This window comes from Phalacrocorax aristotelis, chromosome 4 (assembly GCF_949628215.1).
Source record: "Phalacrocorax aristotelis chromosome 4, bGulAri2.1, whole genome shotgun sequence".
Classification (NCBI taxonomy): domain Eukaryota; kingdom Metazoa; phylum Chordata; class Aves; order Suliformes; family Phalacrocoracidae; genus Phalacrocorax; species Phalacrocorax aristotelis.
In genome coordinates this window covers 80,798,858-80,932,999 of record NC_134279.1, presented here as the reverse complement: position 1 = coordinate 80,932,999, position 134,142 = coordinate 80,798,858, and the positions used below count along the sequence as shown (strand labels likewise).

The following is a 134,142-nucleotide window of genomic DNA, read 5'->3' as shown; positions in this document are numbered from 1 at the left end:
GCTCCACACGCTGCGGCGTTGTTATCCCTTGTGCAACCCAGCAGAACTTGCAGCGCCAACAACTGCTGGATGCAAGTACCTGGAGGTGCAAATAGACAGCTCCTGATGAACTGGGGTGCGCAGGCAGAGGTTCGGGAGCCCTCGAGGGGTGGGAGAGCTGGTCCTGCTGCAGGTCGAGGCAAGTTTCCCCTCTTTCCTGGGGTTTTGCTCTGCATGAGAACTGGAAACCTGTGCGTGGGCAGGTCGGTGAAGAAGGAGAGGTGAGCAGCAGTGCTGAAGGCTGGACTGAATCTTCACGCCTCATGGTGGTTTTCATGCTCCTCTCATATGGGGGCATCAAATAAATGTCCCCCTTCCCCCCCAGAAGAACCTTGCAGGGTGATCCCACTTCGCCTCTTTGCTGCTCTGCCTCCATCATCAGCAATCTCACCTTTAAAAGGAGGCTCATGTTTCACTCAGAGGCACTAAATTTAGCAATTGTTTACTAAGAGGAACTTAAAATTAGCAGTGAAGGCCACCGAGCATGTGATGAGGAGAGGTGGCATCACCATGGGGCTCTGTGTGACCCCCCCACCTCGCTGTCCCTTCTCTAAAACCTGCAGCATCCTTTCTCCACCTGTGCCCACCAAGAACTCGCTGGTAGGATGAAGGTTGGCAGAAAGCAGACATGGGTGCTGATGGTAAGAGGCACCTAACTACCCAAAAGTAATGAGAGAGAGCTCCTCCTGGCCAGCTGGGTGGGGAAGGCAACAGGTGGGAAAGGCAGGGTGCCAGCAGAGGTGAGTCTCTGAAGCCCCATGGGTGACGGTGCCACAGGGGAACGTGTACGTCTGTCCCTGGCTGCCCATTTCATGGCTGGTCCTTGAACTCGGTAGCAAGAAATGCTTTAAAAAATGGGGTGGTTTGAAAAGCTGAAATGAGTGCTCAAAGCTTCTCTTGCACTAAGAGGGTGGTGGTGTTATGGGCCATGTCCTGGCTTTTGGTTTAACATCCCTCCTCACACAAATCTTTACCAATCTGTGGTGAGCAGAGAATCCCTTTGGTATCTCCGTGTGGTTAAGCCTAAGTCGGTGGCACTAAGTGGACAGTGTAGTTGTCCATGCTGCCACGAACAGGGGACCACCCGGACCACATCTGCACCAGTAAGTTCAAAGCTCCCAAGCAGGGATTGCCACAGGGCTGTGGATGACAACCAGGGGATCAGGCCCAGCCAGCATGGGTTTGTGAAAGGCAGGTCCTGCTTCACTAACCTGATCTCCTTCTATGAGAAGGTGACCCGCCGAGTGGATGAGGGAAAGGCTGTGGATGGTGTCTACCTGGACTTTAGTAAAGCCTTTGACATTGTTACCCACAGCGTCCTCCTGGAGAAACCGCCTGCTCATGGCTTGGATGGGTGCACTCTTTGCTGGGAAAAAGCTGGCTGGGTGGCCAGTCCCAAATTGCTGTGGTGACCGGGGCTAAATCCAGTTGGCGGCTGGTCACAAGCGGGGCTCCCCAGGGCTCAGTGTTGGGGCCGGTCTTGTTTAGTATCTTTATCCGTGACCTGTACAAGGGGATCGAGTGCGCCCTCAGTATGTTTGCAGATGACACCAAGTTGGGCAGGAGCATTGATCTGCTGGAGGGCAGGAAGGCTCTGCAGAGGGACCTGGACAGGCTGGATCCATGGGCCGAGGCCAGTTGTGTGAGGTTTAACAAGGCCAAGTGCCGGGTCCTGCCCTTGGGTCACACCACCCCCAGGCAACGCTGCAGCCCTGGGGCAGAGGGGCTGGAAGTGCCCGGCGGAGAAGGCCCCGGGGGTGCTGGCTGACAGCCGGCTGGGCATGAGCCAGCAGTGCCCGGGTGGCCAAGGAGGCCACCAGCCCCCGGGCTTGTGTCAGCCCTGGTGTGGCCAGCAGGAGCCGGGCAGGGATGGGGCCCCTGTGCTCGGCCCTGGGGAGGCCCCACCTCGAATGCTGGGCTCAGGTTTGGGCCCCTCGGGACAAGAAGGGCCTTGAGGGGCCGGAGCGTGTCCAGAGAAGGGCAGCGGGGCTGGGGCAGGGTCTGGAGCACAAGTGTGCTGGGGGGCGGCTGAGGGGGCTGGGGGGGTTTAGCCTGGAGAAGAGGGGGCTGAGGGGAGCCCTTCTCGCTCTCTGCAGCTGCCTGAGAGGGGCTGGAGTGAGGGGGGGTCGGTCTCTGCTCCCAAGTCACCAGTGACAGGACGAGAGGGAACGGCCTCAGGCTGCGTCAGGGGAGGTTTAGGTTGGAGATGAGGGAAAATGCCTTCCCTGCCAGAGCAGTCAGGCCCTGGCACAGGCTGCCCAGAGAGGTGGGGGAGTCACCGTCCCTGGGGGGGTTCAAAATACATGTAGATGTCGTGCTTAGGGATGATCTTAAAGGTCTTTTCCAACCTAAACTATTCTATGATGCTGTGATTGCCATTTTTACCCCTTTCCCTCTTGCCTTGTGGGAATGATCCAAGACCCATGCTGGTCTCCAAACTGTGCAAGCGGCACAAGCCAGGCTGTACCAGCGATGCTAATTAGACAGTAGTGCAAATGATGGAGTTTGGTGCCCAGGAAATTTCCCTGGTGCTGCTTTATTTGCAGAAGCACACACAGACCAAAGCAGAAAAGGACACTGTAAGCCCTGGCGAGATAGTGAGGAGATGTAACAGGAACTGGGGGAGGAGTCGGGAAGGAACGGCATCAGCTTGGGATGTAGGGTTACATGTACCTCTGTGTCTATGACACTCCCTTGGCTTATGCTTTTCCTGCTGCTCAGGGCTCCCTGCAGCCTCCACCTCCTCTTTCACAGCCCATACATCCCCTCTTCCAGCAGCTTTTTCCTGCCTGGGGATGCAAAGCTGGAAAAAAAGAAGGGGAAAAAAAAAACCCAAACCCCAAAAAGTAAGAGTTGCAGCTTTCTGCTGGGTGCCCTCAGGACTAATTTGCCTGAAGTTCAGCACATTAATGCCCGTGGGGCTTTGTTTGCCTCATCTGCAGTGACCAACACCCCTGAGCCCATCAAACCAGCTTCTCCAGCACCTCAGTGCTGCGGGGTGAAGAAGAGAGGCTCTGGGTGCCCGAAGCAGATCAGCTGCCACCGTGGCGTGATTATGTGAGTGCCTGAAAGGGGGACAACCTCAGCAAAACAGGAGTGCTTGCAATGAGCGGATGCTGACATTGCAGAGGGTTAAGCGATGAAAAAAGTGGGTCCTGCCTCTGCACTTCTTGGGATTGGGTATGTTCTCCTCCTGTGGCCGTCCACGGGGTGAGACCACGGGGTCCTTCTGCAAAAGGACCGCAAACCTGGGAAAAGTGATTTTATGCTGCCATCTTGTGGCAATAAAACGTATAGACATATTAAAAATGACATGCTATAAGAAGCGCATGCATGCTTACACACACGTGTGAGTGAAGAGCTGGGAGCCCCGAGCGGTGGGCACAGACACGGGAGCAGGTCACTTATCAGTGAGTTTGGTTTCCAGTCAACGGGGTTGAACAGCTCCATAACCTGAGATGCCGTGGGATGCCTGAGACATCCCCGGAGGGCTGTTGGAGCTGTGGGAGGTAGATGGAAGGAGGTGGATGATCGCCCATCTCTCAGAGCCCGTATGTATGAGATTTTGGCCATGCTGCAGGCTGCCTGGGAGACCTAGTGCCATTACGTGGTGTCTTGGGCAACAGCAGTCCACCTGCTCCATATCTGCTTGGCCCACATGAGCTTCACGCTCAGCATTGTTGTGTGACTGTTGCAGCTGGCACATGGGTGGCACACAAGCCTCCACCCTCCCCAGGGGCTTTGGGCATCCCCCTATAGAAACAACAGTGATTAATCTGAGCAACCCGATCTAGTTGTGATGTCCTTGCTCATGGCAGGGGGTTGGCCTTTAAAGGTCCCTTCTGACCCAAACCGCTCTATGAGTCTAATCCTGCATGAGTGATGTGCTGAATGTGGAGGGTCTCCATGAGCTGTAGGGACATAGAAGCATAGATTCATAGAATCATTAAGGTTGGAAAAGACCTCTAGGATCAGCAAGTCCAACTGTCAACCCAACACCCCCAGGCCTCCTAAACCGTGTCCCCAAGCACTGTGTCTACACATTGTTTGAACCCCCCCAGGGACAGTGTCCCCCCCTCTCTGGGCAGCCTGTGCCAGGGCCTGACCGCTCTGGCAGGGAAGGCATTTTCCCTCATCTCCAACCTAAACCTCCCCTGACGCAGCTTGGGGCCGTTCCCTCTCGTCCTGTCACTGGTGACTTGGGAGCAGAGACCGACCCCCCCCCTCACTCCAGCCCCTCTCAGGCAGCTGCAGAGAGCGAGAAGGGCTCCCCTCAGCCCCCTCTTCTCCAGGCTAAACCCCCCCAGCCCCCTCAGCCGCCCCCCAGCACACTTGTGCTCCAGACCCTGCCCCAGCCCCGCTGCCCTTCTCTGGACACGCTCCAGCACCTTCTCGGATGTCCCTCTCTCCTCCCACCCTCCCCTAATATAGTCCCTTGCTGGCCAACAAGGAAAGTTGGTGACACGTGGTCATGGGCTGGTGACCATGTAGGCAGACCTCTGTTCTCATGGGCAGGTTCTGGTGACATCTCATTGGAGGGACAGGCCACAAGGGACAAGCAACAGGCATGGAACTGGACCAAGCAAAGGACTCTGATCCCAGCAACGCTAACTTTGTCCAATGCAAAAAAATCCTTTGTGAAGCACTGGGAGAAGTTTCCTAACCCTGCTTAGCCTGGCAGCTTCATGGGAGGTTGGTTTTCTTTGGGTATCTTTGTAAGATAAGTGATGCAAGTGTCAAAGGAGCAAGAAAATGAGCAGTAGTGTTCAGAGGAGAAGCGAGAGTGTCAGTTTTCTCACGGGCAGTGTAGCCCCAGCCAGGGTAGCTGCCAGAGGACAATCTGCAAGGCATTTGGCAAATGAGCGTTGCCTAATGGGAAAGCAATAGCACGGGGAATGATTCAGGGGCTGGAGAAGTTAATTTATAATGGAACAGATTAAAAAAAGAAATAAATGAGCAGAGCTAAATATGTCGCGTTTGGCTGGGCAGCAGCCGAGGGCTGAGCTGGTGGGAGGCCAGGAATGCGAGAGGAGTTGGCTCAGGGGAGGATTTGGGTACAGGAGATGACAGCTTAGCAAGAAGAGAGGGCACACAACTGCCCTGCCGATGGGAACGTGGCTGTGCCAATGCCTGCAGTAGTGCTGTGCTAAGATTCACCAGCTGAGGGCCTTAAATCTCCAGGAAACTTCGATGCAGGAACAGCAGTGCAAAAGCTCTCCTTCCCTGGACCAGCTTCTTTCATTTCAAATAATGGTGGAAACCCTATATTTACCTTCTTATGAGTAAGCAAGCTTCAAAGTCCAAACTGGTGCTTCCTCTGTGACCTGGGGATGTTCAGACCATCTTGATAACACCTGGACTTGCTTGTGCTCATAAGTATGCACAGCAATCTCTGCTTGTTCCTTGTCATGCTGCTGTTTCCCAGGTGAATGGGTTGGTTTTACCTGCTTTTGTGATGGCAACCATTGTGCTCCTGGGTGGTGGGCAGAGAATAGACTTGCACAAGCCAGGAGCTGTCCCACACTGCCACCCTCTCTGATCTGGTCCATACCTGCCTGCCCCTTGCTAACCTGATATAGTTTAACCCCAGCCAGGAACTCAGCCCCACACAGCTGCTCGCTCACTCCCTGGTGGGACGGGGGAGAGAAGCAGAAGGGTAAAAGTGAGAAAACTCATGGGCTGAGATAAAGACAGTCTAACAGGTAAAGCAAAAGCCGTGCACACAAGCAAAGCAAACCAAGGAATCCATTCCCTCCTTCCCACGGGCAGGCAGGAGCTCAGCCGTCCCCAGGACAGCCAGGCTCCATCACACCTAACAGTGACTGGGGAAAGGAAACACCATCGCTCCCAATGTCCCCCCCTTCCTTCTTCTTCCCCCAGCTCTATGTGCTGAGCATGACCCATGCGGTGTGGGACATCCCTGGGGTCAGCTGGGGTCACTGTCCTGGCCGTGTCCCCTCCCAAATTCTCCTGCACCCGGCAGAGCATGGGGAGCTGAAAAAGTCCTTGACAAGTGTAAGCACTGCTCAGCAGCAACTAAAACATCTCTACATTATCAACACTGGTTTCAGCACAAATCCAAGCCACAGCCCCATACCAGGTACTATGAAGAAAATTAACTCTATCCCAGCCAAAACCAGCACACCTGAGCATATATGAACCTCCAGCATTCATAGTGTCTTCTAGTTCAGAGTGTCTTCTAGTTGAGTCAGTGCCCTTGTGCTACCTTGCTTGTGTTTCTGGACGCTGCAGTGCTCATGGGGAAGACAGCAGTTGACCCTTACAGTTGTCATGTAGGATTTTGCCAGGGGTATTTTGGCCTTTCTGCAGAGATATGGCTGCAGTGGATCTTGGTGCAATTTTCAGGTAGAAGAAGGACCTTGAGCAAGGACGTTGTTTTGGAGTGTCCTCCTTTATCATCAGCTTGCATGCCTTTGTTAGGTGCTACCACACACAGCTGAGCAGGAGGAGCCATCTCATCATGGATCTCTGCTCCTGGTTCACTTTCTGCTCTCAGTGAAGTTTCTGCTGAGGGACCATAGTCCTTGGCTTGGATTCTGTCGATGTGCCCCTGAGATGGTCCATGGACCCTTGGATGTCTCTGCAAGCAGAGCCACAGTCTGAACTGGCCCTGTTGGCATAAGGGTAGACCCAGGCCACTGTTTTGAGGTTATCTCTTTTGAGGTGGCCACCCCAGAGGCTGCATTTGGCTGGATGTGCTCTGACAGAGCAATTACCCAGTGCACACCTCATTCCCTGGCACCATCTCTCCTGAGGACCCTCCAGTGTAGAGAGGGGAGGGGTTGTAGCCTACATGAGTTGTACTCAGGTCTTGTCTTTTAGAAATGTCCCATTACCTGCCTGAACGTGACACGTGGTTGCCATCGTCATGTGCCGGGCATACTCTCACGCATGTTGATCCCTGAGCATGGGGCTGGTTGCACCCCATCCTGCTCGCCCATCACACGTTGGGTCTCTGTCAGACCCCGATACCTTCTTTCTTTGCCCAGGCTTAAGGACCTGCTGGAAAGGCTCAGCTCTCTTTTGCCTGGAAAGGAAACCTACCACTGCACCCCTTTTTGTCCCACTTCATCTGAAAACCTCAACAGCTCCTTTTCGCTACGGGCGGGCTGTGGGACTCATCCATACACAAACAGAAACATTGGGTGACAATTTCCCCCCTCCCAAGCAGAGCATCCGTTTTGGATTTTAAAAATGCCACCCCCCACAAACAAATTAAAGTTCGATCCTCTAATTTCTGTTGCTCTTTCAATTAAAACACCAATTTAACTCCCATGTAGCAGCCTTCTGATGGGCTACTGGGAAGGGCTAGGTGACTCTCCACAGCCATTTCATGATGCTGAGCCCAAGGAAACCATTCTGCTATGACTTTTAGACAGCAAAAACCTTTTACATCCCCAAAGAATGGGAATATCAAGCTGCCTGCTAACACAATTGTCTCTAAATGGGCCAGGCTTTCAGCACAATCAGGACAGAGGAAAGACAGCTTTTTCCCATAATACCTTTTCAGACAAGGGTTAATTTTAGGCCGACCGTCTCTGCTGCCTGAATCGTGTCTGGAGATGATGCAGTCAGTGTATTTTCTGTGGCCCTCTTAGCAAAGGATGGCTCTTCTGGTGCAAACCCACTTTTGCCCTGCAGCTCATAGGACCATATTTTCAGGTGGAAAAGCTGTGTTCAAAATACTGCACAAAGCCCGACTTCATGAAAAGAAGTGCTAAGGTATCCCCGCTTTCAGGTAACTTGTTCTTTCCGATAATCCACACAGAAATGAGAAGGAGCGAGGTAGGCAGAGGGCCAGAACAGATGGTGACAGGGCAGAGGTGGGTGGAAAGGGTGGGTTTGGGTAAGATGCCCCTTTGTTGGCACTGCATCTGAGTCACAGGTTTATTTGCTTGAGCTGAAAGCTCTTGAAAAATATATATACATATTAAAACCATATATTCTCATATATATACGTATATATTTATATGTTTTTATACATATAAAATTGCAATGACCCTCACTCCCAGGGCTCTCCTAAGCAGTGCCTGCCCATGCAGTGGACTTTGTAAAGTGTCTTCATGACCTTGAACTCATCAGACTAGCTCTGAACTCATTTTCCAGCAGGATCTCTTCCCAAAGCTAGCTCTAGCCCTGCCCTCTCCACCCTCCTTCCTATTCCCTTCAGCCCGTGCAGTGTAATGACCTTGCTATGCGGTAGCGTCACTGCCGCCACGCCTGTTGCTCCAGGACAAATATTTCCACTGGGAAATGCAAGAGTGAGAGAGAAGGAGCTTTGCTGAGCCAAGCGAGGCTCATCGTCGCTCACCGCTGCTCTGAGGACAGCTGAGAAACACTCGGCTCGACCTAAAGCGACCCACCTCCATTCATCCTGGCTAGGGGTAGGCTCCGTTTTGCTGGAGGATTTGGGTCAGGATGGATGCGGCTAATCCACTGACCAGTCCTTCCGGGGATGCAGAAAGGAGTTCCTCTGTGGGTAAGGAGAAAGAGAGAGCTAATAGCAAGATAATGTGGAGACAAAGGGGAAAAGATGTTGTTTTGGAAGGGAGAGCTCCAAGAGACAGGTGCTCTGAAGCCAGTGCCAAGCATGCTAGTTGCTGGGTGTAAACAACACCAGGAAGAAATGCAGTTTTTCATCACCCTGAAAGTCTTTGATATAAGGGCAGATGTTTTTGCACCGCATTTCAGTGAGAAATTTTCAACCTTTTCCTTTGACCTGTAGGTAGATGGCCCACATCTTCTGAAGACTTCTTCCGTGGCACGTTCCTGACCCAGCACTGGATGCAGATTAGCCCTTGAGCTTAGGAAGATCAGCCCATGGAGGCAGTTGTTTATCAAAAAGTGGGATGCTGGGAGGTGCCCAAAGCTGCCTTGTGAGTTTGTTAAAAAAACCATGTGTGCATGTCCGTCTTTGTCCTGCTGCTGCATCCCAATGTACCTTACCAGGTACACAGCCTCCGGGCATCTGAAGGGGACACACTTACAGGGATGTTTTTCTAATGTAGCGCAGAGTGGGTGACAATCGGTAAAGCACTCGGGTTTTGATAGCTTAAAAAAAAAAGAAGCAGGAAAAACTCGGTATTTTGCACTGGGATGTAAGTCGAAGAATCCAGGGCCTCATCCAAAGCCCTATAGCGATAAGGAAAGACTCCAGATGACTTTGGGATATTGGGGGTAGCTGTTTGCCAATGGCTCTGCATCATATAGACACTTAGTAGCTAATCCAGTGCTTATCTGCCTTCTGTAATACGGCACTATTTCCACCTCTGTCCAGGCAATTCTGATTTTCTTACATACTTCCCATACTTCCCTTCTCTTACATGTTCTTTCTGGTTTACCCAGCCCTTTGTGTTTGCTGGGCAGAAACCTTCTTGACCCAAAGAAGTAGAACAGGGAATTATTTATAGGAGTTTTTAAAGCCAAACCCCAGATACAGGAATTGGTTCATTGCGGAAGCTCACAGTAAAGCACCTGATCCTGTTTCCACATGGAAGGCAGAACATGTGAACCATATATAATGCTGAGACTCCCTCTGTGGAAACTGAGAAGAGTAACTGGAGAGCATATATGTCTTAAATCCAAATAAATGTGTGAGTGGGGTGTGTGCTGGAGGTGAAGGGGCTGTAAAACTCTGACTCCCCTGACCCGCCTTGGGCTTCCCTGTAAAGGGAGGAGGCTGAGGAGGAAGGCAACTCTCAAAATGGTGCTTGCAGTCCCTCTTACATCTCCCCCTTGAGGCATTATTATCTGAAGCATTGCCCCATGCTAATATTTCAGCATGGTTTCCAGAGATAAGCTGGCTCATACTTGGGTCTATCTGCTTGATAAACCTTGCAGTTCTAGTTTTGGGGTTAAATGTGGATGGAGTGGGCATGTCAGGTGTCTGCCCTGTAGCCTCCCTGCAGGCCTTCACAGAACACCAGCCATGAACTGCAAATGTCAACAGCTTGACTCAGGAGGCCTTTCCCAGGGGTCTGGATTGTCTGGGCAGGCATTTTTAAGCAATTTAAATAGGACTTGATTGACTTACTAAGGAAAAGAAGGAAGGACAGGGATATAGGGAAAGTTACATTTATATTCAAAAAGCCTTAAGGTGAGATTGGGGAATTACAAGTCATCCCTCCCTACATGTGTCCTGGGGAATTTAGTTTGAAATTATATTTAAAAGCAGGATAATGAAGTTTCAGGGAGGCAGCTCACAGCAGGAGAGCATGGACCCAGCAGCTTGTGGAGAAGAAAGGCCTCATGGAGGGCCTGTGACTCAATGACATGTCAGCATAACGATGCATGAAGAAGATTTGGTAGACATGGTGCATTTGGATACCCAGAGAGTCTTTAACAAGGTCACACTAAAGATCCTCCTAAGGGAGCTAAGGGGTCACGGGATGAGTAGGAAACTGTTGTCATAGCTCTACAGCTGTCCTAGGAGAAAGAAGGGAAGGATTAAATGGTCAGTTATGGGAGAAGGTCACAGCTCTGTGCTTAGTCCCAGGCGTGCTGTGCTGGTAATGTGCTGATACACAGCCTGGAAATAGAGGCAGATGAATCCACTGATGACAGAAAACTAATTCAGGTAGCCAAAAGCAAGGAGGAACTTCAGAGACACCTAAACAAGCCAAGGGAATGAGCATCCCCGTAGCAGAGGAAATTAAGCATGGATAAAATGCAAACTAACACAGAAAAGAGGGGAAATTAAGCAAATCCTGAGCTGGAAAGGATTCTCAGATAACCTGAGCCTGGCTGAGAGTGGCACTTCTGTACCAGGACAGACAGGTCAATACAAACCTCTTTTCACTCTATAATTGCAGTCAAGAAAACAAACAAAACCATGTTTTATAAATACTGGGATGCTGACTAATACTGATAGCACCTTCACATAAAAATCAATGTGTATTCCTCAGAAAAATATTGGAAATTCACTGGGATGGTGGTAACTGGGATCCAGAACCTAGAGACAGCTGAGTTCGCTGGAAGAGACTAAAAAGCATTTGTATTATTTACAAGACAAATAAGGGGGGTATTTTGCAAAAGCATGTGAATTAATGCAGACTGTTTGATGTCACAGGATGCAGAAGACCACAGGTGTGCTGGGACTTGCTGTTCTGCAGATTCAAAGTGAAAACAGCTCTTGGGATTAGGTTACCTGGCCAGCTCTCCTTCCAGAGGAGGCTAACGAGCACGGCGGTGAGCTTGCATTGCCTTCCCACAGCACCAGCAATACAGCATCTCAGTGGGCCATGGCATGGCAGGACCTGCTCCCGCTGTCAAAAAGAGATGGTCTTTTTTTAATCACAGATTTTTATCGCATCTCCCTGGTACAGGCTGTTTGCTTCTGAGAGCTGCAAAGCTGTACAAGTGCTGCTGCTCTGACCAAATGCAATTTTCAGATGCTTGATTATAAGCACTGGCTCTTTTCCTGAAAGTCAAAACCTCTGGCAGCAGCAGCCACATGAAAAATTTGTCAGCTTCTCTGCATATTTTGAGTCATTCATGGACGGGCAAAGATACACTTTGCTGGCTTGGTTTTTTTCTGCTGTAGGCGCTTACTGGTGGATCTGCTCTCAGTTTTGTCCCTTCAAGTATGATTATTTAACTTTCTTGTCTGATGAGTTTGGGCAGGGAGTTGGACTTGATGATCCTTATGAGTCCCTTCTAGCTTGAGCGATTCGATGATTTTATGATTCTGAGTGGGTGCAATCAAAATGTTGAAATCCCTGACATGTACTTGGCAGGGAACTCAACCCACTGGGGTATCTCCGGCTTAATCTGATGGGTTTTTGCGATATCCCTGTCACATTAGGTCTACAGCAGGTCCTTGAGTGCTATGTCTGGCTGGCACAAGACAGCTTTCCGGATCCTGGCACTGCAGTATCCTCTGGCTTCATTCCATCTCTGTGCCAGGGCAAGACCAGAGGTGCTCTATCACCTGTGCTCTGGAGCTGGAGAAATATGTAGCATGGCAGACGTTGGGGAGCAAGGACTGAGGAGTGCAGCACCAAGGGTCATGCCCATGTTATGAAAGGCCCCGGTTAGGCAGGAGGGCTCACTGGCCCCCCTAGTCCCAGTATGATCACCCCTTCCAGGGGACCACAAACCTCTCTTGGGATTTGGTAGGGTGGTTGTCTCCATGCCTGCTCACCCTAGTTGCCCATGGGTTGCTTGGGCTATGGTACAAGGAGACTGTAAGTCTTGCAAAGGTTAATGAATTCCAGGTCATTAGCGTGGGTGTGGTGGGGGATGTTGGCCTGGAGCAGATGTCCTTGCCACGGTGGAGGTGAGGGTTAAATTGCATTCAGGGGAAGAGAGTTTGGGAGTGGGGAGGTTTTCCCAATCCCTGCATGAATTAAGGGTATTCTGACCATGATCAAGAGTTTTAAAGGGGGTAGAGAGAGGAGAAGACATGCTGATGTGGTTCATAACACTCCTGGTTAGAAAGACATCTGAGCCAGACACAACTGAGAGATGCAAAGCATTCGGAGAGATCAGCTGCAGGATCAGTGGACTTTAATGTGGGAATGCTTACAGGCAACCCTCCCAGCAGATCAGAACAGCTGTAGGATTTATATTTATTTCCTTTGGAGTTGATTTTACCACCCTAGATCAGGGCATTTTGCAGTTAAACTGCTGCATTTTGGGCCTTTATTGAACTACAACTATTTTAGATCAGAGCATCAGCCCTTCAGTAACTGCAACGATTTTCTTCTTCTTAGCTCAGAGTCACTAAGGAGGAGGATAAAGAGAAGGAGAAGGCCATGAGAAATGAAGTTGTGCACCTCAGCCGTGAGAGGCAATCAGTGTCACACCAGCCACTGGTGACGAGGGACAAAGATGGAGGTGCGGTACCCACGTGAGCCAGCCTCTGCTGTTACACAGCTGAGCAGATATCTCTGCTTGCTTCGCTTGAAAGCAACACCTTCCAAAGAAAAAAGAATGGGGAGAAGTTATGGAGAACAAAAAGGGAGAGAAAAATAAGTTTTTCTGGATAGCTGCGTACATACACAGAGAATATGAGAGCGCTTTTATCATAAACATCAATTACAATAAATAAGACCATTTTATGTGTGCACTGGGGAGGTCTGGTGAAGATGTATTAGCATAGAAGTGACTCAGTCTCTCTATGTCTAGATTCTCCTGAGTACACCCCATTTATTTTCCACTTTTAATGACAAAGTTAACTTTCAGTCATCAGCATTCTACTTGCCTTCTCTTTTGGAGTTGAGAAAAATCCAAACGAGACTGACTTTCTCCATTATCTGGGCAAATGCTCTTTGTGCCCCCAAATGACTCCCAGGCCTTGCTGAGCTTGGAAACACAAGCGCTGGGCGACGTTGGCTGTCACCCATGTGGGGTGTCCTGGAGAAACGGGTCACAACCAGCTCCTGCTGTGCAACACTGCCTCCTCTCCTCTCTCCTGGTACCCGCCTTGATGACACTCAGACTTTAAATACCAGCATGTCAGGGTGGGAAGGTCTTTCCTTTGGAAGTCCATCGCTTGACCTCGGTGCCCTTCTTGTAGCTGGCCCTTTCTGATGACAGGACAGATGTAATGAAGAGCTATAACCAGTCAGAACAAAGTCGGGTGATGAAAACTTAGGTCATTAATGATTTATGAGCAATGTTGGGATGCAGGGTGTGTCGACCTTAAAAGCACATCTGAAATGAAACAACAGGGACTGTGTTTTCCCCTTGACATAAACAAATCAAAACGAGCAGGGAAGAAGAGCATTTTTACTTTTTTATTATGTTTTCAATATTCTGGACAGTGGCCAATGTTTCTCAATGAAGTGTCTTTAAAAAATGTGCCCAGCGAATTCTGAGGCTGTTTGAAGGGTGTACATACGGCTGCTCTGCAGCCTGATAAGAGCTGTTTCTTCTAAGGCTATTCAGAGCCTCTAATCATGCCCTCCTGTTGCTTCTCTCCAGAACAAAATGACTGCTGTAAAGCTCTGTGCTCATGGAAAAAAGGGTGGCATTTCTCACTGGAGCCTCAGAGGAATTTAGCCCAACACAAACAGTAGCCTACAAAAAAAGCATCTCCTGCAGGGAAGAGGTGGAAGCCTTATGCATATATGATCTGTTTTCCACAGAACCATATGCTTGAGGAATAAATGAGGTTGGAGGCCTCTGTTTCAACCCTTTGCTCAACATTGGGCCAACCTCAAGGTTGTTCAGGGTCTTGTTCAGTGTAGTTTCAAGTATCTCCAAGGATGGAGGCTGTGCAGCCTTTCTGGACCCCTGGTCCAAGGCTGCACTGTACTCAGAGGAAATATTTTTTTCTTTGTATCTAATGTGAAATTCCCTTGTTGAACATTGAGACCATCATCTCTGAGGGGAGCCTGGCTTTGCGACCCCATTCGAGAAGTGCAACCAGATGCCCACCTAAGACCTTCTTTTCTCTAGGCTGGATGAAAGCAGCTCCCTCAGCATCTCCTTGTGTGCATGCTCCAAACTCCTGAGCACTACCATGGCCTCCTCTGGACTCGCATGTCCCGGTGCCTTTGCATGGCAGCCTGGCCTTCCAGAGAATCAACAACCCTCCCCAAACTGGGGGATCCCAGGAACATCTCCTAGAGATCTGCCGATGCATCAGGATCAATGCCCAGCTGTCTCCCCTGGATGGGGAACTTTTCTCTTCCTTGATTAATTATTTATGTTCTATGCAAATGCAAAGGCCAATTCTTTTTTCTTTTTACTTCTTTTTTCCTTTTCAACTAGTGATGATATTCTGGCTGCTCGGTTTGATCTAAGACTCTCAAAGCAAAACGTTCATCCAGCTCCTCCTTCAGCCTCCCTCACAGTGAGCTGCAGAGCAGGAAGCCTTTTTCTCCTTTGTTCTAGACTCAGCTGAGAGATTCCAATTTTATTTGAAAAGATTTCCAAAGCCTTTTTCAGTTATTTTGGTACCTGATCCCTCCCTTAGATATTACTTCTTGAAGAGACCAAGGGCTTGGAATATTTTTAAGCTGTATTTCCAACCTAGTGCAATTATGGATTTTGCTTTTTCATATTTACCTAAATCATTAATAGGAACAAGCTAATTCATGCAAAGCCCGAGTTGTATCTGTTCACTGCCCATGACTTCTTTTTTTCTGTGCTGCTAACAATATTTTTAGGAATACATTGCCACAAGCAATATTTTCTTGTTTAAAATAAGTACATGACCCTTTTGCTTTGCAGTTGCCTGCCACATCATTGACTTTTGCTATTAGGCTGTCCATTGCTCCCATGGAAAAAAAGTTTTTGATCTAGTGAAGTTGGCATGTGATGCATATTGTACACAGTATCCATACGCTAATGGCCTTTGCAAATTCCTCTCCTGTGATACCATCCATTACTCTTCCTTTTCTCTTTCCATATAGTCAATATTGCCTTTTATGAAGGTTTCGTAGCGTGTACGGCCTCGTGTCTAATATTGAGCATTCTATCCTGAAAACCTTCCTATCTCTTTAAGCTGTCTCGGGATAAGGTAAAAGGCCTTCTGGTTTAATTACTGGTGGAATAAAGAGAGAAGCAGAAAAAAAATGTATTAAACAGTCATTTCTCACAGTAGAGGAAGGCTATTAGAAATTTTCTTAAGCTAGTGCTGGGTCCCATAACAGCCACTGTGTTCCAAAAGGATCTGGGAAAAGGTGTAAATAGGTTGGTGACAGTTTGCTGACAATCCTTCATTACTCAGGGTAGTCAAAGCTAATGCTAAATGTGAATATTTGTGGAAGAGATGTCATGATATTGGATTAGCAGGTGGTGAATTTAATACCACTGAAAGCAAAATAATGTGGATGAAGAAAAAAGGTATGCAGAGGTGGTCATGTACTGAAAAGTAGTCATTAGCATTCAGGGAATAAATGCTGAATCTTTATGAATAGCTGAAATAGAAACCTCAACTCTGTGCTCAGTGGGTTCAAAAAGGCCAATAAAATGTTAGGAATTACTAGGAAAAGAATTGAGAATAAAGAAAAATATTATTATGCCATGTGCATGATGATGTTATAAACTTAATGATATCCCTGGTGGAACTACAACTGGAATAGTCAGGTTAATTTTGGCCACACACTCTGAAAAAGGATTAAATGGACCTAGGAAAGGTCAAGGGAAGGACAGCAGTAAGAGGTCTGGGAAAAATTCATATTCAGATATGTTAAGTAGGATAAGACTGCTTCCTTGGAAAGGAGGTGGTGAGGGTGGACATGGCGGTCTATAAACAGTGAATTAATTACACCCATCTACAGACAGCAGAGCGGGAACAGTTGTTCATCTCATGTCAGGAAGCACTGGGAAGCCCATCTACAATGGACAGAGGCTATTGCCTCAGGGGAACTCGGGCACTGAGCGTAGGGGAGGGATAAAAAGGGGATTAGAAAAATTCACCAATCTGAGGCCCATTGGTGACCAATTCTTTATATGCCCTGTATGTCAAAATCCAATTCCTTGGCTTAAAGAGAGGACAGATAGAGAGAGAGACCTCTCAGGCTGCCAGTCAGGGTCCTTTCTCTGCTAACAAATCCCTCCAAAATAAATACCTAAATGAAAAGATTAAAAAAATTATAACTTTTCTGGCCAATTTCCACTAGCTAAAAATAGCTGCAGGGACCCTTGATGAAATGAGAAAAATGTAATGCAGAGAAAATGGATGCTAAAAATAAAGTAAGAAATAAATAAATTTCTCAGCCAGAGAGGAGAGGAGAGGAGAGGAGAGGAGAGGAGAGGAGAGGAGAGGAGAGGAGAGGAGAGGAGAGGAGAGGAGAGGAGAGGAGACCTTTCCATCCAGGTTCCTTTGGGTCAGATGCCTCAGCACATTGTACTTTCTCCTTTGAGCAAAACAAGTGCAATGTTTGGGCAATATTTTGAGCTCAGCAGGATTTGCCAAGTCAGGCAGAAAAACATTTATTTTTAAGACCAGTGTATATTGGTAATTTAGCCTCACCTCCTGTATAAGCAGGGGAGGAGAGCAAATATTTACATCAAGCCCATTACTTCTCCCTGAGCCAGAGCATACATTATAAGATAATTCTTTTTTCTTCTCTCCTAAGTTTTGTATATCAAGAACCCCTCACATTTTTGAGAAAATATGCTCCAGTTGTTAATTACTCCCTGTGATCACTTTGGTTTTAATTTTAATTTGCCTAACCTCAGCTGCCTGCCAGTGGATTTACTAGTCCATTGCCTGTCGAATGAAAGCGTCCTGCTTTCCCAGATCCCAAGACGTGACTGCTGTAGATGTGCTCTGTGAGGAGAGGAGCTCAGCTGAAGTATTCACGACTCTCAGGAATAGCACTGTGCCAGAGGAAGGAGGATCATATAGAGGATAACACGAGAAAGTGGAGACTAGAAAGAAAAGCTAAACTATGTCTCCTAGTTACATTAATCAGTGCGGAAATGTTTATTCCATTTTACAGGCAGTTTGTTGGCACAGTCATTCATCCTTGCTCAGTTCTGAAAGCTGGAGGTGGGGGTAATACCCATAGTGCAATCAGCAATAAGTGGCCAATTCACAAAACCTGAAAAAACCTTTTTCTAATTCCTCAGAAGTAGGGTAGGGAGGAGAACATATGGAACAGGATAGAATATGGAATGGTATGGCTCATAGGAACCTCAGAATGCCTAAATCGCTCCACCACCTGCAGCAGATTCCGTCCTATCTAAAGTGCTACCTAAGACAAGTACTTGCCTGAACTCCAGTGATGGAGAACCCACAGCCTTTCTGGGCCACAGATTTCAGTAATGGAATATCAGAAAACTCATTAATTTCTGCATCACCCACATGGTGATTCAGCAGCTGTGCTCCACATGCTGACTTCTGGGGAGTAAGTTCTGGCTTAGGAGGACATGGGACACAGCCTGGGTGTGGAGGTAGCCACAGAGAGAAGAGTGCTTTTGCCAAGAAAGCACAAAAAAACATTAAAAGCATAAGATCTATGCATATTTATATGTGTATCTCTGTATACCTATGTAGACATATCTAATTATACAAATTTATGAATATTACCTATATAAGAACATATTTATACACTGTCAAAACCCTCATATCCTAAACCTTTAAGAAGTAACCTTTAAACTTGCAAGCCTAAAACAGGTTAGAAATGAAAACACCACAGCAATCAAAGTTAAATTGCATTTGTACTCTAAATGATTCTGTTGAAGACTGTAGTAGTAAACATGCATAAAACAATGGCAATTTACTCACAGATTACCATTAGTGCTGTCAAGACAGCAAGCCTCTTAAACCCATAAAGCTACCTTGCTGTAATAAAAGTAGGGTTACCCAAGGACATTCCCTTTTTCCAATAGTGTGTTGAGAAATTCTGGTCTGTGTCAAGGCAACTTGTAAATGCCAAAGAGCTTGTGGGATAACTGTTCTCATTGGTTCTTGCTGGGCTTTGGGCTTTTTGGGGTCTTTGGGTTTTTGGGGTCAGGTTTCTGTATTTAAAACACCTTCTGTGAAACTCTGGAAATGGAAACTCTCCATTTCACAAGGCTCTTGCAATGGTGTTCCTCTTCTGACTGTGCCACCTGAAGCCTCCTGGCCATGGAGAGAGCTAGCCTTTGGGACCTTCTCTTTCCTAAAACACCCTCCTGCTACAACAGAACGCAATTTTCTGATCCACGTGTTATTCTGTCAAGCTTTACAGCCACCACAGATCTGCAGGAGGCAGCAGTGGGGTTTGAACAGGCAATGCTGTATGTCTGAGCAGTGGTGTTGCTGCTTAATTATATGGTCAGATTTCAATGAGATTTCAGAATCAACTATAGGAATTTTTTTTTCCATCCAGAATGTAGCAGCTGTGGAAGAAGATACAGTAAATATAGAATCATAGAATCATTAAGGTTGGAAAAGGCCTCTAAGACCACCAAGTCCAACTGCCAGGCCTCCTAAACCATTCTCTGAAGTGCCACATCTACATGTCTTTTGAACCCCCCCAGGGACGGTGACGCCCCCACCTCTCTGGGCAGCCTGTGCCAGGGCCTGACCCCTCTGGCAGGGAAGGCATTTTCCCTCATCTCCAACCTAAACCTCCCCTGACGCAGCCTGAGGCCGTTCCCTCTCGTCCTGTCACTGGTGACTTGGGAGCAGAGACCGACCCCCCCCTCACTCCAGCCCCTCTCAGGCAGCTGCAGAGAGCGAGAAGGGCTCCCCTCAGCCCCCTCTTCTCCAGGCTAAACCCCCCCAGCTCCCTCAGCCGCCCCCCAGCACACTTGTGCTCCAGACCCTGCCCCAGCCCCGCTGCCCTTCTCTGGACACGCTCCAGCCCCTCAAGGCCCTTCTTGTCCCGAGGGGCCCAAACCTGAGCCCAGCACTCGAGGTGGGGCCTCCCCAGGGCCGAGCACAGGGGCCCCATCCCTGCCCGGCTCCTGCTGGCCACACCAGGGCTGACACAAGCCCGGGGGCTGGTGGCCTCCTTGGCCACCTGGGCACTGCTGGCTCATGCCCAGCTGGCTGTTGACCACCCTGGAGCTGGATTGGGCCTTGATTTTTTTTTTTTTTGTAAATGCTCGCATGCTTTCTTTAAGGTCTTAGTGAGATTTTTTAGCATTGGTCAGCTGGACCTATCATGAGCAGAGTCCCTGCCTTGCTTCAGTCTTCCTGAAGGCAAAGGAAAGAAGTGCAGAACTTCAGAACTATGCAAAATGTCCTGCTTGAGGCTGTGTTGTGAAAGCAAAATTGGAGAGCTGGGCATATAAATGGAAGATAATGTCTCCAGAAAATGCATAAAAATTATTTTTGATGCCTACACCCTACCCTCCAAACCCCAAGACATCTATTATCCGCTAACATTGCACACAGGAAATCTTTAAAGTTAGATAAGTCTGGTTTATTGAACTGAACAGAACAGAACATTTTGCTCTAAACCCTTTTTTTTTCTGGCCTCATGGGACTTCAAGACAGGTTACTATCTCTGACTTGTCCTTCCCACCCTCTTGGCAGGACTCTGTCTCCCAGGATGCCACAGGGACTGGGTGGTGTGGGCCATCCTGCAAGTCAAGCGCTGATCTGACTTTTGATGATATGTTAAACCACAGTAAATATTCTCTTCCCACAGGGGAAAGGTGGGGATCAGAACTTCATTTTATGCCTGTTCTTTGCCCAACAGTTACTTCTCCTCTCAGCTTTCAGATCAGGTTATTCTGCCATGTTCCTGAGTCAATTTTGCACAACAGGTTTTATGTCCTATTTCCTGGCCATGTACAGATATCTTTGGATAACCTAGGATGGCTTAAATGGCATGAAACACCTATATTCAGGCAACCTTTTTCTTTTTTTTTAATGCCTGTATCTCCATAATGGTGTTTAAACATCTGGCTCATACATGGGCACCTTACTGGAGTGGAGAGGTCTCAATCTGTCAGCTGAATCCCACTGAAAGCACCTAGGAAAAGCAAACCCACTTGTCAGTGTTCTTAATGTCACCACACAAGATCTGTGTCTCCATGGAGGGATATTCAGAGGTCTGAATGTGGAAAAGAAATTGAAACCTTTGCACAAAGCGGCTGAAGTTTCTTGGGAAGTCTGGGCAACTCCTGGCCCCAGCTACAAGCCTGTCCTCTGGGGAAAGAGCTTAAAGATCAGTCTATTCAGGAGATGGTTTTCAATTTCTGAGTGGTGTTCAGTCACAGAAATTTCCCTGTGGGATTTGGCACACAGCAATGGCAAAATGGTATGACCTTGTTCATCTAATGTGTATTGGATGAGTTTTCTCTTCTTTTCTATGTATATTCTCATTTTAGCCTACGAGCAGAGAAATGAACGACATAACTGGCACTGATGGGCTGCCCAACATCCAGATGAGGGGGACATACAAATGGATGTACTGGTTTGGAACTTGGGTCCTTCTAGCTGAGTCCCCGTCCTCCGACGATGGAAACTTTGGGAGGGATAGAGGGAAAGAAAAAGTCTAAAGTGAAATATCCCTTGAAATATTCTCTCAGCTGACAACAATCGCTGCCGCAGGGACTTCTCAGCTCAGGTATTACATATAAATTTCCAACAGCCCTTGATGGACTTTTCTGTCATGAAGGCACCTAACGGCTGTTCTAACCCCTATAGAATTTTGGCAGATGCAATATCTCAGGGTGATGAGTTCCACCATTTAAGTATGCATGATGTGAAGAATTACCTCGCTTTGTTCATTTTGATAATTGGATTTGATATAATTTAGTTCTTGTACTTTGAGAAACAGTGAACCATTATCCACTGTTTGTTTGCCTTCTCCCTGACACTCCTGATTTTATAGATGTCCATTGTGTTCCTTCTCACTCATCTCTGTTTTCAAAGAAAGTGCCCATTGATTTAATTTTCTTGGGATGGAAACTGTCCCATATCTTTGGTCACTTTTGTCAGCCTTTTCTGACCCCTTTCTAAGTCCATTCTCTCCTTTTTGAGCTGGGCTAATCAGAAAAGCAAACAGTAGTCAAATTACAGGTATGTCACAGATTTATTTGGAGGTGCAAAGATATTTTCAAGGTTATTTCCATCTCTTCCATTCTCCATCTCTTTCCCAAAATTCCCTAACATGCAGCTTTCCCCTGTGACTGCTATCAAATACTGATCCAATATTTCATATTACATCCCCTTTTGATTTTCCTTTTTACCCTTCCCTTCCCTGTCTCAGATAGGCAACATATATATATATATGTATGTATGTATATTTAAATATTTCTCTCATATATCCCAGCAGGTGATCCTCCACAAAACCTCAGCAGCATTTTCGGTAAGTTCTTGCAAGTGCTGTGCTGTGCCCAGAAGGTTTTCCTGTTGAGGCTCCCACCCGGTGATGTGCCAGGCTCAAGGTGTGCAGACAACCCCATAGGAGGGTATTGGGGCAGGATCACCTAGGTTTGCCTAGCAGTGTGGCAACGCTGGTCTGAAACCTTCCTGGATGGGCTCAGGGGAACAGATCTATGGGACTTAAATAGGCAAAACAGCTCGGCAGGATAGAAGAAAGAAAGCACAGATTTTGTGAGATGACATGTTGGCTGTTAGGCTGGCCAGGTCCAAAGACGACTACTGGAGGAAGCAAAGAGGGAATGAGATGAGGTGAGATGAGATGAGAAGAAGCTGCGTAGGGGTGTCCAGACATCCCTCAAAATGGGGATGCAGAAACAGAAGAGCCAAAAACCACCAGCTGCTACCAATGTCCTTTGCTTTCTAAAGGAGTGATTGGCTTTTTGCGGTATCTCTGGGCTATCTTTAGTTACCATGTGTCACTGCTAAGGCAATACCCAGGCTATTTGCTAGGCTTGAGTGGGACCTGGAAGAGACTATACTTAACTTTTTGGGGAACCTGGGTGGTCAGGCACAGATCACAGGGCCTCATGTGTTTGATGGCCTTCTCTGGCCTCAGAAAGGGTGCTAATCGAAGGACCCATCCCCAAAAGTACGCCAGTGCTCCCACCTCTGAGGCAGTGTCCAGGCTCTGCCCAGATTTAGCTCCAGTGTGCTGGGACCCAAATACAGCAGCTCAGCCAATGCTTAGTCTCAAATGCTGACAAGTCCGTTGTAGAGCCAAGAGCAACCGAAATACCGAGTGGTGGTTTCCCTTAAACCTGAATAAATATGAAAAAAAGAAAATGAAGATAGCTATGAACTTACCTGGACAGTTATCACCAGGCTTTTAGGGGTGCTCCTTATCTCACTGGCGATCAAAGAGCACATGCTCCTGATAACTGACTGCGCTTTGGATCATGGCCAGCATTAGGAAGGTGCTTTGCAAATCACCTGCCCACTGGTTGCCCACCAGAGCAGAAAGAAGGCCTCTTCTGCAGCTGGAGGTTGTCTATAAGAGCTATGCCATGGAGAAGGGACACCAAGGCCTCGGGTGAAACAAGGGAACCAAACTCCTCCCAGGATCAAGGTGTCCTAGCACTCTTCCCCCTCCAAGTGGACCCACTCCTCTGCCCAGGCAAAGTCCAGCTAGCACATGGAAAGCATGAGGAGTCATAGGTTGGATTTTGGTGGGCATGAGGAACAGATCTGGGGATGCATGGGTCAAGGAATAGAAGGATCCACTGGCAGTTGCACAGGTCACATACGATCCCTGAGAGGCTGCATTAATAGATGCATGGTCTCTTACATGCTGCTTTGAGATGAGCTATGAGAGCACCAGCCCAGGCTCTGATAGACACCAGGACTGCGCAGCCCTGGCACCTGACCCTGCCTGTGTAGCTCAGGCCGCACAGTGTTCTGAATGGATTAAACTTGGGGTGAGGAAGAATGCAGAAGTAACATGCCCAGCCCAGCCGTGTGACTCCGTAGGCTCGTTCACTCCTCGTGACCATGGCATGGATCTTTCTTATCGTACCCTTGGACAAGTCAACAGCAAAACACCTAATGCTTTCTTCCTGACATCCAAGCAGGGCAGCAGCCTGGCCTGACAATCATACAGAAGGGAAAAAAATGCCTTTAAAAAATGCGAGCAACATCAGTCAAGAGCACACTTTGCTGCGGGCTCGCCAGGGAACACAGCATCCATTCCCCTTCCCCACCATCAGTCTGACTCAGCCACACAGGAGCATTAGCAAAATGCACGGTGAAGCCGTGACAATCTTTCCCCAAAGGTGATGAGTTGCATTTGGTGGCTGCTTGCTTTGCCTCTGCCTGGAGCCATCCCTGAAGGACAGCCAGCCTTGGGCTGTGTTTGGCCATTTGTTTTGTGAAGAAATATTTCTAGGATCCTCGCTGGATGTTTTCAGAGCTCTTTTTCTCCTATCACTGCATTTCAGACTCTGCTCTATGATATTGCTCTAGCGTCCTAGAGGTGTGGCAGGTATTTTGTCTTCTTTTGCTATTCCCCCCCTTGGCCTTTCCATCTCAGAGTCCCTCCCAAGACACCCAGCCCTGAGACACCACTGCCCAGTTTCTAGAGGCTGCATTTTGTGAAATGGAATACCTGGAGTGAGACAGGAGTACAAGAAATGCTATTTCCGTTTCACCATGGGTAGTGATTTTGTGAGTGATGCTGGAATTTTAACTTTAGAAGAAAATGGAAAATTTCCAGAGAAATCTTGAATGAGCTCAAATTTCAGTTTTCATTAAAAAAACCCTACTCTGATGGAAATTCTTCCACCAGAGCTTGTTCCTGACCACCAACTATGCAACAGTCTTCCCTCCTCCTGCCCTCCTCCACTCCCATGAATCATGGCTGCATCCAGACTCCTCCTGCTCCTGGGAGCATCTCGGAGAAGGCACAGCTGGTGAGAGCCTTTCATCTCTGTGTGGCACAAAGCTGAGAGAGTCCTCTTCGAACTTGTTTTTGTCGTAAATTCTTGCATGTGGGAGCAATTATCCTCATAAAATTACCAAAAAATCTTTGAGAAAAAAACAACGGTGGATAATTTGCAGGTTTTCCTTCCTCCCTCCCTCATCCCCTACAACCCCTGTTTTTGAAAATCAGACACAGCAACAATTCACAGCAATGTTTTAGACAGGTTTGTGCATGTATTTGGTACAAACAAACAAAAATATGTGCATTCTGTTTCATAGAGCTTACATCAACCTGATGGAACTTGAATCACAGAACAGAAGTACTCTGGCTAATAAATACATCTGGGGATGAAAAATAAAAATCTATACATAAAAAATTCCAATGTCTGCTAAAGAAAATGTACACTTATATACACACTGTAAACAATAGTAATGCAACCCAACTGCAGTCCAGCTCAGGCTGACAGGGACCTTCCTTACCCCTTAAATAAGACTCATGAGAGTCTACTGACGTAAAAAGCTGCTGTTCACCATCCTGCACACTCGGTTTGTCGAAGCGGTGAGGTCTGATGATGCAATATTGACACAAAGCCAGCGCGATGAGGTGGGAGCTGCTGGATAACCAAGGTACGGGTGCTTTGGGAAAAGGCCTGCTTGGCAAATTTGGAGAAATGGGACCATACCCTCAGCTAGTGACACTCTTGTGGGTCCAGAGAAGTCAGCAGGATCAGACCAAATTTACCTCCTGAAGGTCTGAGCCCATTTTTCCAAACTTGGGAGAGCTTGGAGATCGAGGGAATCAAAGACAAATGCACATTTTTAGACACTCAGGTCATATTTCATACAACATTGTCCTTCCTCCCCTGCCAGCAAAGGCAGCCCTGTCTACTCTAAATGAAGCTTTACATGTAGAGCCTCATAGTCCAGCCCTGGCATTGCCTCTTGCTGCAAGATGTTAAATGACGGGGCGGGGGTGTGTGTGGTGTGCTTGGCTTAGGTAAGAAACAAGTATTTTGCCTGAATGCAGCACAGCAGAGCTCAGGACTTTCCTACAGCATCTTCTAGGGCATCTCTCAGGGCCTGATCAAAGGCAGACACAGCTGCAATGGAGGAAAGTAAATGAGCCAAAGTTCGGCATCATTTATATGTGTGTGTATGCATATGTGTGCTTAAACAGACGTTATCCACATTTTCTCCCTTGTAGGTCTGTAAAGAATTGGGATGGAGAGGCAGGAAACCCCCAGACTATTCTTTGTTTCCTTTCTGGATGCTTTCAAGGGGCTGGAGGTTGTAAATGCAAATATTTCAAAATTGGATTAAAAAAAAAAAAAGAAAGAAGCATATTTGAATGATCAGGGACAAGTGTGATCAATGATTTCCGCTCATTCTTGGGAATAAATGACTTGCCAGCAACTGCTAAGAGGCCCTTCAAAGTCCCCATTTATAGCAGGATGTCTGCTGTTTTGGAAATTATATATATATAAATGTAGTAACATGTGTACGTGTATCTGTATGGCCATGGATGCACACGTTACTGTATGCTGTGGGTGTCTGACTGTGGAAAGACACCAGAAAAAGCTTCTCCTGAGCATCAGAGAGCATTTAACGGTAAATGTCCATCTTCCCCCTTGACTAGACTTTCACTTCTGATTATATGTGTATCAGCTCATCCTAAACTGCCCCCAAATTGCTTACATTATGGACTTGTGTGTGCTAAACCTGCAAAGCAGTGTCACCAGGGGCCAAAAATGCAGGTCTGGGTGCATCTACTCCTTCCAACAGTGGCGTGTGTGCACATGCATCCCAAGAGGTGGGTGGACAGTGGGAGGAGTAACCTTCCAGGAGGACCTTCAAGGCATTTCTGCTCTTCAGCAATGGTCCTCTCCCTGATTCCTTCTCTGCTACTTCCCCAGCGCCAGCAGTGTGCTCTCCCATCAGGATTGCAAAAACACCCAGGAAGCCAGTGGCAGCCGCAGTCCTTCCACTGCAAAATGACTGTCTGCGTCAGCCCATCATCACTGTGGGGTCTTGCTTTCCTTGAAGGCCAAAGAAATGGGGAAAAAAGAGATGCACTCCCTCACAGAGGTTCCCACGGCATATTGGGCCCTTGCTTTGGTAGGGCTGAACCTCTCAAGCTGGCAACCTCTGACTGATTTTGCAGACACTGGCAAACATGCAGCAGTAATGAGACTGGGTTCAGTGTAAGTGCAATGCTGCCCATGTGCCTTGGTGGGATGTACTGCTGGCAGGAAAATATTCAGACAAAATCTGCAGGTCTTCGTGCAGAAATTAATCCAGTTTGGGGTCTGGCACTGAGTAAAGGGCAGAAGGGTGTTAAGGGTGTTGAGACAGGGCCAACTCCAGATATCATGTCTTAGTATGCACTGTATGAAGAAGTAAAAATTAAAAGAAGTCCAACTTTTCCTCTGTTTTGATTTCCTTTAAAGCAAATGAACAGCATAAAGAAAGGTGCCATTTTTTTTTATATCCCTAGTAGCCTTTCATCTCCTTTTACAGCCATGCTTAAGAGGATTAGCTTGATGTGCTGTAGGCACATTAATGAAAGACTCCTAATGGGTTTGGGGGACAGTGCTAATGTGGATGAGTTTCCACCCAGGACACACTCAGTGTCATGTCTCCACCTCTCAACTTTGTGTTGCTGTTCTTTACTCACCTGGCTTGAGACACTGCATCTCAGATCCAGACTTTGCCTCCATCTCCTATGTGTCTCATGCCTCTGCCCTCAGCTTAATCTAATGATGTCTCTTTGTGGCTCATTGCTTGTCTGAAATTAGATAAAACCAGTGCCTGAAATACATGGCCAAGCAGAGTTTGGGTGACTGTGGGCATGGGGTGTGTGAACTTGGTTGAGATGAGCCTGTTATGGCTCCAGCCTCCCTGCGGTCCCTGCAAGAGCCCATGGTGCCCTTCTGAGGGGACCTTACACTCTGGGGCTATGAGAAGAGCGAAACACCCCCTTACCAACATTGCTTTACCATGTTAGTGGACATAACCAAGGGCAACTGTTGTTAGCCACGGAAGGTTTTGATGCATCAGGCCTGTGGGAAACCTCTTGTGGGAAGAGTCATGAGCATGACCCTGACCAGGGAGAAGATGCATCTACGCAAGGGAGCTCCAAATGCATGTCAGCTCCGTTTTAGCTTTGACTCTATGGGTAGTAGAAAGGTGCCCCAAACTCAGCCACCTTGCCTTTCCTGAGCCACCGCGTGGGTTCAGTAAGGACCTGAGTGAAGCCCCTAGGATGCATCTTTGTTCCATGCTGAGAGAGACAGCAAATAAGAGCAAGAGGGGGATATAAGAAAGCTGGGGATGGCCAACACCAAAAGGAGTTCCTTTCTTCTGTATCACAGAGGTGTGTGCACTAGAGGAAGGTGGGTTGAAAGTATTTCACTGGAAAGTGAAATGAGAAATGCATCGCAGATTGGACTTTGAGAAGAGGCCTGCACACACATTGGCATCAGTGTACATATCTGGACTGCTCTTGCCTAAAACCAGTTTACATGGAAGGGGCAAAGCTGTGGTCACTGCAGACATGATGGCTGAGAGCCAGGATGTCCCGAACCCTGGTTGGGAGAACCACAATCTGCTCACCCACCAAAGCAAAGGCCTCGGCTGGAGGTCCTGCCCAGCCCTGTAGACCTACAAGCTCCCAACCTATTATCTAAAGGATCAGCTGCCAGCTACTGCTCGGCAGCATCCTTTCTGGGTGCTGCCTCTGGATGGAAACGTGACCACATGGACTAAGGCAGGGTTGGCATCTTTTGGGGTTTGATCTTTCTGTTAGATTCTGTGGTGGTGTTTTTAAGGCAAAGGAGACATCCTAGTTTCCCTTAATTGCACAGCTTCTTCCAAAGTCAAAGATAACCATCCTATGGAGGAAACAGCTCTTGTCCTAAGGCCATATCCACCCCACATCTTCCCCTCCTGCTGTGGCTTATTAAAATGGGATATGCCATTGGCTCTTATTTAAGGAACCCATAATTGCAGAGAAGGAGTTGACCTCCATGTGGGGGATGCTTGTATAACCTTTGGGCAACTGCATTTTATACCTGATTGCTGCTTCCAGTCTGCCTGACAGACCCACAGATGGTATCCCTTCATGTTTCTGCTAGATACCTCAAAAGAAACCATCAACAGCTGTCCCAGTGGCTTCAAATATCTGTTTCTCGCAGCCCACAGCAGTCTGTTAAGTCATAGGTTTGATAGTCAATGGTTTCCGCGAAGTCATGAGGGATCCCGATAGAGACAGACTCCACCTCTGTTTTGTATGTGGCTGTCACCCCCCCTTTGCTGGAGCCACCCCGGATTTTATTAGAAAGGCTGTTCATCTTCTCCTTCAGCTGGGTGGATGCTGGTTTCTGGAAAGGAGTGAGCATTTTCCAGCCCTTGAAGCTGAGTGTTCGCCTCTTACTGTCTCTCTCCTGCAAGGAGGAGTTAAATATGAATGAGCTGTTCAGGGTGTTAATCCTGGGCCTCAGGTCTGTCTCAGAGTCTTGCACTGAGCTGTTCATGGAGGCTCCTCGCCAGTGGTGGTCATAGACACGCCAGATGGGCCGTCTTCTCCGGTGGCATTGGCACTTGAGCAGCCTGATGAAAGCTCTCTTGAACTCTTTGCTGGAGCATGGGTAGATGATGGGGTTCACACAGCTGTTGAAGTATCCCAGCCAGAAGATGACCTTGAAGACCATTTCGGAGGGCTTCAGAGATGGGAAGAAAGAACCTTGGAAGAGATTAGAAGAGTCATGGTTAGAGGAAGGGGAAGGGTATGGCAGCGCGGGGTAGCAAGGGCGGTGGTCAGTCCAGTCTGGAAGAGGCGAGACCTGCAGAAAATGTTGAAAGTGTGACTCTGCTATTAGGTCCTTGGATAACAATGCCATTGCCACCAGAGCGAACATCTGACCATGCAGGACTGCAAGGCAACAACCTTTAAAGTGATAATGATGGATAATACTATATCTTTGCCAGGAGCCTCCGAGCCCCCACTGCAAAAGGGCTCCTAGCAATGGACCCAGCACCCTCAAATACAGCTGTGAGCCATCGTGGGAAGCCCATACAGCTTGAACAGAGGCTGTTATTTGTTGCAGGAGCTACACAAGTATGAGGAGTGGTGGGGATGGAGGATTTTTCTCACGTCTCTCTCCCAATAACTGTCCAGCTAATGCCACCCTCCCTGATGACTCCAGCATGCACTGTGTTTTGAAGAGGATCCTGGTGCAGGAACCCAACAGCCCCATGTCCAAACCTGTTTACCTCACTGGAGGTTCAGCTGTCCTGCCCTGAATTGATGCAGGAGACTTGCACCCAAGAGCTATCTTCCATAGCTGGGAGCTGGGCTGCTTTCTGTGACCCTATAGCAGGGGCTGAGGGCAGCATTTTGGGGAACAGGTTCAGTGGTCCCCATGCCTTCCTGGTTTATCTGCACAAGGCAGCCAGGCCCTGTCCCATTCCAGATCAGACAGAGAAAATTGTTGCTTGGCTGGTTTGCATGGACTGGTTCTTGGTCCTGCCTCTTCTTACATGTTGCACCGCACATTTCACCACTGCAACGTAAAAGGATGGATACAGCCATGTCACCTGCACTGATGGAAAAGCAACACCCCTTTGCCTCCTACACTCATATATTTTGGGTCATCATTGTCATACACCTGTTCAAATTTTGAAGTGATGCTAAGGTGGACACTTAAAGTGGGCTCAGATAATATCCAGCACCCAAACTTGTGCTTGCTACTTGTAAAAGCTCTTTTGTCCACCCCAAACCCTATTAACGCTTTTCTGCTGGAGATTCCAGTGGTTTTCTCGATGACAAAGCTGGACATTATTTTTGCATCCAGAAGATGTCAGTGTTGCTCCCACATGGCCCCATCACTTAGCATTCCCCACTCAGATCCGAAATAACTTTCTGACTCAGCCTTAATTTCTTTTAATTTTAGTTCTGGATGACAAATCGTGCCACCATGTGACTGAGTGTTAATTTGTATTTTAGTAAATAACATTAGCTTTGGATATCATTATTATTTTCCCTATGCTCAGAAGCCTGGTGTCAAAACAGTAAAACAGGTTCCAGGAGCCAGAAAGTCAGGACTTAGACTACATAAAAGCTCACCAAGTTGTTTGCTAGAGAAAACCCATCATGCAGAAAAGTCAGAGTGGTGGTTCCAGCAAAGCTTTCTTACACCCATCCCTAAAAAGTGCAGAAATTAAAGCCAGACTCAGCATTAGGTACGTGGGCTACTCCATCACAGGGATGTGTGAGAAGACAGACAGATCTCAGCATTTTCCGATGGTTAAGCGGGGAAAGCACAGACGCAGCCATGCAGCTTAAATATCTGCTGAAGGCGAACCCAAGTCGTAGGGTTGGAGTACGCGCTGTTTGTCAATATGTGTGTAAAGAGGCATTGAGTAAGGACAGTGAGCAGGACTAACATCTCTGTGCTGGAAAGACCTGGGGACTTCATGGAAATGAACGGCATTTGCAGTGTAATGAGCTGGTGTTGTAGCCTGTGGTTTTGAACAGAGCAATAGCACCGGGGTCAGGAGTTTTCAGAGGCAGTGCTCTCACCTTGGTCGTGTTTAATTAAAGGGTGTTATTACTTCTGGGACAGTGGTGAGCTTTATAGCTTGAATCACCACATCCAGTTCTAACCACAGCAGAAACACCACCCCTGAGTGTTTAGCCAGGAGATTTGAACACCCCAGTGGTACTATGGATAATCCCCCTTTGCATTCCAGGTAGCACCTCCTCTGTTCGCCATCTGGCCACGACTTTGAGCCTTGCCCCTTTCTCACACTGCCCTCAACCCACCACCCTGGACCTGCAGGCACCATCCGATGCCTTGGGCAATGTGGACCACCAGTGGGTTTCCAAGCCCAGCATCAATTCCTCTCCTCAGTCTCAAGTGCTGACAACAGCAGGTGGATCTCTTTTCCTGCCTGGAATCACCCACTCTCCACCCTGCCCAGGGATCAGCCTTTACCCAGAGCCCTGTCCTCTCTGAAAGGGGTTGCCTGCCTCTCAGCCCTAAGACATCGCATTGCCCTAGCTTGACCCTGCCTCTGCTCAGTGTGAACGTTTGGGGCTGAGACAGGTGAAGGACTTCACTAAGCATGCAATCCTGCTCGTACTCTTGTTGGGGAGGGGTTCCATGGCTCAGTTTCCCCACTGCAGCATGGGGCTAATGACCATTATCTTTTTCACGGTGGTGTTGCGAACCCTGTGTAATGTGCACTGGGTCCTCAGAGGAGCTGCAGCTTTAAGTAGCATTTTTTAACTTTAAGAGAGAGGAAAAGAAAACAAAAAGCTACGGTAACAAAGCAAATAAAAGAAGGGTCTCTTTAGAAATGAGACTAGTAATTCCTGCTTGAGCCAGGCTACTTAGGAGATTGGTGCTTGCTTAAACAGCCTGATGGCTGTTAAAATAATAACTTATATCCAGTGTTTAGTGGTTCATTGCACAATGCGGTTTCTGTACTCCATGCTTTGTCTTTTGCATCCAGATAAAAAATACAAATTGAAAAGGAAAAAAAAATCCTATGAATTCCCTGAATTTCAATTTTGGCTGTTTTTCACCCGTTAGAACCTTGTGTACATCTGAAGACAAGAGACTCATTGCCATCCTCATTACCATGCAAATAAGCGTGCCCCTTGGAAGAGACGTGTACTGAGTGCATCCATAGTTTCCTCATTTGATCACACTGGGATGAACAGAACTAGGCAGGGAGTCCCCACAACAGGTCCTTGGCTGGTAACTTTGTACTCGCTGAAACACCAGCCTCTCTTGATAGGCTGTACGTAAGGAAGAGTTGCAGGCTCTTGTTTAGGGAATGAGTAAAATATGGAAAAAATTAGCTCTTGCTTTCATGCACACAAGTACGCAACAACATTTTGAGAGAGGAAGGGTTTCTGAACTGGGCTTTGTAGTGGTTACTATACAGAAGCATGGATGTTAGGACATATGGAAGATGGTACTGAGTAATGGACACTTGAAGAACTCAGGAAACACAGTGAGATGCTTCCAAGGTCCAGAAATAGAAAATGGGAGTAAGGCATCAGGTACAGCAACACAGAGTATAGCACCAGCACTTTAGCCCAATATCTCAGAGCACTTTTGATGATTTGGCCCAAAAGCATCAAAGCCAGAATGGGGCAATGTCAAAGACCATTCCCAAATATTGTAGGACCTGTGTCATAGTACAAGTTTATGTAATCTGGTCTTGTTTCATAAAGGAGCTCTTCCTACTCACCCGAAATCCTCCCTCTGGACACCTCTCCTGGGCATCCAGCTCAACACTCCATGGCAAACCTTGGTGCTACTGTCCAAAGGAGGAGATGTTGACACCCACCTTGGGGATACCCACCCGTGGGGTGGTCTTGGTGAGCAGCGACACCATAGCATGTGTACTGGGATCCAGCAATGCCCTGTCATGCTGGAGAATCTGGGACCCCGGAGCCCTTGCAGGGAGAGGACAACGGAGACATGGCTTGCCCTTGCTCTGCCTGAATGGGACTGCTGCTTTCGGGGGTAGTGCTCTCAGCAGGGAAGTCTCCACCCAACCTAACAAAATCCCTGGGGAGTAGGGACAGACCTCTGAGCTGCTCCTTCTCCACCCTGACTGCAAACACAGTGATGCTCGCTCTCCTGGTGGATGGAGGATCCTGGTTGTATCGCAGTGTAGGACGCTCCCAGGTAGGGTAGGATGCAGAGCCTTGCCCTTCATATTTCCCACTGCCTTGTTGAGAATGCTCCACAGTGGCTTGTGGAGATCCTGCTGAGAACTTTGTCTTTGCCTAATAAATAAACATTTTATAATAATACTGCTGGGGGTCTTGAAAGTCATTTTGGGTCTTTATTCCTTTCATCATTTTATAAAAGGTTATTCCACATCTTACAGAGTCTGAATTCTAGTGACAGGGCTGGGTCTGAGCAAGGACTGCAGGTCCTGTTGTAACCCTAGATAATTATCTCCAGGATCATTAACAAATTAAGAAAGCTGCAGGTGAGCTCGGGGAAAGCTGCCCCCATCATGCAAAGTGGCTGGACTCAGTCTAAACATGATCACAGGATCACAGAATCAATGAGCTGAAGACTGAATTTCATTTTTTTTGGTGGTGCCAAAGTTGAGCCAATAAAGTATGTGCTCTGAAGTGAAAGCAAAAAAGTAATTTTTTTTATGTTCTTACAGTGTGTGTGTGTGTACAGGATGTGCATATGTGTTTGTAGGCTGTGTGTGCACCTACACACTTTTTTTTTCCCCTTAGGTAAAGTCACCCTGCTCCTATCTGGGAAAAAAAACCCAGCCAGCTACAAATCTCTGAAGCCATGGGCATGCTCCCCAAAGCTGTGACACCAGTGTTGGGTGGCTAGTGGTGCAATCTCCCCTCCACACATCTGAATGCATATCCCTTTATTTTTAGGTTGTTTGAGCGAGGACAATGTCATGATCTTTCCTTGTCTGCACTTCTCCACCCTGCCCTCCCCATGACTCACTTGAAGGTGATATCACTGGATTGTTTGGGGACTTGCTAGTCCCAGGGTTCAGTGCTCAAAAAAATAAAGCAAAACAAGAAAAAAGACAAATGCACAAATGAAAATGGACCCAGTCCAATCTAAATTCTGGCCCCAGCTCCTAGTATGCGGCCAGAATCTGTGAGCAGGCTTGCTTTCTGCCGCAGTTGGCAGGGGCACCTTTGTTTTAAAAGGTGCCTGCTTTACAGTATGTCCTGAATAGCCCATAGCATAAAAACGCTGCAGACATGATAGCAGGTGGGAAAAACAAAGTGTCAAAGCCATGCCCCAATGCCGTCCTACCATGAATGAGAAATGCAAGGACCAGCAGGATTGTTCACGCTGACAAGGGGCCTCGCTGTTGCTTGGTGTGGGCTTTGTACGAGGAACAGCCTTGGGCAAAAATAGCTTATGGAGAGCTAGACCTTGCAGGAGTTGGTGGAATGCCATGGAGAAGGTAAACAGGGAGCTATTATTCACTGTCCTTTCCACTACAAGGGTCATCACGGGTGATGGAGACTAGCGGGTGGCAGGTTAAAAGCAAAGTAGAGGAGATGGTTCATCTCACAGCATGTTGCTCAGCTATGGATATCCCTGCAGTGGGAGGCTGTAGATGCTAAAAAATAACTGGCCAAACTCGTGGAAAAGAGTGCCAAGTTCTACTGAGGGGCAAACCACTCTGTTCCTGAGTTAGGAAACTCCAGAAATCCATATATAGGGTTAGGCCCATGGCGGGAACATGCACCACATCATCTGAGCTTCTCCTGAATGTGGCCTCCCAGGTCAGGAGGAGTCTGAGGACTCCCTTGGGACATGTCAAAGCAGCAAGTCAAAAGGATTGCAGCTGGTATAGGAAAACCCTGATGTAGGAGGTACTATAGCTGCCAAAGCTCACTGTGGGGTCTCCTGGGCAAAGAAACAGTCAGTCTCTTCCTTCTTTTTTTCTGGCTCTCACAAAGTAAATTAACGACATCTGGTCCAAAGTAATAATGAGCTGCTACTGTCTGCTCATTACCCAGCTTGCATCCCTCCTTGCCAGCTCCTTTGTGGGTCCCATGATGGACAACCTCCCCGATGCAGCTGCCAAGCTATGGGAGAATGGGCTGGATATCAGCAAGGGCTTCTGCCTGTGTGTGGGACTGGGAGTCTCAGCTTCTGACCAGTCTTTCTCAGCCTTCTCCTCCATCCTCTATTGACTATTTCCACTGGGCAACTGTAGGCATTTCAAGGTCCCTAGAGGGTTAACACCTCCTTGCAGCTGGTGGTGTGTCTTGGAGTGATGGGGGACTTCACTGCCCTCCTCCTAGGACAGATCGAAGAGCTGCTTGGCATAGGGAGGAGGACAGCATGTCTGCAGCAACTCCAGCATTTTCCCTGGAGGCTGATGGTGTTGGGATATCGGATGGAATTCCTCAGGCCTGTGAGCCTTCCACGTGACCCCATAAGCAATGTCACAGATAAGCGACAGCTTCCGTCATGCCAGTGAAAGCCCTGACGAGCCTCTGCATGTAGGCATGACTGCTTGCTCCAACTTCCACACCCTGATCCGACTGGGAAGAAAAGCACGGAGAAACAAACCCCCCCCTGCCTACTGCTGTCCTTCTTGGCAGTGTTGCATTGTCCCAAGTTGATGGTTGGAGAGACCCTCCTGGAGAGCCCCAGGCAATGCCAAAGCCCACGGTGCGGTGTGCATATCTGGCATGTGGGGTCCCCACGGGGAGGGAGGGCACCCTGTGGTGTGGTGGGGCTCAGGGAAGCATGGTTTAGGCAGTGGGAAGGTTACAAAGGCAGAAGAGGCCAGCCTCAGGGGAGAGTTGAAGGCTCTGGAAAACACCAACAATCTCAAGCAGGATCTCAAATTTGAGGACTGAGTGCGGTTTGCCTGTCAGCAAGAGGAGGATAATGTGGCAGAGCCTTGTTCTGGTAATTTACTAGTCTAATTCACAGTGCCCAAACCTGTCCCCTAAACTCTGGGCAGTATGGGCCTAGTGATGCCTCCAAAGCTTCCCTTTAAGTTGTAGCATGTCAGTAGGACTGGCTGAAATTGCCCTTCATTCCCCTCAAAGCTCACATTGGAGCTTTTCTCAAAGCAAGCCCATCAATCTGGACCACTAATGGGTGTTGTTGCCATGAGGATGCTTCTGAGGCATCAGATTTACTGAAAATTGTGTGTATCTTCTGTGAGTCACCTAACAGGATTTAGGTACCTGAGCAGGTCCCTGAACTCCTCTTGCAGTCAATGGTTTTGTCAGTAGACTGTGGAAAGGAGGCAATGATACATCTCATCCTAAAGTGTGAGCTTGTACTGAGCAGGTGGTCACACAAGGTCTCAGGTGTGGACCCAGACTCCTGGCTCATGGGCATCCACACCATTGGCATCCAAGGTAACTTCTGATGGGTTTCACCCTTAAGTCACTGGCATCTAGTGGTCTTCTCTCTCAGGAGGAATCTCCAAAACCTTCCATGCATCAGTTTCTCTCCTGTGCAGGATAGGACTTTCATCACTGGAAGAATTTCACCAGAGTGCATCCCATAGTGGCAAAGTGAAAAGCCACGCAGGTACTTCTACACTGTTACCCAACAGAGAGCTGATGAGTAATTTCAAGTCTTGGTTCGTGCACAGTGCTGATTTGCTTCACATGGTCCAGCTTGACCTTTCTAGATTAATTTGGTCTGGGGAATGGTTCACTGCAGAGACCATTCCCAAAAGGCCATAAGGACTTGACCATGCAGTCTCCTAACATTGTCCCAGCAGGCTCAGCACCATTAATTACCTCCATATGCCCTCATACCACACCACAGGGCATGCATTCAAAGCATCTGTTTCAGACTGAAGCTACACTCTGGCGGGCTGCCACACAACACCTCCAGCTCTTCCAGAGATTCATGATTCCCACAAGAGAATAGTTATGTTGTAGGACCACTGGCACACTGCATGGGGTCCAAGAGAGGCTTTGGGCCAGGTGCTATAAAGTAGTTACTCTGCTCTAGTTTGCTCTACAGTCCTTGCCTGGGGCGGGGGGGTGGGGGTGGGGGTGGGGCTTGTGACCATAATCTGGCTCTTTTTTTTTTTGCCTTTTTTTTTTTTTTAGCAGCATAGATGACCCTTAATAGTTAGCTTTGTTCCTGAGAAAGTTGTAGCTAAACTTGTCATTTGCTAGGTACCATTGGCAATGTGCTTATGTGATACTATAGACAGTGAAGGGGCCCAAAGAAGGTTCAGTATCCCAAGTTTCTTGGGAGGGCACTGACCCTTCATCTGGGGAAATGCAGCAGAAGCAGAAAATCCCCAGAAAGTCATCACATTCACTGCATTCTTCTTCCAAGGACCTGGATGTGCCATGCTAGCACCATGCGCAAAGTTTCATTGCCCTGATCGGAATATCCTGCTTTCCATCTTTCACTAGGGATCTCTAAAGAAGAAAGTTGTACTCAAGGTAATAAAAGAATAATTAAGAGACTGTGATCTGCTGCTGCACAGGGGTTGACAGATAGATATATAGAGCCCAGGGTCTGTAGAAGGGACAAGAGGGGTTCTCTTGTTTTCCAACTCTGTGGCCCTGCGGCATGGTGACAAAACCATCCTTTTGAAGTGTATGTGTCAGCAGGATGAGGATAGAGAGTTTTTCCGTGTTTCTTGATTTTTAACAGGAGTTCTGTGGACCCTACTCAGGCAGGACCAGGCAGAGGAAAGGGAGAGAGATTTTGAAACCACTCTTGGGATTGGATACTGAAAACCAAGCTCACTCTATAACAAAACGTCTAAAATGGTTAAGGCAATGCTTTCACAAGGGAATGAAGAGCAGAAGCAAATATCTCCTTTGCATGTGTGGAAGGCAATGTTGGCCCATCAGCTTTCTCATGCCTGTCATGAAGCCAGGACAAGCTCTGAGGACTGCTGCTGATCATTAGTCCTGGGCCATCTGCAGAGCTTGTCATCATGAGTTCTTGGCTTGCTCTGTGGTGAAGAGCATGGATGGGTCAGCACTGAAAGGGGACTATATAGAGGGTCTGGTAGCCCCAGGCTTAGTATTAGACATTGTTCTCTCTATGCCCTCAAACCATGCTGTCCATTAACTCACCTCAACACTTCCTGGCCCAAGAGTAGCCTTTTTAGCTGCTTGGTTCATCCTCCAAGAAGAAGGGCTGGGCAGCAAACTCAGAGCCACAGACAATGCTGAACACAACAGGGTCATAGGAAGATGGGATTTGAAAATGAGTCACAAAATTAAAAAGAAGACAAAGATGTAGGCTTTTTTCATCTGGCTTCTAGTATAGACTCCCTTAAAGGTAATATTTTTGCAGTGTTTCTTGTGCTTTGGAAAGATATATATGTATCTAACTGCATATTCCTTAACGATTCACAGATAATAGCCTGACTCCAGCCCCAAAGGGGACTTTAAAACAAATCTTAAAATCATGGGATTCAGCAAAAGGACATAAACAAAACTACAGGGGAAAAAAAGAGTCTGGAAGATTGTCCAATCTGGCAAATCCAAAGGGAGATATCAGGAAGGTTCTTATTTGCCAGATGCAAATGAAGAAAAAAAATAATGTGTCTCCTGAGAGAAGGAAAAAGTCAGGGTGACTGAGTTGCATGTCAAGAGCTCTTGTCTTGCTGTCTGAGCAGGAAGAAGACTGGAATCCATGTGCTGATGTTAGAGCGAGCACAGCAGACACCACAGTGAGATTCTTGCCTGGCTGGTTAAACAGAGGAAACACTCTTGGGGCTGTCTTTGAAAAGAAAATTTCCATCTGGCTCAGGATCTGAATGAACACAATGGCTGTGCGGGGTTGCTAGGTTCCCTCCAGAGCTCTGCAAAAATCAAGTGTGCCATTCAAGAGAGGAGCACTCCCGTGGCTCTCCGTTAAGCAAACACGGAGCGTCCTGAACACGAAGGTCTTGCTGCATCTGTGCCTGGGAGTCTCTTCTCTGCATGATGGCATCTCAGGCACACTTCTGGGTATGACCAGCCTTCAGGGAAGGGAATGATTTATGGACAAGCTGACTGGCTGCCACCTGCAGCAGGAGTAAGCCGTAGGTAGAATGTGTCATGGGCAAATACCCAATCATAGGCATAGACTGTAAATAACAATAAGCAAAGATGCTGCGTATTCAAGCCCTGTGACTCAAACAGTTTGATGATGAGCTGTGTAAGTTCTCAGCCATGGATAACTTTGTCCTTAACTAATGGCTTGTATAATGCTCTCTTTTAGTGGGCCATGACTCCTTGCAGTAGGAGGCTATGTCCTTAGCTTCCTACTTGCATTGCTGTCTCACCGGTATGACTTGGTTCGTTAAACATAGGAGGCTAGTGCCATTTTAGGCACCCCTGTTTACCTTGGTCTACTGCTAATGTTCCAAAAGCGTGTGGGTCCTCTGTTATCTCATATCAGCCAAATCTGTGCAGGTGCCTCAGAGACCTATGGGTGTTTCAGGTGGCACTAGAGACTGGTGTTTAGGCTACTGAATTGAGCCCTGGATGTCTGGCTTGTAATCTGGACCAAGTCCAGCTCAGCAAGATGAATCTCATATGACTGGTGACAAACTACCTTGGACTTTGACCTATCTATCTCCCAGGCAAAATTGTGCTATGCCAAGTCAGTGTCGAGGCCACAAAGACCTTTAATCCAGTGCTTCTATACATGGAGAAGCAAGGGCGGTTGGCTACCATTACCTCCTTGCTTTGGAGTTGTGGCAAGGTGGTTTGGGAGCACGGTATGACACCCACACACAACACAAAAGTCTTCCTCTCCTCACTCTGTGACATGAAGAATTGCCTCAAGCGATCCCTTTTTAGGAGACACAAGCAGAAACTACCCAGCAACACAGGACACCACTATCATCAGTGCCTGCTGTGTGTTCCTGTTCCCCTCAGGATGAGCTGGAGGATTAGTCAGGAACATAAATTCTCACATGGGATTTCTCAGCAGTGGAGGCAAAGTCCAATGTGGGGTTGGTTTGGAATGTAGCCTTCACATTCCTGTCTGTCCAAAGCCCCCTGTAAAAGGAGGTGTGTGGGTTATGGGGGAATTTCTATTTCTTTTGGGGCCCCAACCAGCTTCCACCAACAATCCAGTGAATCTGCTTTTTCAGTCCTTTGCCCAGGCACCTCAATGGCTGACCAACCAGCTGAGATACTATTCCGATATACCCTGAAACCACCTTACAGGGTTTAGCTTTTAAAGCCTGAGGTAAGCAGAGGGAAGAAGTGATGCTCTCAGCTGGGTGGAGGTTGCAGGCTGGAAGGGACAGGTGTTGGGAGAGGTTCCCCATAGGCCTCCCACACATGTAACGACAAGTCAATATTAGGAAATATTGCATGACCTTCTTTGTTAAGAAAATGTTCCTTTCACAGACTAGAACTTCACAATCATCAGCTTTGTTAGTTAGAGAAATGAAAATACTGTATATAGAGGGCAGAGAACTTAATGAAATACATACTGAACTAAGAAGAATCACCAATAACCAAGGAAGAGAGCTTCCAAAAAAGATTCTGGGGAGTCAGCTGAACATTCACCACAATAATCTACCTGAGGAAACCCTAGGTATTAAGACAAGAGAATCAATGGCAAACTTCCCAGCAAGGTGGGCAAGTTAGTAGAGGCACTGCGGTGACTTAGCCCTGTGATAACTCCTTTGACACATATTTCATGGAATGTCATCAAAACTTTTTTGCAAGAAAACTGCAAAAATGTTTCTTCAGCCCTTGCCATAAAGAATACTCTGCTTCTATACCTGTAAATAGTGAGTGGACATAGTACAGGGGTTTTGCAGTTGTCTGGCTCCCTTATAAACTGTTTTTCCATGAACCATTTACCAAGCTTTCATGGACCATCAAGGTCTGGAGACCATGATTTGGGAACCACTGTTCTAGACTACTAGTTCTGGCATTTACTGGCAGATACAATGGCACTTTGTGCTGAGCTCTCCAACTGGCTGCTTGCGTGCCACTCCTTTTAATAGGATTAAACTTCCCTTTGCAAGTAACTGCTGTTCCTCTGTGGCAACTGCAAACAGAAGCCTGGCTTCAACTCACCTCCAAGATAAAATGTCCCTTTCTATCAAGCTGTCTCCTCCACTCTGGTCAGAAACATTGAGAATGTGTATTTTTTCCAACCAAAGAGCAAGCTTGGGAAATCCTGTAGAAAAGGAGTGGAGGGGAATGATTCTCAAGCAAGTCATCCAAGTCTTGGAAAAACCACTGTGTTTGCTGGGTCGGACCCAAGACTACTCTTTGTTTTTCCAACTCAGAAGTTCTTTTCTCTGCACTTGGTTTTCTAAGAATGTGAACTCACCCACCCTGTCCTGTTTACAAGCTCGTAAATATGTAGATCAGATTTGGCTGCGGGGTAGGCCTTGGAAGGGCTGAATCCTGCTGGGAACACATGGCATTTTATGTACACCAAGGCCAAATCCAAGCTTCACAAAGGAAAAAGGCAATTTTTCACTGGGCTCAACCCAACCCAGGAAAAAATTCTCCCCCCAGAGCAAAGTGTGCGAGCCCTGACTTTAATTTATGTCATGGGGTGAGCAGAACTCACCTTGGGTGGGTGACCATCACCAGGACCTAAACAGAGATAAGACCATTGATCTAGAAGGATGCTGCAGTGGAAGGTTTACTTAAACTGATTGCTGGCAAAGCTGGTGTCCCCGAGTCTGGAGAACTTGCTAGTGGCGGGACGCCAGTGTTTGGAAAACACGCTATCAAGGGAGGTGTGGGAGCTTCCTCAGCATGTTTCCACCGTGCCGGTCCCAAGGACATTCTGTTTATATCAGAATTGGGCAGACAGCACGTCACCGGCCCTGGAGCCTGGCACCACAGCACTCGCAGCCCGTGCCCCCCTCCTGGTGTTGCCGGCCATGAAGGATGCTGAATAGCATCCTCCAGAGAGCCGCACCGCTGGACCCGGGCGCTGTGACGTTGCGGAGGAAAGGGTGGGGAAAGAAATGCTGGGGGAGGTTGGTATTTTCAGCTCTGATGAAAAATCGTGACTGGCTTTGCAGGCTCAGGAGGGGTTATTCAAGATCAGCCAGCCAACTTCTTCTTTCTTTTCAGGCTTGGAGGGGAAAATCCTCCAACGCCTGCCCTGTTTCCGCACCCAGCTCCAAGGAACAGCCCTTCTTGTGTTAGATTGCACGGAAAAATATGCAGTTTCTCAATGCTTGTGTTCTCTGTCTTTTTTTTTTTTTTTTTAAACAAGAAGGGAAACTTAAAAAAAAAAAAATATTTCTTTCTTATTCCCCACCTGGAATTATTCATGGGAGATAGGAAAGATTTGCTCTGTCTCTCCCCAGCCCTGACAGCCAGCTGTCTGCTGATACCAAGCTCTAAAAACATTGCACTTCAAAATGAGACATTTTCCCCCTATCAGAAAACAATGGGTCAGTGTAACAGGCCTCCAAAAATATAACAGGAATAGTGAGATAACAACATCCGCATCACTCCCAACAGTTCCTGAAGCCTATAACTTGAAGGCATAAAGTCTCCCATTTAATACCATATTGGTTGCTTGTGAAGGATTCCTCTTACTCGGTCCTTTCCCCCATCTCCACAGGTAGGGTCATACCATCCATCTGATGTGACTAGCTGTATATCTCTTATCTGGTTACTCAGCAGTGATACACTTAAGCCATATCTCTGCAGGTACAGCAAACAGGGACAGGATAAGGGATCGGATTTTGCCCAAGGGGTACCCAGGCTGTTAGCATGGACCCTGGCACGACTTTGGCCTGGACATGGTACAGTGAGCAGCAGAGCCGAGGGTTGTACCTGCAGGCAGATCCCTGTTTGGGAGGGTTTAGCTCTAGCAATGCCAGATCCATGGCTAACAAATTGACCCTGATCCCTTTTGTTTGCTAGCATTGATGTGATGGGGGACCACACTTTGTGCTTGGTGCTGTACAAACAGAGTGGAAGGAAAACCAGTCCCCAAAGGGGGTGTTTGCTACCTAATGCTGAGCAGGGTTTTTCTGCACGCCTGCAGCACACACAAGGTTTGTACCCCAGGATTTGTGATCCACAGCAATATGTCTGGCAGCATGGACGGGAGAGACAGTATGGGTTGTACCACATTAGCAGAGGAGAGAAATTGCGATGCCCAGACCAGAGCACCCTCCAGCAGAGCTGTTGGCATGATATAACCAAGTACAATGGTGTCAGGACCTGTCAGTAGGAAGGGGTGACAAGCTCAGAATACCCAGAGTATTGATACTTTTTGTTACCTGAGCAATCCACCTGGATGTCGTGGCTGAATAGAAAGTAAAATGGCACAGGAGGTAAAAACTGGCTGCCTGGTTTTCTTAGTCATAGAGCTGAGCCTGGGACGAGCATGAAGACAATGCTGTGAAGGACCAAGAAACATAGCAACAGACCAACCACCTTATCATGGTGGTTTTAGATTAATCTTTAGAGCCACATGGAGTTTTGAGGAGACGTTTCAGGAGAGAATGAAAGACACTTGCTGTATTGCCAGTTTAAATGCCTTCACTGGGCAATGGGATCTCTGCTGAGAAGAGACAAGTGTCTCAAAGTGCCTCATTATGGTGATGAGGCTTATTCTCCACTGACATGCTTCCTGCTCCATCTCTGCCCTATCTCTATTTCTTTTTTAATCTCTGATCCTGAAGGGAAAGGATGCAAATTTGCATTCAATTTTCATGGCAATTTGAGTACCTCCCATGAGATATCTGTCTGCCTCTCTCCCTCCTTTTTTATTAGACAAACAAGCCTTTTTGCCTCCTGTGCTCTTCACTCACTGCTCAGATGTAATAGACAAAGGATCTGGGGTGCACTCATTGTCGTGATGTGGCTTTGACTCCTAATTAACTTTTGTATATGCTAATTTTTCATATTTGCTTTTCATTCCAGGGAATTGACCCTAAGTGGACTTTCCACCCCTCCTTAAGAAAGTGCTGCCTTTGTGGACAGCCCCTGTCAAGACAGGTATCATCCCAGGTGGTTATTATCTCCTCTTCTTCCACCATCACCAACTGGTTTCTGACTTGCCACCTCCCTCTTAGGAGACTTTGATGGGTCCTCATGTAAAGGGAACAAAAAACCCCATGCCATATATAACTTGCTTTGCTCATGTACTTCCTCCAACAGTGTGTCTAAAGGCAGGGAGTCTGGGGGTCCAACAGGGGCTCCCAGTGGATCTCCAGGATGTCTTGGTCAGCAGGTCTTCAAGCAGAGGTGTTCAGTCTAGTCTTGTGCAATGAATCTGTCCTTGGGTAAAGAGACTCTACATTTGCCGTGAGACAGGACCCAGGTCCCTACAATGCAGAACCCCTACAAATTGCCTCCAGATATTCAGACCACTGAAAAGGGCAATTTCCCTGGTGACTGAAACCATCTGTCTGAGACAATACCAGTGATACGCTTCTTCAAGACTATCAACTTGCTTGTGTCTAGAGAAAAATATCTTGTAACACTGGCTGAAGCTAGGCCATCTGATGATTCCTAACATGAATGTCATGGTACAGATTTCAAAGGTAGTTACACACTGAACTCTCATGAAACTCATGGGCATTAAGCATGGAAATATCTTCTGAACATGAGGGTTCCCAGTACCTATCCCAGCATTGCATACATTAGCAATACTGTCAGTTCTGGATCCGTATTCGTGCCTGCCCTGAATAGTAGCACATGGGAACATTTTGGTGAATTGGTTTGTTAGAGGAATATCTTTCCTTCCAGTGACAGTTGATGACTTACTCTTACAGCTACCTCGCTCACAGAAAGGCTGTCAAGGCTGTTGGCAAAAAGGCATGTGTGATCCACCTAGAAGCAGCATTTCACAGAGCATTAATAATAACGACACAAGCTCAGATCATAAAAAAGCCAAGAACAGGAACAGATGAACCAGACCAAGGAAGACTGAAAAATGGAAGTTGCTCATATGGAAAATCATGTCCCATTTCAGTGGCCACAGTGCAGAAAAGAAGCCAAGGAGACAGCAAATGCTTTGAGGAGCTCTATGAGACAACACAAAGATCTGGAAAATTTGACTTAGAGCATGAGATTAAAGGGTCTTGAACTATTGGCATTATCCAGAAGAAATTGAAGCGACTTGCTCATGCGTTGCGGTGAAATACAGGGGAAGCTGTTTCTGATAACAAACCCATCTTTAATGTAGACACGAATGATAGAAAATTTTAATGGCTTGAACTTATAGCTAGATAAATTTACCTTGGAAAGAAAGCAGTTATTTTTTATAGTGAGGTTATAAAGCGACAGAAAAAAGCATAACAAGAGACATGGGTTCCCTATTACTTGCAGTCCCGTGTTAATGCTGAATGTCTTTCTAAGGAGAAAATGTTTTTGAGTAATGGAGGAATTGAAGAAATTATTGAATGAGGGGCTTAGGGTTGCAGTCATCTGTAAAACACAGTAGATATTTGGAGCAGTCCCTTCTAGCCTTGCAAACTACGAGTATGATTAGCAAATTCCATTCAAAAATGCAGTAGGTCTGGAATATAGAAGAGTTATAAAAATCATCATGTCACAGAGGGCCTTCAGACATGATAAGTGCAAGAACTGTTTGGGAAATAGTTGATCTGTTCGAGAAACTGCTTTAGTTGGAAATAACAGTGGACTTTTTTCCCCACTGCAAGATCTTTCCCCGGGTTTGACACATGTATGCTGTGATGTCTACATTTCTATGCATTTGATCCTAATTAGAGGGACTGACAATGAGTCAAGCATCTGTGTCAAGGGGTTTAATAGAGCCTAATGAAGGCTTTGCTTGTTGGGGATCATGTCAACATTTTATTAATTACAATGAGCTACAACGTTGGTGTTTGAGACCAGTTAGTCTCTCCACACTCCCACATCCAGAGCTAATATCCTTTGGTGTGCTAGTAATTACCCAGAGCAAACAAAGCTGGGAAGAAATAAGCACCACAGAGCATTTTCTGGGTCCTTCCTCTCAAAGCAAGCTGTGGATGCCATAAGCAGAGACCTGAGCCAGTTTTGAACAGTTGTTCAGGTCCCAGCAGCATTAAAGCTGCATTTTTTGTGCTGTTGAAGAAATCGACATGTGATTCCTTCATGCTAATACTGCTTTGCAGCTCTGTGGGAGCAGCCTTGGGTGTTCTTGTGCTGTGCTGTTTGGTGCCTGACTGCCTGCCCTGCCTTGTATTTGTGGGGCCTGCAGCCCACCTGGGAGTGGTTCTAAGGACTCCCAAATGAGGTGGAAGAGCAGATGTATTGATGTAAAACTCTATGAAAAAGAGCTTTTCCGATAATATCCCTTTGCCCTGACCTGTGAGCTTTCACCTCTCAGTCCAGCAGAAAATGTATAACCAAGATCAAGAGAACAAAAAACCCTGAACCAACCAAAATGGCTTATTAAAAAGACATATGCCCCTTCTCCTTCCCATACCTAGTGCTTTCTCCTTGGAGACTGTCCTAAGGCCCCCATCAAAATATACCCTGTTCCCTGTCAGAGCAAGAAAATGACCTCTGGAGTGATTCTCTCCTGTGCCTTCCTTTCTGAGGTTGCATCTCAGTCTCACAGGGACAGGTGCCAAAGGACACACACTCATTCCTGGCTGTGCCCAAATGAGGAAAATCAAACCCAGGGCAGCCCTGCCTGCAAGCACTTGGCAAACTCTGCTGGTTACTTAGTGGTGCTGGAGTCCTGCACAGCATCAGCACTAGGACTTGGGAGGCTTTGCATCCTGGCGCTCCCATCACCCTGCATTGCTTCTCTTCTTGTTCTCCATTCCATCTACCTGATTCCTCTCCTTAAGTTGTTTCCCCTTTATTTCCTTGTCTATCCTGTTCAATGCCAGCTCATGCTCAGCCAGCTGTCATCCAGCACCCCTAGGTTTCCAGCCACAGGCTTGCCCATAAAAGATCTCAAATCCCATGGCTGTAGCACAGAAGCATCTCAGATGATATTTTCTTCTCCCTGCAGGCGTGAGCTCTGAGACTTCAGTAGTCACTACCTTGCTTCTGTCTTTGCCTTCTGCTGGCCCAGAGGAGATGGAGCTGCTCTCCTCAGTGACTCAGTTGGGGTGAATGTCACCTGGACCTCTCGCTGCAAGATGCTGAGGGAAATCCTTGAGAGATGGTACTTTCAAAACCTGGCTGCTCTCTGGGTCAGGCTGGGCAGCTAGAGCTGGTCCGTTTTGCAAAATGAAATGAGTATTAAGAAAAAAAATAAAAATATCTCTGATGGATTGGCCAGGGTGCTTTTTGGGGTATAGAGGAAACAAACTGAAAGCCTGAATGTGAACGTGGAAGAGCAGTGGCTGGGACCTGAGGCTCTTATGTCCCCAGGAAGCATGTCAGCATAAGGCTATGAGATAAGGGGATGGCTCTTTTTCAGCTAATATCTTGAAAAGCACTGCAGGCCAACAAACACATTTTCCTCGGTGCTAGATCTCCAGCTGGAGCTGCAGTGCTGGATTTGTCCCGGATGGCTGGAAAGGGGGGTGCATGAGGCTGTGAAAAATCACACCTATGTCTCGACACTCTTCCTTTCTAGGAGGAGTCAGATCTGTGGGTCCACCCGACACTTCGGTTCTCTCTCTCACTGCTGTGCCCCTTTTTGGGGAGGATCAGACTGTTATGCTGAGAAGCCAGCTGCAGCAATAAGAGGCTTTGCAGAGTTACTCCAGCGCCTCGCCTGGCCTTGTGTCCCTACTGCCTGCCAAGCAATCACTGCTGATGAGTGCCTTAATAAATATATTTTGTTCCAAGTGTACCTTGGATGCTGAGCTCTCTTTTGAGCTAAGCCTGATGACACACAGAGTGACCTCCTGGCATTTGTATCTAGAAAAAAATGAGATAAATTCCCTGATCCCAGTTCTTCCAACACTGTATATGCCGATGGATGCTCTCTCGCAATTATGCATCAGGCCACATAGCATCATTCGGATACCCTGGTCTTTTCAGCATATGCATCCGACTTCCAGAGTGCATGACCCAACATAGCAGGGAACAGGGCAGTAATTTCAGTTTGCAGCCAGACAACTACTTTGCTGTTTAAAAAAATATTGCTTTTCTAACTGAACCAAGCTTTTACTTAAAATCTTGATGTAGAAATGTGTGTGTGTATGTGTTGGGGTGTCTACATGAACAAAAAGGTGTTTGGGCTGCTGTTTCTGTATATGGGGCCCAAAACACAGACCGTATATAAGGCTTGGCACTTTTGCCTTCAGCCTTGGATATTTGGAAGTGAGGCCTTCCCTAGCATCCCTGAGTGTTTTTGGATCGTCCCATTCCAAATCACTCCACTCCACAGATGAATTTTCCATGAAAGTAGGGCTTTTGTTTCCAAATCTGCACGCAGTCATTTGGCTGCCCAATGTTCAATTTCTAGGGTTGAGTCTTTTCAGGAGTATTTTTTCCTTCTACTATCCTCCAAGCTTGACAGCTCAGATTAGTTCAGCTGTACTTGCCCAGGTCTGATAACCTCCTTGAATGAACTACAAAACATCAATACACTGCCATTACTAATACCATTAAGTCCATGTCTGAGCACAAGAGAAGAACCTTGCCAGACATGGAGTCGAGCCTGGACTGAGCCTGGAACCAAGCAAACCCATTTCAGATTTGCTGACAGGTCCCTGCACACAACATCTTGTGACAGATCAAAGAATCATTGAGTCATTAAGGTTGGAAAAGACCTCCAGGATCAGCAAGTCCAACTGCCATCCCAACACCCCCAGGCCTCCTAAACCATGGCCCCAAGTGCCACGTCTGCACATTGTTTGAACCCCCCCAGGGACGGTGACTCCCCCACCTCTCTGGGCAGCCTGTGCCAGGGCCTGACCCCTCTGGCAGGGAAGACATTTCCCCTCACATCCAACCTAAACCTCCCCTGACGCAGCTTGAGGCCGTTCCCTCTTGCCCTGTCACTGGTGACTTGGGAGCAGAGACCCACCCCCCCCTCACTCCAGCCCCTCTCAGGCAGCTGCAGAGAGCAAGAAGGGCTCCCCTCAGCCCCCTCTCCTCCAGGCTAAACCCCCCCAGCCCCCTCAGCCGCCCCCCAGCACACTTGTGCTCCAGACCCTGCCCCAGCCCCGCTGCCCTTCTCTGGACACGCTCCAGCCCCTCAAGGCCCTTCTTGTCCCGAGGGGCCCAAACCTGAGCCCAGCATTCGAGGTGGGGCCTCCCCAGGGCCGAGCACAGGGGCCCCATCCCTGCCCGGCTCCTGCTGGCCACACCAGGGCTGACACAAGCCCGGGGGCTGGTGGCCTCCTTGGCCACCTGGGCACACTGCTGGCCATATTGGTGCAGGAATAGATAACCAGGACTGGGCTGAGGTGCATCAGTAGTAGAAGAGAACAGGAGCAGCAAAGAGAATTAGATTTCAGAAAGCGGGTTAGAGGGTCCTGTTTAAGTCCATAACTCCCTTGAGGAGAAGAGATCAGCTTGTAATAGACATTTCAAGCTGTTATGTTGCTCAGGTTGTTTCTGAAAAAGTGCAGTTCTGAAAACTTTGCTATTTCTCTAAATTTCTTCTCCTATGAAGTCCTCTCACAGACCTGAATGGCAGCTCAGAGGAACCACAAGTTTCATTGCAGGCTCAGCAGGCAGTCGGAAGGTTGATCCTTTAGGGCAGTCAGGTCCTCTCCCCATATGTTTATTAACAGGGGAGGGGACTGGGGTGGATTCCTCTTGAGCTCAGCTGGATTTCATCCCCTTTGTGCCAGAAAAGCAAACATGAAGGAGCCACAGATCAGATTTTGCACCACTCCTCTGCAACCTATTTTTTACAGCCCCATGAATTCTATGTAAATTCCCAGTTGGAAATGCATGGACAGGTGCTGTATTCAACTCTATTCTGGAAAGGAAAGCAGTAAGCGGTTCAGCAGACATATTTTTATTTCATGCTTAGGGAAAAACATGGACAAATGAAGAGATTGACATGTCTGAGACTTGCTTCAGTAAAGAAATGTGAATTTCAGCTCAGAGTCCTTCCTTGATAATGACACATCCATTTAAAACAAGGATAGGCTCCATGAATCCCAGTTACCTCTGGAGGTGGTGGATTCTACAGTAAAGAGCAGGAGAAGCAAGAGACCTGCACAATGTTCACCTAGGTACACATGTGAAGTCAAGGCTCACTTGAAGGTGGAGTAGTTTGAATAAATACAGGCAATGATATGGAGGGAATGGACAAAATATTTGCACAATAATAGACTTCTTTAATCTTTACATTGGACTGAAGCAAACTGTTTAAAAAGGAGATCCACCGAGTGACAGAGAGGAAGAGTAAAAGAGATTATTTCAATGAGCCAGAACAGCTGGGCCCCAGATTATCAGCGGTCTTCAAGGGCAGGATTTGTCTCACAAATTAACACCTAAATTTAGTTATCTGTATGCAAGTCAAAGGCTCAATTCTGACGCATGTGCAGAGATACCTCATGCTGTTTCCATGGCATGCAACATCCAAAACTTTCCCTTCAGGACTGGCAATTGTAACACAGGCCTACAGGAGCCCTGCCACTTTCTGAAGTAGAAATTGGAGGCTAGCTGGGACATCCTAATACATCTTTAATGGAGACAGCATGATGCCCCATATCACCCTGCATGGTAAAGAGAGTTTGGGTACCTACCTCCCATGTAAATGCCTGGACGTGTGCACCTATCTTCTGGAGCATTACTATGCCAGCCAGTTTGTCCCAGCTGCATACTCGTTGTGAATTTGAAGCTTGCTCATGAACATCCCCACCACTGGAACAGACATTTCCATGAAAGCAAAAAGGAACATCTCTGGCCTGTACAACAAGCTCAAGGCATGGTGTGGGAGAGGTACCTCCCCAGGTCCATTTCCAACAGGCGGCTTGCACACAGCCACCCTGTTTTGAAGGCTAAGAGAGTTCACTAACCAAGATAAAGGCTGTCATCTGCCAGCTGGGCAGGCATCATCTTCAGTGTCCGGGAACTTCCCAGACACTTAGTTTACTTCTACAGATGCAACTTCTCTGATTTTGAGCCATAGGAGGGCATCAACTATCTAATGATATGGGCCTAACATACTGGAACAAACGGCCAAGAGTGGAATAATTGAAGTATAACAAACTAGGACAATTAAAATTTTACTGAGTTATATGGCTCTCCAGTTAGATCTGAGTTTAGAGACACAGATTGAGTTTAGAAGGGCTCTCTGGAGGTATCTGGTCCAACCACTACTGAAAACATGTGCAAACAGCAAAGAGCATGGCATTGGTGCCCATCTCTCCCATTAGGTTCCAAGTGACCCGTCAGAAATGTGGAGATTTTTCTAAGTCACTAAATCAAGCAAGGCATGGCAAAGCATGCCCTCATTGAGGGTGGTAAAATTCCAGCATTATATGAACAGCACAATATTTTTAACAAGTGACAATATTTGTTAACTCTACCAAAAAAAAAGAAAAGAATCAAATCAAGCTTTGTATTTAATCTTTTTAGAGATAAATTGAATAACAGATGCCATGTTTTCATGCATTTATCCTACACATGAGATATTCTGTAATCCTTTGAAAGTTATACTGCTTGGAAGAATCTGCTGGTAAACCATACCTTCAGCCAACTCACATAAGACCAACTTCAGGGAAAGGGTGCTGATGTGTATGCTGTGTGTAGGGGAGTCCTAGGATAAAGAAAGCCAGTTACAACGCTAGAGCAATGGAGCTATTGTGAAAGAGGAGGCAAGCTTTGCAAAGGCTGAAGCTATAGATCAAGAGCTGGATTTAGGGTCAATTTATGTCACACAGTTTATACTTGCACAGCTGTTGGATGGTAGAGCTTTTTCCTCAATGATAACCCATACAGAACAGACTTGTAGTGATGCAGATGCTGCCTGAACTACGTGAAGGAGCAGAAGCGGACTTGCACACTGGAACCAGTTTCATAACACCAGTGCAAACAGAAATTCCATTGTAATGGAAATACTCTGCTACATACTCATTACATAGGCCAAATCCATTTTCTCTGACCTGAGGTCAAGGGAGGGACTAGATAATCTCCTAAGACAATTTCCAGCCCCAACCGTCTATATTTCTACAAATCCAGTGGTGCAAATCCCTGTGATTTTAATGTGACAAGCTGGAATTGTTAAGACTCAGTTTTTGCAGAGCATGTCAAACCATGCTTGGGAACAGAGCTTCTGGAAATCCAGATGCCTGGTTTGTGGGAAATTTCAGTGTTTGATATTTGTTTTCTTTCAAAAAACAGAATGTAATAAAAAAATTAATGAAAATTTCCGAGGAACTATAAATTTAAAAACAAAAATGAATTCTGAGAACCTCCAGTGCACACTGTTGTCTAAAAGGGATGTATCCCTGGAAACCTGAATAACTACCAGCTGACATGGAAACACTTGTTAATCCATGGAGACAGCCATGCCAACAGTCAACCCCACTAGACAGCTCTGCACTGTGGGTAGTCTCTCCCTCTCCCCCTTCTCAAGCCTCCCCAGCCACAGGGTACAGAAGAAGCAAAGTCTTTGGCCAGCTACATTCCCTGGGCTTTCCTGGGCTGAGCAACACAGGAGATCAGGCAGTGGGAGTCCTGCAGTCCTTGCAATTTATGAATCTGGGAATCTGGAGTGCCTTAAAATTCCCCAAATTAACATAATTCTAGCGGGAAGCCTTGAATCATGATTCAAGAAAACCCTTTCTGGAGCCAGGGTTCTCAGGGCTTCCAGGTTACTTGTGTTGGATCCAGGAGTCAACCTTGGATTAGCACAGAGCTGCCAAGGTTTTCACTCTGCTGGTTGCATGGTAAGAAAGCCACGGAAATCTGGCTTGAATGGGCTGCCCTGCCTGGAGCTATGAGTAGTGATTGAAGTAGAGTTTGTTAAACCTGCGACATTTCTGCTTGGTTTTCCAACTGGCATTTCCCAATGAAATCCCCCTTTGCTGGCCAGCATGCAGACCCCCTGCTTGGGAATCTTATGAGTTCAGCATCTGCTTACATGCTCCACTTACTTTGGGCCACTGCAACCAGGAGAATGGCAAGTGTTTTGCAGATGTGCAGGAGGCTGGATCCATGCCCCAAATATTGCAATAAGAAGGTCAAATGTGACTGATTTGCATTTGCTGCTGACTCTGGATTGACATTGGAGAGCATAAGGCCTTCTGACATGTCTGCATAAATGAAAGAGAAGGGGAGAGGTTGCACAGATGGATCTTTTCTCCATCGCCATTTTAACCTCTGCCTAATGGTTTTCTTTTCTTGTTTCTCATTCCTCATTCTTCACTTACGTAGTAAAACATTTCCCAGCAATTTAATGCGAAAGATGCCAATCAATCACCTGCAGGCAGTTAAACTGTCAGTTTTGTATCTGGAATAGCCATTTGAGGTTTGCAAATGCAAATACATATGGGTCTGCATGACAATGCTTGTGCTTTGCCACAGCATGGATGCCATCAGACATTTCAGCCCTGCACCCCTGATTGCTTTAAAGGCCAGCACTTCCATCCCCAGCCATGCTGGACTGGACACAAAGTTAAGCTGCTGATTTGGAAGTACAGAAGTGATGCAAGAAATGGGAAACAGAGGTCTGTTGTTATTTTAATTGCTAATGAGAAGGGGGGATAGAATGCTTCTGCTTAGACAATTTCACTTCCTATTTGAAGAAAGTCCTTCCAGTTACTGTAGAAGATCAAAAGATGCCTTGACAAATGGATGCTGACTTTCAGCTTGTCCCAGGGGGGATTTCCCATTTGAGCTCTCTAAAAAGGTAAGTTTTGCTTCTTTGCAAAATCAAAGGACAGAGGCATTCTCCTGATTTGCAGCATACCTTACACTGTCCCTGTGGAGATGACAGCAAGGGGGCACCGCTGCCCCTCTAAGCCACAGTTTCCAGATGACTCCCAGTCTCTGGGGTGACATAGCATCACAGAATGATAGCATGGTTTGTGTTGGAAGGGACCCTCAAAGATCATCTATTTCCAAGCCCCCTGCCCTGGACAGAGACGCCTTCCACTAGATCATGTTGCTCAAAGCACCGTCCAACCTGGCCTTGAACACTTCCAGGGATGGGGCACCCACAGCTTCTCTGGGCAACCTGGAACAGTGTCTCACCACCGTCATAGTGAAGAATTTCTTCCTTATATCTAGTCTAAATCTACTCTTTTTCAGTTTAAAGCCATCATCCCTTGTCCTATCACTACATGCCCTTGTAAAAAGTCTCTCTCAATTTTTCTTAAAAGCCCCCTTTATATATTGAAAAGCTGCAATAAGGTCTCCCCGCAGCCTTCTCTTCTCTAGGCTGAACAACCCCAACTCTCTCACTCCCTCTCTACAGCAGAGGCGTTCCAGCCCTCTGACCAGTTTCATGTCCCTCCTCCAGACCTGCTCCAACAGCCCCATGTCCTTCCCGTGCTGAGGAGCCCCAAGCTGGAGGCGGCGCTGCAGGGGGGTCTTCCCAGAGTGGGGCAGAGGGGCAGGATCCCCTCCCTAGCCCTGTTGGCCATGATTCTCTTGATGCAGCCCAGGGTACGACTGGCTTTCTGGGCTGCAAGTGCACATTGCTGGGTCACGTCCAATTTTTCATGCACCAGTATGCCCAAGTTCTTCTCCACAGGGCTGCTTTCAATCCCTTCATCCCCCCCCATCTGTGCTAACATCCTGCCCTGCCCTTGCACTAGGCTATTTAATCAAGATGAGGAAGAAGTTGGGTGACATGAGATATTGCTCCGGATGCTGGGTGACAAATCAGTCCAGATTCCACTGATAGACTCTGTCCTTGGGGAAGTGGGGGGAGGGGGGGCGTTGGACCAGCTGGAAGATTGCTTCCCCAAGGAGACCCCGGGTGAAGGTGGTATCTGCCCTCCTCACACTCTGGGACATCTGTGCTCCTTTGTTCATTCTCTTTGACCTCCCTTGGCTTGGTTCACTCCCTGAGGAATAAAGAGTCCTGGTATCAATTAGCTGCATGAGACAGCTGGTTATAATCTCCTCTTTGATGTCCTGGCATGGAGAAATCCCTGGATGCTCCTTTTGAGAGGAAACTGTACAATTTATGGGCTGGCTCTGCAGGCTGTCGGGGTCCCTTGGTACTTAGCCTGGGAGCCTCCATGGCCACAAATCTGCTCTTGTTCCTCATCTCCCGTGACACAGGTGCCCCAGTTGTGACCAATATGAGGAGGTGTGGGAGATACCATCTATGCCCAGAGCCCCAGAGATTTGGAGGTAACACTGGGAAGAATTTGGTTCCATGGCTGAGGCTGACCTGGTGCCTGGCCCTTGATGTTGCTCCCACGGCCAAGTGAACCGACAACTTCCAAGTGAAGAATGTCAAACTGACCCCTCCTGCCTGGATTTTGGGACAGCTCAAGGGTGATTATTATTTTAAGGGCAGGGTGACATCCTTTCTCACTCTTTGCTGCTACTAACTGCCTGTGACTCCCCTTTGAAAGAGGCCAGTTGGTCCCCTAAAATGGCTTTTGGGTTATACAGAGCCACAAAGGTGCATTTGTCTGGGACTTGTTCTGTAAAGGGAAACTGAAAAATGGGTACAACCAAGAAATGTCATGGTTGTTCACAGCAATAACACATCTGCTTTATTACCCAACCTTCTTAATAATTTTATACACAGAGAGACCCAAGAGCTTTCCAGGCTGTACCAGGATATTTCTCCTGACACCACTCTCATGCAGCCTGCCTGAAAAAAGAACATCTGATGATATCAGGTCAAAAATATATTGGATGGTTATTTCATTCACTGCAAAGCATGCAGATTGGAGGGGACAAACACAAATTTTCATGCAGGGCAAACTCATCGAGTTGTTTTGGCCAAAACAGATGAGAGAGAAAGCGAGTATTTGAAAAGCAAATGCAAAGTTTCAATTTTGACATTTTCTAAACAAAACTTTTCTTTGGGGATAGGGAGGAACAGGCACGCCAAAGCACTTTGTATTGAAATTTGCTTACATTCAAGTTTACAAACCAAACCAAATCAAAGCACACAGGGAAATAGTACATTATGGGTCAATTTGAAAAACAGAGTTTAATTTCCTTTTGTTGACCCAACAATTCTCTCTCTTCATTCTCTGGATCCTAAACCTGCTGATAAAAGACCATTACCAGCCTTCTGGATCTCCCTTGGGTGATTCAACAAACTCATTATCTAATTCCTCACTGAAAACATACACATTTTAATGCTTCATATTCTTCTGTGCATCTGCTGTGGACCACTTGCGATAGTCCCACAACCTAATAGTGGCCAGAGGTCAAGAATTTGCACAGTTAAGCTCACAAAACCAAGGCAATGAAGTCTTTAGAGTGAGGAATTACCATTTTGCTATGGGACTTCCAGCTCCTACACGCATGCTCCTGGATGCAACTGCAGTACAAATAGATTCTATTAGCAGGAATAACAAATAATGAATTGTTCCCAAATGATCACATTCTCAAATTCCCTGTTGTTTTGTTGGTTTTTTTTGTTTTGTTTGGTTTTTTTTTGCTTTGTTTGTTGGTTTTTTTTTGCTAATGGCAATAAACTGTTCAGTTTGCTTTTCATTTGTAGGCCTTTTCTGCATGGTTTTGCAGGCATTCCCAAATATAATAGAAACATCTGTCTAGTGGGATGCTTTTTCCTCACCGGTATCAGGGGTAATAGAGACACAGCTACTGCTTAGCACTGATGTCAGCCTTCATGGTTTCTGCCAAAATCTGAGGAACCAAACTCCAGTTTTCCTGTCAAAACCTGCCATAGTGCTTCTGTTTTGTGCAGGGAATGAAACAGAGCAACATGCAATAATGATAACCTAAAAGAGGATGAAATCAAGTGAAAACTTGCTAGTGCTGAAACATTTCTGAGTGACCAGCCCAGCACCAGCAGAGTCAGCTGAAAGAGGCTTTCAGAGTGGGATGGAGACCAACAGCCACTAAATGAGGAAGGTTTCAACCTTGTGAAGGAAGGAAACAAGCTCTGGGTACAAGGATCTATGCAGGTATCACGGTAACAACTGCGGTGACTCCAGTGGTGACCCCAAGGCAGACACCCAAATTCAGTGTCTTACTTTGCAGGGCCATTAAAAATGCCCACACCATTGCCTGGATGCCTGCCAAATCCCCTGAACAGGATTTTTTCTGACACCAAGAGTTAGAGGTGTCCATTGCTATGAGGTGGGGAGGAGGGAGAAAAGCAAAGCCCCCTGCCTGAGGGGCTGGGAGGTGCTGCCAGGGAGAGGGGACATTTTGGGCAGCGTAGATGGGAGAGGATGGGACAGCATGGCTAAGCATAAAGAAAGGACTAGCTAAGGAAAGAAGTTCCTAAATTTTTCATCCAAGGGGGGCTTCTAACCTTGAGATCCTTTGCTCCTGTGACTGTTACAAAGGTTGTTTCCTTTTGCTTGGGTGCTGAGCAATGGTGGAGGTATAATGCATGGTCACCTGTACATAAGAAATCCTGTTTTATTGCATCCCAGGCTAGCTTCCAATGCCTGTCCCCCTGAGAACCTTACTGATGGAGTATTATATGGGAAAGAGTGGGGAAACCAGGTCCTGATACCACCTATGGCTGTCCCAGTCTCTCTGTCTCTCTCTTCACAAGCAAAGTGATTTCTCATGGATTGTGACACTTTTATCAAATGCGTGTGGTGGAATTGTCCCCTTGGTCATTGCAGTTTGGCATAAAGTAAAAGTAAACACTACTTGGTCCCCCTCAAGCTGCTTTATCTTCAAAATGCAGGTCATTCCTGGGCTAGAGAAGGAAAAGGGTAAGAGGCAGGCATTTGGAAGTGACAAGAAATAAATAGGGAGAAAGAAAAATGGACTTTCCCAGATCATTTTTCCGAGGTGCTTGACCCAGTCACCATGGTGACCATAAGCAAGTGTTCCAGAGGCAGGATGACTCATATCTGGCAGTGGAGCAGCATTTCTTAATCCACATTTTAGCACTGGCTGATGGGCACCTCACGGCTTCAAGGTGTGCTCCCTCCAGTGACCTGGGGAGACATTTCCAGCTAAGTTTGGAAAGAGGGTCCTTTGGAGAGTCCCTTATGGAGAGAAAGGGTATCAGACAAGACCAGCTCATGAAATAAACCCTCTGGTACAATCCTAAGCACATGCTCAGGCATGGCAGGTGGCATCCAGTTATGTTTTTAAACATTCTTCCTTGGAGATCTGTGGTGTGACTCGGAAGAGTCCAAACCCAGCGCTGACTTAAAAGTCAGAGCACCAAGCTGCATAGGTTGCATGGTGGCAATCACAGGCAACATCCACCAACACAGTGCAGGTGGTTGTATTCTCTGTCTCTTCTTTAGGTGGGAGGTGTTATCTGCCACTACCGCTGTGAAGAGGGACACCAGGATTACCACAAAGGACTGCTTGCTCAGACACTTATTTGTCTGGTGCACCTTCAAGAGTTTGAGCGTAAAGTGTAAGGTTGGTCTCCCAAAGGCATCCAAACCATCAGTGATCTTCTCCTAAAGGGGATTAAATCCAGATGGACCAGTGGAGGAATATGGGTGGTAAAGGCAAAGCTATTTCATTAGGTGGGATGAATTTTCGCTTGTTCAATGCAGCAAAAAGAGGCTACAGGGGAAGCAGACATCTGACTACCTGTCTGCCAGAAGGATGAAAGCCAAAGAAAGAATACAGCTACTTAAGGAAGAAGATGATACGGATACAAAACTAAACGATTGCAAATGAGGCATGGGTATGTTCCCACTGTAAGAAAGGTTTCTAAGAGTTGGCTGCAAGAATGGTCTCCCCAAAGGCACAGGCAGCAGAGGGATTGGGACACGCATGAAGCTCAAGTGATTTTGAACATTACCTTTTTGAATGGGATCATGCAACATGGTGATCTGCAGTGGCAGTCACTCCTTTCTCAAAATGGTGACAGCTGCCTGTGGGACTTGCACATCAGAGCCACAGAGGGGTACAGATAGGAAGAGAAACAAGGAGAGGAAGAAGATGATGAAGAGCTATGAAGGAAGAAGGCACTTGAGGGATTGCTGATGTGCTTGGTGGGATGGCAGACACTATCACATTTCTGGCTATGTTGCTTTCCATTGGCTTGTCTGAATTCTGCTGTGAGTCACCCAGTTCCGCTTTGAGAGGTAAATGCCTCTTTTCAGAGCAAATTATTTTTGTTCCATACATTAGGCTGCTAATTTAATCACCTGTGGTTTCTCTAAGTGCATGCTGATGGGTGTGCAGTGATAGTACACAGAGAGAAGGAACAGACCTTTTCCAGCTGAATGTGTGGAATAAATCCTGACAGCCTGATGGCTACATTCAATGTAAACAATCTCCACTCAGCCCCCCACCCTCACTGCCTTTGACTCAAACTGCCTCAGTCACAGGGAAAGTTCTGTTCTGAATGCAAATACTTTCCCTTACCCTGTAATTGCATTGGGAAAAGGAAACCACCCACATCCTGATTCCCCTGACCTTTGGGAGAAATTCAGGGATCCATCTTGTAGGACAGCAGTAACCATGCTGCCCACTGGGGTCATGAAGGGATGCTGATGAAGGCCAGGAAGAGCCTATGCATAATGTGTGTCCTGCTGTGTGTTTCTGAGCTGGTTCTTACATCTCAGCATTAGCAGGTGGGCAAAGACCTAAAGCTGTGATGGGACAAGATTTGTGCACACCACCATCCCATCCAACAGCCTTACCATCACTACACATCCTAACCAGAGAGGCCAAACCCCCCACTGGCAGGTAACTCCATGCTTTCCATCTGTTTGGCCAGCTGGGTCCTACTTGCCCAGACAAATGTGCCAGGAGATGGAGCCTACAGGAGAAACAGACAGGCCAGACCAATGAAGTCACTTAGATGGCTTTTGTTCTGTATCTCTGCCAGTTGGCAAAGATTAAGCCCTTCCTTCAAAGAGTTTTCTGTATATTTCCTACTATTCTTGCATTGAAGTGTTAGGAGTGGTTTTTAATGCTTGACAGCAATGTAAAAGAAACCACACTGAATCTTCATAAGCCATCTGAGAAAGTACCTCAGATGGCTTTTTTTCAGGATGCAGCTTCAGAATTAGCCTGTGGAAGGGTGTATTTGAGGGGAGGGTATTGACACACCAATATACCAAACTTCAGGGCACAACCTACCCCCCAGTTTATGGGAAAGAGAAAGAGATACTTCTGTGGGCAGGCTACCAGAAGTATTTTCCATGAGGGTGTCTAGTTTTGCTTTTAATTTCTTGGGAAAATAATCCAGGCTACAATCCAGGTCATCCTAAAGTAGACACAGAGGTTGCAAACGTGTCTCGTACCACTGGAGATAAACACCCTGGAATGTGCCTCCTGGTCTCTGGATGTCCCTCTAGAAGAATGCAGGGTTTTTCTAGGTCCTGTCTTGCAACCAAAAGCTCCCCAATTGTCTCATCTACCTTAGGGGATCTTGGACAGCACTGGGCATCTCTTAGGGAAGTAAATTGCACTCCAAATCTGGTTAGCCATCTAGCTGTCTAAACATGGACAATAATGGGAGCTGAGACAGCCATCTCACATGCAGACACCTACCCATAGGCAGCTATGTGTAGAAGTTTTCACCTGTGAGTCCCATCCTACCCCTAACCTCTTTGCCTACCTGCAAAATAGAAATAATGACATGCCTCATTTATCAGAGAGGCATGGATGAGAAGGGAAGCACTGGTAAGGAGGTATTCGGGGAGGGGAACTCAGGGAGGGAGGGAAATGGTCATGGAGGTGGTCAGATGCAATGGGAATGGGGACCTTCTTGGTTGCTTTTCTAGGCTAGCAGAAGCTACCTGCCAATACTCAGACCACTGTTTCTTACTCCTTTGCCTGGATACTGGGAAAACTGCAGTCTGCCTGCATGCAGATACCACTGGGTGCTCTCCTGCCTCCCACATCCATCTGGATCCACCACTCTGAGCTCCTCTGGGCTAGAAATAACATTACTGTTTGTACAGCACCTAACACAAGAGGGGCTGAAGACTATGACTAACTGGCTTGTGCATCATTAAGGATCTCAGACCAGCCTGCTGAGAGCCCTGAGGTGCTGTAACAATATGGTGTCACTGGAAGTGAAGCACAACATGATTAATCCCAAATAACTCTGTTTTTGAAAGGCAGAAGAAAGGGAGAGATGTGCTATTTGGAAAACTCTGTGCTTTGCTCCTTCTTCCTCTGTCTCTGCACGCTCATCTCTGAGTGAGGAATACAAGGAAAGCAAGCCCTCTGACGTGAAGTCATTCTGTTCTGTTTCCCCAAATCCCCAGACTAAGTGTAATATTGAGGGAGGCAGACAAGCCAGTGGCTGGCCGCCAGCTCAACTTCACAACGCATCCTTACAACTCTCCAGATAATTCCTATGGAAGGGACCCTGGGAACAGAAATAGCCCACGGCGGAAAAACTTTTCTGGTGCAGTTTGGCAAGTCCCTCCTAAAGAACTTGGCTTTAAAGGCTGAGGTTCAAAAGCTGGCAGCTGCTCTGAACCCAAGGTCTCTGCTGTCTGTGCTCAAACTAGGTCGGTGAGTAGCTGATGGTGTCTTCACTGCTGTGTTGTGCATGTATGTGTGCTCCATCCCCTTCCAGGCTGCATTTCTGAAATCACTTGTGGGGTGGAAATACACATCAGGTCCCCTGCCTGGGACACGAGTGAGAGCGCTCTCACCTAGGGCAAGAAATAGCACCATTGCCAGCTTCACCTGGTGACCAAGGGGCTTGAAAGCAGCTCTGAGTCCCTGGATTTTGGGGCCAGTGCCCTCCACAATCCCTATTGTTACCCACGGGCTGTTTCACATCTGTGAGGCTGGTCCAAGGAAATCTACAGCTGGGAAACAGCCAGGGATGAGATGTGGCATGAGCTGTGCTAGTTACCTCCCGCCCTTGGCCCATCCTGGGGTGGCAATGCCCAGCTCCGGACCATCCTCCTGCTGCAGAGAGGGTTCCCATCCCTTTCCTGGTCATGTTGCCCTAATCCAGTCTTGGCTTATTGCCACAAGAAAAGAGCACCATGCCATGAAGATATTCTCACTTTCTCTATACTGGAAATAATCTGTTCTAGGTTTGGATATGAATTTCCCTCTAAAGTTTTTTTCTCTGTTAGCTTTCCCCCATCTAAATCACAAAGGTCTTGCCTGTGGCAGAAGACCTAGACCCAGCTCCAGCGTAGACCCTCCAGCAAAGGCTGGGGCAGCCTCCTTTCATAGCGGGGGCTGTCTCCTGCTCAGCATTGCATAATTGATCCTTGCATGGAAGATCTCTTGCAGGGTTTCCATATGTATTTTGTTTTCTCTGTCAGGGACTCTTTTGGAGGATTTGCAGCCTGGCTCTTGTCTTGTGCTGTCTCAGCACTTGCAACCTTGGGTTGCAACAGTCTTGCAGGGGAATGCAGCCAGGAGTTCTTTAATTCAGCAGAAAGGTGAGAAAACCCCTGTGATTTGCTCTAGCCTTTATCTCACTGGGGGAAATGCAGATCCCATTAACTGTGATAAATAAGCAAACTGCTGAACAGAAGAGGGGCAGGTCCAATTCCAGATCCTGCACCCAAGTGGCACCAGCCACCTCATGTTCATACTGCTCCAGGCACGCTTCTTGGGCAGATTTATGTTGGACAGAGCTGGTTGGGGCCAGTCTTTCGTTACTGAGTGCCATCAATGCACCCACTGTGAGCAATGGGGAGCACAGCTTGGACTTGTCTGGGGCAGGGATTTCTCCCAGCAGGGATTCCTTGCAAACATTTGGAGTTTTTTCCAGCTACTGGAAGGGGCAAAAATAAAACTTGCATTTCAGAGGCCTTAATGACTGAGTTGTGAATTGCTTTGGGTTGCAAACTTCCTGGGAGGAGGAAATGCCCTCTCTTCAGTGAGTTGGCCATTGGTTTTCTGCCACCAGACCTGGTGGTTGTCTGGCTTGGCTCCAAATGCATTAGCTAAGGAGCCTCTTAGAGAAAGGCTATTCATTAGAAGTAGCTAAAAAGCCATATCCTGTTCCAACCACTCCAGTAAATTCATCCTTGGGCTAATCGCACCCATAAATTACAGTGCAGGGAGAAGTACGGTCTTCTGTTTCCATGTGACAGTTTTGTACTGCACCAAAATAGAGAAAGCAGGACAGGCAGAAGTAAGGTGTGTTAGCAATACTGGAGAGCTACAAGTGACTACAGGTATGTTAGTGGTTCCCCAGCTTCCCTAGCCAAAAATGATGATGAACACTTTTGAAACAGATGAGTTGTCTCCCTCCCTGATGATATTTGTGTGTATTCCCCTTCCTCCTATCTAGTCCTTTGAACTATGGAGCTGGTACCACTGCGATAAGGTTGTCCCCAGCACATGCTGCGTGGGAAGATGTGAGTGTTACCTCCGCCACTCAGGCAGGTTTCCTCATCAGCCAGGACAGCACATAGTTGATGCAGCAAATCCATACCCACCAGAGACTGAATTTTTTGCATTGCAGTGGCTGGAATTTGCTTTGGAGGAAGGAGGAAGATGAGGATATTGGGGATGTGTGTTCAGGTACACGTGCATAGGGCTGAGAGATCTATAGATGGAAAGTGCGCGTAAAGGCAAAGCTTTCAGAAGGAAGAGCTCATCACTCAGCTTTCCTAACAGCATTTTAAAGGAATCATTTACAGCAAATAAGAATGGCAATTAACTGCCAAATCAGAAAGCAGCCCTCCTGTGAAAGCAGCCAGCTGCTGAACTTTAGTGCTGAAGCTATTCCTCATGAACTACCATCACTCCCAAATCCCCAAACCCTTTCAGCCACAATCAAATTAAGACCAGGTGGGTAAACAAAAACAAGACCATAAAACACATCTGGCCCTTGGAAACACTCCTGTGAGTTTGAGCATTAGGAGAGAGAAGGGTGGGTTCTGTTTCGGGGCTCAGCAAACCCTCTGTTGTGGGGTCACCTCAGGGAACCTCAAAGCCCTGCCAACTCAGGGCTGCTGGAGACAAGAAGGGCTCCAGCCTTCCCAGCACCTTGCTAGTCTCACTGCACCCCAAGCCTCCTGCTCTTCCTCCACATCTCCCACTGTGCCTTCCTCATCTCCAGCTCCTTCCCTTGCCCCCTCATCACAAATCTTGCATAGAGACAAGTTACAATGAATGAGGGGCTCCACTGTAGTCACAGGGGGTTGGTTGTCTCCAGCCCCATGGCCTCATTCAAGAGGTCCCTTGTGAGGGAGAGATGAGTGCTCTCACGTACTCCACAGAGAAGACCTTGCCCCCAGGGAGTTACCACCAATTGGTGCTACACGATAAACTGGTGGGACAGAGGGTTGGATGGGCCCCATATGCAGGGTCCTCCTGAAGCACAGGGCACTTCAATTACCTAAATCCTTCTTTGACAGGTTGCCAACAACTGCTATGTTATTGTAGACCCTTTTGCATTAAAAATGGCTGAAATTAGTAATTAAGTCTTAAAGCCACTGGGACACCTGGTGATGTATGGAGAAGACCCTGTGTCAATGTGGAAATGCAAGTCTCTTCCAGAGAGGACTAGCCCTGAATTATGTGGATGTGAGTTGCTCTGCACTGCTTTGCTGGAGAAAGTGTAGGGTTTGCTTCCTGGAACGGGTGCATTTATCTAGTGGGTACAGCCATAGTGATAACCCTGAGGTAACACCTCCTGTGACAAATGAAAAAGCAACACCCTGAAATTTACAGCAGCCATCCTCCTCTAGGGCCTGGCCCATCAGCAAAAGTCACTGTTGCCTGCACCACCATTTAACAGCCAAGGCACAGAAGATTAAACACTGGCTATCCTCACAAGAGCTCTTTTGGGTTGATGCATGCAACAGGTCTGCCTTAATGACAACCCAAGAGAAAGTGAATGACAATCTTAGGGTTATGAGACCACACTTAGCCTTGCCTCATTATCACATGAGAAGGAAAGGAGGTAATTAGTTCACAGTGTAGAGCAGAAAACCACATTTACAAAGTGTAGTTAGTACCAGGCTTTCCTGGGAAAAGGTCTGCTCAGAGAACAAAGCTGATTCACAACGTCCAGAGAATCCACTCAGCACAAGAAAGGTCAGGTTATCCCGTAAGGAATGATGAATGAAAAAACCCTCTTTGCACCCTCAAAGCTAGATACCTTTTAAATTTTGTCTGTAAACAGAATAAGGAGCTGGAACAGCTTGGGTTAGTCAAAAAAGTCTAAACATCTATTAACTGGAAAACTGGATTTTTCACTAAGTACATTTCATGCCAGAAGCTCTTTACAGCTTTGCTTTGCCCAAACATCAAGCAAGAAAACCTTGAAATATTTTCAGTGACACTGTCATTCTTCTGAGAGTTGCCGTTCAGTTGCTTCCCTATTGCTACTTGTCTGGAGGATGGTATAACCCACAATGCAACCTAGGCTAGCACTTGTACCTTGGCTAAGTGGGAGACAGTGGGGTATACCGGGAAACAGACCAATTAGGAAGACCACCATGCAAAGGGCAATAAGGGTAAGAGACATACAAAATATGTGCCCAATGATGCCATACACCATACAGAGATATCCAGGGGCAGAACTGTATTTTCCTGAATTGAATTTAAGGGGATAGAGAAAGTTCAAAGAAACCCCCTGTTTTCTCAGGCAGCTTCTGTCCTCATCAGCCACTTGAATTTTGGAGTTTATATTAAAAGGTAGATGTTGCTGCAGGCACCACTCAAAATCTCACCAGTGTCCATAGAAAAATAATTGCTGAAAATGGGATGCGTAAACCACAGCCTTTGCAACTACTGATTCTTGGCTTCAGCTGTGTAAAGATGTATTTTCTCATACAGAGAACAAGTATTTTCATACAAAGAACAAATATTTTAATAGATTTCACATTCTTTGCTTTGTAATTGTGTTATGCTTTGAAAATTGTCTTGTTTAACTTTACCCCTATGGTGAACACGGGTTTCTACGAAGCACACAATAGCTCCCAGACAAGTTATTACCAAATCACAGAATCCCAGGTGGGAAGGGACCTCAGGGATCATCTAGTCCAACCTTCCTAGGAAGAGCACAGTCTAGACAAGACGTCCCAGCACCCTGTCCAGACGACTCTTGAAGGTGCCCAATGTGGCCGAGTCAACCCCTTCCCTGGGGAGATTATTCCAGTGGTGACCGTCCTCACTGTGAAAAATTTCCCTCTCGTGTCCAATCGGAATCTCCCCAAGAGCAACTTGTGTCCATCCCCCTTGTCCTCTCCATGGGACTCCATGTAAAAAGGGAGTCTCCATCTTCTCTGTAGCTGCCCCTTAAGTGCTGGTACATGGGGATGAGATCCCCTCTGAGCCTCCTTTTCTCAAGGCTGAACAAACCCAGCTCTCCCAGCCTGTCCTCGTATGGCAGCTTCCCAGTCCTCTGATCATCTTGGTGGCCCTTCTCTGCACCCCTTCCAGCCTGGCCACATCCTTTTTGTATAGAGAGGACCAGAGCTGTACACAGTGCTCCAGGTGTGGCCTGACAAGCGCTGACTAGAGTGGGAACTCTACTGTACCCTATATAATAAAATTGCTAAACGAACACTAAGGAAGTTGCCAAGTTAAGGACTCAAAAGACTGACAAGGACAAAGTGAAAATCACACTTGCAAGACTTTGGTTTCTTACATTTAAAGAGCTTAATTTCAGGATCATACTCTTTTGTCTTCACAGCGTCCTTGTCAGTTGCAAAGAACAGTGGGTGCTCAATTAAGTAATAGCTGGCTTGAGCTATTCAGAACCTCCTCACTGGTCAGTTTGTGGCTCCACACTTTACAAACTTCCCCTGCTCAGCTCCACTCTGATGACAGAACTATCTGTTTCCTCATGGATATCTGAAGGTACTTAGCTCAGTTATGGTTAAACATTTTGCAAACATATGTATTTTTCTTTCACAGCTCTCCAAGGAGAAAAAGGTGCTTTAGAGCCATTTTACCATCTCATCTATAAAGCAACGCCAAAATGTGTCTGTATTTTGAGCATGGATTCCTGAGCCCTTGGTGCTATGGAGCACTTGACATCCTTAAGTCCCACCAGCTCCAGCTCCAGCTGAAAGTGCGTCAGACTCTGACAAAACTGGTCCCATCTTTGGCTTCACAGTGAGATTCACCTCAGCTAGTTTAGGTGTGCACTGTGCACCTTGGATCTAGGGATCTTTGTCCTTCAGAGACACTGAGGAGACACTGGTGCTTTTGGGGAGTGACTCATCTGATTGGTTTAGACAGCAATTTTAGGATGAGATGAAGTGCATCCTCAGAAGACCTATTTTTCATTGTTGGTTATGTGGAAAGCTGAAAAGCGATTAGGTGAAGACTCTGTACTGTTGGCATCCAACACCAGGGACTGTCTTGATATCGGAGAAGATGGGAACAGTGTGGAGAGAACAGTAAGAACAGTACAGGGGACCGCAGAGGAGTAGAAATGCCCATCAGACACCATCAGGTCACAGAATCATAGAATCATAGGGTCATTAAGGTTAGAAAAGACCTCTAGGATCATCAAGTCCAACCGCCAACCCAACACCCCCAGGCCTCCTAAACCATGCCCTGAAGTGCCTTGTCTACATGTCTTTTAAATACCTCCGGGGGGGCGACTCCCCACCTCTCTGGGCAGCCTGTTCCAATATCATTGCTCTTAAAAGCCCTTCCTCAGCAAGCTCCAGTCTTGCCAAATGGCCTATCCTTGTCAACACCTCAGACACCTGCTTTCTTCTCAGAAGCTGGCCATATTGGGCCAGCTTTGTCTAGTTTCTGCCCTGTGCTGACATAAAGCACACCCCAGCCCCGATGGAGTAAAAGTCCCAGTCTGCTCTGACGTGTGGTACTGCCAGAGCTTTTTAGACTCAAGGATGTCCCCATAACACTTCTTATAGGAACCGAATGCTGTGTTTTTTTCCCGTCATCTTTCTCAGATATGGCTATTTCATTTTGTCTCACATTTGGCAGAACAAGTTCAGCCTGTTACAAAGACATGGAATGGAAAACTTTACCTAATAGATAATGTTTGGCACCAGAAACTGGGACTTTATTCCAAAAGGGTCCCGTAATGTTATAGGTACTATCAGCTCTACCTAGAATATAGCACAGTAATTATATCAAGTAAAAGTCCAATTGATTGATTGGAAGATAATTCAGGTTGCTTTCCCAAGGAGAAATACTTGTTTTTTGAAGAGTCTTGAGCAAAAGTGCTGTATATACTCACGAAAGTGAGCACACTTCTAATTCAAACCCTACCGGTAGCATGGAGCTTTTGCTAGTACCTAGTGCATGCTGCGTGTTGTGGCACAACCCATTGAAAACAAGTGGTAGCAAGAGATTAAACACCAGCTTTCATGATCGTACCAAAGAGCATCCCCACCCTTCCACTCAGTCTTTGTTACAGCTCATTAACCAGATTATCAGAATTAATGAACAAATATTTATCCACATATGAATTAATGAAGATAGATCCAGCTAATTAAAAGTCCTTCCCAGAATATTCAGGACAAAGTTTTCTGTGTGCAAATATAATAAAACCGTCAGACCCAGCTTAATATAGATGCATTTAATATTATATGGTGTATTTCGGTATTGGTTCCAAAACTCCCGTGGAGAGATTTTATATTTTGCCCACTGAATCACAGTAGCCTTAAATTTTTCAAGATTTATTTTTTTCCTGTTTGTGGTACATCCATTATAGCAACTGCCTCCAGATGCGTCAAGACACTGCGATATAAAAACAGACATTTGGCTTTAAATAGTTTTATTTGGTGGTGTGGTGGGTGGACTGGAAGCAGAGTAATCCCGTACATAGGTCATGGGAGACCTGGGTCCCGTTCCCAGTCACTTCAGTGAATCACTGCGCTACTTTGGCCAGGCAGAGGCAAAGCATACGTTCAAACTTGGGTGCCCATATCATCATTTGAGGTCCAGAATGCTGCATCTCTTGTAACTGCAAAAACTGTACTAAACCACTCCATCTGTCTCTGGCCTTCTACACAGGGTAATGGGTAGGAAGGGAACTACACACATGCATTTGGGCTCCAAATAATCATTTTTTGCTGGCTATTTCCAAACACAGGTAGACCATTTCCCTGTCCTGCCCTCTGGTGGATTCTGCGCTAGGGCACAAGGAGTGAATCAACACTGTCAAATGCTTTGGCTGCATAATTTACTCATAGGCTCGCTATCCATGTGCCTACTTGTAATTCTCTCCTGTGGCCTTCTGCAAGATGTCAACATGTTCTCCCTGGAGAGGAACCCAGCTCGCAGGCAGCTCTTCCATAGTATGGTCTCTAGACAGACACAACCAATGCAGCTGGCTCCCAGCCGGGTCCCCTGTGCCTGGACTATTCCTCCAGTGCTATTCCCAGGGGGCTCTACAGTCCCATGTGTCCCTGTGCCATGCCCACCACATGCATCCCCGCTATCACATCCTAGGAATGACATTCTGGTAGGCTGCAACACAGCCCTAATGTTATTGCAGACACTCTGAACTGGAAAAAGAGAAGTAGAAATCACATTTGAGGGCTGCTTAAGCAACAGTACAATTTGCCTGGGAAAGCAATGGATTCATCCTGACTGCAGTGCTTGAAGAATAGTCTTGAAAAACAGGTCAGGAATGGTTTGGGGCCAAGTAATCTTTCCCTGAGAAAGGGAGATGGGCTGGAAGACCCATCCAAGTCCCCTATGATTTAATGAATTTATGTTAATTTGGCATAAGCCCATTTGATGGAAACATCCTGAGGTGCAAAGCAGACAAGAAGAATCTTGATTTGTGCCTGGATGATGTCCAGTACATCAAACTGGAGCCTGGTATCTAGCAGCTTTTGAAACTCTGTGTCTGTGTCTTTGCTGGCATTTTTAATGAATGCACGGTTCCTGTGGACCAGGATCAATGGGGGACATGCGGCAGATGGAATACTTCTTTTCATTTGTTCTTGTTCCAGTTTGATTTGATGCTCTGGGCCGTAGCTAATTATTCCAAAGCAGTTGCCCATTTCTTTTTCCGTGCCAATTCTGCCACTTCCACCATGACTCAGAAAATTTCAGGAGATACAAGAGAGCGTGCTGACAATCAAAGTAACGGTCTACCTTTCATCCTCCTCCTTTTAAATCACACCTTTGATCAGGTCCTCCTGTGCACAACAAAACTAAAGAAGTTTGGTTTTCTGTGGAATTGTGTCAGGTGGTGGATATTTAGTGAGGATTTTCTGATGTCTACCCAGGGACTGAGCTCACTCTGCAACCTTCCTTCTGTGAGGGAGAGCATAAGGGTTCCCACTCCTTTACTCATCTGCCCATTTTTATAGGAACTTGATATATTGAGGACATTTAGCACTTTCTCAAATGTGATTGAGATTGATGAAAGTTCATCAGGTGGTGAGGAAAGGCTTACATGCACACAGGCACAGAGCGACGACATAAGCCCTTTTTTTCCTTGGAAACCATCCTAAATGCTCTTCTACCAGAATAGAATCAGATTCTCCACTTCTACCAGAACAGACTTGGTCTCATCTGAAATGTGCTTCTACCTACACTATCTCCCCTGTTGTTTATTTTACAAGTGACAGTTTCTGAAGGTTGAGCACTGCTACGCTTCTGTGAGCCCATCTTCTACAAAATGTTTTATGAAAGGAATTCTGCCCTGTGAAAAGCAGCATCTACAAAAATATTTTTGTTTTGGCCTGAAGGAGACCTTTCCAAGCCTGGCTTGTGTGGCAGCTGCCTTTCCTTCAGGATGCAGGTAAAAAATGCAGTACACCGTATTTCTGAATCCTGGCTGGAAATAAGTACCAGCTTCCACTGCAAACACAGTCAAGTCACCGCCCCAAGGCAAACTGCCCACAGGCAAATAAGACCATGAATATGGAAGGTTTTGCTCATACTGAGGGATCTCTTAAACCATTCCTTGTCTGGATAACATGCTGCTTGTGGAGGGAGAGGATGGCGGCCCTGGCTTTCACCCTTGTGTGGCACTACCTCTGGGTGCCTTTCTCACACTCGTCTTGATTTCTAACCAAATCCAAAGAACAACAACCACAGGAGGCCCCCACCCAGACTAGGCTATACTTCTTAAAAAACAAGGGCCATTGAAGTATGTAAATCGACATCCTGGGTACTGGCTAGTGCATCCTTGATCCCAAGGGATGGTTGTTTCCTTGTAGAGGCTTCTGGGGCGGTGATGGAGAAGGTCTTTGCCTTCAGTCCTGAGGTGGTCCCATTTGGGGTCCCACACTGTCTTTGCATGTTCTCCAGCCACTGAAGAGTGGATGGGGAGCAGGGCTCCATCCCTCCTCCTTGTCTTACTTCCTCCCGGATCAGGTTTGGGAAAGCAGGTGGCTATCTATCTAAAGTTGTGGAATAGGGGTTTCTGGTTCCTTGACCCATGGCATAGATCCCCTACTGCATGGACAAATCCAGCACCTAACTTTTAGCAGGGTTTTCCATTAGCAGAAGAGCCAGTGAAGCCTCTATGGTTGTGTGACTTAAGAGACAGTTTCTCTGTCTATTCTCTCTCTCTAATAATGGCTTGAGCTGACAGAGGATTGAGTTTTCTCTCACCTGGGCATTTTGCTTCCATTAGACTTAAAAAGACTAGGATATATCCCACCTCTTTGTAGTGTAGACACCATCAGCTGGTTAGTTGCCCCTGGCTGCTTTTGTAGTCAAGGAGAGGAAGAGGCAGATTGAAACCACAATTCATCTCATCCTAAGGAGGATGTCCAAAATAGGTCAGGTGAGTCACAGCTTCAGGCACTCCCCTCGGAAGGACAAAGGGAACCCTGGGTGAATATGACTGATCGACCTGGTGTTGGAGTTGCTCACAGAGGGAGCTGGACCTTCAGAGGTCCCTTTCAGCTAGCATCTCCATGATGCTATGACTAGCTGAGATGAAGGCACAGATGTCTGAGACAACCAAAGGGACAGGAATCCTATCCTACAAAACACCCTTAAACTCCTGGCCCATGTCTCTGAGAAGCCTCCAGTTACATTCTCTTGACAGGTCTTTGCTAAGGGAAGAGGCACCTTGGCATAAACCACACAACCACCATGCAGGATCCCCAGACAAAGCAGCCCTACTGCACACCCGGAAAAAGATAGAATCCACACAAGAGTTATGTGGGTAATTAGGATTTTGTCTCTTGTTGAACAAGCAGCTGCTTAAAGCGTCTCATTAGCCACAGAAACTTAATTGTATTAAAACTCCTGGTGATGGCATCCTGTGCTTGGGGACATGTACCACTTACCCAAGAAGGAGCTAAATTACTTAGCTGATAAATAGACTGTAGAAGTATTGCGGAGTTTGAGCTGATTTAAAGAAGAATCTTTGTAGATTATTCAAGCAAGGAGAAACAAGCTGACAACATCTGGCACATACATAGGTTCCTGTTACTTAAAATTACTGGTTATTTCAGCTCCTCAACACTGATGTGATAAATATTCCTGCTGTGTAACTAACGTGGAAACTATTCTGCCGAGAGTGGCAAAGATATGTGCAGACTCACACAGACACCGGTGACAGAGCCACGACAGAAGTTTCTGATTGTTAAGTCAATGCTAAGCAGAGGTGGGAGTCTTTGTTCAGTTGGCAAATTTGCTTATCCCTAAAAAGAGTAATCAGAGAAGAGTCAGCCAACTGTGTAAGTCAATGATAGCTCCTTGCAATTTCATGTCAAATAGAAAAAAAATAAGTCAAAACATATTGATATTTTCAGAAGAAAATAGATCACTTATTCATTTCATTTTAATGTGACAGTTCCTTTTGAAATGTATCTGAGTTATTCATTTTTTAATAAACTTCCATTCACTCTTCTCTTAAATTGAAACAATACGTTTCACTTCAGCTGAAAGTGATTTTTGTTTCTCACCAGTGTTTCATTATCATTTAAAATGTGTATCAATACCATTTCCAGTTGGTCCCAAAATTATTTCACGTAAGTTTGTCTAGCGAGCAAATAAAAAAACCCATTCTACTTAACCATTTACAATCTTCTTTTCAAGGAGGATCAGACTCAGCATGTTTCAGTTTGTGGATTTACAGTGAACTTTGCTCATTTCTCTGAGTTTCAGACCTGTCTCCTGAGCTGTAAAATCAGAGATTAGACCTTGCAGAAGTTTCTGTTCTCCTTCTAGATAGCATTGAATGATTCTCAGATTTGAAAAGGAAATTGCAATTAATAAAAGGGGGGTGAAATCAAAGGCAGCATATTTTGTAGTCATAAAACAAATGAACTTTTGCTGTGTTTATATTATGCATATAATAGAGCAGGAAGTAAAGATCAAAGCCATGTTTATAAAGAACTTGGCAAGTTGTGTGAATGGAGGAAGTAAATGGGTTCACGGGAGGTACTTAAAGAATGAAGTCTGGATTTTTAGCTGGTGCAAATCAGCGTATCCCCTTTGACTGCAGTACAGGGTAGTGATTTACATCAGAGGAGAAGCTGGTTCAAGGGTTTCAAGGGAGAACCGGTACGGTAAAACAAAACAAGATTTTTTTTTTCCACTGAAAAGTATTTGCCTGATGTTTGTTCTCCATTTCCAAGCACTGGGAAAACTCAGAGGAACAGGACCCTGATTCCCATCTTCATTAGCTGTAAGGTGTAAAGGTGTGAGTGAGGTTCGGAGCTGGTTCCTGCCCTGCCGCTCAGGGGAGTATCAGACTGGGGCTGCCCGGAGAGCTCATCCTTCGGGTGCTGGCATTTCCCTGGGCCCTACAATTCCCAAACTATTTGTTTGCAGGCTACAAAAATCCCCCAATGCACCTGATCAGCGAAAGGGGAACTGAGGCATGGTCAGACAGGTTAATTCATCCCTGGTCTTGTAGTGAGAGAAGTTCCCTGCAGACTTACTGCTCCCTGCCTGAGTTAAGCCATAAGCTCCTGTGCTCACATAGGGTGAAAACTCTTCACAGCAGCAATTTCACCCCTATGGAGAGCTGAGAGAACTCACCAAATACCACCCTTACCCAGAGAGAGAAACTGAAGCAAAGAGGTACGAGACAGCAGCATGGTGAGACCAGACACCCACAACCCTGACCCGCCACCCTAGGGACACCCCAGCTCCCATTGGTCTGAGTGAATTATCCCACTGGAGGGCAGGTAGGGATTGAGTGGCCTCAATAATTGTCTAACAGCCTTGGGCTCCAGCTGTCCCCAAGGGGACAGCCGCAGTGCTGGAGAGAGATCAAAACCTCAGCAGGTCAAAATGAGTCCAGTGGTCATGCTGCTCTGTTTCCATTGACTTGAGAGGCAGCCTCGAGCAAGAGGATTTGAAAAATCCTGAGAAAAAGTGCAGAACTAGCTGTAATGCTTCCCTGGCTGCAAGTCCCCAGTGGGCTGTGGGACACACGGGTCCCACCCAGCAGCTGGAGTGACAGACCTCCCTGCTTTGCTGAGCTCTGCACAAAGGCCACCGTCACTATTAAGATATTTTAATATTCTTCCCCCCACCCCCCCCCACCCCACTAGGTTTGGCTACAACCCTCCAGAGGGTTAATCCGGTCCCCTGAACTGGGTACCTGTTGTTAGGTGAGGTGGAGATGAAGAGCTCTGTCTTCCCTGCACTTTAAGGGCTGTGGGTAGCACTGGTGCCAGAGGGGCACGTTGCTTTGGACAAGGCATGACCCCCCCTGCCCGCTGGGCTCTGTGCCCACTCAGCCTCCTCTGCACGCAGGGGGCTGTACCCTTTTCATCCAGGCAAACAAATTGCCAAAACTTTAGAGCACAACCCGTCAGACAACGCCAAACGAGAACCCAGTGACGTGGTGTCACCATGGCAGGGCCAGGAGCTGAGGGTACGACTCCTGTGAGAGGTGGATCAGTCCTCAGAAATCGCCCGGGACGATCGCCCTCGCAGGTGAGACCTGGTCCTGCTCCAGGTCCCTGCGCAACACTGGCATCCCAGGAAGTTGGTGGGGCTTAAGTTTCAGGCGCTGACACACTCCTTGGAGGGATCAAACCTCACTCATTTCCAGCATCATCACCAGTTCACAGCAGGGGTGGGAGCCCTGAGCACATGGAGGCAGAACCAGGTGCTTCCCCCAAACTGGGAGGAGGGAAGGCTGGGGGCAGGGACAGCAAAGCTGTTTGGAGACCACTGTGCCATAATTACAGCCTGTTGAAACAGAGCTGCTTCCCTCTCAGCCTCAAATTCATTAATTAAAGTGCTGAATGCAGAATGGATTAATTAAACCAATTATTATGCTGCTATTTTATTAATTTCCTATTTACTTTGATTGATTATATGACTCTGATTAATAAATATTGAATAAGTATTAATCAATTGAATTAATTAATTGCCGGTTTAGTCCCCTATCAGTTACCCCTCCCTCACCTCCATGCATGAGTGTGTCCTGAAAGTTTGTCCCAAGGATCAGGTCCCCAGGGGTTCAGCCACGGGCAGCTGGGCTGGGATGGGGGATAGGGTCACTTACCAAAAGGCAGGACAAAGAAGAAGGGGAACCAGCAGAGGATGAAAACACCCACAACGATGGCAAGAGTCTTGGCTGCTTTTTTCTCACGGGAGAACTTGAGGAGCCGCACGGAGAGGGAGCTCCTGAAGTTGTGCCCCTTGCTCCGGGTACTGGAGAGAGGCTCCTCCAGCACACTGCGGCAGTGGATGCGCAGTACCACTTCCATAGATTTATTCCTCTCCTTCTTGACCCCTGCCTCCAAGCTCCGGGTGGTCCGCCTGGCCACCACGTAGATCCTGAAGTACATCACCAGGATGACCATGAGGGGCAGGTAGAAGGAGAAGAGGGAGGAAAACAGGGCATAGCCCGGCTCCTCTGTGATGCTACAGATGCTCTCATCTGGCGGTGGCGGCTCCTTCCATCCCAGCAGTGGCCCGATGGAGATGACCATGGATGAGAGCCAGACCACCACGAGGATGACTCCCGCCTTCCTCTCGGTCATGATTGTGGGGTACTTGAGAGAGTACTTGACACCGATGTACCTGTCCACGGAGATGATACACAGGCTCATGATGGAGGCGGAGCAGCACAGCACGTCCACTGCTGCCCAGATGTTGCAGAAGATGCGCCCAAACACCCAGAAGCCCAGCACCTCCAAGGTGGCCGAGAAGGGCAGCACGGTGGTGCTGAGCAGAAGGTCAGCGATGGCCAGGTTGACGATGAAGTAGTTGGTGACTGTCTGCAGGTGCCGGTTGCAAGCCACCGATAGGATGACGAGGATGTTCCCCACGATGGCTGAGAGGATGAAGACGGCCAGGAAGACCCCGACGCCCACTGCCTGCACGTCCAAGGCGAAAGTCAGCGTGGTGTCGTTGCCCTCGGGGGTCTCCTCTCCTTGCAGCCCCCAGGACCGGTTGGCACCGCTCTGGCTGCCCTGTCCCGTCCGGTTCCCACTCAAGCTGCCATTGCTCAGCTCAGGGAAAGTCATTGTAGAAAAGGTCCGGGCTCCATGGAGGGCGAGGAGAAAGAGATGCCGAGGCTCAGCCTCCCCGGCATGATCCCCGCAGCACCCTCCGAGGCTCGCTCAGCACCTCGCTGCCCCCCCTGACCCCCCGCCCCGGGGCAGGGCTCGCTGCCCCCAGCCGGGATGGAGGGATGGAGGGGTGGGGGGCGGGCAGGACGCGCTGCTCCTCGTCCCCCCCCACCGCGCCCCAGCCCGCTTCACGCCGCCCCCCCGCCCCGCCACCGGCTCTCGCCGCCGCTCGGCCCCGCCGCCGGCCCTCCCGGGGGGGCAGCGAGGTCGGTGCGCCCCCGCTGCCCTCGCATGCTCCGGGGGGCTGCGCTGGGCAGCGCTCGGCGGCTCCGCTCGCCTTCCCGCTCGTACGGGAGAGCTCCGGGAGGGGCAGGGGGAGGGAGGGAGGGGTGGGCCGGCCCCGGGGTGGAGGGGGGGGGGTCGGGAGCCCCGCGCGTCAGGTGCCGCCGGATGAGGAGGAGGAGGTGGAGGAGGAGGAGGAGGAGGAGGAGGAGGAGGAGGAGGCTTTGTGGGACGAGGCGAGCTCGGGGCAGGGTGAAGCCGGCAGCAGCGCCGGGCGCTTGCAGACCCGGCGGGGGAGGCGAGGCGATTGGAGGGGGTGGGGGTGGTTCAGGCACCCACTCGTGGAGGGGGAGGGACGCAGCACGGGGGTGCAGACACGCCGGGGCGGGGGGAGGTACCCCGGGGGTGCAGCCGTCCCGCCGCGCCGCCCGCCGCCGCCAGGGGGCAGCAGAGCGCAGGGTTTGCCTTGCGGGTCCCCCCCCCCACCACCCCCGGGGGGTCCTGGGGCTGCGCTGCGGGGCGGGGCGGGGTGGGGGGCTGCACCCTCGCACTGCAGCCGTGCTGTGCCGTGGGCCCCGGACCCTGCATCCCACCAGGAGCGGTGCTTTGCAAGGCTGGCAGGTCGTCCCAGCCCCAACATCCCACCATGAGGGATGTTCTGCAAGGCTGGCAGGACCCCCAGCTCCTGTATCCCACCAGGAGTGGTGAGCTTCAAGGCTGGCAGGTCACCCCTCAGCCCTTGCATCCCACCATGAAGGATGCTCTGCAAGGCTGGCAGGTCTCCTCCAGCTGCAACATCCCACCAGGAGTGGTGCTTTGCAAGACTGGCAGGTCCCCCCAGCCCCTATATCCCACTACGAGGGACGCTGTATAAAGCTGCCAGGTCCCCCCAGGTCCTGTATCCCACTATGAGGGACGGTCTGCAAGGCTGGCATGTCCTCCCAGCCCCAGTATCCCACCATGGAGGTTGCTCTGCAAGGCTGGCAGGTCTCCTCCAGCCCTGCATCCTACCAGGAGGTTGCCCTGCAAGACTGGCAGGTCTCCTTTTTGTCCTCCCATCCTGCCACTCCAGCCCAGACATCCTGCTAGGGCTGCAAGCATGGGCTGCCCCTCTCTAGTTCCTTCCAAAAGCAGAAGGGACAATCAGCATCTTCTGTTCAGGGACAGCATGTGATCGGCAGCTCCTTGTCCGTGACTTAACCCTGCTGCAAGACTCAGAAAGAGCAGCTTGTGATTAAAACATATAGGCACATATTTCTGGCTAATTTAAACAGGGCTGGGTTTTTTTCCTCACTGATAAAAGCAGATCCTGTTTACACTGGTTTCCTCCCAGTGACCCTACTCTCCTGCCTCCATACATTGCAATGGGGACTGACCCCAGTGTTGAACAGGGGCTCTCCCTTAGGTCCTTTCTACTGTACACAGGAAATGTTTCCTTGGAGTGTGTTTATCTATGATTTTTCAACTATTTTTCTTAAAAAAAATTACTTTAAAGGTCAGCTCAAGTGAACAGTGAGGTGATTTAACTGCTGCTCTGTCAGAACATGGAGATCTGTTGATTCACTGGATATGCGAGTAGACATTAAAAAAAAATAGTGTATTTCTCCCCTTATTTTCCTTGACAGTCATTGCAGGAAATTACACATTTTTGATCTTCCTTATTTCTTTCATGCATTTCTCTCTTCCTTAAGATTTCACTCTCCTTCCTAGGGTTTTTGACCCTGCTGGGAACAAGCAAAGTAGAACAACTGGAAAACACAAGCAAACAGGAACAAATACTGTACAAGGAAATAATTCAAAAGGATGGTTTTGCTTACCAAAAAAACACCCCCAAAAAACTTTGATTTTTTTAAATGTGAAATAAAAAAAAAAAAAAAAGAGCACAAACACCCAACCCTTGAGGTCAAATTACTCATTTTCCTTAAGTTTTGATGAAAACATGTCAATCACCAAAATGAAGTATCATTTCTTACTGGGATGCTAAACTCAGCATGGGATGATCTCAGCTCATGGAATTTTGTAGCTGTATCTTTGCAGCTACACAGATTGCTGTCTAGATAAATATATCTCATCTAATCTACCCAGCGACATACAGAGATAAAGAAAGCATGTGCCTTTCTCCAAAGTTAAGGCTGGACTGAGCTTCTCACATACAGGGGGATTTTAACCACCTTTTTTGTCAGAAAAGAAAGGTTTCCCCCAAATGACATGATAGCTGATGTCGTTAGGGTGAAGACTGGATCTGCCCTGCGTCTTGCCCTCGCTGGGTGAGCTCTCCTCCTCTTCTGACCTCTCCAAAGACAACTTGCTCAGGTTGCTGAGAAGCGGGAGCTGGCTTGGACCGCAGGGTTTGAGCGGGAGGCAGGGATGGGATAGCTGAGCTGAAGCTGCACCTTTTGGTGGCGGTAAGGCTGGGGCTGCCACCTCAGGTGATGCTCAGGACTCATGGACCTGCTCCAAAGATGTACAAAACCTTTGGGGCTGCACTGATGCCTTTCCCCTCCCGAGCAGGGCAGGGGGAGAGCACGTGCCATGCCATCACGGCAGCTCAGCTAACGAACATCAACTCATTAAGACCCAGTTACATCATTGCTTTCCATCTGTCTCTTTGTTTCAGTCTAAACCAGGGCTATTACGGTTAATTTGAACTAATGAGGAACAGATTTATACTAACACACTTAAACCCAAATAAAAGTGTTCGGGTAGGTCTGCATGGAGGGACTGAAGAGCTTGAAGTAAACACACACGGAGATCTGTGAGCACCTGGTACCTTGCCAATCTGTTGGGCTTGTGCTGGAAGGAGGTACAGCTCCTTCCCTTTTGACATTTACGTCTCTTTCCTCACTGTTTTTTACCCTTTTTTGCCCTTTTGGGGCAGATTTTATCCTAGGACTTGGGTAGTGATGTGAACGGGGCTTTTTAAATAAAAAAGACACATACACCTGATGAACAGTGTTTGTCACACTGTAATTACATGTTACGCCTGAGTCTTGAAAAGGAAAGGCAATTTTTTTCCATGCAAAAGACCACAAATTAAAGGATTTTGATCAACATTTGCATGTACTCCAGGTTTATGCAAGGCTCACCAAGGAGAGTCATGCCCTGGGTGTGCACCCTTGCTCTGCAAAGCTGCGGTGAAGCTGCCTGCAGCATCTCCTGGGTCCAGAGCCAAAAGAGATGGAACCTGCTCACATTCAACATGGCATAGTGTTGAAATGATAGTATTTACGTGTTTGTAAAGATGGGCTTGCCTTGCTGTGGGCAGGTGATTCAACAGTTCTCTGAGAAGACGGGATTGGTCCCTGCTGCAGGTCCCTCTGCGGCCGTACCCAGCTGGAGGTCAGTTAGCTCTGCCGTCTTCTACGTCCAGCTGACCCCTGGTCTTCAAGCATATTAAAAACAGGCTAGAAGGGATTGCGAGAGATGATTCAAACCTGTCCTTTGCAGCGCCCAACACGGGCTCTTGAGGAATTCCAGATAAGGACAGTAACTGGGAGAGGTGGTGGGAGAACATGGACTGGACATCACCAGAGAACATTACAATTGTGGGGAATTTTTCTTTTAATCGGGTTTAAGGGATGAAGGGTGGAGAGTGTGTGTAAATTATCCACCTTTGTCAGCATTGTGATGATATTATTTTGACTTTGGTGTGATGAATTCTTTTTTCGTTGATGTACGTGAAGTTTTTGAAACCTGTGTGATGAATGTATGTTTTAATGATACCCTTGTATTGTTGCAATTGTATTTGAAGTCTAGGAAAAATCAGGCTACACTTTAAATGTTTATGTCAGAATTAATGAATCGAGAAGGATAAGGAGAGGAAATAGCTTATATTAGCTGACTGATAAAGTTGGGGGAGAAGAAAATCAGACAATCCTCTTGTGACACCTACCTAAAATTGCCCAGACATGTTTTATACCTTCCCTTTGCCCTTGCCCTGCTGGTCCCCCGAACCATCCCAGCCACCATCACATCAACACCATTATTGCATTTACTACGTTTGCCAGTTTTTTCCTTTGTATGTGGATGTGTCTGCTTTGGGTTTGGTTTGGTTTTTAACTGTTTGCTACCTTACTGCGGTTCTGGTGGCCATCAGCGCTCCCCAGGCCACATGAGAAGGACAGTGGTTATCTGGCCCAAGCCCCTTCACTGAAGATGGAGTTGCCTCTTCCAAACCCCCCCTTCATGGTGACTTTCTCCTCCTGCAGTGGGCTGCAATGGCTCCCTATCCTCTTGGTTAGAAAGTCTTCTCTGGTCTAGCCTAAATTCTCTTTGCTGTTATTTCGTGGCTTGTTGCCAGCTGATGTGGAGAGTAATTTATTACCTTCCTTTTATGGGTTTTAATTGAATTTTGGGGCAACTGAATTGAAAAAAAAAAAAAAGGCAAAATAAAGGGAAAAAGAAAAGAATGAAAAAGGGTTATCAAGCACAGGAACTCCTTTCTGACTCTCTTACTGCAGTGAAGATGCTTTTACAGAGCCTGGCTGTGATTAACAACGAAGACTCTCAGAGACAGAAATTATTTTGGCTTTCTGGGTGCAAAAGCTGACACAGCAAGTGGGGGAGCGAGGCAGAAGCTAACAGGAGCCACTCTGAGCTCAAAACTAGAGGTGGAATGAAACGAGGTGGCAAAGCATCTTTCAGGCCATCGGCAGTCAGTGCCTATCGACATTCATGGGCTACAGGCATTTCAGGAGGAGCAAGCCTCGACCCCAGATCTGAGATGGAGCCTAATGCAGTGGGCGGGAGCCAAGGAAAGAGGCCAGATTTTTTGTGTGCAAGGACAACAGCTCTGAGAGCCGTGCTGATATCTGGGCAGCCAAGGCAGGTGGGATGGGTAGATAAAACAAGCAGATAAGTGTGGTTTATAGGGCTGGTTGGACATGTTTGTTATTTCAGTGGGAATGTTGATGTGTTCAAAATGAAGCATTCCTCAGGGATGTTCTTTTTTTGTCTTTTGATCTCTAAGAGTCATATAATAAAATGCTTTAATACAAAGCAGAACATTTTAGATTCGTATTTCAAAACACTTTTTTCTGAGGGGGGGATGAGCAAAACATAAAGCCAATTATTTCTGAAATTATAAACACAATCATCAATTAGCATAACAATTGCTAATGATGATGTAAAAAGAGCAGTCATCAATGTATAGAATAAAATAAATCATAGCATAAAAGAAAAATCACAGCAGAACTAAATACATAAATAAAAATGCTACAAAAGGTCAAAATTGCAATGAAGGGCTTCTCCATTATCAGAGAAAAATATTTTTGTTGGCAGTTTTGAGTTTGTTTCTTTGAGAAATTTCACTTCCCCAAACGTCAGCATTTATTTGCCATTACTGTTTTTTTTCCTACCAGTTAGAAATTCAGACCATCATCTGCCTAAAATGGCAGGTACGGTTACAGCCCTGAACCAAAGTCCTTCTGATTTATGAAAGTCTGCCTCTCATGGTTGGCTCTTTTGTTCATAAATACAACTCCTGAGAAGCAGCTTTTGGAAAAGGATACCAGACTAGGACCTGGCCCACAAAAAGAAGTTGTTATCACGTCGTTTCATCCCAGCAACCTTAAGATAACCATAAAACTTGAGAAGGTCTTTGTCCCAAAGGCTGCTGTTTAAATAAACAGGGGATATAGGAGTTGGGTGGAGAAATGGAGCTGGCAGGAGGACTAGGAGGAGGAGAGGGCTAGGAAAGAGGATCATGGATGTTTGGCTTGAGGAATTTGGTGATCAGGAGCAGGGGACACTTGCAGGGCATGAGGGTCTTTGGGCTTGGAGACCACATGGTGTTCTGCATGGTGAAGGCACCTCCGTGCTTGGTTGTGCAATAGACCTGTCCACGTGTCATCCTGGACAGGAGGGCATGGGTGTGGGCAAAGGGGACAGCAGGAAAGGAGGAGGGGGAAAGTGGTGTGACAACATGGGCAGAAGGACACAGGGCAGAAGGTGACCCTGGGTGGCCATGGGGTTGCTCTTTTGGCAGAGCTGGGGCAAAAGGGTGATTTGACCTATGCGTGTTAGTCCAGGCAAGCAGTGTGCTTTGGAATCAGATTAATGATCTTAAGTCCAATAAAGCCCAACAGCCTAAAACCTTCTGGTAATTCAGCTTGCATGATGCATATAAATAGAAATAGAAATAGAAATAGAAATAATAGAAATATAAACATACTTTTTGTATAAATTCACGTTACATTGCCATTTCTCCTGGTAGTTTTTTTGTTTTGTTAACTTAACACAGGGACCTCCCAGTCTTCCACCCTCTAATTTAGCACAAGTAAATACAAACAAATGTAAATACATGGCATGAAAATGAGTAGCGTAGGCTCAGACTAAAATTAAACTCTGTAAAATGGGTACTGTTCATCAACTTTGCCTTCACTCAGAAATAACTGGAATTACTTTAGCCACTACCTCACGACAGTTTAAAAAGATATGGGTTCAATGTGTGAGGTTTTGGTGTTTTTTTTTTTTATAAGCCACCTAAAATATTACAGGATGAGGATTAACTGTTGGGCTCATTCATTTCTGTGGCATTAAGCAAGTTCACCCCCTGAGTGGCTTCCTCCCCTCATGTCCACCTTGAGGTAGGAGTCAATAAAAATGTGTGCTTGAAGCCAGCTCCCTGTGGGCAAGGACACAAGGCATAGGCACACCTATGACCTGAGGGTCCCTCGCTGTGAAAACCTCACCTGGAAGAAAATTTATCCTGCATCAATATCTTTGGTCACCAGCTTTGTTTGTCTCTGATTGGCTGGTGGTTTTTCTGTTTGCTTTTCAGTTTAACGCCTTGCACATTACAGAGACCAAATTTTAAGTAGAGGAACTTGAGTTTAGATAAAAGCACACGAGTGTCTTGTCTCCACGAAATGTTTGTGAAGCAAAGAGGGTGTGGGGGAAAAAAAACGCAATGCATCGTTCTTTTTCTTGCTTTTAATGTCAACGGCGAGTGGCAAAGTCTAATGGAGGCTTGTTCCTTTAGTCTCTCTCAGTACAAATAAGGGCATTTACCAGCCCTCTGGGAACAAATTCTGACACCTTTTCCCCCACAGAAATAATGCACCATCCTGTTTTACATCTTCTGAGAAATTTGGCCCAATATATCAAGATGCCGTCCAGCTGGCTTCCTTCCTCATCCAGCTCAAGCAAAATCCTTCCTGGCAGAGGTTTGTCTTGCCAGTTCTGGTGACGTGCAGCACCAGCCAGGCCAGGCTTTGCTTGCTTACCCAGTGCTTGTGCTCCAAACGTGGCCGTTTTGGGAACTCATGTGCTACCTGGGAGTGTGCAAAGGCTGGACTGAGCTTGGACACCTCTGTGCTTCAAAATCTTAAAGACATTTTTGGGTCTATAGCATGGGTAATTGGGGTCTGAAAGAGTTACAGCTCTTCTGTATGCCTGACTCTTCTGCTAAAATGTAATCCATCACAAAGTGGAAGCCTATGGCAGCACTGAGAACAGGAGGAGGATATCTCCTTATCCCTTTTTCAACACCTTGTTGATCAGCTCAGCCTTCCCTGACCTCCCCATGAAAGGCCAGAAATGCACCCTTGGGTCTTTTTGCTTGAACCCTCGTGTGGTTCAGCTCAGCTCCTGCCAGTCCCCCCGTAAACCAACAAAGTGTCCCCGTGAGTGACGCTACCCCAACAGGTTCCTAGTCTGGGGTTATTATTTCCAATAAAGAGGTCACATATCTACAAATACCCAAAGTTACTAAAAGAAGAGTAGAATAATATCTCTAGTTACTGGTCCAAGTATTGCAACCTGAGGCAACCTACAGAGTTAAAAGCGGTAATGAATTTAGCAACAGGCGTAGCAATGGGTGTGTAAAAGCATTAGCCAGATGTTTGTGTTCAGCGTGACACCTGTAGGATAGGCTCGTTCTCTCCCCCCCGGCTTTAAAGTGACTGCATGACTCATTCTGATTTAGAGGCCAGAAGGGAACATCAGCTTCATCTTGGCTAGTAAAAGTGAGAAAACATTGCTGGTAGCTCTCTAGTTTGGAGGCAAACTAGGTCAGAGTAGCCCTATTAAGGTAGGTTTTGCTAAAGAAATGATCTTACCACAATGGCTAGGCTATTTGGATGACAGCACTGGTTTCTTATTAGTTCCCAACTGATTCTGTGCTTCTTTGTCATTGCAGTCAGTGAACTTGGCCTTCCAGGGCAGGGCTTCTTTTAGCAAGCAGAGCCAGGGAGGAGAATGGGCAGTGATGAATAAACATACACCTGTGACTCCAGACCTTGAAATAGCAACTGCTTCGGGAGCCAGTGACCATATGCAGGTGCATTTACCAGGTGAATGCCCATCTATGTATGCAACACACACGATGCCCTTGCAAGGCTTAAATGACCTAAATGAGATGCCTTGAATCAGACCCCTGGTGTTCGCTGTAAGGATGTCTCTTCAGATGGAAAATGGTACAGAGCTGCAGTTCCCAAATTTCTTCGCTGGCAGCTTTATGTCGGCATGAACCCTGTTTCTGCAAATTAACTTCCATAGGGTTGGAAATCTTCCATGTGGTTCCCAAATCCCAAAGTTCAGCAACCGTACCGGTGGCCACGACACCTGGCTGGTGTAGGGAAGGGGAGGTAGTCCTCTTATCTCCTCTTCCTCTGCGCTGCTCCAAGGTTCTTTGGGCAGCACTGTCAGGTGAACTATTTACCAGCGTGTTTCTGATGCTGAATCTTTTCAAGAAACCACCTGGCAAGTGTAGCATATACCCTATTTTCTGATCTCCCAGGGAGAGGGTGGGACATTCAAGCCCCAAATATGAGATCAGATCTCTGTTCCCACTGGTGAAGAGCTAGCCTCATTTACTGAGAGTGTCTTTCAAAATACACATCCCAGTTGGAAGGAAGGGGTTGGAGATAAATTTCAAAAATATTTTACATATTATCTCCCAGTTAAAGACAAAGAAACAAAGGTATTAACCAGGATTCTTCAGGGAAAGGAGCCAAATTTTCTGTCTCCACTGTTAGATTTCCTGGATCACCACGGTCCCTGCTGAGCTGGGCTCAGTTGCTCCACAAGGCGGTGGGTTGCAAATGTTGGGAGAGTTGACCGTCAGTCTGAGGATATCTTGGCAATGTTCAACGTGCAAACAGCCACCGTTTTACAGAGACTGGTTTTGCTTGGGGCTATCCCACACACCACCCCACTTATTCATTTTTGAACCCTTCCTGAGAAGTCAGAGAGTCCTTGTTATGGGGACACTGGCAGAGGGTGGCTGTCATGCAACATGCCAGCAACATGCCAGGTGTCAAAATAAATATCTCGGGGCACTTGGCAGGGTCATGCTTGCTTCTGGTGATAAATCCGTGGGGTCTGTATGCCTTGCTACCTCTCTAGAGAAATCCAGGTCTGACATGCAAGTCAGGAGAAAACTCCCAGAAGGTACTATCCAAGTCAGTCTTTCTGATCTTGGCTGTTAAGGATCTTGAAATCTAATGAGTCAATCAGACAGAAGACATGACTTCCAAAGACTCATGGAAATTACTTTGGAGAAGACAATGAATAATCTTCTTGCGTCAGCCAGCTAAAGAGCTAAATCAGGTCAGGGAAGATCAGTCATTATTGAAACTATCATCATTATTTTTAGTAGGGACTAGAATATAAATATAAAGAGGAGAAAAGAAGAAAAATACACCTCCAGAAAAGGGTGTGTTCTGAGCATCTTGACAGTCAGTGGGAGAAAACCGTACAGATTAGAGGCAGCAAACTGGAAAGTGAGGCAGAGAGAAACTAGTAAGGCCACATTAAATGAAGGTAGGAACCCAACACAGATATTTTTCCAGCTCTTTTTTTCCCACAGATTTGTTTCCAGGATGGAAACAGGATTTACTGTTTGCTATGCAGTGTTTGGATAAAGAAGCATCCATAAAATCCCAAAAGATGTCTTTGCTGTAAAAGATACTTTGCAACATTGTTAGATTGGGGAAGCCTGGAACTGTTTTGAAGTCTGCAGCTGCTTTCAGCTTCTGGTGTGTAGCAGTGGCTGATTGCAGGCCACGATGCAGGAGCAAAAAGGAAAGTGCAGTAATCTAATACAGATGTTTCAGCAGTGAGTGAATCCTTGGTTTTGACAGCAGTTCTCTGGCATTCAGGAAATTACTGTGGTTAGAGATTAATGTTTTCTACTGCTCCGCTTTCCTTCCAGGATGAGGGAAAATAAAACATGAAAAATGAACGTAGAAGTTATTGAAAGCTGCAAGGCGGTCTTAGAGTTGTTTTTTTTTTTTCCCCTCACGTTTAAAGCCATATTTGCTGGAGAAAGTGTGAGAAGCAAATGTTTTCCTTAGGTTATTTTTGTTTATGAAGAATATTACAGCTAATTGCTAGAGCCAATGAAGACCAGAACTCAGGTCGTCACCATCCAGGGGTGCCTCTTATAGCCAAATAATTCCATGTAATGGGAGTACCTTAGCACAGCAGTGAGGGGTCAGGAGAGAGGGTCAATGTGAGCAAAACTAGCATGAGTGTTAATAGCTTGTTGAGTGCTAGGAAAATAATTTGTTTAGGAGAGCTCTTAGCACCCATTTCTTATTTTCAGTACGACAATGTATGAAAAACCCTTTGTATAACAGTGATCCACCTCTCATAACTTCTTATTTTATGAAATAGCTGGGTGCAGTACCATACTAGTAAGAAATTCTGGATTTTTCCTGCACAATGGCTACAGCTTATAGAATCACAGGATCATTAAGGTTGGAAAAGACCTTTTGGATTATCAAGTCCAACCACCAACCCAACACCCCCAGGCCTCCTAAACCAAAACCATGGCCCCAAGTGCCACGTCTGCACGGTGTTTGAACCCCCCAGGGACGGTGACTCCCCCACCTCTCTGGGCAGCCTGTGCCAGGGCCTGACCGCTCTGGCAGGGAAGGCATTTTCCCTCATCTCCAACCTAAACCTCCCTGACGCAGCCTGAGGCCATTTCCTCTTGCTCTATAACTAGTTACTCAGGAGAAGAGACCAACATCCGAGTGTTGACAGAGATATCTGTGGCGCAACTGTCAGATTATGAGTATCTGAGGATGGATATATTCTTGGCTGCACATTAGCTGTTAAAGCAAGAGTAAATAGCTGTATAAATACCTACTTGCTCTGCTGTTATGCGCTTTCGTAGGCAGCTTGCTACCATCAGAGAAAAGACTCTAGACCTTTTTCTTGTACCAGCAAGGCCATTCTTCATGTTCGTACTGTGGAAAGAGAAGGAGTGAGGCTGCTGCATGAGAAGATATACTAACCTCTTCCCCCCAGGATTTCCCATGAAAATAGAATCAAGAAATAATTGGAGAGAAACCAGAGATACAACAGCTTGCCACAGGCTGGGCAGCAGGACTCTGGTAACACTTAGAATAGACTTCTGGTCTCCTGAGTTTCCAACAGGCTTAAACTTATTTTCATTGTATTGATGCAGTTAAACTTAAAACATATGAAACTGATGAAGAAAGGAGCTGATGGCACAATATAGTGTAAAGCCCTTTTGTGTTCATAGTCCATGTAATTGTTTTTTTAATACTTCCATGGGCATCGTCTAATTCTTTAAAAGTAGTTAGCTGGATTCATATTAAGAAAACCTCCTTGGGTTCATGGAGGCAAAACTAATTTGGGGGGTTTTTACAGGATCCTGGAAGAGCTGAATGTGGTGAGAACAGTGTGACACATCCAGCTGAAGCAGTGCCTTCAGGTGTCAGCTACAGGGACTGCAGGAATTATCTCCTTTCACACTAGATACCTAAGAATGCATTCAGCTCTTGGGGTTATGACAGATACTTCTATAAATACCCAGGGTTTCTATAAAACAGCCCAAAACTCAATAGAGTAAAACAAAAAGCACCACAAATGTTAGCAGTGGAAAAGAAAACACAGAAAATTATGGCACTGCATAAATCCTTAACGTTTGGATTTTCCCACATCTTGAATACCATGTGTATTCTCCTATATCTCCTTTGACATAAGGAGATATAGGAGAACTACAGAGGAGGGCAACAAATCCATGCAGCTGTTAGCAACAGTTTTTCTATGAAGTCTGATTAAGTAGGTTAGGATGACTGAGTCTAGGAAAGAGATGCTTAAAGATGAGGATAAAAAATCAAGGGGAATGGATGTGATGGTGAAGAACCAACTATTCCTGGTGTCCTCCAAATTAAGAACTACAGGCCATTGAATGAAACTAGTACATGTCAGATTAAAAAAACTACAACAGACTTCCTTCCCAGAGGGTGCCATGGTACTGGAAGTTTATATGGCTCCTGGAAGAGTTTGCACAAGTATTTGAAGAGATAGATTACTTAATGAGAAAATTGCATCAGATTCAGGAAATCTTCTGAGCTGAAAGTAATGGTGGACAGTGGGATGCACGAGGAAAGTGTCATGGTTTTGTGCCATGTTCTGACTCTCCCTGGCTCTGTACAAGGCTGACAATTTTAAAGCCAGCTCCAGGAACATCACCAACACAGAGTCCTTCTCAACCAAAGGCACACCGTGGATGCCTCTCTGTCACATTGGAGAGCCATGTTGTTACCTTCAGCGGTGCCCTGTTATGGCTGATGTGCCTCACTAACTTGTGCTGTCCCATCCATCCCCTGATCTACCCCAAAGCATAATCTAAGGCAAGGGTGATGGGCTCAGTACTCTGATGCTGTGAGTGCCAGTACCAGCAGGAAAGGAGGTGGACCTGCCATCATACTGGTACCACTCATAACCCTGTGACAGACTCAGTGGGTTCTCAGCTCTATATGCCAAGCTGAAGGAGGTGGGGAGGATCTGGGACACTCTGCTGAGAAGCAGCCTTCAAGATCCATCACAAGACTAAGACAAAGGGTCTAAAATTCCTATCTGAAATCTGCCTCGGTCATCTCCCCTTTTCTGGCTGTAAGTGTTGTATTTTCCCATAATGACTGGTTCAGGATCACCAGGCCGGTTAATGAACAGGAACAATTTCATAAGAGGTGAACCAGAACTGGAATTCAGCCAAGAAACATAAATGGTTCAACTACCTGATTAGGAGATGAGCTTAAGCCAATTTGCAAGCAAAAACAAGGTCTGTGGGATTTAAGTCAATTCTTATCGTGGTCATCATCTCAGGACATGAAACGTAAGAGAGATGAATCTCCATGTGGCTGGCAAAGATTAGAAAATGTGTTGTTTCCTTCTCATATGATATACTTAATTCCTAAGTATCTGCTGGACAGCTTCAGTGGATTCTTTGCAGTGCTGACTTTCCCAAAGCAATGTTATATCCTTCAAAACAATGTACTCAAAGCAACATGTTCCTATTAAGAAAAACTACACAGCTGAGATATTTGTTTAATTGGAGTTTTTCTCCAGAAACTAGGTCAGCTCCTGAGTGCCAATTCACAGTGATGGTCATTTAACTGAGATGCGTAGCCAAAGCAGGGCATGCCAGGCAAGGTCTGTGCAGGGCGTGATACATATTCAGGTTTCTGGGACGTTCATCCAAATGATGTTGAACAAGCTGACCAGCCCCATGCTTGCGGATTTCTTTTGTACGTTTGTGCTGTAGGCTTGGCTCTAACTCTTGGCAATCACAACCATGAATCATCATAGATACCCTGCTCAAACTACTTTTTTCAGCTAGATGCATTCCAATCAAGGAGAAGAAATGAGTGTGGCTCACTTAGCAAACTCATAAAGTTGCAAGATTTTGACAAAGTTCACGGGCAGCAACATTTTGCCTAACGGAAAGTAAACTGGAAGCTTCAAAAGGAGGTTTCATTTATGGTTAATTATATTATACAAAAGGGTTATTAGTAGATTCTTCTGAGATAAGGCAGGTTTGGGCTAAAATATGTAGAAGATGAACAATATCTATAAAATGAAAATTCTGGCTAATGCTTTCACTCTTCTGATGCAATGGACTCTCCTTGAACTGGATAAAGCTTCTCTCTTTCATAGCAAAAATCTGCCAGTGAGACTGTTGAGCTAAGGACCTTCGTCTTTCTTTTCCTTGATCCTCACTTTCTAAACATCTGTGCATGGCAATATGTCTAATGCAAATGGTATATTTAGTAAATAAGTTTAAAAAATGGGAAAAGACTGCATGCACACAGTGGAAGGGGAAAAACAAGAACAGTAATGGCCATGTAAATATTGTGTGTAAGTCACATAGCTTAATGCATTACCAAGAAGTGCTCAGAGGCAATGGCCATGGGCATGATATAGATGAGCATACAGAATAGAAAAAGAAAGCAAAGAGATAATCCATGCAATCAGTAATGTTCACCTTTTAAACCTATTAAAATAGCAGGATCCAACCAATTTTCCTTTTATTGTTCCTCTGTCAGCTGAACGCAGAGCCCTAAATTAAAAAAAACCTAAGTGTGAGAAAGCTTCTAATTGAAGCATTACAGGAAATTTCCTAGAGGATATTAGAATACCCTAGAATCAGCTTCTGGAGAAAATACAATGCAAAGAGATTCAAGTACTAATTAAGCAGACAAATAAACCATAAGGAATATAAGCAATCCAGCCAATAAACTGGGAAAAAGCTTTTCTCCATGGAGGTTGGCCACAGTCTATGTAAAAGTATGTATCCAAGAACTGCGATCAGAGTTGATGCCTGGAGTTGGAACAGTCTCTGGGGTTTCTGTACAGCTAGGATGAGAACGACCCCAACAAACACTCCCGCAATTGCCCAGTGCTGCGGGAAGCAGCCTTTCCTGCTGTGTGCACCAGCTGCCTTTATTTGATGTTAGATTTGGTTTTAGTGTTTAAGAGAGATGCCAGAACTGATATGCTTACAGAAAGGTCTCTTGTGTAGAAACAATCCACTCCTTTGCCAAACACGGGTTATATCTCGGTCATGTGCCACAACCACCTTCCAGCTCTCAGTGAGAAAGATTCACTTCACAACTTTGAATCCATTTCTGGAAAATTAACAGAATTTGTCACCCATTGGTAACAACTGGGGGATATGAGTGGGGTCCTTGGCCCAGACATGTCTGGAAAAAAGAGTGCAGCAGGGTATATAAAGAATCCAGAAAACTCTGGATATTACTAAGCATTAATTTTTGATAGGCAGCTAAAGAAATCCTGACCAAACAGAAAAGGAAATGCTATGACTTTTAATAGAATAGGTATGAACAGCCTGAGAACATGACAATAGAGGACAGATTGGATGAGACTGAAACAATACAGCTAGGTCTTAGGAAAAGAAGACAAGATATTGATAACAGCCTTCAGAAAAATGCATTTCCTAAAATGGAAGTAGTTGAGACTTAGGAGGGAACTATTTTAAGGGGAAAAATTGCGGAGAACAGTCAATTCTATTAAAGGAAGATGTACAGACTACGCCAACATGAAAAAATGGCTTAAGAAAGTTGTAAGAAACTTACTTGGCCAAACAGACCTTTAGGGCTCTCAGAGACAGGTAGAAAACATACAGGATCCAGAAACTTAATCAAAGCACTATGGACAAACTTATCAGACAAGCACGAATATATAGGGACAAAAATCAGATAGACAAAAAACTAACTCTATCTCAGAAGTGATTAGGTGTTTGGCACAATTGATATTACTGAAAAGAAATGGGAAGTTGGGCTATAATGGGAGAAAAAAAAGATATAGTAGGTAGGTGTTGCGAATGATCTGGACTTGACAACATTCACCTGCGTGCATTCTGGGAGACAGCTGGAAAAACCCAGAGCTACGGTAACGACCTTTGAGAAAACGAGGTGGGGGTGAGGTGGGAAAAGACAAACACAGCCGATCTTTGGAAAGAAGGATGGAGTGTTACAGTGACTTAGCATCATTTCAGTTTTCAGAATAATGTTGAAATAAATACTCGGTCTGTGAGTGTGAAGAAGACTACAGAGGGGTGAATAACAGACAAAACATTTTTTTAAAAACAACAACCCGTGTTGAGGAAATTTGATTTCTTTTATTTTTTTAAACAAAGCAATAGGCCTGGAGGATAGGAAAGAAACCATAGATGTCAAATACTGTGACTTAAGGTCTGGACATTATTTCACTAGGTAGTCTCCTAAGCAATTTTGGGAAACAAGGATTAGATAATGCTACCATTTATTGCACTGGCATTTGACTGGAAAATAGCAAAGCATTAATATCTATTCTCTGAGAAGTATCAGACCAGAAAGAAACAAAAGCATACGTCTGCCGTAGGACAGGTACCAGTCAACATTTTTTATTAATGACTGTGGGATTCTGCAGACTGACGGCATTTGCAATCCACGTGACCAAACAGGAGGACAAGACTGAAATCCAAAGTTGTCTTGACAGGTTGGAAAATTTGCCTGGAAAAAATAAAGCCCAATTCAATAAAGCTAAATGTAAAATTCTAGCCCTCAGAAGGAGTAATCAGCTGTGTGATACAGGAGAGCGGATGAGTGGCAGCAGCCAGCAGAGGAGAATTGGGGCCACGGCAGGCACACAAGGAACATTTGTCAGGAATTCATACTGCTGTGGAAAAGGAAACTGCCCTGCAGAGATGGGAATGTATCAGGCTGTAAGTAAAGATTTAGCAGGTTCATAGCAATTCTTTTTCTCATTTAAACTGTTCTAACACAATGTAACACCCTTGGAGCGTGTGGAATCATATTGCTGTACATCTATTGGAAATTACTATAATTTTCCCCCATTCCATGATTTTTCAGGATTCGGAATACTCTTATTACACTTTTAATTTGGATACTAACTGAAAAAGGACCCAAGAGAGACAATGGGAAAGTCATCTAATGATATGGTCATGGCTAAGTGATTTTGGCACAGAAATCCTGGTAACTTTGGTCTACGGAAGGTTTGTAGTTTGTGATGAGCTCTACTATTAATTCAGAAAGGAGATGACATAGGACAGTTGATGTTCATGGGTGACACAAGGGCTATCTTTAGCTCAGTAATGGTGGCTGGTCAGCTGGTCTCCAAAATTCTGGATAGTGCCACGCTTCTGTGAAGTGGGCCACAAAGAGCTCACGTTGATCAAGGATTTAAAAGTTAGGCACTGTGCCACACTCATACGACTACATTCCTTACATCCCAGTCACTCTAACTGGGAATGAAGATGTCTGGCCAGTTTATTGATAGTGGACATCATGGGAAATGTGGAATTTCATAGAACCATAACACCAAATTTTAGGTTGGAAACAGTCTCCAGAGATAATCTAGTCCAACACCCTGCTCAAAACAGGTTTCACTAAATCAGGTTGCTCAGGGCCATGGCCAGCTGACTCTGGCACACCTCCAAGGACAGACTATTGCTTTTATCACCTGTACCTCTGTTTTTCCAGTGTTTCTTAGAGGGACTGAAGGGGTGAAAGTGAAGGTAATTTCCATCCTATGGTAACCCTGAAAGCCAAAATTCAAATGATATGAGATAAAGATGGTGAAGAGAATGAATTGCAAGTGTAAAATAATTTAAGCAAAGAAAGAAAAAGGATGGGAGGGAAGGGGGAAAGAGTTAATTCCTCTTTTTTATGGACTGCAATATGTACAGACAAAGAGATAACGGGGTGCTAATGTCCCAAGTTCTTTAATATTTTGATTGGCATGTACAACGTAAATAAGTCAGCTATAGTTACAGCTTGTTCCTACATGTCCAGACAGCTCTGTAAAAATGTAGAAATTTAAGGAGGGGTGAATCCTGGCAGCTCTTATCCAGACATGTTAAACCGCTGAGTTCAACACCGCTACTTCGGTGAAGAAAAGTTTTCAAGACAGTGTGCCAGGCATGTCCCTTAAACAGATTAGTCTGTGATCCTTGGTCAACAGTCTTTCAAAAGCATATCCGATTCCCAGGCCCTTTGGAAACCTTACCTGGCATTAATGCCATTTACAGTTACAAATGCTGTAAATTATAGGTGTCACGTGGACTGATATCTGCAAAAAAGGCTGTTATTTTTCATACTCTATGGTTAGAAATAACAAGTCTGCTTATGGGCCAGAAGGCATGATTTCCCATTTGGAAGAATTTAAAGAATTAATTATTTGGCAGAACAAATGTACTTGTAAAATTAAGCGTCAGAACACACTTTGCCCTTTGATTCCCTCTAAAATTCTCAGATAAACTGACTTACCCCAGATACACAAATCATATACATCAGCTGTCTAGCAGGGAAAAAGGAATGTTATGTGTAAATGAATAAAAAAATCTCTGGATTTTTAAAGACAGGAAGTAACCTGGTTGTCTGAAACCTTTTTTGATCCACAAACAATTTAAAAATGTTTGAAATGCATTTTTTTCTTGTTTTTGTACGTGTTTTTCCAAGGTTATCAAAAACTTTGTCTGGAATATGTATTCAAAGAGATTTTGTCAAGAACAATGTACGTGCATCCACTTCTAATCCAGGAATCCAGAAAATATCATAACAACTCTGCAGAACCTGAATTCAGTAAGAATCCTTCCTGCTCTCCACCACCATACTGAAAATCCCAGAAAAGCATATAAGGAGGGTTTAGGTACATACCTCTATATATTTACATATGCATGCATTAATTTTTTTTTTTTTTTTGGCTTTGGATTGATTTACAATAGATTGCATCAAGCAAAATAATTTTTTTTTTTTTGTGAAACTGGGAAAAAAAGGGCAGAAGAGCAACTGGAATTCACTGAGGGCAAGAGCTCTGGCATTTTGGGAACACAAAAGATTCCTAAGAGAAAAAGCAGCTTGTTTCTGGGACATGTCACCCAGCTTACAGTTGCAGCACATATATCTCATAGTAGAGGAAATCTTCCAAACAATGGCAGTGAAAAAAAAACCAGGTATCTGAGACCATTTGTTTTGTGATATATCTCTAACCTGGCTGATGTGGCGGGAGACGACATGCTGTCTTTTTCTTATACTTACGAAATGATTATTTGAACTGGGTGGTTTCAATATTGGACCACCAAAATTATGACTGTATTTAGACGTAGATCAGTGCACCGGTACCCAGCGGGTTTTCTCACAGCTCACACTAATCGGAGTGGTTAATAAGATAGTGACTGATGAATCAGGTGCTAATAGTTTTTGCACTGTGATCACAGTTTGGTGATTCTGGATTTTATTTGCATAATCACCCAACCCCAGCCACACTGTGCTGACATTGACAGAACTTGCAGTAGCGCCAGGAACAACCAGCTGATTGAGTTACTGCAGCAAAACACTTCTGTTCGGTAAAATGCCTCCCAGACATGGGTCATGCTGAAATGCTTTACAGCATTAAAGTCAGAACAAACAAGAAAGTGAAGCACAACTTCCCTTGAGGGCTTTAAATTTTACCCCACAGGTGGCCATGGGAGGCATTTTTAGTGCTGGTCTTTGTAGCTTGCTGGAAACAAAGTGGGGTGGTGGTGGTGGAGAAGGTCAAGCCAAGGAAAACATGAAAGGTGACAGTTTAGGTTTCTATGCTGGCAGTACAGCTTTTAAGAACACGAGGAGTTAAAAAAAGCACTCTGAAAACATCAAGAAATCTTAGCACCTCTTAGCCCATAGTCTGGATAGAGTGTGTCAGGGAAAGGCAGAGGCCATGAAAAACAAACTGAGGAGAACTTAATTCTGTGGTTGCATTGGTATAGCTAAAAATATGGGAGGAGGGAGGAGTTGAGACCAACTTCTTGCTTTGCTGGTGAAGAAAAAGGTGAGGGCAGACACAGAGTGTCTCTCTTATACCTGGCCTCCCATTTTTGAACAGTTTAGGATGTTATCTGTGAGGGAAAAAAAAAAGTCTTTGGACATGTAAAAGCAGTTATAGTGGAGTTTTTTACAAAACAGTTACAAGACACACTTGGAAAATACAATTGTGGGCAGTTAACAGTGCGGAAAATGCAAAAGAGCTGCAAAAACATGTTTGATCCTGCACCAAACAAAAGGATGGAGAATAAAACATGAGAGTGAGCTGCTTCTGTTAGTATAGTCTGCCTTACGTTGTTGGATCCCTTATAAGTGATAAATAAAATTATCAGCTTTGAGGAAGACATATCATTTGAATCATGACTTACAGCTGCAGGAATGGGACCTGTGATGATTAGGATGCGGATGGTCTGGGGTACCGCAGCTGTGGTTTATGAAGGTGACCATGAGAAACTACAAGACTGCACACAGGAGAAGTTTTGATGAACCGCCAACACACTAGATTATGTTCACAAGTTCCTTTCAGTTCATAAATTGGGGTCAGTAACATCACAGTGTAAATGGAGGCACTGGTTACTGTGAAGGCTTTTGCTCAGAATCAAATCTCTGGCTATTTCTTATATGGCCACTAAACTTTGTTGCCCCTGCCCCTGACAGAATTGAATAGACTATAACTAGAATAGCATAGAAGAGAAGAGAATAATTATTACTAGATAATTAAATGTTAAAAATTAAATGCTAAATTTATTTAGCTCAGGTTTTTTCAGAAGAACAGCACTGCAGAGGACATCTGGATCTACCAGAGGCGGTGAAGTTTCACCCAGCGTCTGGCACCAGAGAGCATTGCTGGCATGCTGCTGCTTGCCAGAGAGGGATTAATTCCTGTGACGATGAAAAGCTGGCTTTGGCATGGATCAACATGAGGGATGTCAACAGCACTTTTCTGTTAAACCTCACCAAAATTATATATTTTTAACACATGTATGTATGTACATACAATAACATGAAAAAACCTCCACCAAAATTATACCGACTTCCGGAGCAGACAGGCTGTAGCAGGTAGAAGCAAGTCACGGAGATTTTATACAGCCGTCTTGCTTGCAGAGAAGTTATTCTGTGGTTCTGTTTTTACTCCATGGGCACATAGTTTAATTTGCCAAACTGTAATCATGCCAATATTAATTATCCATAATGAGTCAGTCATGCAAAGTAAAACCTGACCACTGGGGAGATATTAGAGGTGATGTACTTATTTTTATGTGCATATTAATCCACCAACTTTAAATGTAAAGGACATTGTTAGACTGAAAAGGCACTCATTATTAAAATTATTCTGAAAGTTATAAGGCAGAAAAAACGCTGAATGATCTCATGCGGCAACAGTGATTTACAAATATTCATTATTAAAAACAGAAAGGTTGTGTTTCAAGACTAATTATTCTGTAAACAGTATCTTATTAACTTGCATTAACCTTATGTTTGCTTGTTTTCTTGACCTGTATGAATGTCACAGGAATTTATTAACATTTGTCATTTATATCCATTTCGTGAAGATGTCAAGGTGATAGAGTAACTGAGGTTACGGCGTTGGGAGGGGAAGAAATGATAGCCAATGTCTACTTGGCTTTTCTCAGACTTCAGTATGACATCAGGCAGATGGCTCTACTAGCACTGAAAACAGGTTCGTTATATTAGTGAATATTTAAGCTAAGTAAACTACATATTTGCTGACTTCGAGATATGTAAAGTTGCCCCAGAGGCAAATAAGGGTATAATCGGAAGTATTTTAGGAATCTTGTGACAATCATGCTCAGATTAGTCCAAAGGGATAATCATGTTTCTTTTTAGAGCATCCTTTCCTGAGCAGATCTGAGATAACCCTCGTGACTCTGGTCTCCAAGGAGAGCGCTATGTCTAATCCATTGCAAAGCTGTCTGTGCCTCTTACTAATAATTAAATAGACTGAGCCAGCTCTGAAATCTGGTGTGTCGTTAATACTGAGCCATGCACTTATGGCTATTAACATAATACGAAATAGTGCCATTTCACAGTGGCTGATGAGTTGGAGGGCAGAGAGTGTCGCAGATCAGCAGAGAACAATAGAGGACCTATAAAAGCACTTCAGTGTACAACCAATAACCAAATACACGGGAGCAATTTGCAGAAAAATCCCCACCTTTTATATAATAATGAGAGTCTCAGCACGTAGGAGGTAAAGCTGAAGATAGCTGTGGAACGTGTTAGGTCACAGGCCACTTAGAGGTCCCAATGTCAAGGCTGAAATGTCTTTGAAAGAGAGTTATCTATTAGTCAGATTGAGATAGAAAAACTGTAAGAAAAAGGGCACATGAGCAATGCAGAGCCGCAACAAGCTGCCAGCCAGCACGATAGTGGCAGCGCTGTAATAGGGCTTTTGCTCAAAGGCTTTGAGAGACTATGAGGTTTAAAAAGACCTAAAGGGCTTGTGGCAAAAGCCGCACGCCTAGGAGATGGGTTGTTAACTTGTAACTCCATTGTCCCAGCCAATTCTTCAAGCAGCTCTTTCAAGGGCACACAACAGAAGGAGTTCAGTAGAAGGTGTAGCAACCTGTTTGCAGAAATCTTGTCTACATGCGTGTGGCTAAAACACAGGTAGGAGTTGCAGTATCTCTCATGAGCTCTTGTAGTGAGGAGAGAGCTAATCTGAAAGTTAGATTCCTCCTAATCTCTGCAGAGTAGTCAGGGAGAGGCAAGGTTCTTGCTGGGCTTCCAGCTGGGAGGACATGCAGAAGAAAAACTTTCATAATCTCCATATGATGGAACCCATGGAAGAGAGTATCATGACTAACACTTGCTTTTCTCTGTTTGCAAGTTGTCATGTTGTTGCTAATAAGCCTAGTAACAATTTTAATTAGCAGTTGCGAATACGAGCTTTGAATAAATCAGGTTCTGGTCCCTGAGGAGCTCAAGAGTCAATATTGGAGCCTCCTGACTTTAGACAGGAAGGAAATTTCTTCAAAGGATGGATGCATGGATGCATGGATGGATGGATGGATGGATGGATGGATGGATGGATGGATGGATGAAAAACTCAGTTCATAAATCCAGTTTTAATTTATAAATGTTCACATCTTTCTGAGTACACTTTTTTAACCCCTCAAAGCCTGTTTCAGCAGTTGACATAGGGCAATAAGCACCTAAATGATGGTGATCAGTCTCAGCTGCCTAATTACCTGGCTGCAGGTGACCTGAGTGTTTCTGGGAGCAAGGTGGAACCTGGAAAGTCCATGAGACTTCACATGTGCTTTAGAAGTCCTTGGCACTTCAGAGACATGGGTAAAACTCAACTTGGTCTAGCAGAGGCAGAGACACACTGCCATCCTGTGAACTGTGTAAAGACTTTGGGTCCCTGGGATGTGGACCAACAACCTCCTTGAGGTGTTTGAGACCATGAGGTTGAATTATGGCTGCATTAGGTCAAGTCCTAAGTTCAAGCATCCATGGAAGAGCAACACCTTCGTGCTCTACACATTTGGAGGACACATGAAACATCTCAGGCTCCAGCCCTGTCAACCAAAATGCTCTTGTCCCAGCAAAAGTACACTTTAAAATACAGCACGACACACAACATTCATTTAGCTATTTTAAACTGCTTACACGTTCGACATCATGGAGCAGCTGAGCACCAGGACATGCTATTCACACTGGAATCCGTGTCAGAGAGGTTCACCCATGTAGCACTTCCAGAGGAGTCCAGAGCAGTGAGATTTGATCCAATAGCCTGGGCTGCAGAACAGCTCTGAGCAGACCCCTGAAGGGTCAGAGACTGGTTACATTAAAAGGCTAGAAAAATGGTTATGTGCCAAAAAGCACTGAGCTGTAGTTAGTAGCTGTTATACTCTGGAAAATGAGACTAATTATTCTGATATGCTGATAATGATAATGATTACTCTTTAAATAGTTTCGATAAGCCAGCCCTGTGAAAGCTTTGACATGTATCCAAAGCTCTTTGTCCCTTCCATCAACCATCCAACTTAGCAATCATGACTGTCCCTTTGGCAGCTTAACCTTTCACAACAAAATCGGGAAGTGGCCAGGCAACTTAAATATCCCCAAAAGAGTCCCTGAACTAAGCTCAGAATGTTTCTACATTAAATGTAATATTACAGTTGTAAAATACAGTTATAAGAGTCTTTTATTATTCATTTGGGTAAACTCCAAAACAGAAAAAAATAAAAAAAGGGTAAAACCTGCAGGAAAGCAATTTGAAATCTGTGCTGCATCATTCTAAAGAGAGCCAGTAACGAGCTCATGCAAGGCTGTGCTGGGACACATACGCATGATGGGATCTACAATTCCAGGTTTCAGTGTTTGCATGCAAGTTCAAGTTCAGCATTTGCTGGTGGGTGAGAGCTTCCTTATTGCTATTGATTAATGTAGAGCCTTCTGGGTGGATTTCTAAAGGAGAAGAATAAGGAGAAAAAAACCTAAAACAAGTCAAGGAGCTTAATTGCTTTAGCTCTTACATACCTACTGTTTTGCAGGACAGGGACTGTACCACAGCACAGTACTTCTGACGTCTGCGCTATCACAGCCCCCTAGGCCAAGGTAGCTGAGGGTGATGCGGAGCTTGCTGGGTTGACTACGGGTTCTAGAGGATGTGGTGGGATGTGAGAACCAGGACAAGACTCCACAACCCCTGAGGTCCCTTCCTGCCTGGAATTCTTATGAGAACATCCTGACCTCCCTCTCCCTCTTCTCCACCATCCCCTCCCCCCTCCATCACAGTCTGCACGGGCAGAATTGCCCAAAATTCAGCCCAGTCCCAGTCTACTGTCACCTGAACATGCAGAAACGGGTTCCACCATGGCTCTTGCTAGGCTGTGCTTCACCTTCTGCCTCCAGCCCATCTCTCCTTCATTAGAAAAGTGAGAGAAATCACTTTTCACATATTTTTTCGTTTGATCCTCTGCAAAAGTCTTGTGTTTTCTTTTCCAAAAGTCAGAATAATTCTTGCCCCTGGTTTCAAATAAATACGTCTTCTTGTGGGCAAAGTCACACCTTGAGAGTTTTCTGTGGGAAAAGCAGAAATTTAGGGGAGGTCTGAGTAAGGAAAGCAGGAGAAGAGCTAGAGATGGCATTTATTTGTTGTTTAAAGCTCTTTTGCTCTTTCTTTCTGCCTCTGAGGGACACTCAGAGGCAAAATGCTTTAAAGCAGCTTGGTTTAGTAATACTGGGTTTTTATGTTGATCTAAATTTTTTTTTAATCAGTGGATCTCAAAATATTTTTTTTAAGTAAGTAAAGCAAGATTCCTTACCTCGTTTAACAGTAGGTGAAGTGAATTGCCCCCAGTCACGTATTTTATGTGTTGTCAGAGCTGGTAATAGAACTGAGCCTCTTGTGCAATGTACTGCCCACTCTGCTCCACTATTTGAGAATGAAAAAAATATCTTTTAATCCCCCAGAATACTTTATAAATAAATGCTCCATAACACATTGGCATAAAAATGTCATTTGCTATGCTGGGAAGGCCCTTCTGGAACTTGGTGATTAGAGTCCCATAGCCACATCCAAGAAACCTTTGTGCCGACGGTGCTACCATCTCTGTGTCCTGCCAGGTTCTGCCCATGAGCAGGGACTCATCAAGGGGAGCTGCAGGCCTGGAAATGGCAGCAGAAATTGGGCAAGGTAGCTTGGAAATTAGCTTGCTTTTGCACATATGCACAGACCCTGGGGGAGACAACCGCTCTCCCGAAGTAGTCACAGCAACTGTTTCGTGGACCATAAAGGTTGTGAGGGGCTATTGCACATTTCTCCCATGAGCTCTTCTGCACCACAGGGCAAAGAATAATTTTGGTGTTTGGATGCTAACTACTTTTCGGCTGCATGGTACAGTAGTACAAATGCCTACTTTATTTTATTTTTAGCCTACTGTGACAGATATCTGAAGGGGGCTTTTTTACTTATTCCACACTGCAGCAACGCTTGCCCAACTTAGCTTGCCATGGAGGATGCAGTGAAGGAAATCAAACTGAAATTTGGCACACAAGGTCACTTTGCTTCAATCCAGAGAAGCGTTCAGGCACAGTTAGAGCAGAGCATGGGGGACAACCCATCCCCGTCTTAAATAAACTTTCGTTTGCTTTAAAACTCTGTTTGTCACTTGTTTGCCTCCCATTTAATCTGCCTCCAGCTCCCCGGCATTGTCAATGATTATAAATAGAGAGGGGCAGCTCAAATAAAACAACGCTTTCAACACTTCCAGTTATCTGTCAACAGCCTCTTACAAATGCAATAGAATTTTCTCCCAGAAGAGACGTTGGGTTTTATGGTGATTTGTGTTATTCCCCCTCTCTTGTACACAATGAGAAAATAAAGACAATATGTGGTTTTGATTTGCTTTTTTCCCCCCTCACTTCAGTAGTCTCTAGAGGTAGAAATGAGATGCAGAAAATTCCGAGGGCAAGTTCTAATCTCTGCCAGCGTGTCGTCAATCTTAAATGACAAATCCTGCCTTTGCGATTTCAGGCTGGCCACCTTTTTATGGCAGAGGTCTTGGGGCCAAAGCTGGAGTTAATGAAAAGCTCCTCGTTGAAATGCCCATCACCAGCACAGGCTGAAGAGTGCCGTGCATCGCTGCAGACAGCCAGGACTTATTCCAGCCCCCAGGAGTGGGTTTGTGCATGTCCGCGCATCCCTGCACTGTTCAAAGAGCTGGTTTTGGAGTGCTATCATGCCCCAGTGGATTATATATACCTGAGTCCCTAAACAGTCCCAGAGCACAGCCTCCAGCCCCGGCTCACCATCCTGTTCACCATGGTGTGATTTTACTCTGTGCTGGTGCTTTCCTAGACAGCACAATTTCAGGGGATGCCATCTGCCAAGGACCATGCCCAAAAGGCAGGAGAGACAAGGTAATCCTGATTGGGGAGAAAAAAGTGTGAACACACTGTGTGCCCTGCATCCAAGGAACAGACTCTAACTCCTTTTACCCTCCACCTTCTATGCTGAAAATACAGAAATAATTTGTGGAATTTGTGTTTGTTCCTTCTTTACTACGGATGCAGCAATCGGCACCTGTGGGTAACAGGGTACTCTGCACTGGTTGATCAGCTTTGGACTGGGATTTTTTTTGGCTGCATGGCTCACTGGCAGATGCCTCCCAGTTCAGCCCCATGGCATCTCCAAGCAGAGGCGTGCAGGACAGAGCACAGCAAGGGAAGGAAACCTTATGGTTCAGCTCTAGAAAAAGGTAGACCATCCATTAGGGCAGTTACAGCTACATTTCTCATTAAAATAACAGTATTGGCTTATTTGGCAATAAATTCACAGACTGCTTCTGCACCTCAGTTTACCCAGAAGCAAAACAGAGACAAACCCAGGGTGTGAGGACTGTTCATGCTGACCTGGCCATTAGCAGGATTGTTCTGCTTTGGGGATTCTCCAAAATGGTATTATTGATTTTCTGTATCATGTGACAAATATTTAGCACAGCTCTTGAATGTTTGAAGTCCTTTCATGCTTGGAAGAAAGCGTGACTGTAGGAGTACCATCCACAGCAGAACAGAAAGGGCTTGAAAACCATTTACAATAAAAAAAGAACTTTTGGAAATGAAACCTTTTATTTTATCTCCTTATGTTTTTAATTTGCTGGACAAGTGGGAGAGAAATGCTGAGAAAGACAGTGGCATGAATAACAAGGCAAAGATAAAAGCCTCACTCTCCTCCTGCTTATGCTTTAATTTTTCTTAGCCTTTAGCTCACATGATAGTGTCTGTAGCGTTTTGCCATTCTGGGATAAAAAGGATCAGCAGAAAATAAAAGCTCTTTTTCCTTAAAGAGCAACGCTGGTCATGTGGTTAGAAAGCATCTTGCTCAGATGGAAGAGAGATACAAAGAGGGCGCCCAGATATTGTCCATCTCTTCTCAGTGTAGGATATCTGATATGAAACAAGCTACAAACTTCCTCGGTCACATCACAGAGGCACTGGGGATCATTTCCACCTAATATTTTAATGAAAATATGTCAATATGACATCATGTCTTTCAGACTTTACCCTGCTTGTCAAATTTGGTTAACACTGTAAAAAGGGATAAAAGTGTTTTAGGATTGACACCGGAAAACAGATAACACGCACAGTGTGACTATACAGCACTATTTTCTTAGGAAAGTAGGCTAAAAAGCAAGAGACCCGTCTCATAGTACTTTATTCCTCTGTTTCCCTATCTTACAGAGATGCTATAAAATTTCCATTCTTTTCCAGAGCCGTGAACAGAAACTCCCTGGTTACTGAAAATCAATACCACGAAAATGGACTTCATTTTATTTGTTCCTTTGGCGAATGAGTGATACCCTCACTGGAGATCTTCTGATTTATATGTCCGCGAGACATGGTTATAATTAACGAACATCTGGCCTTCCACAGGTCTGGGGACTTCACACAGCCCTGCAAAAGTTTTGTCACAATGTCTGAAGCTCCAAGAAATCACTTCGAGCATGCCATTCTTTTAACCTTCAGCATTGTTCGTCAGCCTTTCTTTTAAGGCTTTTGTTCTTACTATTTCTGGAGTCATCACAGTAAGTGAATGCATCACTGGTGTGATGAGCACAAGTCTTATACGCTCAGCTTTCTCAGTAGCAGGGAACTGCTTGTGTCTTTCTTTCCATTTCCTCTACAGAAGGCCCTCTGCCCCTTGCATGCTCTCAGTCATGTGGGAAGCTTCAATTGCCTCCATATATGAACATTTAATCACTACCTAGATCATTAATGATGCTCTGTAAGTGGTGTGGAACAGCTACAGCCTGATGCTAATAACTTCACAGCTGCACCGGTGCTATTAGCATGCACTGAGCACGTTTTTGTGCTGGGTCTGAGGAGTGACAATTTGGAGATGAACTAAGAGGACATTCAAAAACTGTATTTCAAAGAAGTGAAATGCAAAGAGGCAAAGCTATTCAAACCCTCAAAGAGGTTTCCAAAACCAGAGCCCCATAGGAGGGCAAATAACAGGAGATTACAGCAGAAGTAGCCTGGAAAGTATAACACTTAGAAGAGCAAATTGCCTTTCTGCTGCTAGAACTATTCTTGACATGGGTTGGGAGGGTAATCCTCCAACATGTTCAGAGCTGGGTGATGGACCAGAAAGCAGTGACTGGGAGAGAAAAAAACCTGGTCTTTAGAACAGGGAGAAATGGAAGATGGTGTTTTACACTGGTGACCTAGCTGTAGGGAAGACACTGAACTCAGTCCCTGGAAGGATGCCAACCTAAACATCTCTGCCTGCAGACAGGGAGAATCTGCTGAAACAATGGATGATGAATGCTATACACAAGGCCAGCTGCTCCCTTTTGCATGACTGGGCCATACCTAGGTCTCTAACTGTCCTCTCTGGCTGCTTCATCCAAGGAAAGCAAAGCAAAGCAGGAGAAGGCTAGGTCATCCCAGTCCAAAGGGGGCAGGGGTGACAGGTACCCTTCTAGAGGTGGTCCAAGGTAACCCATGTCATTACACACCAATATGGTTGATTTGGTGGTCATGCAACAGTGGGGTGGAGGTCGCTTTAGATACTGGCACTGTGGAGCTGTTGGGGTACGTCCACCCTCAGTCATCGGGGAGGCCACAGCAGTTGGTGCCAGGCTGGATTAGTGCTGTTTGAGTCCTTCCCCACGTTGCAGAAAGGATGACAGGCCCAAGCAGCAGTTTGTCCTCTAATTCTCTCCTGAAGAGATGCATCAAGGAAAGGAGAAAAGCATGTGCTTTTGAAGAAATTAATAGATCAAAAAGCTGGTTGATGGGGCAACAAGCATCTAAAGGAGGCAAGATGCCGGCAGAGAGGTGTCTGGGGCAGGGAGGGGTCGTGCTGGGTTTGAGGAATCACAGCTGCAAGGGGAACAGAGCCTGGAGACCAGCATGCCCAGCAGAGAAACAGCATAACCCAGAGACCCATGCTGCAGGAGTTTTAAACTGGTGCTAGTGAAATCCTTGTGTTCAACACAAAGAAAACCTGACATTGGACCTTAACCCTCTTCCCCAGACAAATTAAGTATGGGAAAAAAGAAACAACCCATGATTTTTTCCTTTTCCAAATATCTCTTTTAATTCTGAAGTGGAGGAAAATTTTCTGATTCTATACACTTGCTCAAAAAAGGCAATGAACCCTTCTTTCTCCTTGTAAAAAAATAAGGGATGCAAAATGCTTAAGCCTTTTATGTAGAATTCACTGAGAAAAAAAGGAAATTTGAGGCTATCTTCTCTCATTTTCATCCCCCATTGTGTTTCTGAGAAAACAAACAAGTGCCTCTGATCAAAAAGACACGATCAGAATGAAAATATAGAAATCTGATTCTCTTCTCACCAACATCCATCTGGAGAGAGAGGGAGCTCAAAGGGTATGGCTGTGCTGGTAAATAAAAGAGGACCAGGGAGCAATCCTGAACCTTGAGTCCAAATGATGCAACCTTGCCTCATGTCTGCACTTTTTCTTCTTAGCTCCATCTTGAACAGAGCATAGTACAAAGCCCTTGGGGGATTTTTTATTAGTAATACGAAGTGGAGGGTCAGCATTTCATATCCTGAGTTATTGCTGTGGGAGGGTCCCTGGAGATATTTAAGGATGCAAAGTCAGGCAGTAGTGTTGGAAAACTGTACAGAGGGAGAAATATGAACTCCAAACCTAGTCTCACTCCTGTTGCCTGCTGGGACAGGTTCCTGCAGTGAACTGCTCATCAAAGTAGGCTTCGCCTTGCAAAGAGTTGTAGTGTTCCAAAACAGAACCAGGCATCAAACTGTTGATTTTGCATTGTAGGCAGCTGGGGAACAGGCCTCAAGTCCACTCCTTGGCAGAATTTATTTAGCAATGTTGATAAAACTTATCACACCAGGGCTGTCAAAGAGATGGAGAATCACATGCTAGAGGAACCTCACACCTTGCATGGGAAACATATGATACAGAAACTACTGTTGGAAGAAAATGTGGATTGTGACTATATCTATTGTCTTACCCAGTAACCCCCCACTTAACAGGTAAGTCAATCCATCTGCAACTGTTGGTGTCTGAAGGCAACTAGCTTATGCACACTGGGTAAGCAGAGCCCAGCTGGGAAAAGCTGCATCATCACATCAAATGAAGCAGCAAGTGTGACCTGTGGAGGTTTGATCACCACTTCAGTTACCGTGGGGAAAACTCTTGATACAGAATAATTCCAGGTACCTCTGTGTCTTACTTGGAGGGGTCTAGCTGTTTTCAGGCTAACGATACTGAGCAGGGAGGAGGGGTAGATTGAAAAGCAGGATATACAACTTGTACAGCAGTGTGTCTGCTCCTCTCTGACCTGTGTCTACGGCCCAATTTCTTCATTACTTCAGGAATTTTCCTGCACACGGAGGTAAGCAGTGACCATTATTTCTCAAAAATTCACCCACCATAAGGAATTCAGGTGTTGATGGATGATCTCTTATTTTAGCTGCTCACAGCTGAGCTGTGTTAGACATCATCCTCCCCTGCTTGCTGAAAAAGAGAAGGAATAAATGTTGCAACCCAGGCTTTGCCTGTAGGCATAAGGAACTTCATCTCCTTGACTTCCCCTGTCCTTCAAGAGGGTTTGTGTGCTGCATTTCAGCCAGCCCCGTCCAATAGTCAGGATCTGTCTTGCTGTCTCTGCAAAGACTGGGTCCATGAAGGCTCAGCCGTTTGGATTCATCACTCCAGTATGCTCAATTTTGTACCCCTCACAAGTTTATCACTTTGCTGTCCCCAGATGGTTCCTTGTCTGGGTGCTCTGCCTCTCTTGAGCTGCAATGGGCAACCAGTCAGGCAGCGTTTTCCCCATGCTTAGTTTGCAATGTGCATTTACACTTCAAAGGCAAGTGCTGTCCTGTACAGCCTCACACCTCGACTGTGCTGGGTCATGGTCTCTCCTCTGCAGGTCAAATAAAAATGGTTTCTATCTGCCTTTTATAAATGGGGATTATTTTAATATTTTACAGGCACCCCAAGTCTACGTGAGTGAAAGCAACTTATGGGAGGTGGCAGTGGAGGGAAATTCACTGTTCCAGCAACAAAATATCTGATGCACAAGGGAGCAAGTAAACCTCTTCTGAATGAAAGGGGATGACATTTCAGTTACAAGGTAAAGATGAAACAGTAACAGAGAAAGCAAGAAGCAAACACACATCTGATAACAGGTAGCCCATGAGAATCAACACAAGCTGTAAATGACATTGAAAAACAACAGCAATCTGAATCCCAGATCTATCATTTCTGCTGGGGAGTTTTCATGCTGCCAAGAGAAAAACAAAGTGCTTCATCTTTTTCACAGAATGACACAATGGGTAAAAGCCAGAGCATGTCCATCGATGGCAAGAATTTCTGGAGCGCAGTTATCCTGCAGGGGTTGTGGTGCTCAAGAAGGAAGAAATGCACCGTGCATGCCCTGAAATATTCTGGTTAAGTGATATTAGAATTAACAGTTCAACAGAGGGTAATGCTGATTATTGTAACCTCTGCACTTTCCCTAGTGCAAAGGTTCTCAACATTCTCTTTGGTTTTCAGGTATCTCTGCTGAGTGTTCTCTGCTGAGTATTAGATCCCTGAATAGCAAACTTAAGCTTGCTGACAACAGTTTTGATTTCTTAATTACTTTGCATGGCCTCAGGGGCAGTCCAGAGACCACAGTTCTCCCTGGGATTTGTAGACAACAGCCTGAAGGCAACTGCTAAGTTTATTAAAGTATCTACTGTTACTTTGAAGCCCAGGAGTTCCTATTAATAGCCTAAAGATACTGCATATGTGCTTACAGGGAGGAAACTGCCCCCCCCATCATCTGCTCTTGGATAAAGCTAGTGGGACTCTGACGCTGTTCATATGTGTCTGTGGAGGATGGGGCATTGCAGCACGAGCATTGAGCATCGTTTCATGCTAGTACGGCTGAACAGCTTTGGGAAGGTAGGCAACTCATGCCTTGTCAGCCTGGACTAGTGGCAGAGCAAGCATGTGACCGTTTACCTCAAACATACAGGCAATTCTGCAGTATTTAATCACACGAGGCAACACCATATCTAGCTTAGCCTCTAGCTAACACCAACGGACTTCCTCTGTTGTCTTTTGAGTGGAGTCCAGCCATCTGTTTTCTTAAGCAAGTACTTTCAGCCACGTCATTTAGGCATGATAGTAAGACTTCAGGAATGAAGAGGCTATTTGCCATAGCCCTTCAAAACTTGTCTTTAACTCCTTCTATTATAAAAAAGAAACCAAACCTTAGTTCTCATTCAAAAGCTCTCATTTTAACTCCAGAACCTAATTATACATCTTCAGACAGTTAAAGGATAGGGTCAGTGTCTTCTTTCTACTAACATAAGAGCACATTCAGTGTTCTCATTTTGATCTTCATTTAGATTAAGAAGTACTTTCAGATCCAGGGGGTGAATTACTCAGCCCCTGCAATGAAGCAAATAATTTGCTCTATAACAAAGGATCTCTGTTCTCTCAGGAGCACCTGATGCTTGCTTTTTCTCCTCCGCTTTTCTATTTGTGCCTTAGGGCATAAATCAGCACCGACCTCAGAGGGTCAAAGTAATGAGCAGCACACGTGGAGGAAGGAAAGGTACGGAGATCCCCGGCTCTGCTCTCTGTCAGATTCTCCAGTGCTTCCACCTGGAGCAAATCCCAATCTTATTTACACCACTGCAAAACAGCTGTATTTGTGGGGTTGATATTACTCTGTCCTTTTACCAAGGAGGCTCTGAGCAGAAGCCGGTCCAGTGAGGGCTTTGAGATGTAGCAGCATTCCCTACTTTTCTGTCAGAAGCATAAACAACTACAGGAGGTACACTAAGGAAGGAGAGTCTGGCTCCTAGGATTTCTGTGATCGGTGCCTCTATTGGGAAGATCTTCAGCCAATCTCAGTAACTGCAAAATGATATATGTACTTGTGGATTTCTGCCCCATTTAAGTTTCATAACAGAATTTAATAAATGAAGGGTACAGGGGACTGTGGTTGAAAGGAGGTCAGATTATCAAGTCCTAAACAAAGAATCTTATTTCCTTAGGCTGTGGCTCATGTAAGAGATAACATCTTTCCCCAGCCCTAGCGATTACTGGATGGTTTAATGAGAAAGAAGCTTTCAGGACCAGGAAAATTGACTATTGGCCACAAATGTGGTGGTGGGGTTGTTTGTTTCTTTTTCAGCTGCACTAGCTGACCTAATAAAAAAACATTGCCAGCGCTGAGAGACCTTGTCTGTTGTATGCCCTGTGGCCATTGCCTGCGCTTCTACTGTCACTTTGTCAAATATACCACTGCTGCTGTCTTGTGGTCGACCACCAAGCAGAGCCTAGCGTTATGAATCTCACAGCTTGGACTTTGCAAGCAAGTGCAAGAAGGAAAACAACTGCCTGTCCTTGTAGTATTTCAGACTGTGCTCATTAAAAAGCCTTTTACCCAAGAAGCAGGATGCTGTTTCTTCTGTCTTTCTCTCACTGCTCAGAGTGAAAGCACGAGCCATTGTCTAACATGGAAATGGATACTGGAAAACCTGTTGTTGAGAGCAATTTTGCAGTGCTGAGGAGAATATCGGTAAGAGATCAGATCTTTCCCATCTATATATTATATTATTCAGCATCACAGGCTTGATTTTTCTAAAGCTCTCAGACAAATGCTCACCTGCTCGTCACCTGCCATCAAAGCAAGATTTTCAAAAGAGTTATTCTGCCATTTAGACTCTGAAACAAATTTCCAGAAAAACTGCCTCCCCACTTCTAAGCCAACCCCTTTGAAAACCAGTGCTGAATGGGAGGCAGGGCTATCTGAAGAGTGTCCTGACAGTCAAGGTAGGCAAACTTTTGGGTGTATATCAGAAAATGTGCAGGGATGGTTTTCAATGAGATGTCTCACCATTTCTCTGCAGTTGGAGTGGCAGCATTTCTTTTTCATCCCTCTTCATTTTCCTGTACTGTTCACCCCATCCATGCATGCTTGGGGTGACAGCTATGGGGAGAGGTGGGTTTCATTCAGGGTGGGCAAATCTCAGCCTGGTGTTCCAATAGTGTAGGAGTCCCGAGGACTCTGTCTATGACCCAAAACCTTCCTCTGTCACCTCAGAATAAATTTCTACTTGTAAGATTTCCAACTGAAAAGGAAAACCAGTGTATTACTCATGAAGCAGGAGCACAAGTCCATGGTTTTCAAGGGAGTTGAAACGGTAGAAAGAGTTGCTGGAGCATTGATAAGCCCACGTCTGTTTGTAGTTAACAGGTCCCAAAACACACAATAGCATAATCAACAGTTAAAAGAAAGCCATAACCCCACCAACCCCCAAACCCTACTGCAATCACAGGCAGAGGTAGTGAACCAGCTTCAAAACCGCTTTGTCCACTCACCGTGTTCTCCCCCAGCCTGAGGGGGGAAATATGCCATTTCTTGTGTGTTTTTCAAGAAATATGTAGCAAATCCCAGAACAAGGCCAGGGTTATGTTTTCTGGGGTCATTTTTTTGCTGTACCTAAGATGAAATATCACTAGAGGTAACCTTCCCCCTCCCTTGCATCTGTTAGTCTTGAATACACACTGCAGAGGGAGATCATTGCAAGAATGTCAACAGCCTGGCGTTTCCAATTTCCAAAGGAATCCTTAATCATCCTTGGTGATCTGAATATGGCCTGGACCCTTTGAACTCTAAACATTAGACTTCAAGGCAGCTTTTATTTTTCAAAGGGAAGTGCTTGTGTACAGGCTAAAATTGTTGCAATTTTCCTTGCTCACCTATCGCTGTGTTTTCTATGGTTATGCAAAATAGAAATGAGGAGCTGAGTACCATCATGAGATTGCTTGTTTTGGGGTTAATACAGTCTTTGAGCTATTCTGAATCAAAACACTGGTTTACATCATAGTGAATAATTTTGTTTTGGTGGCTTCCACACTATTTTGTGTCCACCCAAACTGCTCCAGTTCCTTCCAGGAGTCATATTCAAGTACATCTTGTTGCAATTCCTTGATGTTTTCTGGCCTCCCAGTCAGATGTCCTACAGCTTCAAAGGAAGAAAGTCTTATCTTCTGGTAGGGGGAGGCAAAGAAGCAGAAGGATGTTTTGGAAAGCAAAGGGCCACCAGAAGTCCTTGCCTGTAGAGAATAATATTCATAAGAGGTGTCCAAATGCAAGCCTTGGGTGCATTTCCCAAATGTTCCAAAATAAAATAAAAAGTAAATTCCTACTAAAACTCATCAGATTTTTCTACACAGGGTATTCTTTGAGCGATCATTAGGAGTTGGTTCAACCTAGAGTTGAAATCAAGCTTGTACAGAACCTGGCATTTCCCTAATAGCGCATCTAATCACAAGAACATGTCACTTCTGTCTGCTGAAAGACATTTTTCATTTGCTGCTTCCCTTTGCCTAAGCCAGAGGGGCTCCTGTTGCAGTCCTTTCCTAAAACAGGGGCTGCAAAGAACCCTGAATGTAATCCTGATTACGGCAGCTGTCATTCTTTGTGAAAAGAAAGCTTTGTCACCGCTTGTTTTGGTTTTCATTTGAAGTGTTTTCCTGGTCACCACTTCCATTTGTGCTGCTGATTACATCCCAGAACTGTATAAATCGAATGTTTTATGCATTCCTTGTATCACTGGCGCAATTTTGGTTTTCAGATGGAGGGGAAAAAAAACCCCAAACCCACAAACAAGCAGCTTAGTAATTAAATCTTAAAGCCATCTGGATTTAAAGGCAGAGGCCAGACCAGCCTTAATACCCACAGCAGCTGTCCCATGGGGAAAAGGAATAGCTCTGATTTCCCCTCCACCCTTCCGAAGCCAGTCAGAAAACTCACCCTAAATTATGGGGACATTGAAAATGAGAGAGGACGTGAAGAATAGCCTTCCCACAAAGCCAGTCCTCTGCCCAGCAATGCTCACTCTCCCATCCGGCCCCGGCATGTATGGCTTCTGCGAGCTACGATTGAGACAACAGCTGGAGCACACGGGTGGGAGCTAGTCAGCAGAGATACTCCTCTGAACAGGATGGTCAGGCTGCACAGACAGAGTGGTACCCAACAAGTGAGTGGGAGGAATGGGTCCAAGGCCTCCTGAACCAATGCTGTGGGTGCATTGTCAGCTCCTGGAGAGAGCACATAAGTCTAAATAGATGTAGACTTCTATGCTGTAGAAGTTGGCTGGTGATGGGGTTTTGTTTTTATGGTGGTTCCAGGGAGAGAAATGGGGATTATTGCATGCCTGACAACGGCATAGGAGCTGAGTGTGCACAGGGTGGTATCTCCACCACAAACAGCACTTTCCTGGAGATCTCCAGGACATGAGGATTTATAATGCTGCAAGGCAATGTAAATTCTGTTGAAGGCATGTGAGTGCCTGAATATACTCTGGCTCCTCTGGTCAAACTATATGAGACATGGGGGTGGGTGAAAATACAAGCTGTCACAATCCATCTGTGCCCAACAGCAGTGCACACCCTGCAACAGATGAGAAAGTTGCGTGCAGAACTTTTCACCTGCTTGTCAGTTTGTACAGGCTGTCCATGGCATAGTTTGCTTCTAACACAAATAGCTGCAAAACTTTCTAAGAAGCAGGATTTTATGCCTTTGTATAGGAATTACCTACAAGTATCCTTAGAAATACTTTTTCTTTTTGATTTTAAGTATCTGTCTTATTTTCACTTGTGTTTTGTACCCATGCACATTTCACACCAGCATAGTATATGTATTTGCACAATCATAGTTTTATTGCACTGTTATTTTATTTACTTTTTGTATTGTGAAGTTCGTTGTTAGATAAACCTCTTATTTCTTAGGCTGCAAGCCTATCTCTCTGGTGGATGTTCCTTGAACTCTCCTTGTTTACAGACAGTGCATGGGATTCAACAAATATGACCAACAAAGTCAATGAAATTGCAAAGAGGATCACACTGTTGCCAGTCCCACATCCCGTACACTGAGGTGTCACTAGGTCGGTTTTAGTTGTTGGGATTTTTGTAGCCTAAGTTTTTCAGGAGCTGTAGGTTGAGAAGATGAAAGTGTAGCATGGTGCTAAAGAAGTTATAACAGTGTTAAATCATTCATAAAGGGTAGTCCCCATAGGGAAAAAATGGGATAAGTTCTTGGATGTTCCAGTAGGTCCATAAAGTGCTGTGATATCTGATGACAGCAGTTACAAACCTACTGCCTGTGGAGGAACCCCTGATGCATTGCATGTTTGGCTACATAGGTACTGGTCTGCAAAAGCTGTGTGTTAGAAGTGAGCTTGGGAATGAAACATATACTTATGGAGATATTCAGGAATAACTGTTAATCACACAGTACTTAACTTTTTGCTAATTTTCAAATCTATACATATCATTAGCTACTGGGAAACCAGACGGAGCTTGTTTGTATTGGTTTTCTATTCCTCTATTTCACTCGTGCCGAATCTTCTCTATGTTGTCTGTGTTACATTCTCCTGGTCATTTTACAGATTGGGTATTTTATTGACGTTTCGCTACTTCTTTTGTTTTCACATCATCAGTGAATTTCACAGCGCTCGATCTTCACAAGGAAATAAAAATCATGGAAATGCCATGCTGAAGACCTCTTGCTGTTTGGGGTGTGCTCAGTTAGGAAGTACCCAAGATCCTGGGGACAGGATTACGGGTTCTATGCCCAGGCTTGGACTGGGCTCTGGATTGGAGTGCCACTGTTTGAACATGAATGAGTGCATTTCAGGTGTAGTAAGAGCAGTTCATCTACAGTGAATAGGACTTGTTGGACCACAAAGCATCCCTGAAACAACTCTGAGAAAATGATGGTCTCTTTCTTCAATCTAGCACTGAGGGCATCCATGTTTATGGAGGACTTTTGCCCTTTGGCATCAGACATGGGCTGCCGTAAGGGTATTTACAGAGAAAGTATCCTTGTTTTTCAGGATGTCAAGCAGTTTAGAGGGGTTATGCACAACATCCATGGGAAACAAGGCCAAAACCTTGGATATCTGCACACAGCACAGGACAGTGGCTCTGAAGTTGCTTGGGTGATCACCAACCCATCTGACTCCATCAGGGATACCCAGAACAAGACAGTCTCTGAAGCAGTATTGCCACTTCTCTGCCTCTGCAAGCACTTGGTAACCTTGTGTGGCTGCCAGAGATCAATCTATTCCCCCAGTACTGGTGAGACAGGCCAGGCAGTCCTGCATGGAGTTTCATTTCCCCATAAGGGATAGACCCTTAGGGAGTTTGCCTCTTATTTTCAGCTCTGATTGCTTGGAAGAGGCTGCTTAAGGAGAAATTTCCTAGTCAAAGTGGGGAACAGAATGGAATCTGACCATTTGGCATTTCCTTCTATAAGGGAAAAAAGGTGCAATTTTGAGCACGTTTAGTGAAGCTGAATTGCAGAGTAGGTAGTTATAAAAAGGTATGGAAAAGTTCTCCCTGTCTGTTTAAGTGGGGAAGTCTAGCTCTTCACAGCCTGATGGAGAAATAAATGGTTAACACTTAGGTTGTTTTTATGTCACGGACATACAAGGCAAGGTCTGGTGGTTTTCTGAGCCTTTTCTACAGAAACCTGGACATCCAGCAAATGACACAGGACCACAGGTTGAGTAGCACCAGGTGTCAGGGGAATCAGACCCCACATAGGATGCAGGAGCAAAGAGCAGACTTCTTTGACTCCATGCGTGAAAGGAAAAGGAGTGAGGTCATAGAGCAGCTGGGCAGCCAAGAAAGCGGGGGAAAAAGGTGATTTCACAAAGGTTGGCAACATTTGGTGAAGGATATGGCTAAAAGTTTCAGCAAAGGCCAATACAAGGAGGCTGGGGAAAAGGAATGAAAAAGTCCAAAGAGAGGCAAAGCTCAGATGTTTTACTGATCGCCAGGAGATCACTCCAGGGATCACCTCTGAAATGATCAGAGATGATCATTATCCCAGACATAATTATCCCAGAGATGTGGAAGGACTGTCACAGTGAAGTGTGAATGAAAAGGTACCATAAACCCAAGCCTGACTTCTGTGGCATAAGGCAGGTTTGGCAGGACATGGTACTTCTGACTGTAGTCAGAACTACAGAACAACAGAACTGCTTGTATCGCCCTGCCGTTCCCTGCAGTATTTCCTGACCTCCTCTCCCAGGGGAGCAGGCCCTTCCATGCAGCAAACCTTTTGAATGTCATACCCAAGCATGTGCCATTACAATGATGTTATTGATGTTCCAGTAATGCATGGTCACATCTGGACACCTGTGTTTGGCGCAGTGCAGACATGGAAAAACGAACACTCCTTACACTCAGGAGACAGACAACCAAAGAAGGGTACAAGAAGGGAGAAGATAAGACCATTACTAGCAGAGATAATTACCCCATGATCTGAGGGATGCCCTCACATGATATGCACTGCATTGAGGCATTAAAAGCCTGAGACATCCAGAGGCAAAGGAAAGAAGATAAGCACCATTGCCTTCACTTTGTTGTTGTGGACTGGGAAGGCAGAGGATTAAGCAAACTGTCCATCCTCAGCTGATGGATGAGTTTGTAACTAAAACTGCCCTCTGCAAGTCAGTTTGGTGACAAAAAGAGCCATTTTTTTTAGTGTCCACAGAGAAAATCAGATACTCTCACATCACCCTGTTGCTGCATCTCCACTAATAAACTAAACAGAGCCAAGGCACAGCCTATGATTGACCTAATTGTCTAATTTTTAATATGTTTTCTTGCACAACTTCAGCCTAATGCCAACTAAGGGTTACCAAACTGGGAAAAGTATAAACTTTACCTGTCTTGGGGAAGTAAATTCTCAGACTAGTCCTGCCTTATTTTATTTATTATGAAAGGTGAAATATCAAGGGCTTTGCAAACGTCTTGTGGTTACTTAACTATTCTGGTGTGATGCTGCTGAAAGCTGCAGTGTGAAAGCTAAGCCACACACAGTTCAGCATTTCAGAAAAGACTGATGATCACAGGATGGTAATGACCTGCAGCAGTGGGAGTTGCTACTGTCCTGGAGGCTTGGAAAGATTTTTTCCCCCTTGTTTTCTTTGTTTCCTTCCACTTTAGAGATTATATTTTAAAACCTCTAAGGAAGTTCTTATAATAGGTACAGAAAATAAGAACCTAAAGCTCCATCCCTGCCTACCAAGGTTGTGGGACGTTGCTTTCTTAAGTAAGAAAATGCACAAGGATGATATGGTTAAGAGTTGTCATTAGGATATTCCTCAACACCTGACCTGACATGCAGATTTATGGTTGTAAATAGACCACACACAAAATCAAAATATAAAATTATCAGTTTAACGATGTCTGGCCATTTCGCATTCCTTCTTAAAAGGAGGAATTTTCTTCAAGTGGAATGTTCAGCAAGAGCACCCAAAATAGGAACTTTTTTTTCCCTAACCAGCCTTGGCTTCGAGCTTCAGACTCCCCCCAAGGATATTTCATGTAAGGTTCCAGGCAGTCTCACCCCAGTAACTGGGCACTTGATTGCTTGCCTGGGTTGTCTATCCCAAGCTTGTTTGGAAAGACAACAGGTAGACAGACAGGCCAAAGACTGCAGTCCAGAGTCCCTTCCAAAATCCATGGGAGCTGTTTCCTCAGCCAATATGTGGTCTAGTGACATTAATGAATTGCATTATATGCAGTGAAATGAAAACTAGTTTTGTTTAGGCAATGGTATCAAGAGATTAGCTCATGGGGTGATTGAAAGTACTGAGTGTGAGTCATCAAGGTCTCACGCAGTCCTTTGCATAATGACTACGTAACTAGAATCGCAGGCTCATATCTGCTGAAATAAATAGTTATGCCAAGGCTGGCTTATCGGGTACAACTGTTCTCTGACCCTGTTTATGAAGCCATCTTGGACATAATTTTTGCCAGTCTCCTCAGAGGCTAAATAAAATATTTTTGCAATTTCTTCTGCCTGAAGCCATGGGAAAACTTTGCAGTTGTAGAGGGATGGGAGCATCAGGTGCAAAAAAAGAAATGTGCAGAAGCTGAAGAACTCTAAACCATGTGGAAAGAACTGAAGTAGAGAACTTTTGCAGAAGAAAGATCTGCAGCACTTGCAGGGATTGTTTCTAGCTTTAACAGCTGTACCCCTTTTTCTGCAGGAATATAGACTGTCACAGGACAGAAGAATCAAAAGCAACTGTGCCAAGTTCAGGAGGTCTCGGTTAATCCATCAGCATGAGAGGTGCTGGCTAAGGTGGCACTACTTAGAACCAGGGAGCTGAAAACTGAAAACCAGCCCCAAATAAGGGCCTGTGTCCTAAATGCACGTGGGAAAAAGGAGGGCCAAAATGGGAATGCACAGTTGAATTTTCATGCTCATGCTGGGAAAGAACATCCTCTGTTGTGAGAGATCCATGGCTCTACATCTGTATTACACTACTGTGCTTCTCTTGCACAGACAGCCCATGCAGCTGGTGGGAAAATCAACTCTATTTGGCTTGTGGGACTGAGGAACTGGGGAATTCATATAACTGCGCTGTAAGCATGTATGTGCAAATAACAAAAATGCTAGTTTTAGAGTATGTGTTAGGATGCAAGGACGATTGTGTATTAGTTGTATGACTTTACAAGGATCTTTAGAAGATCTTTAGAAGAAGCCCTTAGCCACTTATTCCAGTCTTGCTTTCCTGGATTTCAGGACATATCGCAAAGCCCAATCTGGAGGTAAACCCTGGAGACTTGAAAGGTGTTTCAGTCTGCTGGGTTGTTAGAGATTTATTGACAGATAATTCTTTGGGTGGGAGGTTACAAGGAAGGGATGGTAAAGCATAAATGCTTTGACGTGTGTCCTAGAACTCCCTTTGAGCAAAGAAAAGCTGGAGTGCTGTCTTGAACAAGGGTACATGACAAAAATAAAAGAAGGTTATCAAAAAGGGACACAAGTGGCTGTAGCCATCTTGGATGGCTGAGGTGGGTTGTCCCCACTGTCTGACCCAAATCAGATGCAGGAGTGCAGCAAGGTCCTTTTCTCTTCTGGATGATAATATTTTATCTACCTGTTCTCAGATTAGGAGCAGACTTTCATTGCTCCTATGGATATCAAGGCGCCAGCCTCTGGTGGGATTTCAGAGCACTGCTGCACTCCTGATGAATACGGATCATTCCCTTGTTTTTCCCTACAAACAAACCTCACCTCTCAACATGGACGAAGGCATCATTTGGAAATTTCCACCTCTTATTGTCTCTGCTGGTCATTTCCATATATTTTGTCTCCAGTGAGCAACCCAAGCATCCTGACAGCAGTGGAGATGTGAGCTATGAAAAAAATGTGTCTTGGGATTTTAATCTTCCTTGGGACATTTGCTTGCAAACATCTGCCTGTTTGTGCAATCTGGCTTCTTGCAGTAGAAAATTTGTTCCTCAGAAACATTTTGATGAACCCTGGGACTCTGGCATGGGTGGTTTGTATGTCCCCAGAGCAGGGGGGAGGGATGGGAAAGGGGGGTGACTCTGGCGGATGCAGGGAAACTGGCTTTGACCTTCCTATCATTTCAGGGTAGGATATGAGCAGAGGGTTTCCCTTGGGTTTCATCCACACCATCCCTGCCTCTCTGCATTGACAAAGGCGTAAACAAGAATGGCTCTAAAGTCAGAAAACTTGCAGCTGCATCCTCCAAGGGAACACATTAGTAAAATCACCTTACAGGTTGCTGTGGACAGAAGGCAGCTGAAGCAAGGTATGTCTGGCCAAAATCGGGGCAGCCTTCTTGTCCCTTGGCAACCCAACTCACCTTCAACCAGCCCTTCCAGCTGCGCTCCCCACTCCTCTTCCCAGAGAAGATGCCCCAAATACACTGCTCTCTAGCTGAGGGGCAGAAACCCCTGGCAGCAACGGGAGTGGGTGAGCAGACTGGCAAAGGGGCAGATGGGCTGCTCTGGTTCTCCCCCACCAGTTCAAGACTGGAGGAATGATGTCCCAATAGGGGCAAAGTGAGTGCTAGGTGATCTCCTAAATCAGTGCCTTAATTAAAGGAGGACTTGAAGACTCCCCTCAAGATAGGCTCCAGGGAGCAGAGTCAGCAGAGGCAGGGACTACCTGGAGAAGAGCTGCTCTGTAAGATCCCCACTACCTCCCACCATTCATCTGACAATAATATTCTGTCCCTCCAGGCTGGCTCTGAATGATGCACCACAGCACAGCTGCTCAGCAGCCCTGCTTTCCTGGCCAAGCACTCCTGCTCACTGCAGTCCTGGGTATCTTGCTTTGCAAACCTACTGATGAGATCAAATATCATGAGCAAAGATTTATCTGGCTTTATGAAAGCTGGGGTGACATGCATCATTATAAAGAATTTCACATTCTCCCATAAGGCTTTCTTAGTGCCTTCAACCATTCACTGTTGAAGCTTCCCAGAGTTGCACAGAATCATTATTCTCATTTTACAGATACGACACCAAAGAGAGGTTACATGGGGAATATTCATCTCCCTTAACTCTTAGAAATCGAAGATGAGATGTCTCACTCTAAGCCAGCCACTGTGACCTTCCATTACAGTAAAAAAGGAGAAAGTAGTGCCTCCAGGGGAAAATTCATCTGACAGACTGACTGTAATTCAGTTTAGGAGGAGATGCATCACCCTCTACTATGTCTATATAGCTTTTCATGGATGCTAAAGAGGTCTGAGGGTGACTAACTTGCACTATGCAAACTGATGATTCTCACTCAAACTCACCTGCTGAGTCTGGAACAGACCTCAGAGCCCCCAAATCCTCATCCTTATTTTCCAGGGCTACTCAGCTTCATCTCAGCACTCAGAAGCATGCTTGAAGATTTATGTTGAGATGGGCATTTATGCTCTACTCCCAGCCGCCTCAAGTCAGTGGCTGTCTCTTATCTCATTAATAGAAACTAAACTGAATACAATACTGGAACTATGGAGAATAAGGATTTCTGTAGTCTCAAGTTGTGTCTCCAACTGCAACAAACAGAACCTATATCAACAGAAACACCTGCTATTACACGGCTGAGCAGTTATGCTCTCTGTCAGTGCAACACACTCTGCTTTGGTGCTGGTTTCTTTACTGGTGCTACTTTGGGGTTGTTCTGTTTTACTCTGAGATCTGACACAGCCTCTTGTGTTAAATCAAAACCTAGGAACTGTTGGCTTTGACAAAATACTCACCTGGCTCACTACAGGGAAGCATGGATTTACTTACTGTGGAAGGACAAACAGGGAACAAGCCTCCCTTTTTACGTTTTCTGTCTTCTGTTTGGTGGCAGGTGTTGGTCTGACAGATGCAGACACAGAGGCTCTTCCTCCTCCCTCCCCAGTACAGGGCATAGTTGTACCTGTGCCAGGACCCCCTGGATGGTTACATGACCCCTGTGACCTCAGGGGTGCCTTCTCAAAAGAGCATGAAAAAAGACCTTGAAAAAGACCCAGCCAGGCAGATGTAGCAAAATGAAAGACAGATTCTGTCTGATTTGGTCATAAAATCACAGCCAGTTCCTAAATAGCCTCATTGTTTACGATTTTCCCCCAGCTTCTGGTCTGTCTTCCTGAAGTTACTGTTGATTCTCATCAGATTCTTCTCTTCCAGTAGCTTGAGCTTCACTCCAGAAGTCTTTGCCTCCCTCTGTGTCCATACACAGGGATGGGAGATGTCCATACTGCTGTGACTGCTTGGCTGTTAGCCCTGGATCGTTTGAATACAGAGACAGCTCAATTCTTGGTATGGGCACCTTTCACCTTCTTTCCAGTTAGAACAGCTCAAGAGAGAAGGCAGAGTGAATGAAGGCACAGAGACCACACAGCTAAATGGGCAATGATTGCATGGTCCAAAGGTGACAAATCTTGTGGAGATTTAAATAACATCTGCTCCTCCTCAACAGTTCCTGCTCATTCCATCGTCATCTAACTAAAGTCTACTGGGAGTCACTGCAAAGAGGAACTTGAGGACAATATAAAACACAGGGTAATGCCCTTAAAGTCTGGGTCAGGTCTAGGACATCAGCAAGCCCAGCAGAAACATTTTTATTTGCTGGGAAGGGTTCAGTGACAAAAAGTTGAAGAAGTGCTGACATACAAGCATGGGTGACTGACACCCTGGCTGAATGGTCGAGTATTGTGTCTGGGAAAGGGAAAGGATATGCAAGCTTTCCCACTGTCATCCCAGCTGGAGGAGTATTTTGTAGCCCTGCCCTACTTTTGCATTTTTCAGACGGCAATGCTGAAAGCATCAAAATACAGATTAACCTGGAGAGCCTTGGAATAAAACTTTTGATTGTTCTGAAGTTCTCTTCTGAGGTTAGATTTCACTTTCAGCCAGGTTTCCTCTTTCAAGCTGGTTAGTTTTACTGCTTCTAAAAACTCAACGGTACCTTTTAAAAATTTGTTAAATACTTGGGAAAAAAAGAATGTTTGTGATTTACAAATCTGAATTGCAGTAAACCAAGTTCAAGAGGACTCATTAATCTTTTCAACAGATGTGGATAAAACATACTTTCAGTAGATGGAGATGCATTTTAGGATTTTTTTCTTTGACGCACTGCAGAAAACATCTGGCCTACATCAGGGCATGCAAACCCTGCTCTTACATAAGGATCTGGCACGGTAGATTTGTAGTTAGCACATAGAGTCTAACTTGATTAGCAATAATTAAAGCTGAGTGAAGATTTCAGAGTTAATATGCTGAAACTAGCTTGGAATGCAAATTGAAGCCGGAAACTATTCCTGTTGTATCTGGTTGGTGCAACTGTTCCCACCAGCTAGAGATGAGTTGTCCTACCCTGGCAAGGGAAGCTCGCTTTATATATTGAGCTTCCTAGCTCAATATATTGAGCATCAGTCAGGGGGGAAATCATCAAGCTTGTTCTGCTGACTTGCCATATGCCCAGGCCTTCCTGCTCCCTCCTGTCTGAGTAGACTGCAAGGTCTTTAAAGCAGTCCTTCCTGCCCTTTCTGCCCCTTCTATGGTCTTGTGGGATGAGATCTTGGTACAGTTTTGGTAATTTTCTGGTAGTGTCGTACCATTAGTGTAACTTCAGGAAAGAACCAAAGCACTATAAGAAGCTGAAGGCTGCATGTGTGATAGTCTCAGAGCTGGAAGGAGGAGCTGGGGTGAGATGACAAATTGGTGTACTCCCACCTAGGTATCCTTTTCCCCTAGTTCCCCTTAAAGCAGAGCAAAACTCATCACTATGATGGTTCTGTGTTGGGTGACTCAGGGTTTTTGCGACAGAGAGGGGGAAACACAGGGCTTTTCTTTTTCTGCTCCCACAGAAGCTTTCAGTAGCACCCCTCTCTTTCTTGGCACAGAGATGCTTACCCTGCCTTTCTTTACTACTGGCTCTTCTGGCTTGGTGTTTCTTTATGATCTTTTTTAAGCCAAAACCAAATCAGAATCAGCTTTAGACAACTATGCCCACCCACAAATTGTAGCTTTTGTTTAGCGTGTACCAAAGCTTTGTATGTAAAGGAATTGCAATCTGGAGCTGGTTTTTTTGACAGCATGGTATTTTCTGCTCTGCCTGGGTGCAAATATGACAGTTGCCTTTCAGAGGAACCAGCACCAACTGCTGGCTTGGATCCAGTTTTTATGGTGTGGTTACTTTCTCTGATACACAAGTGAACAGTGTGTTGATAATTGCAAGCTGCATAACTGATGAGTAGTCACTGTCGGACCTATGAGAAAAGAGCAGCACCTTCACCTACAGGTAATGCAGAAATTCAGAGATGAGCCAGAGGCACCATCCTTGTCAAACAGCATTTTCCACTGACAGATAAATGGTAAAGGGAGAAGTTGCTCTAAAACTGGGCTCTAGCTAGTCTGCTCAGAGCTCTCTGTGAGGTGGGCTGGAGCCTTTGATGCCTGGGCCCCATGTCCTTTGTGGGATAATCCCGGGCTGGTGAGGCAGGGAGGCGGCAGCCTTCATGGACCTTTTCATACAACCATAGAATCATTTAGGTTGGAAAAGACCCCTAAGGTCATCGAGTCCAGCTGTTAACCCAGCACTGCCAAGTCTACCATTAAACCATGTCCCTAAGCACCACGTCTAGATATCTTTTAAATGCCTCCAGGGATGGTGACTCAACCACAAGCACCAACCCTGCTTGACAACCCTTCCAGTTCAGCTAGGTCCCAAAGCTCCAGTTATCATTTCTACATCTTCTTGGGGCCATTAGCCAGTTTGGCTGGGTCCCAGCATCCCAGGTGTATCAGGTCTGAGGACTGGCACGCACTCACAATATCCTCTCCAAACACAATCGTGTGCTGCCTGATTTGATACCACCCTCTTCACAAGCCATTTCCTCCCCAGGATGACTGTCCTGGAGCTTTCTGTGCAGCAAATCTAGTGAGGCTTTTGCCCAAGAAGACTACAGTATTTTTTGCAGTAAAACGAGACCATTTTGGAGGTATGTTGCCCTGCCCACAAACCCCAAAGGATGTGAGAAGGGTGATTTGAACAACAGTTGGTACTGGGATGGTGAATACTGAACTAAGGTGGATGTTGGTGCAGGAACTGATCCATTAGCTATGGCCTTACCCAATGTGAGGTGGGTAAGGTAAGCATTGCTCAGCCAATTTACAACCCACTTGGGATACAACCTTGTCTCTTCTCAGAAACTTGTGCTTTCACCATTTTTCTTTTGTGTTTCTTCATATTTTAGAGACTGAGGCCATGTGTGACCAGGGCTGGAGGTCATCTTTTGTTATGTGCCACCCCAATACCTGTGGGCCACTTTGGCTAGGTTCATAATTAGAAGCCTAACTTCCTTTGGCCAGTGGAGGGGGGTTAAAGGGCTGCAGGTGGTGATTCAGAGCAAGTGAATCAGACTATTATCCTCCCAAGTTTCCCATTCTGAGAAACAATTTTCTTCCACAAATCACAAGGAACCTACTTGTCTGCATGTGTTAACTGCCTACAGAAGACTCTGTAGCATGTTCCAGAGAAGGGGTTTTTGTCACCAGAAAGAAATTTGCTGGGGAAAATTAAAGTTCTACCAAAAAATTACTTCACTAAAAAACTTTTTTCCGCTGTAGAAGCCCCTGTGTTAGAAGCAATGATGCAATGTGTCGGAGGCACTATAGTCTGGCTGGTTCAGAACAAACTTGCTCATTTGTTCAGCCTGTGCTTCAGGGCAGCTTAAGGCAGAAATCCTCAAGCACCCTCCAACATCCTCTCTCACTCGCATACCTTTTGTCCAAAAAAAAAAAAGGCAGAGCATTTGGCTTTGTGCCATGCTCTTTGCATCCAGTCCTTCGGATATAGGAACACTGAAACGTACACAAAGCTATGGACTTCACTGGTACTATGAGAATCAGGACTGCCAACTTGAGCGTCTGATTGATTGACCATTGCTTAGGTAACATTGACCTTAGATGCACTCTGCAGCAGAGTCTTGTCTGCCTGACAGATGTGGCTCCTTGATTAAACATGTTGGGTTGAATAGCTGCAAGTACAAAGATCTACACGAAGGCAAATGATGAGATCTTTCCTGGTGCAGCCAAGGAGAGGCAGCCAAGTCTGCTGACGTTGAAATGGACTACTATCAGCTTGCACCAGCTGAGCATCTGGACCTTATGACATCCAACTTTCTCCAGCTTGCACAGCTGTAAAATTACATTAGTGGAGTTAGAAGCATCTGTGTTATGAATTTTAGCTGACTTACAATAGGTGAGGATCTTTCCCACACTGACCGGAGGGCTCCATGGACTGCAGCTGGAAACCACTGATGAGTCAAGACTAGCAGTTCTCTACGTTCACTGACACTAATACTAATCCAAACAAATAGAAGACTTCCAGTTTCACCCAGAGTAAACAAAGCGAGATACCAAACCCCTTTATTTTCTATATATTTTGGTTCACAGAGTATTTTAGTTCAGTTGATGAACTTTTTATATATCCAGAATGTTTAATTAAATATGTTTGTCAAAGTGAAGACCCCAAGGAAATTTTTGTAGGCATTACCCCATCTAGCATGTCACCTCCTTGCAATGCTAATTCTACATGTCACTCTGGGAGTCCAGACATGGGTGTATTACCTATTTTATTATGAGTTCAATAATTAGCAAAAAGTAATCACATCTCTTTTTCATTTCTGGAACCAAAACTCTTCCCATCCGTGGTCACTACACTTCCAATCTGTGATCACCAGGGAAGCGTGCGTGAGAAGCAGAGAGTATCCACAATATCTGCTTAACAAAAAATCCTGTAGTTTCCAGATACATTTATGATGAAAGAGGTGCTTGTTATGCCACTTGGTGCTTTCCAGACTGTGTTTCAACCCCAGATCCTCTTCATCTATTCCCCAGGCTCATGTCAGTTTGCTGAAGTGAAGGCCTGGAGGATACAGAGGTGATCATGTTTCATTGTGCCCCTGAAATCTGAGAGTCCTGTTAAGCAAGAGGGAGAAAAACTGCCTGCATGTGTCTGAAGCAGAGGGTATGCACAGCAACAGAGCAGGAATGTTTGGAGGAACATCAGGAAAAGCATGCTTAATCTTCCGCAGTAAATCTACACCTAAATATTTATGAAGAGATGAAGAGAAGACATTATGTGATGTGATCACAACCACAGATCACATCTGTGGTAGAGCTTTGTAATGCTCCCCCATCCCACATTGGTGTTTCCACATCCACATAATTAATTTAATGTATTCCTACTTGCAGATTCACTGGATCAGATGTGACAAGTGCTACACAGAGGGAATTTCCCCTGTGGTCTGACATCATCAGAACCCAGAATGAAGGGCAAGAAAGACCCCTGTTAGGCAGTAGAGTTGCCCATGTGTTATCACCGCTGCTGTTGCCAGGTTTCAGCTTGGAGAGAGACACTGAATAGAATGAGAGAACTATGTTCAAAGGGCTTAAATTCCACCTAGACCATCTTACTGCTGTTCATGGGACAAACTGGCTTGGGATTTTAATATCCAAAAATAGCCCATGACACTGTCTGAGTGTTAAAAGTCGTCTTTTTTTCCTTTTAGAATCACTCGAAAATTAATTTTTAAAGCACTTAATCATGAAGACCCATCTCATTCCTTGAGACTGTGCTGCTTCTGAAGCACTGGCATATGAACTGTGCCAGGGAAGGGAGTGAGAGACATCACTTAAACATGATCTTGCTGACTCCACTGCAGTGGTGGAACAATCCAGACTAAATCACCACCCCTCCCACTACTTTTCTTTTTCTCCCAGAAGCCAGAAAGCCAGGCAACAGCACTAGTGTTCATTTGTTTGAGTGAAAGCATAAGACTTCCTCTCTCCTGAGCTTAACCTCCAGGCTGTTTGGAGTTCTGAAATCGCAGGCTGGCAAAGGGCCAGCTCTAAATAATAGCTCATCACTTCAGCTTCTTTCAAAAGAGAAAAAAACCCAAAACCAATCCAACAACACCCCAAAATAAACCAAATAAGAAAGCTCCACCCATCCTCTCTGTAATTCCAGGCAACGATATATTCAGGGCTGGCTTCTTCTCCAGACTATCTAGCAGACATTAGAACGCAGCAGATACATACAGGAGGGGACACCAGTGCTCTGCTCTTTCGGATTTCCCAATAACTTTACATTGAACATGAGAAGGTGTGATGGGCTGTCCCCTTTTTGCATGATGTGGAGTTCACCAGGTGGATAATAAAAACACATCATAAAGCCTAGCTCCAGAAAAATGTTCATTTTCTGCTTACAAAACTTGATTCTCCTAAAAGATGTCTGGAAGGGAACAAGACCGCTTGCCCTTCTCCATGTTGGAGCACCTTATTAGAAGGTTAAAACTCCCCTGAGCTCCTCATCTCCCTGGCTCTTGCAGAGCTCCAGACCACCAGGTGGGATCAGGTGTTCATACAGCCCTGCCTCCCGAGCCCACCACGTAGGAGGGATTTCAGCTACCAGGGTGGCAGGGCCAATGTTCAGTGACAGTGTTAGGTGGCCCTATTGCACAGTCCAGAGAACCTATCTCTGTACTTCCCAATCTTTGCAATGCTTAACCCCACAGCTTTACTCTTGGATTAGCATCGCCTTCTCATGAGCAACATCTTGTACTGCACTGGTGAGCATGGCATGAAGGGCCTTGAGAGATGGGGCAGGCAGAAAAGACTAAGGAGTAGGACATCATGCTTTTTAACTTGAAGGAACCTGAAGTATTTTGCAATCTGTAAACAGTGCAGAAATGCAGCTGCCTCAGGGCTAGGAACTCCAGAGAAGAAAATAGCAAAAAACTAATCCAGTTGAATCCTAAGATCTAGGATGGAAGAACAAAATATCACATATTACTGAGTTTTATTTTCATTTCAGAGTAAGGTTGCTAGCAAAGGTAGGTGTTGAATGGGTCCACTAGGGGTTTACTGGTGCAATTCTCTGCATATAGTTCAAAACTGTAAACTGACTTCGCAAATCACAGGCCAGGTGCAAAAAAAGAGGAAAGATGGCTGTGTTTATCCTTGTTTCAATCTTTAGATATAGATATTTGTATGAAGCAGCATCTGTGTTATCATGAAAGTTTGCTCCATAGGAGAAAACATCAGTGTCAAAGATGGAATGTGTAATATCACACCGTTCTTCTTCTGTTTTCTCATAAATTTTCTATTTAAAAACCAGGCAATTCTCTGAAATCAGGTGCTTCCTGCAAAGAGTTCTGACTGCACATAATCGTTTTACTCCTGAAAAGAAATCCGAAATAGCCTTACTTTTATCCAGTGGGATTGTTGCCTTTGGCGAAGTTTGATCAACTGACATGGAATAAAGGATCAAAAAAGACAACCACTGTTTTGTGTAGAACAAAATCCTGCTTCAGCAATAAATGACCAATCTGAATAATTTTGTACAATGTTTTGTACACTGTTCAGTCCTTATGCCCCTAAAATTGGTAGTTAGTTGAGGTCATCAAGGAGGTGTCATATACCTTGAAGGAGCACAGTGCTTCTTCTGCAGACAGGTAATGAACCAAAGTGTCACCTGGAATAAGGAGGCTCCTCGGATGTACAGCAGCTATAATTTTTTGTCCTTTTCTTTATAGATCTACACCACCATCCATGTTTTTCTCATGTGGCTTTGTGGTGTAATTTGGGTGCCTGGTCTTTGCAGAGGCCTCTTAGCAGGTCATGTTTTGCGGTGAACTGGGGTGTTGTCTGGCAGTCAGGGGGTAGTTTGTGGGATGGAGGTTGGCATAGGTTGTGGAAGAGGAATGGTCCATGCAAGGACATGGGTGGGACAAGAAGGATCACAGTGAGCCTGAGGAAGTTGGTTAGGTACCAGGCTCCATAGGATGAGGTCTGATGGTAGGGGGAAAAGGCAGCAGAAGGGATGTATGAACAAGGAGGAACATGTCTGTGAGCACAGCAAAGGTGAGTCAAGAGGATATGGCAGAATTACCATAACACTCTTGTGATAGCAGGACTACTGCTCATTTGAGCCGAAGGTTTGCACTAATGAACCCAAGAAGTGCCCTTGGAAAAATGGAAAGTGAATATCAGAGGGATTTAGAAAGTCTGTGTAGAGATGGATGTATGTACTTGCATTTCTGTACCTGTAAGGGTAGGAACAGAAGGTCAAAAAGTGAAAGATACATAGAGGTCAGTGTGGGCCAAATGGGAAAGAAAGGTCTTATTTTGTTCAGAAAAATAATTGCTGGTTGCTAAAGCTGCTGCCTGCTTCCAAATCCACTCCAACCTTCAGGGATGATGTCTCTCCCTCTTCTGCTTGCTTTGCTGTAAATCATAATCTGTCCTCTTGATTTCCTAAGATCCCATCAGGAGGCCCAAATGCTTCTTCTGGCAACTGCAGAAATACTAATGCTAGTAATTACAAACCCCAGCTTTGTCCTCTGAGCAGTTCACCAGGCTCGTTGTGGCTACAAGCACAAAAGTCCATCACCAGCTTTTGTTTTTCCTTTGCAACATGAGGGGATGAAGTCAGTTGTTCCGACACCTAACTGAAGACTCCAGCACCTGGGGAGGATCAGCCTCCCCAGCACCCTCCCTGCACCGGTGTGTGCTGCGGCCACTAGAAAGCGGCTTGGAAGAAAAGGACCTGAGGGTCCTGGTGACACCAAGTTGACCATGAACCAGCAGTGTGCCCTTGTGGCAAAGGTGGCCAATGGTGTTCTGGGTTCTGTTAGATAAAGTATTGCCAGCAGGTCAGGGGAGGTGATCCTTCCTAGAGTACCGTGTCCACTTCTGGGATTGCCAGTACAAGAAAGACATGGACAGACTGGAGAGATTCCAGTGAAGGGTCACAAAGTTAATGAAGGGGCTGAAACTCCTCTCTTATAAGGAAAGGCTGAGAGGGCTGGGACTGCTCAGCTGGAGGAGGGAAGGCTGCGGGGGGTCTCATCGGTGTCCACAGATACCTGAGGGGTGGGTGCAAAGAGGACAGAGCTGGGCACTTTCCAGTGGTGCCCATGACCCAGGGCCAGGGGCCATGGGCACAAACGGAGACACAGGAGGGTCCCTCTGAACATCAGGAAACACTGGTTGCCTGTTTTGGTGACCAAGCACTAGCACAGGTTGCCGGGGGAGGCTGTGGAGTCTCCATCCTTGGAGATATTCCAAAGCCACCTGGACACGGTCGTGGGCAGCCAGCTCTGGGTGCCCTGGGGGAGCAGGGGTTGGACCTGATGGTCACTGGAGGCCCCTTCCCTCCTCAAACACTCTGTGGTTCTGTGACTTAGTTTCACACAACGTCCCCAACCCTATTTCTTCAGACTGATTGATGTCTGTGCATTGACACTCACAGAGCGCACATATGAAATAATAAAACATTAACATAGAAAATACCAGGCTTATTCTGATCTTAGTTCCACTGGCACAAGTCTGGAATTGTATTACGGAAACCTGTACAACAAATAACCAAGGTGAGAACTGAATCTGGCCTATTCAACTTATGTCCACCTGGTACTAAAAAGATGTAGTGTTATTTTTTACTTTCCAAATCTGAATGCTCTTTTCCTTTCTTTTTTCTCCTTGTCCTTCCTCCCCTGTCATTCCCTTTTTCTGGAGCAGAGCTAAGACAGTTCAGAGGGACAGCTGTGTGCGGTGGGTGGTAGTGTGGGTGTGATATATGCATACCACTCAGGCAAATAGGTATATAGAGAATAGTATAAATGAAACACTGACAGACTCCTTTTGTAGCCTGCTTTATCATCACATCTTACAACTTGGTGAGATTATTTCATAGACTGTTTGACATCAGTTTGATACACATTGTTACCATGGTGACACGTCTTTCTCATACTTTTTGTTTTGTTTTGATTATTTCTTGAAATATCTTATTCTTCTTCAAGAACAAATATTGTCTCAGGGATACTTACTTCCCTCTCCCACCTCTTCAAAGGAATTAAGATAGTTAGTGAAAACTTCTTAGCCTAAATGATATTGTATCCTCTCATTATTTTCCAGTGTTTTCCTGTTTTAGTTTGACAATATGAAGTATAAAGAAAAACAAACTAGCAAAAAAGTAAAATAAAAGCAAGCCTGCTAATCTTAGAGCATTGAGGGTAAGAGCTCACTGAACCCCACATGCAGAGGCACCACAGTTATGTTGTGCTTTGGGCTGGGACTTGCTACCTCTTGTCTGCCACTGATTTAAAGCTGATGGAAAACAGAGGAATGTCTTGTTGCCACCAGGATTCTGGATTTCAACCCTTTGGTCAGGGCAGGTACATCGCTGCTCTGGTTTATCATGTTCTGATCATGCAAAGCTTTCTCCTTAAATGATATCCCATGATACCATGTTTTCACACTTTATCCACTAGCTGTTATTAAGAATAAACCCTGCTCTTCAGCAGCGGTGCAGACTGCATGGAATTGCGGTGTATGTATGAGGAAGTGTATTTCACGACCCCTGACATCTTTTGATAACCTACAGGCTCATGCTGCCTCCATTCTCTGCCTCTGGTGGTGTTGCAGCAGAAGGGAAAATACAGCAACAGGACTCTTAAGTTTCTGTGATGAGACAAATACACAGTTCAGAAATGCAAAATTTGGTGGCAGGGCATGTGATTGCATCCATCAGCAGGAACCTTCATCACAGCACCAGCACTAAGCAAAAGGTTGTTTAATGGCCTAAAAATGAACTTGGGACCCTTCCTTCCAAAACTGTGAATGGCATAAGCAAGTCACCCAATAGCCAGGCCTGAGGATGCCTAGGGATCAATGCAAATCATATGAAGGGGGCAAATACTAGTGGGAAAGGAAATGGTGAGGGGGTCTCCTTGGGGACAAACATGCAGTGCATCAGGAAATGTTTCATAACAGTTAAAGCTATTTGGCTGCAGAGCTGGGTCCCAGAGGAAGTCCTCTTGGAGAGTCTCCAAACTATTGCATGGGGCTGCACAAGCTGTGCAGGAACACTCATTGGATAGCGATATTATTGATCATGTTTGCCGTGATGGCACTAAACAAACCAAACCAGCACCCATTGCAGAAAAGACCCTGAATGAATGCAAGGGCTGGAAAGAGCCATAGCCAGGGTGGGCAGAAGGGGGATATGCAGCAACACAACCCTCCTTCTCTCACGCTTTGCCAGACTTGTGAATACACTTTCCCTAGGACATCCACTCCAAACAGATCAACCGTCACATCCCTGCCCCCCAGAAAAGGCAAGCTGGAGAGGTCTAGTGAGGCTTGGAGAGTCTTCTCCTGGCACTCATAGCGTGCCTTTTGGATACAGCCTTGGGAATCTGCCAGCAGTATCCAGGTTTGCAGGGTGAGATGACTGAATGTCTCTGGGAGGTGATGCTCTTCAGCTAACAAGAACAAGTGGCATGTAGGAACTGGGTGAAATATTTAGGAAGACAAAAAGATAGAAAAGAGCAAGAGTGTTTTAAAAGTGGGAGCAATAGCCTTGCTGCAGTAACTGTCCCCTTGAGCAGCTGGAAACCTCTTTAGCAAATGCCCTACAACACCCTCTTTTTTGCATGTTATGCATCTTTCCATGGTGCTGACTGTGATTATAGCCTTGTACCCAAACACCTCAGCTTGTGGGCAGAGTTACTCTTAGTCCCTCAAATCTAGCTAGAAGGTCCCTTGCCCTACCTAAGCAGCTGCAGTATGGGTAATAATCAGAGGCTGTAGGGAAAGGTCCCTCAGGGGTCTGTATTGGAACCAGTACTGTTTAATACCTTCATCAATGACATGGACAGTGGGCTCGAGTGCACCCTCAGCAAATTTGCAGATGACACCAACCTGAGTGGTGCATTTGACATGCTGAAGGAAAGAGATGCCATCCAGAGGGACCTGGACAAGCTCAAGAAGTGGGCCCATGTGAACATCACGAGGTTCAACAAGGCCAAGAGCAAGGTCCTGCCCCTGGGCCGGGGCAGCCCCCGGTATCAGAACAGGCTGGGGGGTGGGGGGACTGGGAGCAGCCCTGCGGAGAAGGACTTGGGGGTGCTGGGGGGTGAAGAGCTGGGCACGAGCCGGCGATGTGCGCTCGCAGCCCAGACACCCAACCGTGCCCTGGGCCGCATCCCCAGCAGCGCGGGCAGCAGGGTGAGGGAGGGGGTCCTGCCCCTCTGCCCCGCTCTGGGGAGACCCCCCTGCAGCGCCGCCTCCAGCTCGGGGCTCCTCAGCACGGGAAGGACATGGGGCTGTTGGAGCGGGGCCAGAGGGGGCACAGAAATGCTCCGAGGGCTGGAGCCCCTCTGCTACGAGGCCAGGCTGGGAGAGCTGGGGATCTTATAAGAAAAATGGGGACAGACTTTTTACAAGGACCTGTTGTGATAGGACAAGGGTTAATTGTTTTAAACTAAAAGAGGGTAGATTTAGACTTGATATGTGGAAGCAAAGTTCTACATTGAGGGTAGTGAAACCCTGGGCCAGGTTGCCCCGAGAGGTGGTCGATGCTCCATCCCTGAAAACATTCACGGTCAGGTTGGACGGGGCTCTGAGCAACCTGATCTAGTTAGGGATGTCCCTGCTCACTGCAGTGGAGTTGGACTAGATGACCTTTAAAGGTCCCCCAAACTATTCTATGATTCTATGATTATTAGCAAAAAATAACTAAAAAAAGAGATAGAAATCCTGCGCAGAGTAAATTTTGTGATTTTGCAAACTCATTATTCCCCTCATAGTCTCCTCCCCACTATTTGTGGGAAGTAATGCAATAATCTGCTTTGTTCAACCCATAATAAGGATTTCTGTACAATTTTTGAAAGCTCAGAGGACAGTCATAAAACAAGAAAAACCGAAAAAGATCTTACACTAATCTCAAGCAAAAATGTCTTTCCAGTTGCAATAAATTTACATTGAACTTTATTCTGGACAAGGTTTGACTGCTGGGCATCCAGCGAAGTGCCTCCCCAGCACACACCCACTACACACAAGAA

General features: G+C 45.9%; 1 protein-coding gene across 1 annotated transcript; it reads right to left on the bottom strand.

Annotated features, from left to right (window-relative positions):
- Nucleotides 1-26,752: 26,752 nt before the first annotated feature.
- On the bottom strand, nt 26,753-76,119 carry ADRA1D (adrenoceptor alpha 1D). The gene is made up of 2 exons (XM_075092187.1): nt 75,043-76,119; nt 26,753-29,003 (listed from the first exon to the last, which is right to left on the bottom strand). Exons 1-2 carry the CDS (start codon nt 76,007-76,009, stop codon nt 28,435-28,437), a joined length of 1,536 nt encoding a protein of 511 aa, XP_074948288.1. The 5' UTR covers nt 76,010-76,119; the 3' UTR covers nt 26,753-28,434.
- Nucleotides 76,120-134,142: the final 58,023 nt, after the last annotated feature.

Bases quoted from the DNA above. Each gene is read 5' to 3' on its own strand.
- ADRA1D (XM_075092187.1), bottom strand. From the start codon at position 76,009: ATGACTTTCCCTGAGCTGAGCAATGGCAGCTTGAGTGGGAACCGGACG. The intron at 29,004-75,042 runs GTAAGTGACCCT...ATCTCTTCCAAG, and splicing joins CTTCTTTGTCCTGCCTTTTG to GTTCTTTCTTCCCATCTCTG.